Source organism: Narcine bancroftii, chromosome 6, assembly GCF_036971445.1.
Source record: "Narcine bancroftii isolate sNarBan1 chromosome 6, sNarBan1.hap1, whole genome shotgun sequence".
Taxonomy (NCBI): domain Eukaryota; kingdom Metazoa; phylum Chordata; class Chondrichthyes; order Torpediniformes; family Narcinidae; genus Narcine; species Narcine bancroftii.
In genome coordinates, this window is record NC_091474.1 from 220684360 (window position 1) to 220828538 (window position 144179).

The 144179-nt window shown below is 41.3% G+C and overlaps 1 long non-coding RNA gene across 2 annotated transcripts; it reads right to left on the minus strand.

Moving 5' to 3' along the window:
• Window positions 1-13705: 13705 nt before the first annotated feature.
• LOC138735535 (uncharacterized) lies at window positions 13706-95401 on the minus strand. 2 transcript variants are annotated; one of them, XR_011339751.1, is made up of 5 exons: window positions 95308-95401; window positions 66709-66779; window positions 65395-65447; window positions 16034-16121; window positions 13706-14233 (listed from the first exon to the last, which is right to left on the minus strand). It is a non-coding gene; the product is annotated as an uncharacterized lncRNA (long non-coding RNA). The 2 variants fall into 2 exon arrangements; XR_011339750.1 differs by lacking the exons at window positions 13706-14233; window positions 16034-16121 and adding an exon at window positions 37454-37771.
• Between the last annotated feature and the right edge of the window lie 48778 nt (window positions 95402-144179).

Below are 144179 nucleotides of genomic sequence, written 5' to 3' on the forward strand. Positions count from 1 at the left end.
TTATGAAGATCAAGATACCAAAGGATCCAAGAATATTTTTACTTGGAGATTATTTATGAAAAGGATATAAAATTTAATTTGGACAAATACCAAGAAAACTCTTTAAGTATTGCAATACCAACTGCAAAGAAATGTATAGCGACATCATGGAAAGGTGATAGAGAAGTGTTATTAAGTGGATGGTATAATGAGATGCAAATCGTGCTCCTTTGGAAAAAAAATTATTTATTGTTTAAGAAATCAAGTTGAAAATTTTTATAATATTTGGAAACCATATATGGATTTTATGGATAATTTTCCATCCACCTCTTCTCTCTTATCCACTCCTCTTAATTAGTAATTTTAATAACAATCAATGATTGTCTATGCTAATATTATTGTATATTGAATGGTACGTGTTTCTTTCTTTTTCTTACTTTTGGGTGGGAGGGGGAATAGGGAGAAAAATATAAAAGTATTTTTTTATATCATTGGATATGGATATCTGATTAATGTTCTACTCATTTTTTCCTGTAATGATGCAAACAATTAAATAAAATTATATTAAAAAAAATAGATTTACAAGAATGTTGCCTGGGTTTCAGGGTTTGAGTTAAACAGGCTAGGACTTTTTTTTCCTTGGAGCTCAGAAGATTGAGGGGGATTTGATGGAGGTATTTAAAATTATGAGGAGGATAGATGAGTAAAGGTGGATATGCTTTTTCCATTGAGAGTGGGGGAGATTCAAACAAGAGGACATGGATTGAGATTGAAGGAGAAAGAGTGTAGGGCAAACATGATGAGGAATTTCTTCACTCAGAGGGTGGTGAGAGTGTGGAATGAGGTTCCAGCCAAAGTGGTATATGCTGGCTCAATTTTAATATTTAAGGAAAATTTTGATAGGTATATGGATTAGAGAGGTATGGAAGGTAATGGGCTGAGTGTAGGTCAATGGGACTAGGTGGGAGAAGGTGTTCAGCATGGACTAGGAGGGGAAAACTGGCCTGTTTCTGTGCTGAAATTGTTATATGGTTATATTTTGAATTGACAGATTTCATAAATTTACTTGATCTAAAAATGTTATGCTCCTGCAGGGTCTGGTTTGGCCTTTAACGCATCATCAAATGGACATTATTTATCTACAATGCTTAGCAAGCATTTAACAGGTTCTCCAGTAGAAAAGTCATCACAGTAAAACTTGAGGTGACCAATGCTTTGGTAAAATTACCCTATTGGCAGAAAACTTTGATAGATAGTGTTCAAGATAGTAAAACAGAGGATATTGGAAAGAAACAAACAAGAGCAGGTATTGTAATTCATCTCGATAAAATGTCCTGATCCAAAACGTGATTAACCTATCCATGGATGCCACCTGACCAGCTGAGTCCCTCCAGCTTCTCTTTATTCACACTGGTAATGAGTACTCAATGACTGGAAAAAAAAATGGCAAAACACTGTAAATGCTGGAAAGACATTGCAGGCAAGGAAATGTCTGTGGAGTGGGAAACAGAGTTAATATTTCAGCACAGCGACCTTACACCAAAATGATATCTGACTTGGCTCAGATTGTTGAGAACAGCAGAAGCTGACTATACTTCATCACTATATTAATACAGGTAGCTATAATACAGTTTGATATTTTCCTCTCAACACAAATCTTATTGCTTTGCAAATTAAATCCAGAGTGGTTACCTCTTCAGTTGTACTTTTCATTGAAATTTGAATCCAAAAGCTTTGATGGCTACCAAAATACTCTTAGTGTATGATATGTCTACCTTTACACCTGCGACTATGTGGCTCAGTATGACAATAACACTATCTACAAATTTGCCAAGGACACCTCGGTAGTGGGTTGCAAAAGGAAGGTGATGAGTCAGTATACAAAGGAAGATTGGCTGAATGGTGCACCAACAACAACCTTGATCTCAATGTCACTATAATTAAGGAGCTGCTTGTTGACTTCTGGAAGGGAAAGCTAGTGGTTATACAATCCAGTGATCATTGGGGGAGCAGAGGTGGAGAGGGTAATCAAATTTAAGTTTTTGGGAGACTCTATCTTGGAGGATCTTTCCTGAACCCAACACGCCAATGGCATCATGAAGAAAACACTTCTGTGCCTCTACTTCCTCAGGAGTTTGCAGAGGTTTGGTATGACTCCCGAAACCCTGGCAAATTTCTACAATTGTGTGATGGAAAGTGTGATCATAGACTGGTATAGGGACATCAATCCGCCTGAGCATAAAACTCTCCGAAAGGTAGTGGATACAGCCCAGGTAAAATCCTCCCCACGATGTTAAATTTAATTTTTAAAAAATGCTGCCATTGGAGAGCAGCAAAATTCAAGGATCCACACCACCCAGCACAGACTCTGTTCTCACTGCTGCCATCAGGAAAGAGGTATAGATGCCACAAGACTCACAGTACCAGGTTCAGGAACAGCTGCTCTCCCTCCGCCATCAGACTCCTCAACAATCAACTCAATCAGGGAAGTTACTTATGGGCCTTTATTGATTTTTTTAATCCCTCTGAATTGCACAGGCAGTTTGTTTACATTCATTATCTGTTTATAGTTCTTTATTTGTTTACATGTGTACAGTGTTTTTGCACTACCAATAAGTGATAATTCTGCCTTGCCCATGGAAAAAAAAAATCTCAGGGTTGCATGTGCTCTGATAATAAAGCTGAAACCTGAATCTGAACAAACTAGGGGAGAAAAACACCAAATGTATTGACATGCAAATAAAAAATGTTGGAAGCATTCAACATATCACACAGTATCTGTGGAAAAAGGAAAATAATTAATGAGGTTCACAAAAGTGCTGGAGAAATCGGTAGGTCACATAACATCCATAGGAAATAAAAAGCAATCAACATTTTGAGCCTGAGCCCTTCATTAGGGTTGTTGAATATCTAGCAGATGCCTGAGTAAAATGTTGGGGGGACAGGGGAAAGGGGGAGGAGCACAGGCTAACAGGTACCCTGAGAGCAATGGGGACAACAGAGGGGGAGCAGTGAGAGAGGCTATCACAGAGCTTCCTTTGAAAAGGGGAGAACTTCTTCAGGGTAGGCGTCTCTCAAAGAGACTTTGGAGTGGAGTAGCCAAATGAAGGTAAAAAGGAAAATCAGCAGATACATAAAAGTTCTGTAGAAACTTAGCAGGTCACGCAGGGTTCATAGGAAGTAAAAGATGGTTAAGGCCTGAATCCTTCATCAGGAATGTTGAAAATCAGTCAGACTCCATTCAGGTAAAGACCCTTCCTCAACAAATTGAAACATTCACTCTGTTTCTCTTTTTATATATTCTGCCTGAATTTTTTTCAACATTTTTAAATTTCAGATTTCCAGGGTTCATTTTTTTCACTATTTTGAACTTGCAGGGTTTAGCAATTCAGCAGTGGTGGGGTGGAGATAGAAACCTGATTCAGAAACAACTGACTTTAATTCTAATGAAAAAACCATTGGTTCAAAATGCCAATGCTGTTTTGCTCTCCTCCAAACCTGCTTGGAATTTCCAGAAATTTCCTTACTTTATTAACAGTCTTTCATTTCATTTCTGAGAAATAAAACTGATGTTGTCATTTTGCTCACGCCCAAATAAATTGCTGCTGGATTTTGGACAGAATGCAATGTAAACAGTTCCTCAGCCTAAGATGTGATTTGTGACACTGATCAGGTTGTAAGATTTATGACAAGATTTGTTTCAACAGCTCTTAATGCTGAGATTATTCCCACTGAATTTCATGGAATCTCCCAAGCCAATAGAAGGTTTGAGTTTCAGCACTAATTTCAGATACACACATGTATTACCTGTATTACCCTGTACTTTAACAATTTAGATTTCAGGAAGTGTAAGATAGCCTTGTGAAACTGCGTACACAAACTGACCAATAGCATGGTTTGGAAACTATTAACCATGGGTAATAATCATGATTAAATGTCAGAAATATTACACTCAAATGCCCAACCAAAGCCAAGTTGGATTTCTGAAGAAGACATCGAGGAAAATGTCAAGGAATTATATGTGTAGACAAAATTGTGTTTGCAATTTTCGATATCTGTGACTGGGATATTTCCAGACAATATTTCTGAATCATTTTTGTTCTAAATATCTATATACTGACAAGGATCTACATTTGAATGTAATGGAGGACAATAACTATGGCAATTCCTGACCTACTATTGAAACCAAAGGAAACCTGCAAGAAGAAGAAGCAGCAGAAGTGACTTCTATCTACTTAAACAATTTCTCTCTGGAGGTTCTGATCATCTTTCAACAAAGATCAGACAGTGGTTCATTAGGCATCGATGGAAATTTAAAGCAAAGGAATACAATCTCAAACCATGATTACAGTGTAAAAGTGCTCAAAATACAGTGTGAAGCACAGTGGAAAAAACTAATGTAGAAAAAAGTGTGAAACAAGGAAGTCTGAAGATGCTGTGAGAGATGTAGAGAAGTTAGCACAGTAGACATATAATGGTTACTACCATTTAATGCAGGTGACAAGTTGGACACTAACCAAACTTGAGGAGGACCTCAAGTCTGGATGGATTGCATGTTAGTGAATTAAAATTGAGAGACAAAATATGATTTCCACAGAGTGAGATTGAGATCACAACTATTATAGCTTTTAAAGGGAAAGTTGATGAACCTTTGAAGTAAAGGAAGATGTAGGACTATAGTGAGGGATCAGAGCAAGCTCTTCAGGATTATAAGGTAGATAGAAGCTTGTTGGATGTTCGAAAGTTTGTTTGATTATGATCTTGGAAAACATAGATAATGTTGCTATTTAATGATATTGAAAGCTTATTAGCACAAGAGAATATATTGAGTATTGTCTTGTACGGAACTGGTGGGATCAAGGAATGCATAAGTTGGCTGCCACAACATTGGCCTATAATAGCTATATTTCAAAATCAAATCATCGAAAGTGAGGGTTTAGAGCTTTTTTTTTTCTGGGACCACTGAAAGCGATAGAACAAAGTTCATTAATTTTAATCTTCCATAGAACAGTACAACACAGTACAGTCCCTTTGACCCACAATGTTGTCCCAACTTATATAATCCTTCTTCATGATAAATCTAACCTTTCCCTCCCTTATAATCCATAACCCAGTATTTTTCTTACATCCATGTACCAATCTAAGAGTCATTTAAATATCCCTATTGTATCAGCCTCAACCACTACCCCTGAAGTGCATTCGAGAAATCCATCACTCTGCATGGAAAAAAATGACCTCTGACATCTCCCCTAAACTTTCTTCCACTCACCTTGAACAGATACCCTCTGGTATTGACCATTGCTAGCCTGGGAATAAAAAGTGGTGGCTGTCCATTCTATTAATGCCCCTTATAACATACACTTCTATTAAGTCAACTCTCATCATTCTTCGCTCCAAAGAGAAAAGCTCGAGCTCACTCACCTTTCCTCATAGGACATGCCCTCTAATCTTGGCAGCATCCTGATAAATCTTATCTGCATCCATTCTAAAGCTTCCACATTCTCATGTAATGAGGCAACTGGACTGATCACAATACTCTTAAATGAAACACAAAAGTCTGTAGAAACTGTTATTGTAGTCAAAACATAGAAATGCTGGAGGAACTCAGCCAGTCTCAGAGTCCATGGAAGTAAAGGTATATTACAGAGATTTTGGGCCTGAGCCCTTCCTTAAGGTATGAATAATCTTAAGTGTGCTGTAACTAGAGTTTTGAAGAGCTGTAACATTACCTCACAGCTGTCTAATGAAGGGTAGCACACCATATGTCTTCTTAATCATCCTATCAACTTGCATGGCAACTTTGAGGGATTCATGCACTTGGACCCCAAGGTCCTTCTGTTCCTTCACATTGTTAAGAATCCTGCCATTGACAACATACTCCACCTTTGGATTCGACCTTCCAATGTATCATTTCATACTTTTCCACCTTGAACTCCATCTGCCACTTCTTTGCCCAACCTTACATCCTATCTATATTCTACTGTAGCTGATGACAACCCTCTACACTAATCACAACACCTCCAATCTTTTTGTAATAGAATCATAGAATGCCACAGCACAGAAACAGGAGCTTTGACCCTTATAGTCTGTGTCAACTATTATTCTGCCTAGTCTCACTGACCAGTACCCGGATCATATCCCTCCATCACTCTCCCATCCATGTACCGGTCTAAATCTTTCTTGGATGTCACAATGAGCCTCCATTTACTAATTCAACTGCAAATTAACTAACTCAGTTCTCCACATCCTTATCAAAGTCAATGATAATGATCACAAAAAGCAGGGGACCCAGAACAGATCCCGATGGAACACCAGTAGTCACCAACCTTCAGTCAGAATACACTCCATCTCCATCACCCTTTGCCTTCTCTGGGCCAGCCTTTTCCAAATCCACATAGCCAAATTACTATGGATCTCATTTGTCATGACTTTCTGTACTAGTCAACTATGGGAACCTTGTTAAATGCCTTACTAAAATTCATATACACCATTAACATTAAACTTATTGCTTGATTACAACCATTTATATAAATGATGAATGAGATCTTATGCCGATTATCTTATTATTCTTTATCCCAAGTGCTGTGACATGTGTCCTACCTAAACCTTCTGATTGCAAAGATCCAGGTTTTAATTATAGATTTGCATTGTTAATTGATTTCAGTCAGGGCAGGATATTTTCTTTTCAGGAGAAAACCAGAAGAAGAAAGTGGCCTGGCAATGCAAAAGTTGCACCCACACCTCAAAATTTTGTGCCGGAGCACCCCTTTGTAGTATGTTCTGGAATTTAAATAGAAGCTGATGGTGAAGTAGTTAAGGGAAGAGAGGAGATCACAGATGTCCTATTTACCCACCATTTGTCCAAAAGTATATTTGCCACAGGAAAAAATATATTGTATGAGAATCATATATTAATGATACTGGACAACCAACTTTTTCAAAAGGTTTGCTTCCTGAAAAACATATAGTGACGATGAACAACTTCAAGCTGAACACAAAGATGATTTCAGATTTGCTGAATCACATAGGAAGTTGGAGAAACATTAAATTAACTTTTATTGAATTTAGCGTAGTTAATCGCATAATGATGCTGACACATTGCATTAGTTCAATTGACCTATTTTAGTCTGTGCTCAGCATCTGATGCCTCGTGTCAGTGTCCAACAATAGTCGGTCAGCAATGATGGATTCCAGTTGTCCTGATACCACTTTTCCATGGTCAAAACCTTTCACCATGTTCATCACTGACTGCACCAAGATCAGCAGGGAAGACATCCAAGTGCGAATGCAGAAAATGACATGTTTCACCTCATGGCTTTGTTTGCTTAAAGAAGACCTAAAGTATGACAAGAAATCACAAAAATATGCTATATCTAAGGAAAAGGTATGTGATAGGAAAATATAAAGGTGAGTTTCATGATCCGCAGCCCAAAATCCATAAAATGCACCCAAAAGTCACAGAACGTGACTCCATAAATTATAATGGTTATGTATGTATTTTTTTTTCTGTCCTTTTATGGCACATTACCTCAGTTCCAGGGATCCAGGTTCAATCCTGATCTCTGATGCTGTCTGTGTGGGATTTGCACGTTCTCCTTGCAAGCATGTAGGTTTCCTCTGGATTCCCAAAAATCTTCAGGAAGGTGGGTTAATTGACACAGTGACGTGGACTTTTTACCCCCTCCATAAATCTTCGTCCGCGAAGCCAAGCCAAAGAAAAAAAAAAAAGAAGATAATTTTCCCCAGTGTGTATCTGAGTGGTAGATCTGTGAGGGGTTGATGGGATTATTGGGAGAATGAAATGGGATTAGTGAAAATGGATGCTTTGGAATCAGAATCAGAGTTCATTGTCATGAACATGTCACAACATTCATTGTTTGTGGCGGCAATGATAGTATAAATACTTCTAAACCACATTTCTAAATAAATAAAATAGTACAAGAAAAAGAAAGAGACAAAGTGAAGTAGAGTCTGTGTTTCATTGTTCATTCAGAAATCTGATGGTGGTGGGGAAGAAGCTGTCCTTGTGCCGCTGAGAGCTTGACTTCAGGCTCCTGTATCTTTTTCCCGATGGTGGCAGACTGAAGAGGGCATGGCCTGGGTGGTGAGGGTCTTTGAGGATAGAGACTGCTTTCTTAAGACACCATCTCTTGTAAATGTCCTTGATGCAGTGAAGACTGGTGCCCGTGATATCACAGGCCAAGTTAACAAACCTCTGTTTTTTCCTGTCCTGACTGTTGGCACCTCTATACCATGCTTATTGATTGGCATGGACTTGAGGGCTGAATGGTCTGTTTCCATGCTGTATGAACTCATGTCTCTAGGATATATATTTTTAATTTAGACATACTGCACAGTAACAGGCCCTTCTGGCTGACGAGCTATGCTGCCCAAATACTCCAATTAACTTAAAATCCATACGTCTTTGGAATGTGGAAGGAAACTGGGGCCCCTAGAGGAAACCCATGTGGTCATGGGGAGAACATACTTCCAGACAATGCTAGATTCAAACCAGGCTCCTGGTGCTGTGATAGCATTGTGCTTAATGAAGGCAAATGAGATTCATGTAGATGACCAAAAAGCTCCGTATGGATGTGATGAGTCAAATATGAGTCTCTGTGCTGTAAAACTCAATGACACATTGATTCTTTAACATCCTCAAACAGCCCACTTCATGTCTCTCCCCTCCCTAGCTAAATTTCTGGCACCACTGAAGCTACCACCCATATGCTCAGCACATGGAGCTTCAATTCACAAGGCACTAAGCCACTCAATATCTTTTTCAGTCCTTAAAATAGTTTTATAAAATTAAATGCGAGTGGGAAGAGAAGCTTCCACATAGAGTTTCTAAGTAATCAAGTGGAATGCCAAGATTTAATTGGGAAAAGTACATTGAGTACCTTGAGGCAAAAATTAAGTCATAAGTTAAGATGAGTAAAACTCATGTGGTGTGATTGGTAGTGATGTCAATATCAAATTACTGCATGCACATTCCATAAACATCATGCATCTCCTGCCAGTAACCAGCACATATTAATTACTCAACTGAAACATTAGTTTGCTCAAAGACTCTGCAGGTAAAGGCAAGGTTTTATTTTGCATCTGAATCAGAAATTCCTACAAGGAATGGAACTTGGTACCAATAAAATTTAAAGTCACAACTCAGGAATGGGATACCAGAGTCTGAAAGTGGAGGTATGGTGGTGGTGCATTGAACTTAAAATCTGCAGATGGGAGTTAAAATCCCGGCAAACAGTGAAAAGATTTAAGTATTATTAATTTAATATTTTGGACTTTTTTGGGGGGAAAAACTAGCCTCTGTAATGGAGTGTGAAACCACTGGATTGCTTTGAAGATCCATCTGGTTCACTAATATCCTTTGGGGGAGGATTTTTGCTGTCTGATTTAGCGTATGTTACTCCAGATCCAAAACAATGTGGTTGAATTTTAATTTCCTTCTGAAATGGCCAAACATTCCATTTGCTTGAATCATTATTGCTTTGTTGCAGTTCAAGATAATGAGTCACCTCCATCTTCTCAAGGACTGCTCGGGATGGAAGATAAATGGTGGCTTCGATATCCCAGTAATATGCACATTTCTAAAAACGAATAAAGCTCAGAAGAAAAATCAGTGTGTGCTCAGGGAACCAAGCCTTCTTCTCCAATTTATTCTACCCTTTTCCAAAAGTGCTAATTTTGTTGGGATATAGTTAACGTAACCAACAAGTCCAGTCAACTAAAATGGGGCAGGTTACGAGGAGGAAACAGAGAGGCTGCAGAGAAATTTAGGTGGATTGGGAGAATGGGCAAAGAAGTGACAGATGTAATAGAATGTTGGAAAGGGTACAGTCATGCATTTTACTAGAAGTACTAAAAGTGCGAACCATTATTTGGATAGGGAGAAAATTCAAAATTCAGAGGTGAAAAGAAACTTTGGAGTCCTTATGCAAGACACCCCAAAATGTTAACCTCCAGTTTGAGTCAGTGGTGAAGAGGGTGAATGCAATGTTCTGGAGGAATAGGTACAAGAGGAGGGATGTGATGTTGAGGCTTTATAAGACACTGGTGATGCCTCACTGGGAGTACAAGGTACAGTTTGGGGATCCTTTTTTAAGAAAGGATGTGGTAGCATTAAAGAGGGTTCAGAGAAGATGCATAAGAATGATTCCTGGAATGAAGGAATTAGCATATGAGGAATGTTTGTTGACTCTTGGACGTTGCTCCTTGGAGTCTAGAAGAATAAGGAGGGGGGGGGGTGTCTCATAGAAGCATTTCAATGTTAAAAATGCCTGGACAAGTTGTGGTAAAGTTGTTTCCCTTGGTTGGGGAGTCAAGGACAAGAGGGAACAACTTCAGGATTAAGGGTGTCTGTTTAGAATAGAGGTATGGAGGAATTTCTTCAACCAGAGGGTGGTAAATCTGTGAAATTTGTTGCCACAAGTGGTTGTGGAGGCCAGGTCAGGATTAAAGGGCTTTAAAACAGAGATGTGAAACCATTCTATCCTGTACCTTTTCCCCCAATGGTAGCAGAGCAAAGAGAGCATGTCTTGGGTGGTGGGGTTCCTTGAGGATAGAGACTGGTTGCTTAAGACTCTTGTAGATGTCCTCATGGAGGAAAGACTGGTGCCGGGTGTAATGGATCTGTGTTATAATTAATACTGGTTAAGGTTAAGCTATTTTTTATATAAATATGTCTTAAGTAATGTTATGGGTTTGAAACAGGGTTACGCACACCCATGCAATACATTCAGAAATGATGTCATCTTTCAGAGTCGTGGCATCTACAAGCCAGAGGTTTGAAGATCACATGATTTCCAATAAACTGTTGCTAACAGCTGTTAAAGATTCCAGTAAATGGTCACATGATTTCAACGAAATTAAGACTGTCCTCACTGGTGATGGAATTTCATATATATCCAAAGGCAGAAGAAGAAGAAGAAACCAGAAGAAGCCAGAATGTGAGGTGCTACATTTTGGAAAGGCAAATTTAAATAGGTCATATACATTGAATGGTAGACAATTGAGGAGTGCAGAGCAACAAAGGGATTTAGGAGTTATGGTAAATAGTACCCTCAAGGCTGATACTCAGGTAGATGGTGTGGTGAAGAAGGCATTTGGAATATTAGCCTTCATAAATCGGAGTATTGAATTCAAGAGTAGGGAGGTTATGATGAAATTGTACAAGGCATTGGTGAGGCCAAATTTGGAGTATTGTGTACAGTTTTGGTCACCAAATTATAGGAAAGATATAAACAAAATAGAGAGAGTGCATGGAAGGTTCACGAGAATGTTGACAGGATTTCAGGGTCTGAGTTACAGGGAAAGGTTGTGCAGACTGGGGCTTTTTTCTCTGGAGCGTAGAAGATTGAGGGGGGACTTGATAGAGGTGTTTAAGATTTTAAAAGGGACAGACAGAGTAAATGTGGATAGGCTTTTTCAATTAAGAAAGGGGGAGATTCAAACTAGAGGACATGGTTTAAGATTGAAGGGGGAAAATTATAAGGGGAACATGAGGGGAAATTTCTTTACGCAGAGGGTGGTGGGGATGTGGAATGAGCTTCCGGCAGACATGGTCGAGGCGGGATCATTGGTTACATTTAAGGAAAGACTGGATCGTTACATGGATAGGAGGGGACTAGAGGGGTATGGACCGGGTGCTGGTCAGTGGGACTAGGAGGGTGGGGATTTGCTACAGCATGGACTAGCAGGGCCGAACTGGCCTGTTCTGTGCTGGTTATAAGAAGATTGAAAGTATTCTCTGGAGAAGGAGAAGGTGCTGTTCTAAGTAGCTTTAGAGTAAGTCAGACCATTTCTGACTGTCTCTTTTTGTTATTAAAAGGCAGCCTCATCATGGAAGGAAGCTCCAGAACTCTTAAAAAGCTAAGAGGGAGTTGAAGATCACCAGTGTGAGAGTTTAAGAAGAAATCTCTTCCTGGGAAATAACTCAACAAGATTTGTCTAACGACTGAATTAGTGTTAACAAACACTTCATTATTACTTTAAGCAACAATTTAAAAGAACTTCATGTTTTGTTATCACTTCCGAACTATTATGTGAAAGATCTTCAAGTTCAACAAGACTTTAAAATACTGGGCTTAAAAATAACTTTTCAGGCTCAATTTTAAATGGAAATAGTTTGGACTTTAATACACATACTCATTTATACAATTACATTTGCACATAGTGGGGTATATAATCTTAGAGTTAAGTGAGAATTGTTATGTGGTTAATAGTTTAATAAAAATTATTGTTTTGAATTTACCACTGTCTGGCAAATTTTCCATTGCTGTTCCTAACCAGTTGGTTAGTTCATAACACAGTGATATCACAGGCTGAGTTAATAACCCTCTGGAGTTTTTTTCTTGTTCTGAGCATTGGCATTGCAACAAGCCAGATTGATCTCCACAGTACACCTGTAGAAGTTTTTAAGAATCTTTGATGACGTACCAAATCTCTTCACACACCTCACAAAATATAGTCACTGGTGGGGCTGAGTGAGAGAATGGACCAGCTTATGATGGAATGGCAGACCAGACTCAATGGGTGACTACCTATCTCTGCTCCTATATCTATGGTCTTAAGTCAGGCCTGATGACAACGTTTTTCCTACAGAGCTGCATTTCAGACAGTCTGATACTGTCTTTACCAATAATTAATCTGTGCACTGATGGCAGGATAAATGGATTCAAGTCCAAAACAGAATCAACTGCAGGATTTTGAAAAAAAGTTGTGGCATTCTTCTGGATTTCCTTGTGTTCCACTTTAACTGCAGTTCCTTTTTGATGGAGTAGACCATATTCAATTAATGCAAGTTTCTGGAAAATTACTGTTGGATGCAAATAAATTAATCACCAGTTGTACGGTTAATAAATGTAATTGTTGACTCAAGAAACTACCCCCAGGTGAATGCATTCAATAAAAGGGGGACTGAAACTTAAAAAAACAAAATGTAAAAATTTGACGTTATTTTGTAAAACTAGATTTGCCACAGTAAATAGGAATTATGAATGATTAACAGTCCATTATAACTTATGGTTTATGATCTCATCAAAGTACTATATATACATTATTATATATTTAGTATATATTATATACATTTGGGATATATTAATATAAATATTTCAAACCATACCTACAATAAATGGTATTTGGATCAACTCTGATATGTTTCCAAAACAAACAATATGGCTTGAAAGTCAGAAAAGCAAGCGTAACGCAATAAAGCCGATGCTCATTTTGAAATCTGGGCATGTCATAAAGTCTTGTGTTTTTAGAAACAGTTGCTTGAAGCCATAAATTCCTCTGATAACCAATATTCCCATTAGAGGTCTTGCTTCTAATATCCAGGTGTCCATTATCAATATCTTGGGGATTAACTTTGACCAGAAATTTAACTGACCCAGCCACACCAATATTGTGGCTACCAAAGTAGATCAGCAGCTGGGTTTCCCATGGCAAGTGGTCAACCTTCTGGTACACCCAAGTATTTTCACTATCTACATAGAACAAGCCAGGATTGTATTAGAACAGATTTCAGGTCCAACAGTACACTGGAAGCTCAACATTTATGAATACAGTACAAGTCCTAAAATCCATACTGCTCAGTGATTGAGTCGGTCTGGATTTTCAGAATCTCAGGCAGTACTTTTAAAATTCAAATGTAAGGAGAAATAGAGAAGAGATGAAAAGGTAAATTTTGATTGTTTATTCATTAGCAAGTACAGCATTTAACAAAAAGAACAGTTTTAAAGAAAAATAAAGTTGCTGTGCATCTGTGGCGCTTACTCATGCACACAAGTGCACAGAAGCCAGCTAAATTTTAAATGTCTGAAAGTTTTCAAAAAGTACAGATTCTCAAGTGGTCAGGATTTCTGGCATCTGGAATTTTGGACTTCTACCACACAAAGTATCACACTTGATTGGTGCCGCATCAACAACCTTAAACATCCATTCCCTCTACTACTGACACATGTTGACTGCAAAATGTTTATTTTCAGACTGCATTCCAATTCGTCCTGACTACTCCAACAGCATCTTCCAAACCTGCAACCTCTATCTCTAAGATGGACAGGGGCAGTAGTCAACACCTCCAATGAATTCATCTCCAAATTCAATTCCGTCTTCTCTTTGTCATTGGGTGTAAATTATGAACTCCTTTCCATCAGCACTGTGGGATTACCTTCATCAGAAGGGATGTAGCAGTCAAGGAAAGTGGTTAACCATCCCCTTCCCAACTTCGCCATCACACCACATCCTGAAAACGAATTGGTAAAACATACTATGGTTACACTAGTAGTACACATATTAGATATTAAAAGTGAATATCAACTCCTGGCACCCCAGAACTCTTCCAACATCTGCATGGCACAAATCAAGAAACTAATAGATTACTGTCCACTTATTTGGATGAGTGTTGCTTCGAGCCCAGAGGACCTCAAAACCTAGCAGCAGTAGATATTCACCAAGACAAATGGTTACTTAAACAAAAGTTGTTTTTAATTATCTTTAATCATGAAAATATAATCAAACTTTAACTTATCACTATTGACTAAACTACCTAACTTAACCCCCTTCTAATTCTAAGTGCATGTGTATGTAATGTGTGTGTAAGTTCAGAAAAGTTCTTTGGTTCACAGTGCAAATCTCACTTCTCACTCCTCCAAGTTCACTGGTTGCAGGCATTCCTTATTCTGTGCACAGAATTTAACATTTGTAAAGTTCACCAGGCTTTGGTGCTTGAAGGGTAAATGGTTACCACTCAGGAAGGTTCTTGTTGGTTTTCAGAGAGAGATTTGTTGTTCCAGGACATCCACACTGATGTACTTCCATCAGTGTCTTGATGACGAAACATGCCCCTTCAGGGTTCTCCAGATGATAACCTCTTTCTTTCAGGTCACCAGAGCGCCTTTTTGTTTCTCTTATTCCAAGCGAAACATTAGACAACCAGTCCTCTCCTCTTGCATGAACCACAAGGGGTTTGACCAGCCTGTCTTACAAACAAGCTGTCCACAAGCTTGGCAGCTTGTCCTGTTCCAGTCCCAGCTACTTCTGCTGGCTGTAACACTGTACAAGTGATCTCTGTCTCTGTCTGTCTCTCTCTCTGAGAGAAAGCCTATTTGACTCTCTCTGCTTGCAAAACCACATGACCCTCTTACAAAAGCAAGCTCTCATCCAGACAATATATGGCTCCAACAAGCTCTTTCATCTGTTGCCTTTTGTAAACAACAATCCATTAATGAAGTCTCTTGGGCACTCTTTAAAGCTCTTGCAAAAGCTCTGAGGCCCTGATATGTCTAGTATTAGCAGAGCTCCAATATTTCAAATAAGATCTGTTTTGAAGTGTTTGTATGTGGCCTACTCTAACAAACCTTTCCCAATTTATCTCCCAAAACATTTCTATGTATTCTGTCACAGTATGATCTCTAGTAAGAAAGAATAATGTATATTTAACTCCCATTTCATGATGTTTCTCTTCTGCATTAATTCAAAACACATTATGCAAGGTTGTAACTGTAACTTCAACCTGTTAGGAGTTAGGTGCATGGAAGTTATTTTAATGGTTACTTTGGCAGCTCTGGTGTATGCTGTTCAAGCTCTTCTTTAAGGGTTGTAATTGTGGTCAGAACAAATGAGGATAATACTGTATATTGAAGATATCCTTGTAAAAGTACAGACAGATCCTTGCTGTTGAGGCAGGAGATACATACTTTGCTCCCGGAACCTTCTTCATCTATCATGCCCACTCCTGAAAGCCCTTTTTTCCCTCACTCTCTACCAGCTGCTCGTCTTATTCTGTGTGCTCTCTGCTTATTTTCTTGATCAAATCACATTCCTGATTGAGAAATTCATTTATTAATGAGAAAATAAAAAATTCTTCAGACACCTTTGATAATTTTAAATTTGATAATTTAGACATACAGCCATTTCAGCCCATGAGTCGGTGCCTCCCAATTTACACCCAATTAACCTACACACCCAGTACATTTTGAATGGTGAGAGCCTGAACCCCTAGGGAAAACCCATGCAGACATGGGAGAATGTACAAACTCCTTACCGACAACACGAGACTTGAATCCTGGTCCCATTGTCTGGTGCTGTAAAGGCGTTGCGCTGTCTGCTATGCCGACCATTCCTCCTGTAACCTAAAGACAAAGATTCAGAAAACCCAGGATCTTAAAAAACAAATGGTGAATAGAGAACATGCAAAAGGCTTGGCAGTTTGCTGACAATCATGTCATGCGGGCTATTCATCACTGTCAAACATCTACAGCTCCAAAACTAAATCCTCTACACCATTGAGAACCAATAACATGGGTTTACCTACCAAAGACAAGAGGCAGTCAACACCGACTAGAAAGAACACTTCAAAGATAGTTTCAACTACAAGTTCAGATCAAGTTGAAGTTTATTGTGACGTGTACAGAGGAGCATTTGTTTTGCGAGGAGTCCAGCTCGTCATCTCATAGTACAGCAAGTAAATCACAGTGCAGGGTCATATAGAGAGATCAATTAGTACACCGCAAAGGTAACATTTTTTTCTAGTGAGAGACTCCTCCAGTAGTGTGATAACAGTGGGAAAGAAACTTTCCTTGAATCTGCTGGTGTGTGATCTCACACTTGTGAATCTTCTAAAAGAGTGTGGTTAGAGTGGGAAGAGTCTTTTTATATGTTGGCTGTTTTTCCAAGGCAGCATGGAAGGGAGAGGGTTTTGTATGATGGCTGAGTATAAGTCTGTCTTTGACACAAGGGCCCTGATCTCTATCCCACAGCAATCTATTTGATCTAGTCTTGACCCCAAAAGGGCCATTTTGCAACTAAATTTATAAATTAGGACATAAAGCATGGTAGCAGGGCATTTCGGCCCACAAGTATGAGCCACCCAATTTCATCCAATTAACCAACTCGCCCAGTATGTTTTGAACAGTGGGAGGAAATAGGAGTCCCTGGAAAAAAACCCACATAGACATGGGGAGAATGTACAAATTTCATACAGATAGCCTGGGATTTGAACCCCAGTCCTGATAGCTGGTGCTGTAAAGGCATTGTGCTAACTGCTACCCCAACCATGTTGCCCAATAATAAAGCACCAGGATTTGAGTTCTAAACCTCGGTGGTAATTAATTTCAGATCCATGGTCTCATGGTTCCTCCCCAATACTGGTATACCGGGAATATGACATCCTTCATTGTGAGAAAACCATAAAACAGTGTTGAAATGTCTGCTGGATTGATCTGTCAGGAAGTGTATTTGGATGATGTGGAAAAAAATGAGAGTGGAAAAGTGAAAGATCGAAATGGCCCAAATGTGAAACAAATGAGTGAATTCCATCCGACACCAAAGCCTTGAATCTGCTGATTTACTCCCATGTTTATAAAAGTGAAAAGGAGGAACATTCACTTTGGCCAGTGGTGCGCTGAGGTAACAGCAAGCAAGGACAAAACTCAAAAAACTGTACAACAGGCTTTATTCCTGTTAAAGTCCGAACACCATTTCAAGCCTTGGTGGCTTCCCGTGTAACTGGCTCAGGAGGGGCCAGCTCAGATTTATATTCAGGTCAGCTAATTGACAGCTGGCCAGGTGGAGGCAGCCCCTTAGGTGGTCTTCCTGCAGGTACAGAGATCGCCCCCTGCAGTAGGCTGGTGGTTGTATCACCACATTCACCCCCTTCTTAAAATTAAGTCCGATGTAGGGGCAGTGTAAAAATGGTACCAGGTGGTATTTACAGATTCAGGCGGGACGGAGGCTCTGGGACTGTCGCAGGGTTGGCTCCTGGTCAAAGGATGGCAAGGGTGTAGCTGCTGCCTGAGGGTTGGCTGGATCCAGCGTAGCAGGCATCGGTGTGGGCAGCATTGTGTCTGTCTTCTTGTCTGTCCATGAGGGGGTAGCCAAGTGGGTGTGGTCCGCTAGGAGAGGGGCTCTCTGGAGGGGCGGATGGAGGAGGTCAGCCCCTGGATCCTGGCATGGCTACTGGGGTACCTGACGTAGGCATTCCTCTGGTTTGCTTTGAGGAGGAGCACCTGCTCAAAAAGTGGGCTGGACTTGTGGGCCACCTGTGTTTGCGGAGGAAATATGGTCCCGGAGATATGAGCCAAGTTGGGAGGGAGACTGCAGGCAAAGATTTTCTGGGGATCGAGAAAAGGCACTCGTGAGGGGTCTGATTAGCAGCCATGCACAAGAGCGACCTTATGGCGTGGAGTGCCTTGGGGAGGGCCTCTTGCCAGTAGTCAATGGACCAGCCTTTGGACCTCAGGGCCAGGAGGACTGCCTTCCAGATCAGCCCGTTTTCGCACTCCACCTGCCTGTTGCCCCTTGGGTTGCAGCTGGTCTTGAGACTAGTCACAATGCCTCGCACTACCAGGTATTGGCGCAGCTCCTCATTCATGAAGCCGGACCCCATCACTGTGGATGAACGCGGGGTATACTAACATGGTGAAGATCTGCGTCAGCACCCTGATAATGTTGGTTATGGAGGTGTCAGGGCAAGGGATGGCAAAGGGAAAATGGGAGTATTCGTCTATGACCGCGAGGAAGTAGACCTTCTTGTTCATGGAAGGCAGGGGGCCCTTGAAGTTGTTGCTAAGCCATTCGAAGGGCCGGGTGGCCTTGATGACGTGGGCCTGTGGCAGGAGGATGAAGCGCAGTTTGCACTCGGCACAGACCCTGCAGGACTCAGTTGTGTTCCAGCCGGACTTCTTGGACGGTGAAGGGGAGGTTCCGGGACTTAATGAATGGTACAGGTGTGTGAAGCTCAGGTGATAAAGAGTGTCATGCAGCACTGTTTAGATTGCATTGTAGCTCAGTTCTGGGACACGGCGTCTGGGGTGTCGATGAACTTCCTCAGTCTGTACTGGATGTTGTAGCTGAACGTGGCCAGCTTGACTCTCCAGCGCAAGATCTTATCATTCTTGAACTTGCCCTAATGGGTGGTGCTGAATATGCCTGTCAGGTAGTGGCGCCAGTGGTGGACTGCTTCCACGATTGCCTGGGCCTCATTTTCAATGGCAGAGTGCCCGAGCTCAGAACTGTGGAGGTTCATGGAGAAGAAGACCATAGGTCGCCCCCCACCTTGGTTGAGGGTGGCCGCGAGGGCAACATCAGAGGGATCGCACTCCACCTGGAATGGGGTGTCCTCGTCCACAGCATGCATCGTGGCATGGGCAATGTCCTGCCTGATGTGAGTGAAAGCCACTTGAGCCTCGGTGGGGGGGGGGGGAGGGAGGGAGAAGGTGGTGGCTTGGGCCAGTGGGTGGACCTTGTCTGAAAAACAGGGGACCCACAGGGAGTAATAGGAAAAAAATCCCAAGGCACCTGCGGAGGGCCTTGAGCGTGTGGGGGAGGGGCAGCTCCATTAGCGGATGCATGCATTTTGGGTCGGGACCAATGACACCATGTTCCATGATGTACCCTAGGATGGCGAGGCGGATGGTGCTGAACACGCGCTTCTCTTTGTTGTATGTGAGGTTCAGCTCCTTTGTCATCCGGAGAAATCTCTCCATCGTGGTCCTGCTGGTCATGGCTGTAGATGGTGACATTGAACAAATACGGGAAGGTCGCTCTTAGGTTGTGCCATCTTGTGCCACCTTGCGGTCCATCTCTCGCTGAAAAACAGACCCGAAACGGGACCCGGCGGAACTGGTAGAGGCTCCCGTCTACCTCGAAGGCGGAATATGGTTTATCCAGGGTGATGATAGAGAGCTGGTGGTAGGCTGACTTTAGATCAGTTGTCGAGAAGACATTATAGTGAGCTATCTCATTGACCATGTCGGCTATTCGGGGTAGGGGGTAGGCATCCAGTTTGGTGTACCAGTTTATGGTCTGGCTATAATCAATTACCAATCTCGGTTTGCTACCCCCTTTTACCACTAGGACTTGAGCTCTCCAGGGACTGGTGCTTCCACCAGAAGCTGCCTCACTTCCAATTTGGTAGGAAAAATAGAAGAGCAGAAAAACAGCAGCATGTTGTGGTGCAGAGGACATGGGAGTGCTTGTGCATAAATTGCAAAAAGTTGAGTTGCAGGTACAAGAGGTTATAAAGAAAGCAAATGGAATGTTGGTCTTCATTGCTAGAGGAATTGAATTCAAGAGAAGGGAGGTCATGCTGCAACTGTACAAGGTACTGGTGAGGCCACATCTGGAGTACTGTGTGCAAATTCTGGTCTCCATACTTGAGGAAGGATAGACTGGCTCTGGAGGCAGTCCAGAGGAAGTTCACCAGATTGATCCCAGAGATGAGAGGGTTGACCTATGAGGAGAGGCTAAATTGCCTGTGATTATAATCATTCAAATTCAGAAGAATGAGAAGAGATTTTATGGAAACGTACAAGATGCTGAAAGGGATAGATAAGATAAAGAATTAGGGGAGTAGATTTAAGACAGTGATGAGGAAAAACTGTTTTTCCCAGAGAGTGGTGAATTTGTGGAATTCTCTGGCCAGGGAAGCAGTTGAGGCTACTTCATTAAACATATTTAAGGATCAGTGAGATAGATTTTTACATAAAAATGGAATTAAGGGATATGAAGAAAAGGCAGGTAGGTGGAGTTGAGTCACTGATCAGATCAGCCACGATCTTATTGAATGGCGGAGCAGGCTCGACGGGCCCGATGGCCTACTCCTGCTCCCATTTCTTATATTCAGATCTTTGGCCAGAAGAAACGTGTAAAATTTAACCCTGCATCTGCTCATTGGGATTCTGATTCACTAAAGTTATTGGCCATTTGTGATTGTGGACTTCAGCAGAGGAAAACATTGAGGGGTTCAGCAGTGCAAAGGATTAAGAAATTCAAATTCATAGGTGTCACCATCTCTGAAGGTCTATCCCTGGCCCTCCATGTCAATGCAATCATAAAGAAAGCTCGCTAGCAGCAGTATTTTGTGAGGAGTTTGAAGAGATTGGTACGTCACCAAAGATTCTTGCAAATTTCTATTGGTGTATCGAAGAAAGGATTTTATCTGCAACTGATTTTATCTGGTTGTATCATTGTCTGGTATGGTGGTGCCAATGCATAGGACAGGAAAAGACTACAAAGATTTGTGAACTCGGCCAGTGCTATCATGGGCATAGGTCTTCATTCCAGCCTTTATCCTCAAGAACCCTCAGCACACAGACCTTGCCCTCTTTACACTGCTACGATCAGGAAGGAGGTAACAGAGAAGATGAACACCCAACAGTAGAAAAACAGTTTCTTCTCCTCTGCCATCAGATTTCTGAATGGACACTGAAACACAGACGCCACCTTACTTTTGACTGATTAATTAATTTTTTTAAATGTAATTTATAGTGATTTTGCACCTGTCATAGGAATCAACATATTTCATGATACCTGTTCATGACAATAAATTCTGATTCTTATTCTAACAGGTCCAATTTTGACACATGAATTTGAAGTCCATTTTGGCATTTCCTTCTGAGCTGAACCCAAATACTAAATGCAAAACAGGTGGAATATTATATGTGGTTAAATCAAACAGGGTGCTCTATTTATCAAATTACTTCACAAAACAAACTCAGTTAAAAAGAGGAGGGGGAAAGAAGTTGAGAATGAAATGTTAGACATTATATTTAACAAATGTTTGGCAAAGGTTGCATTTTAAAAATAATTGTTATATTGCTGTCCTTAATCACACTGAAGAAGGAACCCTAGGCAAACCAATCTATGGCTTTGGTCAGCAAATTATGCTATCAAGCAGTAATCTTGCATTATACAAACAGTACATAAATCAGCCATAACATAATGGTAAGGGCTCTTTAAGGTTAATAAGTGTTAACAAATTTAAAGGTTACGTAATAGTGCAGAGGGCAGAAGGACAAGACCCACTCTCTAAGTAACCTGTTGCCCTGGTGACATAGTGTTATGACCACTGAAATTTCTTCGATTTGATATATCAACTGTTATACATTAACTACTGGCCAAATGATGCTGATTGCTCTATGATGACATCCCACTTTCTACTTAATGCCACCTGTGTTAAAAGATAGCATATTAGTTTTATGGTACCTTTGGAGAAAAGTGCTTATTGCTGTGGCCTTGCGCTTTGTTTCCTACCTACATGATTTTGACAAGTAAATATATTTGTTTTCAAACTTTCTAGACAGATAAGTAAGAACCAGGACTGTAGGTGATACACAAGAGATGATTCACAATGCATTCAGTATGAGATAAGTTGGCTTGACAGAGAAATGTAACTTATTTGTTTTGTTCTTGTCCTGTGTTATTCAATTTCTAATTGCCTTTGTAAAACATTTAATAAACAATAGTGTCACCAAAGTATTAAAGAATGCTTGAAAGATGGTCCCATGATATCCCAAAATTAATCTGCTCAATTACATCACAAGCAATTAGGCAACTTTTTTTTATTTGTTAGGGTGTCTCTCACCCTTTCTGTTTCAATTCCCATTGTTTCTGAAACCATTGAGCACTCTATTGGCATTTTTTACACAGAAACTTTGGAATTATTCAAAAAATTAGCATACATACCTCCAGTGTGTCCTGATGTGGTCGTTTACACAGGGGCACTTTCACACAGCCTTCCTGTGTTACAGAGTTTGTCGGAAGGGGAACGTCGTATTCATTAGGCCTGTTTCTTATGGAGTGGCTGCGGTCATTTTACACTGCAGCTGCTCCATAAAAATCTGTAGAAATCCCAGTGGAAAAATTATGGGATGGAATTTACGTAATAAATTCCATCTCGACATTTTTACATTGCCACCGGAACAGAAAACTTCTGCTCTTCAGCAGCTGTGTAAAGATACCTTATGACTGATAACAATAACAGTGCCTGTCGTGGATTGCAGTCACTTTGTTTATTCCAAAATGGTGCCCACCAAAATGTGATGTAAAATTGAGGTAAACCACTATTTGTCAGTTTGCATATGATTGTCTGGTCAGGCACACCCATTGGCCGACTGTACCTATGGCCCCTCCCATAGGCTCCTATATAAAGGTGACTGTTCCACAGACACCTCCTCAGTGCAAATCAGTCAAGCAGTATGGAAGTGCCTTTGTTCTTTAGTGAATAAAAGCCTTTTTGTTTCCCAACAACACTCATTTCAGTAATTGATGGTGCATCAATTTTATTCACTGAAGAACAAAGGCACATCCATACTGCATGACTAACCTGCACTGAGGAGGGGGCTGTGGAACAGTCACCTTTATCCAGGAGCCTGTGGGAGGGGCCACAATACAGTCGGTCTAACCAGACAATTATATGCAAACAGTGGTTTACCACATGAAGGGATCATTGAACCCAACAACAGCCCTTGGAGAGCACAAATAGTGGTAGTGCAGAATGGGGAAAAGAACAGGATGGTCATTGATTACAATGAGACTATCAACAGATACATGCAATTGGATGCATACCCCCTCCCACGTTTAGCCGACATATAACCATATAACCATTTACGAAGGGGAAACAGGCCATGTTGGCCTTTCGAGTCCACACCGGTTCAGTGATTTTGTGTGCCCTCTTCAGGCATTGGTCCCGGTAGATCTTGGGTAATATTTCACGGATAAGACCAAAATTGAAACTGAATTTCTATCAAAAAGAATTTGTAAAAATTGCATTATAAGTTGCTAGAAAATGCATAGCAGTGACACAGAAATCGGATTCTCATTTAGGTTTGGAAAGATGGCATGCGGAGACATGATCAATCAAATTGCACAGTACCGGGTCTTCTCGACTACTGACCTGGTTAGCTCCCTATCTGCCCGGAGGATCGCCAGTATACAGACTTCAAGGCTGCCTCTACCATTTCCTATGGGTCCCCTTCAGCATTACGAATAGTGTCTCAGTCTTCCAGTGGGATATAGACCAGTATGAGCTTCAGGCCACCTTCCAGTACCTTGACAATGTCACCATCTGCGGTCATGAGGGCAGGATCATGATGTCAATCTCCAGAAATTTCTCAATCCAGCCAAGCTCCTCTACCGCACATATAATAAGGCCATGTCCGTATTTCACACAACCCTCCTCACCATCCTCAGTTGTGTCATTGAGAACTGAGTCAATGGCCCAGACCCTGACCTCATGTGGCCACTCCTGGAACTTCCACTCCCCCACAGCCTTAAGGCCCTGAAGGTGTATCTTGGGTTCTTTTCCTATTATGTCCAATGGGTCCCCAATTATGTGGACAAGGCCTGCCCCCTCGTCAAATCCACAACCTTCCCTCTGATGGTGAAGGCTCGTGCAGCCTTCAATCATATCAAGGTAGAATTCAGACAGTTAGCTGCTAAGCTGAAGGACAGGAACTTCAGGGTAGTGATCTCAGGATTGCTACCTGTGTCACATGCTAGTGAGCTTAGAAATAGGCAGATGAAGTAGACAAGGTTTCCCTTAATTATTTAATTTGGCATTCGAACCATTAGTGGTAGTCTTTTGGCAATCTGATGATATTTCTGGAATTACAAGAGGTGGGAATGTTCATATATGCAGATGACCTTCTTTTGCATATATCTGATCCTGACCATTTGATTCTAGCCATTTTATCACTCCTTCATCAATTTGGCCAGTTTTCAGGATATAAATTAAATCTCAATAAAAGCGAGGTTTGTTTTGAATTCTTCTAGCTCTCTAGACTTTGCCATTCCTTTTAAAATTGCTAAAAATCTATTTAATTATTTAGGTGTCACCATTACGAAGAAATTCAATAATTTGTTCAATGAGAATCATGTTAAGTCCTTAGTTCAATGGTCTCCGCTTTCAATGTCCTTATTTGGATGCATTTACTATTATTTAGATGAATATCCTACCTAAGTTCTTATATCTTTTTCAAGCTGTACCTGTTTTTGTTCCCAAGACATTTTTCAATTTGCTTGATTCAATGATCTCTTCTTTGTTTGGAAAAATAAGTGCTGCAGTCTTAATAAAACTTTCCTTCAAAACCCTAAAAAGAAAGAGGGTTTGGCACTGCCTCATTTTAAATTTTATTATTGGGCAGCTAATATTAGATACATCACTTTTTAGATTCAAGTTGGATTAATATAGAAATTGAATCTATTAAGAAGAGTTCTCTTATTTCATTAGCTGGAGCATCATTATCTTTTTCTGCCTCTAGATTAACAGATCATTTTGTGGTTAAATATACGTTGACAATTTGGTTTCAATTTAGAAAACACTTGGGTTACCATAGATTCTTACTAGTCAGCCCCCTTTTAGCTAATTCTTATTTTTAACCTTCAGTGCAAGATTTTGGTTTTCGTGAATGGTCTGAATTAGGTTCCAATCTTTTCAGGATCTTTTCATTGTCCAAACTTTGGCTTCTTTTGAACAATGATCTTCTAAGTTTAAATGATTTAATATCATTTCTTTAGATACTTACAGATTAGTAGCTTCTTGAACTCCTTAATAATGAAACTCCCTCAAGATTTGAAATCCTGAGTAGCACTGGTCAACCACTCTGTGAGAATATTGTTTTCCCTCCAGTTTAGGTGTAACCTGTCCCTCTTGTACAGGTCCCACTTGACCTGGAAGAGAGCCCCATGAAGCCCTCCCTCATGCATCATCTCCTTAGCCAACCATTGATCTATACTATTTTCCTGTTTCTTGATTCACTCAGACATGGAACTGATGGTAATCCTGACAGTTCAACCTTGGAAGTCTTGCTTTTTATTTTTTCAACCAAGCTCCCTAAAATCAAGTTCAAGTTCAAATTCAAATTTTGTATAATTCGATTGTATAAGTACAACTGGAAGAAGCAGAGTTCTCTGGTCCTTGGTGCAAAAACATTAAACACATGAAGGCAAAACCCGCATACAGACAGGGAATAAATATGTAGTATGTATATATATATTTAAAAATAAACAAATATTGTTTAATAAATAATAGAGTCTCAGAGGATTTTATGCACAATTCATTCAGTCGTTCACCACTCTCACTGCCTGTGGGAAGAAGCTGTTTCTCAGCCAGGTGGTTCTGGCTCTGATAATCCTGTGTCTCTTTCCGGATGGGTGTAGATAAAAAGATGCTGTGTGTGGGGTGGAGGGATCCTGAATGATTTTGCGAGCCATCTTCAAACAATGATCCCACTAGATCATGATGGGGGAGGGAGGGGGACCCCAGTGATCCTCTCTGCTACTCTTATGTTTCTGTGGATAGATCTCTGCTCCCACCAACCTATCATGCCAGAATGCCCTCAATAGAGCTCCTGTAGAAAGTTGACAGGATGGTGGCCAGTAGCCTTGCCCTCTGTAGTCTTCTCAGGATGTGCAGTTGCCTTCCAGACAAGTAAGGAGATGTTGTGTGCCCAGGATAGGTCACTTCTTAAGTGGACTCTGATGAACTTGGTACTCTCCACTCTCTCTACTACCAAGCTATTAATGTGTAGTCCACAATTATATCCTTAGTCTTGTCCACATCAAGACTTGGGTGGTTATTCTTGCACTTTATCATGAGATTTTCCTCCTCTTCTCTGTAGTGCAACTCATTGTTGCTGATGAGGCCAAATACTGTTGTGTCATCTGCAAACTTGGATGTCTCTGTTGAAGCTGTCATTTATGTAGTTGTGGGTTAGTAGCATGAACACGAGTGGGCTGAGCACACAGCCCTGAAGTGAGCCAGTGCTCAGCACGATGGTGCTTAATGTTCTGCTATCATCCCGTTAGGAAGTCCATAATCCCGTTGCAAAGAGGGGTGTTGAGTCCCAACAAGGACAGCTTCTCCATCAGCCTCTGGTGAATGATCACATTAAACTGAGCTGAAGTCAATGAACAGCAGCCTGGTGTATGAAGTGTCACTCTCCAGGGTCAGAATGAAGTGGAGGGACAGATACATGCAATTGGATGCATATCCCCTCCCACGCATAGCCGACATGATCAATCAAATTGCACAGTACCGGGTCTTCTCGACTATTGACCTGGTTAGCTCTCTATCTGCCCGGAGGATCGCCAGTATACAGACTTCAAGGCTGCCTCTACCATTTCCATCATCAGTGGAATGGTTGCACCTGTAGGTGAATTGAAATGGGTACAGTGTCTCTGGGAGATGTGCTTTGATGCATTCCTTCACCAGATGCCCAAAGCATTTCATAATGGTGGAGGTCCATGGCATGACGATAGTTGTTGAGGTTTGTTACTATCTCCCTCTTTGGTACTGGATGATGGCTGTGTTGAAATACACAGGAACGATGGATGACAGTTTTTTTTTTATATAAGAATCATTGTGATATTGTTTGTTTTTGTGAGTTTTGCCACATACAGTTATAAAATTATTTCTGGTTCTTTACCTTGGAGGGGGCCTGACAGTACTATACTTAGCAAAGCCAACATCTCCTCCAATCTTTCATAATTGTGCCACCCTCATTAATTGAGTCTCAGGGATATACCATTAAACACCCTAAATGGTGTTTTTGCTTCCCGTTCCTGTCACATCCACCCAAAACTACAGTATGTAGTTGCGTTCTTTGGACAAAACCTCATCTTCAGCTCCACTGCAACACCATTGCATTGTTCGATTTTGTTCACAAATCTTTAACAAATATTGTCCAATCACCAAAGCTTGACACATTCAAGAAAGCAGAATCTTTTGCAGTCCATAGAGAATTACTGAATAAAATACAAATCTTTTTCAAAAGACAAATCTCAGAAGAGGTTGGAAATGCTGTTGTTTCCCTGGAAAAACATTCCCATTGCAACACAGAAATCATGTGCCTTTCATTACACGCATTTCAGTTTCAGTTGATGAAACCATTAAATCTATTCCTGTCGTTGAGTTATGCTGTTTTCCTAAATGGAGAAATTGTCTGTGAGGCCAGTAAGTTGAAGGAGCATGAACACAGAATCAGAATTTATTGACATGAACATGTCACAATATTCAATCCAAGGGCTTTAAACTCTCACAAAAGGGTGTGCGGTGATTGTCTGAGAATTTAACATTTTAAAAAGCTTGAATTTATCCCTTATCTAAGTTTGTCTAAATGTAAGTTTATTTGTCTCATTATATCTAGCATAGATAGAAGTGTTCAATCTAACTCCAACCTGTGCACTTCTGTGATCCACAAAGGCAGAACAGAGGGCAGGCTTCATTGTTGGTGTATCAAGGACATATTGTTTAATCTTCACCTGCCCAATTCTGCTGGATATTGTCTATACTTTTATCACATGGGGTAATTGCATAACTGGAGTTGGCTGCACACACAAAGGAATAACCACCTGATGGTCATCATCAAGGTTCAAATGGAAATAATGAATGAGCTCTTGGCCAAGGTGTGGTGAGGGGTCCTGGTGCTAATGTTATAGTAGTTCAGCGTGCATCCAGGTTTTTGTAAAAAAATGTTATATCACAGAATTGAATGAGAGGAAAATGTCATTTAGAAAGTGGCCCATTCAAGAGTAGGCAAACCTTCCATTAATTGCTTAGTAAACACAGATTAAATTAGGATCAATAGCATCTGAATGAGTTATTTCAATTGTAGTAATCCAGTAGCCAACATATTGTTCACTTCTGAAACCGATCCATAATATCTCTGCACATATCACTCACTGTTCAGTTCAAGTTTATTCATCGTCTGACTGTGCCAATACAACCGATGAAACACCATTCTCCAGTCCACTGTGCAGAACAGTGGAAAATACATGTACAGCCACACACTCCTACAGACAAATTATACAGAATACATAGTACATATATTAAAATAAATATTATTAGTAAACAGTAGCATCACAGAAAGTTGTTTTAGCAGTCCTTCGGCAGTCTCATTATCTGTGGGAAGAGGCCTGGAGGTTCTAGCTGATTCTTCAGTATCTTTTGCCCGACTGGCAGATGAAGTAAAATATTCAAAAGACTGTGTTGAAAAGGTTTGTAAATTTCCATTTTTGCTAGCAGGGTCAAGAATGAAGCAATATAATGGTAACGTGATGGATTTGTTCCATTGTGGTTTTGTGATTCAATGTGAGATAAAAGCCCAGGTAGCAGCAGAGTTGTTTTTATATTGAGGCTGACAGCAACGTTATATTGATAGACTGTGATATAAAAGGTGGAGGGGGTCTCCAATGAAACATAAGCAACAGCATGGACTTATTGGACTAAATGATCTGTCATCATGCGTTAAGTTCTGTATGATATGAAGTATTTAAGTATGAAGCTTTAAGATTTGGGGAATTTGCATAGAATCTTAATTTTTAAGATTCACAGACTCTGCCACTCACAGGCTAGGGCATTTTACATTGGCCAATAAACCTACCAACATTCTTGCCTTTGGGCTTTGAGAGAAAACTGGAGCACCCAGAGGAAACCCAAGCAGTCACAGGGACAGTGTGTAAACAAAGAGCACCTAATATCTGGATTGTATTGGTACTGCTGGAGCTGTGAGGGAACAGCTGCATGAGCAGTTGTTGGGTATTCCTGGGACACATGATATAGCCAGCACTATATTTGAAAGACAGCAAGGAAAACCACATAGCCATCTCCCATTTTATATTTATAATCTCTTCTTATCTCATGGCATATTATATAATTTAATTCATACTATTGTTGGTCTATCTTTCATGTCTGTGCAGCTGGCACAAGTAAGAATTTCAGTGCATCTGTATGACATCTATAAGACAATTATCTCTCATCATATTATATATAATCTATCATATTCTCTCCATGCAGTTACAATACACCTAAACCCCCCCCCCCCCGAACTCCTGCACCCCCCAAAGCTAAGGAAAGAGGGAGTGGCTAACACAGTTCAGGCCTTGTTTAAATAAGGCTGTTAATAAGGAACAAACTTCTATTTATTTTACTATCTACCAACAGCTAATCATGCTGTAGGAAGGTAATATCACAAAAATCTGTAGACACGCAATTGAAGTAAGAACATAATGCTGGAGAAGCTCCGCAGATCAAACAGGGTCCTTTTTATAACACTGCTTCAAGACCACTGAAGGTCCGTCTGCACTATTCAATTATCACATTCTTTTCACAAATGCAATTGTGAAATCTTATCTTTTATGTATTTGTTAATTTCTTTTCCTCCTCGTGCATAGTGATGTCCATTCATACCTACTGAATGTTTGTATTTTTTTGTAACTGTGTAGCCACAGCAAGCAAGAATTTCATTGGATCCGTACATTGTACTTTTGTGTATGACAATAAATTCTCCTCATCATTGTAATTGAACCATTTTATTTTTAACACATTGACACATCCTCAAAAGGCACTCTTTGCAGTTAATTAAATTAAAGCACTGTTTCTGACAACAAAACCAGTGAGGAGACAGAGGCCAATATCATTATTGGGTTTCCTGCTGTTGTGCCATTCCAGAGGAGCTTATAAGCCTGAACTGGAATTGTCAGGTGGTCTTTTACAATGTAAAAGGCTAATAAACATGTGATGGAAAATTGATGCCTAATTCACTCCTCCTTTGGCTTTAGAGTCGTAAGTCTTAGAGAGATATAGCACAGACAGGCCCTTTGGCCCAATGAATCAACAGTGACCATCAACGAATGGAACTGTGCCACTGCAGCCACACACTTTCTTTTCTACTTTAATCACTTCACAATGAATCTAAAAGATATTCAAATGAGAATGAGATGTTAACAGATTAGTTGACCTCTCAGATGGACCAGAATTATATTGTTGCTCACGTGCTTCCAGTATTTTTTTAACTGATGAAGAGTGCTACATTCACACAAGAATGCCAGGAAACCTTGTAGCAAACTAAACCAGACTGTGTAGCTTTTACACACTGAGCAGCATTAAGTAACACAGAAATAAATGATTTAGCTCATCATGTCTACATCATCCATCAAATACCACTTATACTAATCCCATTTACCAGAACTTGGTCTGTAGCCTTCTATGTCTTGGTAATTCAAGTGCTTGGTTTAAAAATTCTGAGTGTAAACTTCTCCATCACATTTTCAGGTAGTGAGTTCCAAATTGCAACCACCCTTCAGGTAAAAGAGGCTTTCGTCAGAACTCCACTAACCCCTTTACTTTCAATTTGGTTCTTTGCTCTCTGGATCTGTTCATTATATGGAAACATTTCTCATTATCCACCCTATCTATGCCTCTCATAGTTTTATACTTTTCTATCAGGTCGCCTCCACAGCTCATAGGAAAACAAACACTGCCTGTCCACTTTCTCCTCATAATAATTAAAATCTCTTTGCTGTGAAAAAAATCCTACCATATACAATTTTCTTTTAAACCTTGCACTGAGTGACATTCCCTGGACCTACAAAGGCAATTCAATTACCCGCTGATGTTGCAAAAGGTTCAAATCATAATGGTTAACAATCCTAATTGTTTCCTGGATTGAAGGCATTAAGTACAGCAGCTGTTTGGGGTTTTACCTGTAAGGAAATACAGGTGACACAAGTGGATAAGTACCCTGAGTTTTAAATTTAAAACATTCTAGAGAATGCAAGGGAAAGCTGCAGTGAAGGTGCCAGAAAAAATCTTGTTTTAAATGGATGACCAAGGTTTTCTATATCACTTGAAGAATGTTAATGTGGAGAAACATCAACACAAAGCTATTCAGGAAAGGAATGCAGATGGAAGAAAACAAACGGATCGCCTAGAGAACACATCTTTTGCCTAAGGCTATTTATGAGAAAGGATCTCTCCCTTTTTTCTTGTTTTAGTACCTCTTTCCTCTTTAATGATTCTTGATCCCCTTTCTACTAAGCCATTTGCTTACATACCCTTAAGACACTTTCTGCAGATAAATGCACAAATTTAAATGTCTTCATTTCATTGTGAAATGAGCCCACTTGAGCCTGGCAATGATGTTTCATGAAGCAGATCTCATTAAAGTAGTGGCACATGGGCACTTTATAATCCTAATTAATTAATTAATTATTTTTTTTATTAATTAAGTGATTGGAAGGCTGTTAAATACTACTTGCAGAACACATTTGCTAACACTTTCCACCTTGCATTGATTGGCATAAAGATATAAGGCTGGGCCATTGCATGACCCTGACAAAGAATTTTCACCCTGCAGGGAAGAGTCAACTCTGCTGTCAAGAGACTAATGACTGTTTCATTTCAGGAAAACACACTAACAAATCTGAAGGTTCAGGGCTGACAAAGTAGAGTTCACGCCAATGTGTGCTGATAGCCCACAGCCATGAAAGGCCCAGGAGCAGTTCTCAAAATAAGGTGATGAATGAATGCATGACACAGCGCAGGGAACGTATGTGTTCGTGCTGATAGGGCCAAACTGTTTTGTAAGGAAATTTACTTCAAACTGGATAGAAAGTAATTCAGATGAAATAAAAGATGAAGGTAATTATTTAAGGTTTAGTCTTTTGCTATGCATCAGCATACTTTCAAATTGCAACACTCTTTAAAACATCTTTAGTTTATTCCAGAGATTAGATTTTAAAAGAACAATAGATTTAATTGTCTTTTCCACAAAGAGATGTTAAGATTTAAAATGTATTATCTTACTACAACCTGCTCTCGCTTGCAAATTATTTATCACCTCTTATTCAGCCGTTTCTGAGGAGTCTGAAAGGGAGCAAGTCAAGAAAATGAAAAAACAGATTCTGTTGCACTTGTTGGGGATTCAGGGTGTCCCAGGCAATAGCCGCTTTCAGGTGCATTTTCTGCCAAGAATGAGCCTGCAGAAGCGGATGCAGAACCTTGGAATCGTCGTTCAGGTGGCTGCCCTGAAAGAGCTGCGCTGTCCACCTGAAAGGGACAGCTGCAGGAGAGGCACCTCGGAGCGCACTCCAGCTCCTCTCCACTGTAGCTGTACTCCCACCCGCTGATGTGACATAATTTGAAGAATGACGAAGGAGAAGCAGAAGGAACACAGGATTATGGTGGACCTGGAGCAGGAAAGAGAAATACTGATGATGGTTTCAGCCTTTCTCAGTGTTCAGAACGAGATACCCTGCCTGCACACTGTTTCCAAATTCGTGCCAAGCATCTCGGACTGATGACGCCACTGCGACGTCATCAGCCCTCCCCTTAGCAGCTGTTTTCAGGCAGCTGCATTCAGGTCCCTAGGGGGACTTCAGTGTTCCTGCGATTATCCCTCCTGGAGTGGGTTAGAAAGCGTGCCCCGGAGGCGCCTCCTGCTTTTTCAGGTGGGTACCCCAAGAGCTGCATAGGGGTAGAATATTTGGCTTTACATCAGGGTATTCTGGCCACCTGAAAGAGCCTAATGTTGCACCCAATTAAAAATGTTCACTACATAAATCTAATCTCTGTAGTGAACTCCCTGCTATAAAGAGTCAGTTCAGTTCATCCAAACCAATGACCATATTGTTTGTTTGCAACAAAATGGAGTGAGAGATAAGTATCAGCCTGGATCCCAAGGATGACTCCCTAATCTCTGAGATAATTTCCTGAGATCCTTGCAGCCATGCCGAGAAGGTACGGTACCCCTCTTAGAGTCAGAAATATAGAGAGCAGAGGCAGTTTGTTCGGTCCATCAATTCTGTGCACACATACACCATTACTTCTTTAAATGATCCTATTCTTCACATATTTTCACTAATTTCCCCCAGATTCTTCCACTCACCTGCACACACCGGCAACCTACAGTGGCCAATTAACATCTACTGATCTGTTTTTGGGATATGGGAAGAAACTGGAGCACCCAGAGGAAATCTAGGCAGCCATCAGGAGAAAACGTAAACTCCATGTGAATAGAAGTCGAGGTTAGGATTGAAACCAAGGCACTGGACATGAGGCAGACCCTTTACGAACTGCATTGCAATGACACTCTCTTTCTCAGTGGAGCCCTCAGACTTGCCATTGGACAAGAAGAGGAAGACAAAGAAGGCTATGTTAGAGTAGCAATCAACATTTTTTGTGTTCAAATTTTTGAACCCACAGCTTTCCTAGTTCTAGCTGTTGAATCATAGATCACATTCCACCCTGTCGTAAAAGGTGAGATTTTGGTTTACAACATAATGTGATATATGAAATGCTATGAATTATAAGGTAAAATCTTTAGTCCTTTGCCTGTTTAAACAGTGAATAATAAATGACCTTTTCTCTTTGACAACATCTTCCAGGCTATGGCCTTTGATGGGTAATAGTTGTATTTAAAATTCAAAGCATGGGCTCATGACACTCCTGGGATACTGATTGCCACTTTTAGTCTAGTCTGGGTGGACTACTTAAAACTCCTTTCTTCTGTACAGCCGCAAGCAAAACATTGAAGGTGCAGAGCTGCAGACTAATCACAGCCTAAAGGGAGGCCTTTCTTTGTAGCCTCTCAAGTTTGCACCATATATGATCCTGAGGAATCTTGAGTGTGGATATAGTAAAGAAGTTTTCTCTCATGGGAGATTCTGGAGCTATGGGATAACAATTAAATGGGTAGCCACCAACAACACAGGATGAGATTTTTTTTCTCTTAAATTTGACATTTAGTCACGGAGCACCATAACAGGGTCTTCCAGTCCACAAACCTGTGCCACCCAAACACCCCAATTTACCTACAATTAGGTGTAATTGGGCAGCAAGGGATCGTGGGCTGAAATGGCCTGTTACCGCGCTGTACATCTAAATTAAAAAAATTATATTTAAATAATTTTAAATTTAGAATCATTTGGCTTGTATTATAAGGAGATAGGCTAGACTTTTCATCTTTTGCCTGGCATTTGCCAATCTACTGTCTCTGTCTGTCACGCATTGTCCCTGCTTGGTTCACCAAGAAAATTATGTATCAAAGAGCAGATGAAGGCTTGTAATAAGAGCTACTGTTCCATCAAAGACTAGCCTCGCAATTAAATAATGCTCAGTTCCATCTAATTCAATGCAACCAAAGGAATTGAATCTCCTTGGTTGTACAATATTGTCCATTAATGCATTAGAAGCCATTGAGATACTGAAAGTGATCAGATCCTTTTACCTTTTATTTATCTTCAAATTTAAACCATGGATTATGAAGCAAACAATATGTCAAAACTATCCGCAGTGTGTTTTCAAATCTTTTATTTTAATTTGCTGCGATGACAAATGAGTGAAGGACAAGGGAGCAGTCAATGAAATTTGTTGCCCGTGGAGATGATTGATGTGTCAACGGATTTGGTGCTTCATGCAAGCTGAATGACATTGGTGTAACAGAAATAACTGAAATTAAAACATTTCTGTTCACTTTATCTGTTTCTGACTGAGGCTGAAATTAATGAACAGAAAGGACTTCTTCAAAGCCTGTAAAGATAGTGAACTGAAATTTTAATATCATAAACTGTTCCTATTTCTGCCTTGGTGAGTATCAGTAAGGTAGATTTAGGGACAGGAATGAGCAGTAAATGCAAATCTTTCCAATCTTTCAAATTTTCCAAAATAAAAAATGAGCAGAACATTTGGTACAACAGAAAACTGTAATTAAACCTTGCTCTTGTTAATATAGTTCACCCTTAAAATATTTTGTTTCTTTGTTTCACACACACACACACACCTCTCTTATAATATATTTATATATATATATATATATATATATATATATATGTATATATATATATATAAATGTATATATAAAAGTGGCAGAATTATATATATATATATACACATATATTTCTGCCTCTTTTATTTGCCCTCTTCTATACTAATAATAATAATTTATATATTGCATGATAGACAACAGTTAGTATTGCTCCAGTGATCTGAGTTCAATCCTGCCCTCCACAAATGCCTGTCATTCTCTGTCTGAAATGCGCTCCCGTGGTGTTTGCCCATTCTCCAAGTTACTGCATGGATTTAATGGTTTTCTGCCATATCCCAAAGGATCTACTGGTTGGTAAGTTGATTGATTACTGTAAATTACCCTCAGATTTGTAGGTGGTGGAAAAATCAAAGTGGAGAGAAAGGGCATGTTAGAGAAAATGGTTACAGGAGAATGAAATTGATAGGAGAGTTAACACAAACTTGTAGTTGATGGCACAAATAGCCCATGCTAACTAAGTTGCCTAGCTGAGGTAGCCTGACCGATATCCTTCTAAAATGTTCCCATCTCTTTATCTGTCCAATTGCTTTTCACTTATACCCACCTCTAACACTTACTCAGGCAGCTCATTCCACTTGCCCCTAACCTTCTGTATGAACCCTCTCAGGATCTCTTTACTTATTGGGGACACATGAGAGACTGCAGATGCTAAAACCTGGCAGAACATACATTCTGTTGAAAGTCTCATCTTCCACTTCACCCCTTTGTTTCCCTGGCCTTTCTCTCCCTCTATCTGGCATCTGCCAGTCAACTGTCTCTGTCCATTATCCTTCACCTGTGCCGAGTCCACCAATCGCCACTGGCACTGGTATTAACGTTCCCACCATGACCTCCTTATATCAGCTCTCTCTCCACAATCTTATTCCTGATGAATCATTCCTGCCTGCAACTTTGAATATTATTTTTTTTCTCTCACTAATGTTGCTTGACACACTAGGTTCCTCTAGCAGATTGTGTGTTGCTCCCTTTCATTATTTCCCCTCTTACCTTGTACTGTACCTATGACCTCTAGATTTCCCTACCCTGGGAAAAAGCCTGTGACCATTCACCTTACCTGTGCCTTTCATAATTTTATATATCTCTCAACCTCCAATGCTCCAGGATGAAAACAACAGTCTATTTCATCTCTCCATTTGATCCAGCACTGATCTCTGTGACACGCTGCTGGCCAAATCCTCAAATCTGTAAAACAACCTTCTACTAATATGCTTTGATTCCTTCTACCAAGCCAAGTTTTATTCCAATTGGCTAGTTCAGCCTGGATCCCATGTGATCACACCTCCAGACCAATGGGATGTTCTCAACGCCTTGCTATAGTGCATGCAAACAATTTCTATGACCCTGCTCTCATCAATTTTCTTTGTCACCTCTTCCTAAACCTCAGTCATATTCACGAGACACAATTTCCAAAGCACAAAACCATGCTGACTATCCCTACCTACTCAGTGCTTGCTTGCCTTTCTAAATTGGGAATATCCTGTCTCTCAGAAGCCCCTCCAGATTTATAAAATCATGAAAAGTATTGATAGGGTGGACACTTCTAGATAGACACAAAAACATGAAGGGGATGCAAGGATATCCATCAGGTGAAAGCAGCATTGTTTTAATTTGAGTTGTATATCATGTTTGGCACAGACACATATGCCAAAGGGCCAGTTTCTTCTGTTCTACATTCAACTTTCTCACTACTGATGTTAAGCTGATCAGCCTGTAGTTCCCTAATTTGACCTTGCAGCACTTCTTAAATGAAGGCATGATATTTGCTGCTGTCCTGTCCAGTGACTAATGATAATACAAGTATCCTTGCCAACTGCCCAACAATTTCTTCCCTGGCTTCTCAGACTATTTTTGGATATACTTGGTCAGTTCTCATGGATTTATACACTTTTATACGATTTAAAATGCTATAACGTGGATATGTTTCAAGACATCACTATTCTCTTCCCTGAAGTTTCTAACTTCCTTGACATTTCCAGGACAATTGCAAATGAGAAATATTCAATCAAGAGCTCATCTGTCTCCTGTGACTCCACACGTATTCGACAACATTGATCCTTACAGGGTCCTATTCTCTCCACAATCACCCTTTGGTCTTAATATACATGGAATTTCTTGGGATTCTCCTTTTCCTTTTTTAATATTTTATTTAAATAATTGCATACATGTAGTAATCATAATTAATATAATAGAGATTTCAAAAAACTAATTAAAGTTACATATATGATGGTTTTCACACTATCCCAAAACCCCCCTCTCTCCTAAGCCCCTATAGTGACTCTATATGTATAAGAAATAAAAAGAAAGAAAATAAGATAGTTTTTGGATCACAGAGAGAGGTGTCAACCAGGACGTATCTTCAGATTCTTCATAAACAGTCAGAGGAGAATCTTGCAGGTCTAGAGATATAGGAAGAATAAAGTTAATCCTATTATTTGGGTATACAGGTTCCAAATTTGCAAAAAAAATAGGGTATTTGCTCCTCAAATTGTATATAATTTTTTTACAAAGATATGCAACTTTGAATTTCTGCATGGCACCTTGGTATACCCAAAGACATGTCAGACTTTCAACTAACTGCGCTGTTTGAGGGGGTATGATAATATTAAAAAGGACCAAGTTGAATTAATGAAATAACCTTGCTGGCCAACTCTTTCTAGACCTCTCAGAATTGTATTTTCCACAAATGTGCCCTCCTAGTCTTCTTGGTTTCAAAACATTCAATTACATTTGTTGCATTTCTGCTCAACTGGCGAGCAATTTATATCTTTTTTTAATTTTTTAAAAATTTTTCACACTGTTAACCACATCAATCAAAATACATACAAACATTTCCCTCTTAAATATACACAGTAGCATTTTCTCCCCTTTCCCCCCCTACCTTCCCACCCCCCTCCAAGCCAATTAAACATTCAACATATACAAATCAATAAAAACATTAAACAATGTCATCACACAATGAAAATAAACAAGAAAATTGTGTCATCTACTTTTACACACTGGATCAGGTCATTTTGTCTTCTTCTAATTTTATCATTTTAGGGGGTGGAGGTCCGCAGTAAGTCCTCTCTGTTGTGTTCCATATACGGTTCCCAAATTTGTTCAAATAATGTGACTTTATTTTTTAAATTATATGTTATTTTTTCCAATGGAATACATTTATTCATTTCTATGTACCATTGCTGTATTCTCAGGCTCATTTCTGATTTCCAAGTTGACATTATACATTTTTTTGCTGCAGCTCAGGCTATCATAATAAATCTTTTTTGTGCTTCATCCAGTTTGAGGCCTAATTCTTTACTTCTTATATTACTTAGAAGAAAGATCTCTGGCTTTTTTGGTCTGTTGCTTTTTGTGATTTTTTTTAATACCTGATTTAGATCTTCCCAAAACTTTTTCACTTTCTCAGATGCCCAAACAAGCAATTTATATCTTCATACACTTTAAAACTTACTCTTTTCACTGTCAATCACATCCATTGCAAACCTCCTCAATTCTTTACTACAGAGAGATAATGACCGAACATTGTGGAATCATATTGGTAATAGCCAAGCTGTCACAAACAAACTGGTCAACTGTTACTGTTTGCTTCTTGCCAATGAGCCAATTTTAGATCATTCATTATATTCTTTCTTGGATCCTGTGATTTTTCATATTCATGACTATCCTGTTATATGTGACAACTGCAAACTACTCCATAAAAGTAGCTTGTTACAACTGTTGGAGGTGGGAGCAAATGGAACCCATCTGCAGGATATCCCTACAGAGCTAGGAACTTTGGTTGAGCGTTGATGATGAGCTAGACTACAAGACATGGATTCCATGGTGCACCAAGGAGGGGCAAACTATCAGGACATTTTCAAGATGCAATAATACTCCTTAAATTAAGTGAAACAACTGTTACATCAAGAGAGATAGAGGGTGCTATGTCAAGGCAGGGAATGCAGAAGGTTGTGTCTCAGGGCTCTCAGCCTTGGTACTTGTCCAACAAGTGTGGTGATTCTGGAATGTGCACAGATTGTAAAATGAGCACATTAACCACAACAATTTAGCATGAGAGAATATAGTTTCTGAGGAAATGAAGAGAAATGTGGCAGAGATAAGGGGCAGTAAGGTTAGACACTGTTCTCTGCAGTTATGTGTGGCCAATCTGATGCCACATTAAAGGTAATTTCCTTGGAGTTGGAGAGAAATTAGAATAAAAGGAGGTTCTCATAAAAGAATATGAGTGGCTAATATTCAAATTAAAAGGCAGAACTGTCAAGGTTCTGACATCACTGACTACTCAGGTCCTCAAGATGGCTACAGTGGAGTGGAGGTAATTGCCCACCTCTTTGATGAATGCATATTCGCTAAGAATGTGTGGAGAATGATGCAAGGGTGTTTGGCACAGTTCATCCCCAGCAGCATGTGACAGAGTGCTCTCTGATCGACAGGCTGTTCCTGAGGACGCACACAGAGTCAGACATCCAGAACTGCTGGAAGACCATCAACTCGATCACACTTTGGTCTGCCCAAAAACTACTCGTCTTTCAGGACATGGAGATGTCAGTGAGGGAATGCTGCCCACTGGCACACTTCAGGCTGCAGGAATATGTTCTACTGGATGTTCAGAGGCTTAATGCAGCCATCACGAGGACCATGTGAGGAAGGACCACAGTGTAGAGTCCTCCCATTACTGGCCATTGAGGAGCTGAGACTGAGGTGAAGTCCCTCAAACAACAGAAGGGGGAGATGTGATAAGGTACCATAGGGGTGGTAATGATGTAATTAGAAAACAAATGTTACATGAACCTTGATGGGAATTTATGGATGTGATTGACAATCTGGGTGTGAAACGACTTTGAATGGTTTTCTCTTTTGTAAATAATTTATTGAGAATAAAGAATATTTTGAGGAAAAATAATTACATGACAATAAATAGTATCTGATTTGAAGATCAGAGAACTAAAAGATAGGTATAGGAGAAATGGTTTTAATTCATGTTGTACTGGCCCCAGTATTGGGGAAGGAAGGAGCTATTCTGCTGTGATGTGCATCATTTGAGTTGAACATGTTCTAGTGAATCAAATAACTAGGCTTGCATCCAAAGCATTAAACAGAGTTTAGATGAATAGTTCGAGAATTGTATGTTGACGCACCAACCAAAGAATATGCTATGTAAGATCTAGTATTCTACAATCCAACAGCTTAATTGGCAATTTTAATTGTTAGTTAAGGGATCATAATATATACAGAATTAAAAGTGTTTAATTTAAAAACAATTAAATTAAAACAAGTGAATTACAAATGTATCAGGAAAGATATGGCTATAATAAATTGGGAAATTATCTTAAAAGTTATTAAAATAAAAACCTATGACTAATATTTAAGGGTTTTATCGTTTACAACAAAAGTATATGCAAGTCTAACATACGAAGGAAAAATGATCCCACTATGGCTATTAAAAGAGGTTAAAGATAGCATTAGATCAAAGGAAGAAACATACAATTGATAGAAATAGCAGTATTTTAGAACCTAGCAAAGGTGGACTAAGACACAGAAGAGGATAAGAAAGTAAAATACAAGATTTACCTAGTGAGAAGCAGAAAACTAAACGTTAAAAGCTTTTGAAGGTAAGTAAAAAAGAGTAATTAATAAGGGTCCCTTACAGACTGAGACAGGAAAAAAATAGGTAGAATGGGGAACAGAGAAACAACAAAGAAGACATAGCTAACCTTCCTAAACTATCGTAGAGCATGAGAGCTGAAGTGAATAGGGATGTAGAAAGGTGGACAAGTCTTGAGAAATGGAATATAATGAGGAAAAAAATGAAATCATCCACTTTGATACAAAAACTGAAAAACTTATTTATTCTTTTTGGACGGAGAGAGAGATAAAAGTGTTGGTGTTTAGAGGGATTTGGGCATCCTTGTATATTAATCACATCAAGTGAACATACAGGTTTTAAAAAAAAATTAATGATATTGCACAACAGATGGCCTTTCTGGCCCATGAAACCCTTGAGCACAAGAGAGTGGATCAGGCTTGAAGATGACTTGTACTCCATACCGTGTTCAAAGGAAATCTTCACTTGTTGCTTAGTGAAAGACAAACTGGGTACTTTCCATGTGCTGTTCTAACTTGTGTTAGAATGTCCATGAGCCTCTGCTCATTAAAAAAAAATTAGACACCGCACAAGAATAGGCCCTTCAGGCCCATGAGCCCGTGCCGCCCAAAAACCTAAATGAACCTGTAGGGTGGGAGGGAATTGGAGCGCCCAGAGGAAACCCACTCAGTCATGGGGAGAATGTACAAACTCCTCACAGACAGCGCCAGATTTGAACCCGGATTGCTGGCACTGTAATGGCATTGCGCCAACTGCTAGGCAAACCGCCTCTTCCATAATGTGATTGTTTGGATTGAACATGCAGAAATGAAAGAAATGTTGGTTCTTGCACCTTCTAAGGAATATGGCTGGTGCTGCCAAGAAGAACGTTATCTCTAGCCGTTTATCACTTCACTCATCATCAGTGTGCTCCTTTAAACTAACACTTCCCATCGGGTGAAGGATAGGACAGAGTATTATGATGGTTTTCATCCATTAAACAGTAATTTATAAACACTGATGCATGGACAGACTGATGCCATAAAACAGAAATCTGATCCTATTGGTATGACACTAGCAATGTTATATCCCTTCAGTCCACTATGTCAATGATCATCAAATAAGGTGCATTTGAACAAGCAGCACTTTAAATAACTACGTGGTGGATCATATCCCAGTAATAATTACCTTTTTAGACATTAAATGGTTCTTCTGAAATAGGTAGAATTTGGACTAAGAAGGTAAATAGTCAAGTTTATTATTAAAACTGTGTATTTGGTTTTCTTTCATCGATGTCAATAGAGTGGAAAACTGTCAGGAATCTGAGATTAAGATGATAAAGATCCTCATTTTGTAGGCCTGATAGTCAGTACAATTTGATTGAAATTTAGAATTCGTGGATTGTTTACAAAATGAATCTACATTTTAACCCAGTCGCACTTAGATGTGGGTCATGAACACCTGAAATATATGGAGAACTTACACCCTCTCTTCACTTGATTGGTTTGGGCAGTGGGTGGGCCATCACATATTATCCAGCATTGTTGGAAAGAATTGCTATTTCCTGGTCAGTCATTCGAACAACAATTTCCAAATGAAATGCGTTGTTTTGTTGGAGAAGAGAAATAACAGGTTTATCTTGTTCCTTTAATTGTAAAAGCAGAAAGTCCTGAAAACACTTAATTGGCCAGCTAATGTCTGTGGAATGAGGAACTAAATTATCATTCTTTTATGGCAAATATCATCACCACAAGATCAATAATATTTTCATTTGTTTAGTCACATCATAATCGCCCAGTGAGGTTTATAGAAGTATTGAAGGAATGCTTGTTTTGTGATATCACTTCCTTCCCTTGAATAAGGGTGTCATCATTAAAAGCTGGGTGCGTGAATTAAGTCCTTTTAGCAATAACATTACAGCACACTGCAGGCCATTCAACCTGCAATGTTGAACAAACCTATGTGAACCTATTCCACAGCAATATATATTTTCCATCCTTCTTTTCCACAGGAAAAATAATATCAGAATGACAAGAAGAAAATGCTGGTGCTATTATGTGGAAATCAAAGAGGTGCATGAGGATGAAAAGAATAAGAGAATAGAAGGAAATACTGGCAGGAGGTTATTAAGGAGACAGGAGGAGACAACTTTATTTTTTTTAAATTTAGACATACAGCATGTTAACAGGGCCTTTTCAGCCCACAAGACAATCCTGGCAAATTACACCCAATCGGCCTACACCATATTTTGAATTGTGAGAGGAAATTGGAGCATCTGGAGGAAATCCATGCAGAGAACGTACAAACTCCTTACAGACAGCACAGGATTCGAATCCCGGATGCGCTAACCACTACATTAACTGGTCAAACACAAACACCAGTAGACATGCTTGACTAAGTGGTCTGTTTTGCTGATTTCTTTATTATTAAATGCAGTGCGAGTTTTGCAATCTTTGATTTGATAAATGTTCTAAAATGTAATACGTGAACAGTGTTGTTATCATCTCCTTCTAACAATCACCAATATATTGTCTAACTTCCAGATATATAAATAAACAAGAAGTGAAAATAAATGGGGAATTCTTGGAGTGCAACATCAAGTGCGAGTTAAACAAATACATGCACAGGTGTCTTTACTGTTTGGGCCATTTTCCAAGATTGGACATAAGCCACTTGAGAGCCCATAAATAGATCAATGAAATGAAAACCATTATCCTCAACATGAGGGATAGCCATGATGACTATAGGTAGATAGACAGACAGATATATATATATATATATATATATATATAAAACTATATATATATATATATATATATATATATATATATTTAAACTATGTATATATATCTATATCCAGCTGCGCTGGATGGGTCACGTCTCCAGAATGGAGGACCATCGCCTTCCCAAGATCGTATTATATGGCGAGCTCTCCACTGGCCACCGTGACAGAGGTGCACCAAAGAAAAGGTACAAGGACTGTCTAAAGAAATCTCTTGGTGCCTGCCACATTGACCACCGCCAGTGGGCTGATAACGCCTCAAACCGTGCATCTTGGCGCCTCACAGTTTGGCGGGCAGCAGCCTCCTTTGAAGAAGACCGCAGAGCCCACCTCACTGACAAAAGGCAAAGGAGGAAAAACCCAACACCCAACCCCAACCAACCAATTTTCCCTTGCAACCGCTGCAATCGTGTCTGCCTGTCCCGCATCGGACTGGTCAGCCACAAACGAGCCTGCAGCTGACGTGGACTTTTTACCCCCTCCATAAATCTTCGTCCGCGAAGCCAAGCCAAAGATAGATATATATATAAAACTATGTATATATAAAACTATAAATATAAACTATATAAAATACAATGAAGCAATTGCCTGGAGAAGGGATGAGTATAGATGGGTTTTCAATGGTTGGAGTTAAATGAGAAAGTCTGAGAGGTTGGGGATATGTGCAATGCACAAATGTGCTGGAAAAACTCAGCCTGTCCTGTGGCGTCTATAGGAAGTAAAGGGTAACCAACGTTTTGGGCCTAAGTCCATCAAAGTATGAGCAAAAAAACAAGCAGGCATGTGTAAAAAATGGTGGTTGGGGGGTGGGGGGGAGATAGGAGAGGAGTACAGCCAATCAGGTAGGTCCAAATAAGATACAGGTGGGAGAGTAGAAGAGAAAACTTCTGAGAGGGAAGGAATGAGGTGGGGAGAATCATGAAAGGAAATAGAAAGGGAAAGAGAGAGACTTAATGGAAATTGGCGAAGTCAATGTTAATGCCATCTGGTTGGAGAGTCACCAGATGGAACATAAGCTGTTCTTCATTCAATTTGCAGGTAGCCTTGCTTTGGCAGTGCTCAAGGCCATGGATAGACATGTCGGTGTGAAAATGGACACTGTTGGGTGAAAATGGTATATGGAATTATCACAACCTTATGTTTCCTCCAGGTGTGTGCTCTCTCACTAGAGATTTGCTCCTCCAATTCTTGTTGAATATTGGGCAGTCTATAATAGAATCCCACGAATGTGGTCTGGCCTTTCCCATTTCTCAGCTCCATCCGTATAACCTCAGTAGACAAGCCCTCTGGTCTGTCCTGCATGAGCACAACTGTGACATTTTCCCTGACAGGCAATGCCACTCCTTCTCCTTTCAATTCCACTCCCCCCAACCCCCCCCCCCATTCTATCATGTCTAAAACAGCGGAAGTCTGGAACATTGAGCTGCCAGTCCTGCCCCTCCTACAACCAAGATTCTCTAATGGCCACGATGTCATAATTCCACATGCCAATCCATGCACTAAGCTCGTCTGCAACAATACTCCATTGAAATAGATGTACCTGAGAACATTTCCACCATGTACAAGCCATTGATTTCTAACAGTGCATGCAATTTTCAAATAATCTTTTCCCTCCTCTGTTCCTCTACCTGCTTTGCACTGTGGTTCCCACCCCCCTACAAATCTAGTTTAAACTCACCAGAGCACCACTAGCATAACCTCCACAAGGATATTAGTCCCCCCTCCAATTTAGATGCAAATCATCCCATCAGAACAAATCCCACCTTCCCTGGAAGAGAGCCAAATGATAAGAAACCTGAGGCCCTCCCTCCTGCATCATGTCTTTAGCTGCGTGTTAAGCTGCATTATCCTCCTATTTCTAACCTCACTAGCACGTGGCATGGGTAGCAATCCTGAGAACGCAACCCTGGAAGTTCAATCCTTCAACCTAGTGCCTAATTCCCTGAACTCTCCTTGCAGGATGTCCTCACCTTTCCTACTCACATCATTGGTCCCTATATTGATCATGACATCTGGCTGCTCACCCTCCCTTCTGAGAATGCCATGAACTCGATCTAAGATATCTCGGATCCTGGCCCAAGGGAGGAAACCTCTTATCTGTCCCCTTAAGCATGGAATCCCCTATTACTACAGCTCACCGCTTCTCCTCCCTTTCCTTCTTAGCCACAGAATCAGACTCTGTGCCAGAGCCCTGATCACTGTGGCTTGTCCCTGATAGGTTGTTTCACCCAACAGTGTCCAAAATTGTATACTTGCTTTTGAGGGTAACGGCCACAGGAGTGCCCTGGACTGCCTGCTGTTCACTTTCCTGATCGTCACCCATCTACCCTCCTCCTGCCTCCTGGGTGTGATAGTGTCCCTGTGACTCCTGTCTACCACCCCCTCTGCCTCCCAAATGATCTGGAGTTCATCCAACTTTAGCACCAATTCCTTAATTTGGCTTGCCAGGAGCTTCAGCTGGATGCACTTCTCCCAGATGAAGTTGTTAGGGATACTGCTGGCTTCCCTGACGATCCACATTCTGCAAGAGGAGCTTTCCCCTGCCTTGGCTGCCATTCCCACTGTTTATGACTAGTGGAACAAAATATATGATATATATGATATCTGAATCCTTTTTGTTCCTTGAAAAGGGTGGCCCTTCCTTACTTCAACTCCTACTATTCCTCACCTCTCACCTGTTCTCACTGAAGCCTGTAGAGCCAAAGCCTTACCACTCTGACTCAGTCCACTCCAAGGATGACTGCTCCGCTACACAGTCCCTCACTTTTGTAGAGCTACTCAGCTTCTTCCTCCAAGCAATTCAGCTGCTTCATCACCCTTTTTTAAATTCTAACTGCTGCTGCTCCTTAGGTCACCTGACCTCTTTTGCTCCAATCAGCTATATATGCTGTGTGTGTGCGTGTGTGTATTTTATATATTGTGCGCCTTCCTCCATTGCTCCTCGGATAATGCATTCCACATTATTTCATTTTCTTTAAGAATGTGAGAAACCAATTCTGACAAATAGCAAAAAGGATGTGGAAATTATAAAAAAGTGAAAGGGTTAAGACTGTTGGATTAAGGCCTGTTTATACATTGAAACATAAATTCATGACTTTAGCTTGTGCAATTGGGTGGCATTAATATTCAACAGTTTACTTAGCAATTGTTTCTATCTTCCATTAAAAAACGCTGTTCATCAAAAACATAGAAGAGACCCTTTTAAAGAGGTAAAACAAAATACAGAATTGCTGGAGAAACTCAGTAGGTCATGTACAATCCACAGAAAGTGAAAGGCAGTTGCCATTTCAGGCCTGAGATCCTTTTTCAGGATTGCTGACAGAGAGATGCCTAAATAAAATGTGAGGGCGGTGGTGGGGGTGGGGGGGGGGGGTGGCGGGGAACGGGAAACGGGAAGGGGAGGAACACAGGCTAACAAGTAATGAGAGGAGGTAGAAAGGTAGAAGCTGAGATGACGGGGAGGACAAGAGGCTAAGAAGGACAGCTCCCTCATAGGAGAAGGATGGGAAGTGTATGGGAAACTGGAGGAAGGTAGATAGAAGGAAAAGAGAGAGAATTGGAGAGGGAGATAATGGAAATTGGAGAAAATCAATGCCGTCTGGTTGGAGACTGATGAGATGGAATATAAAGTAGTTCCTCCAATTTTCAGGTGGGCTCAACTTGGCAGTACATGAGATTATTGTCAGTGTGGCAGTTGGGTGTGGAATTGAAGAGCCTGGCCACTAGGAGGTCCTTGCTGTTGAAGTGGACCGAGTGAAGATGCTCAATGAAGCGATTTCCCAGTCTGCGTCCAATCTCCTTGATGTAGAGGAGGCTGCACCAGGAACAATGGATTCAGTGAATGATCCCAACAGATTCCACAACTGAAGTGTTGCTTAATTTGGAAGGACTGCGTGGTGAGGGAGGAGGTGTAAATACAAGTGTTGTACTTCTTATGAACACGTGTAGGCACCAAGTTGGCAATTGGAGGGAAAGATCCTTACAGAAAGTGCTGAAGGGAGGAGAGGAGAAGATATGTCTAGAGGTGGGAATCCTTTTCGGTGGTGGAAAATATATTGGATATAAAGGCTGTCAGGGTGGTAGTTAAGGACACTGTTCTCTCGAATCTGGGGAGAGGGTTCCATGGTAAATGTACAGGAAATAGAGGGGAAGCCATGCTTTCTGAAGAAGGAAGACATTGCAGATGTTGTGGAATCGAAGACCTCATCCTGAGATCAGATGCAGTGTAGACAGAGGAATTGAGAGAAAGGAGTAGAATTCTTACAGGAGACAGGGCGGGAAGAGGTCTAGTCAACATAAAACATAGTACATTACAGCACAGTACAGCCCCTTCAGCCCTTGATGTTGTTTTGACCCATATATTCCTTTTTTTAAAAAGTACTAAGCCCTCCCTACTCTGTAACCCTCTATTTTACTTCCATCCACGTGCCTGTCTAAGAGTCTCTTAAATGCCCCTAATGTTTCAGCCATCACCACCAACCCTGGCAAGGCATTCCAGACACCTAAAAAACTCTGCATTAAAAAAAAACCACTGATGGCTTCCCTAAAGTTCCCTCCCTTCACTTTGTATATATATGTCCTCTGGTGTTTGCTATTCCTACCCTGGGAAACAGGTGCTGGCTCTTCACCCTATCTATGCCTTTCATAATCTTGTAGACCTCCATTAAGTCTCCTCTCATTCTTCTATGTTTCAAAGAAAAAGTCCCAGCTCTGATAACCTTTCCAATCCAGACAAAATCCTGGTAAATCTGCTCTGCACCTAATCCATAGCTTCCACATCCTTCCTGTAATGAGGTGACCAGAATTGAATACAACTCTCTAAGTGTAGTCTCAACAGAGATTTGTAGAGTTGCAATATGACCTCTCTACTCTTGAAGTCAATCCAATTATTAATTAAGCCCAACATCCCATAGTCCTTCTTAACTATCCTATCAGCCTATGCTGAGGGATGTATTGATTTGGACCCCAAGGTACCTTTGTTCATCCACAATCTTAAGCAACTAACCATTAACCCTGTACTCAGCCTTTTGGTTTGTCCTTCAAAAATGCATCACCTGACACTTAACTGGATTGAACTCCATCTGCCACTTTTCTGCCCAACTCTGCATCCTGTCTATATCCTCTACTAACCTTCAACAACTTTCAGCTCCATCTACAACTCCTCCAACCTTGTGTCATCTGCAAACCTATTGATCCATTCTTCCACCTCTTCATCCAGACCATGTATAACAATCACAAAGACCAAGGGCTCCAAAACAGATTTTTGTGGCACTCCATTAGTCACTGACCTCCAGGCAGAATACTTTCTTTCCACTACTACTCTCTGCTTTGTTCCTACAAGACAAATTTTTATCCTCAGAGCCAATGTTCTTGACTTTCTGGATGAGTTTCTTGTGGGGAACCTTGTCAAATGCCTTGCTAAAATCCATGTAGACCACATCTACCACCCTACCTTCATCAATTTTTTTTTGTTGCCTCCTCAAAAAACTCAATTAGTTTTGTGAGGCACGACCTTTCCTTCACAAAGTGATTCTGACTATCCTTGAGTAGACGATACTTCTTCAAATGCTCATAGATCCTATCCTTAAGCATCTTCTTCAGTAGTTTGCACTCCACTGATGTAAGACTCACCAGTCTATAATTCCCTGGATTCTCCCTATTGCTTGTTTTAAACAAGGGGACTACATATGTCATTCTCCAATCCTCTTGCACCACATCGGCAGCCAAAGAGGACTTAATGATCATAGCTATTGCCCCAAATATCTCTTCCCTCACTTCCCACAACAACCGTGGGTATATTGCATCCAGCCCCAGGGACTTATCAATCTTAATGCTTTTAAGAAGACCCAACTCTTCCACTTCTTTAATATCAACAATGTCCAATACACAAGCCTGTTCAATTCTGACCTCACCCTGATCAAGGTTATTTTCTCTTGTGAATACTGAAGCAAAATATTAATTTAGGACCTCCAGGCATATGTTTCCTCCTTTATCCTTTAACGGCCCAATTTCATTCATATCATCCTTGGTGTTCTCCTTAATCCTACTTGTCAAGGCCTTATCATCCCCGCCCCCCCCCCCCCCCCCACTTTGAGCTCTTCTAAGTCCTTTCTTAAGCTCCTTCCTGGCTACCATATACTTCTCCTGAGCCCTTCCTGTTTCCTGCTTCCTATATCTAATATAGCCTTCTGTAGTGGTAGCTACGCACACAGAAACACACCACAGGACTTGGTGGGGTTTCAGTTGAACTGCTTTATTTGAATTTTGTGCATGTCCCTTTAAGGCCAACGGGAGATCCGCCCCGCGGGGCAGTGATGTCATCACGATGTCTGGGGTGCGAGCTGTGGCCTAAGCTACGAGGTAATCAGCAAGCCCCGACGACGCCATTTTCCTGCAGCTGCCCTGCCAGCGTGGCGATACAAGCGGGGCCGGTTCGCTTCTTTCTCTTGACTGGCTGCCTCACCTGTTTCTTCACCTGTCTCATGCACTTTTGTATGGTAAGAGGGAATGCTGAAATCAAGTCATATTCTGTTTTGTTTCAAATTTTAACTTGTAGGATCATAAGAAAGACCTTAAGATATAGGACCAGAATAAGGCTATTTGGCCCATCGAGAGAGTTCTGATATTTGAATCACAGTTGATATCAGAATTTATTGTCAAAAACAAGTTACAAAATTCATTATATATTTCCTCTCAATCCCATTCTCCTGCCTTTCGGATTTCAGATTTATTGTCAGAGTATATCGTGTTATATGGCGAGCTCTCCACTGGCCATTGTGTCAGAGGTGCACCAAAGAAGAGGTACAAGGACTGCCTAAAGAAATCTCTTGGTGCCTGCCACATTGATCACCGCCAGTGGGCTGATATCGCCTCAAACCGTGCATCTTGGAGCCTCACAGTTCGGCGGGCAGCAACCTCCTTTCATTTTAATACAGTTTATCCTTCCTATTAGTGTTAGTGGCAAATCTTTCCAATGCTCTAAATCGTCCTGTAATTTTTTCATTAGTGGATAATAATTGAGTTTATATAGTTGGCCGAGATTTTTGTTTATTTGTACACCTAGGTATATTATTGCCTGCATTTGCCATCTAAATGGAGATTCCTTCTTAAATTTTGAGAAATCCGCATTATTCATAGGCATTGCTTCACTTTTATTTACGTTTATCTTGTAACCCGACACTTCTCCATATTCCTTCAATTTCTTATATAATTCTTTTATTGATAGTTCTGGTTCTGTTAAGTACACTATAACATCATCCGTGAATAGACTGATTTTATATTCCTTGTCTTTTATTTTTATTCCTTTTATATTATTATCTATTCTTATCAATTCTGCTAGTGGTTCTATAGCTAACGCAAACAATAAAGGTGATAGTGGGCATCCCTGCCGCGTTGACCTGCTTAAGTTAAATTGCTTTGATACATGTCCATTTACTGTCACTTTCGCTAATGGTCCCTTATATAATGCTTTAATCCAAATAATATACTTCTCCGGTAAACTGAATTTTTGCAATACTTTGAACAAATAATTCCATTCTACTCTGTCAAAGGCCTTCTCTGCGTCTAAAGCAACTGCTACTGTAGGTGCTTTATTTCCTTCTACTGCATGAATTAAGTTAATAAATTTACAAATATTGTCTGTTGTGCGTCTTTTTTTGATAAATCCAGTTTGGTCTAAATTTACCATTTTCGGTACATGCTCTGCTCTGTTTGCTAATAGTTTAGCTATTATCTTATAATCTGTGTTTAGCAAAGATATTGGTCTATATGACGCTGGTGAGAATGGATCTTTCCCTTGTTTTAGTATTACTGTTATTATTGCTGTTTTACATGAATCTGGTAAGCTTTGTGTAATCTGGTTGATTACATCCAGGAGGGGCGGAATTAATAAGTCTTTAAATGTTTTGTAGAATTCTATTGGGAATCCATCCTCTCCTGGTGTCTTATTATTTGGTAATTTTTTTATTATCTCTTGTATTTCTACTATTCCAAATGGTTCTGTTAATTTATTTTGTTCCTCTATTTGTAGTTTTGGTAGTTCAATTTTAGTCAGAAATTTATCTATTTTCCCTTCTTTCCCTTCGTTTTCAGTTCGGTATAATTGTTCATAGAATTCTCTAAAGTTTTCCTTAATTTCTTTTGGATTATATGTAATTTGTTTGTCTTTTTTCCTTGATGCCAATACCATTTTCTTAGCTTGTTCTGTCTTAAGCTGCCATGCTAGGATTTTGTGCGTTTTTTCACCTAGTTCATAATATTTCTGTTTTGTCTTCATTATATTCTTCTCCACCTTATATGTTTGTAGTGTTTCATATTTTATTTTTTTATCCGCCAATTCTCTTCTTTTAGTTGTATCTTCCTTTATTGCTAATTTTTTTTCTATATTTACTATTTCCCTTTCCAACTGCTCTGTTTCCTGATTATAGTCCTTCTTCATCTTGGTTACATAACTTATTATTTGCCCTCTAATGAATGCTTTCATTGCATCCCATAGTATAAACTTATCTTCCACTGATTCCGTATTTATTTCAAAATACATTTTTAATTGTTTTTCAATAAATTCTCTAAAATCCTGCCTTTTAAGTAACATGGGGTTTAATCTCCATCTATACATTCTTGGAGGGATGTATTCTAGCTTTACTGTCAATATTAAGGGTGAATGGTCCGATAGTATTCTAGCTTTATATTCTGTTTTTCTTACTCTATCTTGCATACTAGCTGATAACAAAAATAGGTCTATTCTTGAGTATGTTTTATGTCTAGCCGAGTAATATGAATATTCCTTTTCTTTTGGGTGTTGTTTCCTCCATATATCTAAAAGTTGCATTTCTTCCATTGATTTAATTATAAATTTGGTTACTTTGTTCCTTCTGTTAATTTTTTTCCCAGTTTTATCCATATTTGAATCCAAATTCAGGTTGAAATCCCCTCCTATTAATATGTTCCCTTGCGTATTTGCTACCTTCAAAAAGATATCTTGCATAAACTTTTGATCTTCTTCATTAGGTGAATATACATTGAGTAGATTCCAAAACTCCGAATATATCTGACATTTTATCATTACATATCTCCCTGCTGGATCTATTATTTCCTCTTCTATTTTAAATGGCACATTTTTACTAATTAATATAGCCACTCCTCTTGCTTTTGAATTATACGATGCTGCTGTTACATGTCCTACCCAATCTCTCTTTAATTTCTTGTGCTCCAATTCAGTTAAGTGTGTTTCTTGCACAAATGCTATATCAATTTTTTTCTTTTTTCAGTAAATTTAGCAGTTTCTTCCTTTTAATTTGGTTATGTATTCCATTAATATTTAAAGTCATATAGTTCAACGAAGCCATTTTATACTTTGTTTATCTTCCCTTTCCATTTTTCCATCATTACCTTTCCTCCTTTTCCATTTCTGTTTTCTTATTTTAAACCCTTTATAAGACAACATTCCTAAAACATCAAACATTTTCCTTATTCTCCTATTTAAAACTTCTTTAGCCCCAATCTCCCCTTCCCCTCCTAAGTTGTCCTTTATCCCTTGTCGGACAACCACATCTCCCCTCTCCATTTGGGTTTGCGAAGTCACTCGCAAGCGTCAACTGATTTTGCAGTGACCGCTATTTCCCCCCACCCAGCACCCCCCAGAAAAGATTTCACTTTTCATATGTAACAAAGGTCACTCTTTTAGTTCCCTCCTTATTCCCTCTATTCCATTTCCTTCCCTTATTAATTCTTGTCTATACTATCTATATTTTCCTCTAAATACGGATACATTCACGTATGCACATTATACATATACACACTTATACCTCTTTACCCACATACATATAAATCATGGTCATTTTTACTCTCATTACACGTCTTCATCCCTCAGTCTATTTTGTAATTGTTCTGCAAATTTTCGTGCTTCTTCTGGATCCGAGAATAGTCTGTTTTGTTGTCCTGGAATAAATATTTTCCATACCGCTGGATGCTTTAGTATAAATTTATACCCTTTCTTCCATAAAATAGCCTTTGCTGTATTGAACTCCTTTCTCTTCTTTAGGAGTTCAAAACTTATATCTGGATAAATGAAGATTTTTTGCCCTTTGTACTCCAGTGGCTTGTTGCCCTCTCTTACTTTTTCCATTGTCTTCTCCAGTACCTTTTCTCTTGTAGTATATCTTAGGAATTTTACTAAAATAGATCTTGGTTTTTGTTGTGGTTGTGGTTTAAAGGCCAATGCTCTATGTGCCCTTTCTATTTCCATTTCTTGCTGTAGTTCTGGACATCCTAGGATCCTAGGGATCCAATCTTTTATAAACTCTCTCATATTCTTGCCTTCTTCATCTTCCTTAAGGCCCACTATCTTTATGTTATTTCTTCTGTTATAATTTTCCATTATATCTATTTTTTGAGCTAACAGTTCTTGTGTCTCTATCGCTTTTTTATTAGATTCCTCCAATTTCTTTTTTAAGTCTTCTACCTCCATTTCTGCTGCTACTGCCCGCTCTTCCATCTTGTCCATTTTCTTTCCCATTTCTGTTAAGGTCATATCTATTTTATTCATTTTCTCTTCTGTGTTGTTTATTCTTCTTCTTAAATCATTAAATTCCTGTGTTTGCCTTTCTTTAAATGACTCCATGTATCCTTTAATAAGAGAAAGTATATCCTTTATCTTGCCTTTCCCTTCTTCTTATATTTCACTGTACTCTTCCACTTCCTCTTCTTCTTCCTCTGGGTTGGCCATCTGTTGTTTCTTTGTTGCCCTTTTCTTCTCTTCTTTCTTGTTTTCATTGTCTTTTGTGTTCTCTTCTTGCTGCGGGTGTTCTGCAGCTGTCGTTGCCGGCTGTGGAGATTTACTCCCCAGCTGGTCACCCCTCCCGTCGGTGTGTTTTTTTTCATGCGCACCGCGCATGCGCGACTCCTCGCGCATGTGCGGTTGCGCACTTTTACTCGGCTCAACGAGCCATTTTTGTAGTCCACTTTCTACCGACCTGAGGGAGCGGGTTTCTCTCTCCACCGCGGGCCTCTTCGAACAGGTAAGGCCTTCTCCTTCTTCCTCCGTTGTCTTCTCTTCCTCTCTTCTTACCGTTGATTTCGATTTTTCTTTTTTTGTCACCATCTTCTTTCCACCTTTATACTCACTTTTCTTTAACTTTTATTTCTGTGCCTTTGTGTTTTCCTTTGTTTTTTTTGCCTTTTCTGGAGAGGGCTGGAGTTCACCGTCCGGCCACTACTCCATCACGTGACTCCCTGGGCAGCTCTCCTTTGAAGAAGCTTCTCCTTTGAAGAAGACCGCAGAGCCCACCTCACTGACAGAAGACAAAGGAGGAAAAACCCAACACCCAACCCCAACCAACAAATTTTCCCCTGCAACTGCTGCAACGGTGTCTGCCTGTCCCGCATCGGACTTATCAGCCACAAACGAACCTGCAGCTGACGTGGACATTTACCCCTCCATAAATCTTCGTCCGTGAAGCCAAGCCAAAGAGAGAGATATACATGACATCACATACAAACCTGAGATTCTTTTACCTAAGGGCAAGGAAGAATGGTCACTTATTGGTAGTGCAAAAAAAAACTGTACACAATGTACACATGTAAACAAATAAAGAATTGTAAACCAATAATGAATGTAAACAAACAGTGTAATAAAGAGAGAGAAAAAATCAATGAAGGGTACAAGTAAGAGTCCTTAAATGAATTCCCTGATTGAGTTTGTTGTTGAGGAGTCTGATGGTGGGGTGGGGGAGGGTAGTAGCTGTTCCTGAATCTGGTGGTGCAAATCCTGTGGCAGCTAGACCTCAGTGCTGACAGTAGCAGCGAGAACAGAGCGTGTGCTGGGTGATGAGGATCTTTTATGATTGCTGTTGCTCTCTGACAGCAGCATTCCCTTCTCCCCTTAACTCTTGATACCCTTACTATTGAGGAAGCTTTCAATGTTTGCTTTAAGTATACCCAATGACAGCTGTCTGAGGCGATGAATTCCACAGATTCACCACCATTTGGCAGAAGAAATGTCTCCTCATCTCTATTCTTTAGGGGTGACCTTTTAGTCTGAGATTGTGCCCTCTGGTCCACGACTTTCCTACAACTGGAGAAATCCTCTACGTCCAAGCTATCCATTTCTTTCAACATAATGCCAGGGTTCAATGGGACCTTTCTCACCCTTCTAAACTCCAATGAGTTTAGGGCCAGACCTATCAAATATTCCTCATAGATTAATCCTCTCGTCCCTGGAATCATTCTCACAAACCTCTTCTGGACCCTCTCCAATGCCAGTACATCCTTCCTTAGATATGGGGCCCAAACCTGGTCACAACACAAAACCACTCACAATCATTTTGAGAGCTGGATTAAAGGCTGATATTTCAGAAGTATATTTCTGAGATTGAGCATTTCACCATAGTTTGGGAATTCAGGACTGACATTCTCCAGTCAGTGCGCCTTCTGGTTATTTTGGGTAGTGCCTTTATTCACAAGAGTTTTAGACAAAGTGCACCATCCAAGCAATGCAATAATGATCTGAATTTGGCAATCTGAGCTATTTTTGAGAGATTTGAGGGATTACAATGGAAGATATTAATAGATACAATACCAATAGGGTAATAAACTCAGAGAAAATAAATCAATAGGTTAAAAAACCAGAAAAAATAATTTTGTTTGAAGGCTTTGAGCATTTGCACGTATTACCATCCACAGCCATCTCATAATCTGCAAATGCAATCTCAATAAACAATAGCTTCTATCCTGTTCCTTGCCTTTTCTTACTTACATTGATCTGATAATGGTGAGAAAGAAACAGTCCTTGAATCTCGCCATGAATGATCTCACACTCGGAAATCTTCTTCCTGATGGGATGTGGGATGTGGGGTAAAAGGGTGAGATAGGAGTGGGATGAGCCTTTTAATATGTTGGATGCTTTTTGAAGGCAGAGGGAGGGTATAGATGGAGTTGGTGAAGGCAGGTTAGGACTGAATCACTTTCACAACTCTCCCCTGTTCCTTGCTACCTTGAATGAGGCAATTCTCATACCACACAGTGATACGTCCTCTCAGAATACTTTCATGCGGGCATCTGTAGACATTGTTAAGGGATGCAGGTGACTTGCCAAATTTCCTCAGGCTTCTGAGGAAGTAGAGGCGCTGATGTGCTTTCTTGGCCATTGCATCAAGATGGATAGACCAGGACAATCTCTAGAGATTTTACTCTTGGGAACTTAAAACTACCTCCAGTTCAGCACCATTGAAGTGGACCAAAAAATAACCCCAGACCCTCCTCTGGAAGTCTATAACTATAGACCCAACTCCTGGGTTTTGTGGACATTGTTGCCCTGGCACCAATACATTAGTCTCTCTATCTTACTTCTATCGAATAAAGGACATAGAATATTACAACACAGTACAGATGTTGTGCTGACCCATACATTATACCTATCAAAAAAAACCTAAATTCTCTCTACTTCATAACCCTCTATTTAACTTTCATTCATGTCACTGTCTAAGAGTCTCTTAAATGTCCCTATTGTTCCAGCCTCCATCACCACCCCTGGCAATGCACTATACCTGGACATTATTAACATAGAATATAGAACACTACAGCACAGTACAGGCCCTTTGGCCCTCATTGATGTGCCGACCCATATTTTCCTTAAAAAAAGTACTAAACCCACCCTACCCCATAACCTTCTATTTTTCTTTCATCCATGTGCCTGTTCAGAAGTCTCTTAAATGCCCCAATGTTTCAGCCACCATCACCATCCCTGGCAAGGCATTCCATGCACTCACAACTCTCTGTGTAAAATATTTACCCTCGATGCCTCCCCAAACTTCCCACTCTCTTCATTTTGTACATATGTCTCCTGGTGTTTGATATTCTTGCCCTGAGAAACAGATGCTAGCTGTCCACCCTATCTATACCTCTCATAATCTTGTAGACCTCTGTCAAGTCTCCTCTCATCCTTCTAGAGAGGAGACTTTATAGAGGTCAACAAGTCTTCAAAGAGAAAAATCTCAGCTCTGCTAACCTTGCCTCATTGTTTCCCAATCCAGGCAACATCCTGGTAAATATCCCCTTCACCCTCTCCATAGCTTCCACTTCCTTCCTATAAGGAAGACTTGTATAAATTTAAATAAACAATACAATCACTTTCAACACCAAAATGACTTACCACACCTCTGTAGAAATTTGCCAGAGTTTCTGATGTCATATCAAACCATCGCAAAACTCTTGAGGAAGTAGACGTTCTTTCTTCACGATGCCATTGGCGTGTTGGGTCCAGAAAAGATCCTCTGATATAGTGACTCCCAAGAACTTAAATGTGCTCATCCTCTCCACCTCTGATCCCCCAATAATCACTGGATTGTGTACCTCTGGCTTTCTCTTCCTGAAATCCACAATCAGCTCCTTAATTTTGGTGACATTGAGTGTAAGGTTGTTGTTGGTTCCACTATTCAACAAAGTTTTCAATCTTTATCCTGTATGTTGACTCATCACCTTCCTTTATACAACCCCTCTACTGTGGTATTGGCAGCAACATAGAATTAGGAGCTGTACAGGAGGTGGCTCTGGCCCAGGGCCACATTGTATGTTGCATTTAATTGAACCAAACAGAGAGCTCCTCCTGTGGCAGCTTGCAAAACCCCATGGAGCATGATGATTAGGTGGCATCCATTTAGAACCACTGGCTGGGATGTCAGAAACTCAGCATGACCTCAAACCAAACCATCCTTCCGAATCAATGATGTCTCCATAGCAACATTTTAGAGAGGTCCTTGTTTTCTTTGAGCCCTTCATGATCTTTCTGGGGTAGCCCACATTTTCTATCTACTCCTAATTCCCCTGAGTGAGGAGGCAGATAGGAATCCATTATTTTGTAGATCTGAAGTCATGATATACCAGACCAGGTAAGGATTGCAAATTTCCACTCATAAAGCATACTTATGAACAGTCTGAGTTTTTTTTACATCAATCTGTGAGTTTCATGATCACTTTCACTGATCCATGTTCCGAATTATTTGAATAAGTTCAAATCTCAACCCCATTCTCCCATCTTTCAGATTTCAGATTTATTGTTAGAGTACACATAGGACATCACATTATTTTGAGATCATTTTTTCCCAATGGGTCAGGCAGAATTTCTACTTGTCGATAGTGTAACTGTACTCAAGAAAAGATACGTATGCAAAAGAAAGAAATGAAAACAAAGTAAGATTATGTAAACAAACTGACTGTGCATCAGAAAAAAATTCAGCACTAAATAATGTGCGAAGTAAGAGACCTTAATTGAGGTTTGGATTGAGCGTCGTTTAGGATCCTGATGGGGGAAAGGTAACAAGTGTTCTTAAACTCAATGGTACAAGTTTTGTAGTACCTATGCTTCTTTCCTGATGGCAGCAGAGAGAACTGAGCATATCCTAGGTGGTGTGGATCCTTGATGACTGCTACCACTCTCAGAATGGCAGCATTCCATGTAGATTTTCTCGATAGTGGGGAGGTTTTGCCTTTGATGGACTAGGCACTACATTTTGCAGGACTTGTCCACTCAGTGGTTTTGGAACCCCCCCCCCCCCCCCATACCAGGTCGTGATGCAGCACACTCCACATCTCTAGTCAAGGTTCCGACGTCATACCGAACCTCCACAAACACCTGATGAAATAGAGGTGCTGATGTGTTTCCTTCATGATGATATTAGTATGTTGGGTCCAGGAAAGGTCCTCCGAGATAGTGACTCCCAGGACTTTAAATTTGCTTACCCTCTCTGCCTTTGATACCCCAATAATAATTGCATCATACACCTTTAGCTTTCCCTTCCTAAAGTCAAGAAACAGCTCCTTGGTTTTGGTGACATTGAGTGCTAGATCGTTGTTGGTGCACCATTCAGCCAGGTTTTCAATCTCCCTCCTTTATGCTGACTCAGTGCCCTTTTATTTATACAGCCCACTACTGGGGTATCGTCAGCAAATGTACAAATGATGTTGTTGTCTTAGCGAGGCACACAGTCATTAGTGTAAAGCAAGTAGAGCAGGGGTTTAAGTATGCAGCGTATAATGAAGTGTTCCGGGAGTGCTGATGGAGATTGTGGAGGAGAAGCTCTTGCCGATCCTCACTCATTGGTGTGTGCAAATCCAGGATCCAATTACACAGTGGGGTATGGAGGCCCAGGTTTTGGAGTTTGCTGATCATTTTTATTTTAATTCTCCAACTTTCCAAATTGACTTAGGCCTTCAATTGTGAATTAAGCATATGCAATCCTGGACATGGAATAAAGTTCTTAAGTGACAGTAGATCGAATGAAGAGGAGTTATATATTTGAAAGTGAGGAGAATCCAGTCGAAGAACCAGAATAACACATTATGTGAAAACTTCGTGTAGAGCGCGTCGAAAGAACCAAAGACTTGTTGATCCAAACCAAGGCTTCTATTAACTAAAAGACTGGAGCATATCACAAGTAGGTCGACCAGTCCAGAATGACCTGGTCTGGCTAGAAGCAATCCTTTAAGACCTGCCAGTAGGTGTGGCTACGCTGTCAGTCAATTGCAGTCATCCTACACTACCATCTGTACATATACACATCGGTGATAGAATCTGTACTGTCACACTCCACAATGCAAAGAAAGTGGTGAAAATGCTCAGTAGGACAGGCAGTCGATTGAGGGGCAGAATTAATGCTTCAGGTCAATAGTCTTTCATCCGACAAAATATGATACTTGTGTGCAGGCTCCCTGGAGCAGCCACTCATTGGCGAGAGTCAAACTGTTCTGAATAATTCAATAAGGGAAAAAGTCATTTTGGTAATAAGACGTAGAGGAGTTACCTTGGTATTATAAAGATATTATTATGGAAGGAGCACCTATTTACAAGACCCTTGATACAATGGTTCCCTCTTTTGGCCTGACACTCATTTTCCCTAGGAACACATCCGATCTCAAGTTTTTAATACTGTCGTCTCTCGTTTCAGTGCAAACAAATCCTATGTTCAAGTGGATCAAAACTAACCTTGCATTTTGATTTCCCATGCAGAGAATATGTGAGCACTGCGGCAAAAACTTTCAAATCTAAATGTTTACAGCAGCTTTCACAAAGCTGCTTAAAGTTGTCAGAAAGTGATAATGCTATATCTGTAAAGCTTTGTTGGCACTGACGCTTCTCGGAGGGACTAGTGAAGCTGTCTTTTAACATATCAGGACTGCATTAAGTGACAGGATTTCCTCATTTGTTTCATTCCTCCAAATTTCTTTCCTGTGCGTGAACCGGATATCCTTTTACCTCAAAGACGTGCTTTCAAAATACATTGGCCTTCTGTTTTCCTCATTCCTTTCCCTAAACATGCTTTCATTTTCAGCTGAGTTGTGGGGAAATGGCTGTTTCCCATTTCACAGCCATGTCACTATTTGCTGTGTCTTGAAAAAAGTCTGATCCTCTTGCGAGTTTGACCGGAAATGATCTGCTGCAATCTGTAATTATCCAGCCTTTGCATCTGCTTCAGTTTGTATAGTCCAGCAATTTACCATTTCTCAATACAACCATGTTAGTACTTAGGGTTATATAACATTGATTACACAGACATAAAGCAATTTGGACCATCTGTCTCTGCCAATAATGAGGCTACACTCAAACTCCCTCCACCATCTCACCACGTCAATGAATTCAAACAACTGCTTGAGGGAACACTCCAACTTAAGGCTTACTCACCACTAATAAATAACAATCAATTTTTGCAGGATGTTCTGAGTTGTACAGATCTGCATTTGTGGATGAAAGTTTGGAATTTCTCTTTCTCTCTCTTGTACGGCTACTTTACATAATTGTGGAGTAACATTTAGATGGTTAAGCTAGATATTTGTAGTAGTGCTGTCCTCAGTTCAACCCTGAACTGTGGTGTTGGGTGTGTGGAATTTGCATGTTCTTCCTGTAACTGCTTAAGCTTCCATAATTGCTCTAGCTTCCTACCACAGACCAAAGATGCAGAGATTGTCTGTTGTAACTTGCACCTGGTAGTGTCGGTGAGTGCTAGAATCTGATGAGGAGGGGATTGACGGGAGAGTGGGAAGAATAAAATGGGATTAGTGTCGAATTGCTGTAATGGGTGGCCTGATGATTGGCTTGGGTTCTGTGAGTGAAAGGATCTGTTTGTGGGATGTCTCACTGTATGACTGTATTATTATACTACTTCAGATTTATGGATTGTAAATTGGGCTGATACCTACTCAACCGTCAGTGGGTCTTCTGCAAAGTGTTTTCATTGTGACTTCCTGTGAGCTTCACTTGGCTTCATTGGGATTGAGCATGTATATCCAGAAAGGCTAATAGGAGTTCAAAGACTTGCGGGCATTGTTGATGCGCTGGAGATCGAGAAAGTGGAGAAGACGCAAAAATATAAAAGGCCTGGTTATGGTTATAATGTAATTCTATTCTTCCTGGGTACTGCAAAGTAAGATCAAGTTGAGCTGGCAACTGCTCTCAGTTACCTACGGTAATATGATTTTTTTCTGTCTAATGTGACAAGCAGCAAAGAAGATTTGCATAATGCAAGGGTCTGAGCATCCACATTTTGTGCCAGAAAGACATTCCTTTCAAAAGGCATTACTGGCATTACCAGGATGTTTAGTTCACTGACCCTCAATAAAATTAACTCAATTTGCAATGCTTAGTCTGGACCTTATTCATTGTGATGGCATCATAATATACAAAGGTAAATAAAATGCTGTTGTAAAACAAGCTGGATGACTCCAATTCCTGGAATGTAGTGTTTGTCTCTAGGTCATGGTATTATTCCCTCTCTGCAGACAATAACTAATGGGATGACTCCTGAATGTCTGCGCAGAAAAACCACATGGAATTAACTTTAGTTGGCACCAGCTGCATGAAAGTTGAAAGAAGATTATTGTCATTCATGAGAGGAGGAAGTGAGTCCTTGACTGTCACCAGGTACTGGTGGCAGCACACCAGCCCTTTGCGCTTGGGCCCCGGGGGTTACCTGGATATCAAACATTATTTCTACTATTCTCCATCTGCTTTCTCTTAGATGTGCTCTCTGATTCCTGTTTCCAGTCTCTTCAGATTTCTGCATGTCGTGTTATTGATTTAAATCCTGGAACTTTCTGCTCAATTAGCACTGGGCAATACCATCATCTGAAGGATTGCAGGAGCCAAATTGCAGCTTACCATCATCTTTGTGAGGGCTCTTTGGGACAGACAATAAATGTTTGCCCTGGTGATGAAACTGAATAAATTTTTAAAAAATCACTTCCCTTGGCCACATTTCAGGACACATCCAGGCTCTAATGTTTACATTTTTGAAAATTTAGACAATATAGCTCAGTAGCAGGGCCTTTCAGCCCATGGGCCTGTGCTTCCCAATGACATCCAATTGACTTACACCCTGGTAGGTTCTGAAGAGCACGAGGAAACTGGAGCACCTGGAGAAAACCCATGCAGACACAGGGAGAACATCCAAACAGTGTTGGTCAGCTTTTCAAATTGATAGATTAGAAAACAGGGATGATTAAAATGTTTAAAATTAATAGGTAGATCTTGAAAATATTTTTGTATGTAAATAGTTGAAAGCCTAGATGTCATAATTTAAAGGCCAAGAAATTGGAGAGAGGATGGAATTTCAGGGAAATATAATTTGCTACGGAAAGGGATAATATCTAATGAAGGGAATAGGGGTTGTCTACTTACAGTTGAGGTGAGGAGAAATTCCCCTGCTCAAAGACTTTGGAATTCTCTGTCATGGAGGACATTGGTTGCCATGTTTAGATTTAAACAAGGGTGAGAATGATAAATTATTGGGCACAAAAAAAATCAAAGAATGTGAGGAATGGGTAGCAAAATGGCCTGATATATAAGATCCCTTGTGAACATTGAATGGTGGAAGACGTTCAAGGAGTGTAGGGCCCAGTGCTGCTTCTTATAATTTTATGGCATAAAATACAGGAAACAACTTAAGCAACATTAATCTCAAAGGCGACCAAATATTTGTCTGAACAATTTAAGATGACAAGAGGATCAACTGCTTGTGAATTTACAAAATCATGTGAAGATTTTGGGTGTACAATATTTCCAAAAGAAAATTATGCACATCTTGTGCCAGATTTATAATACTGATAACTTATAGCAACCAACACGGCAGAATTCTTGTATAAAGCAATTGGTATCAAGGGCAACTGGTCTTTCCTGTCCTTGAAACTTATTGCTGGAACATTTAAGATCATTATGTAAAATGGGATAATGAAATGTTCATCTAGATCTTACTTCATCCTAAGTAAGAGCAGAAACATTACAGCATAGTACAGGCCATTTGGCCCACAATGTTGTGCTGACCTATATATATCTACCCCAAAAAAGTTAAACCCTCTCTACCTCATAACCCTCTATTTTTCTTACATCCATGTGCATGACTAAGAGTCTATTGTTCAAGCCTCCACCACTACCCCTGGCAATGCATTCCACAACTTTCAGTGTCAAAAATCTACCCCTGATGTCTCCCCTGAACTTTCCTCTTTTCATTTTGAACAGATGTCCTCTGGGGTCTGCTACTCCCGCCCTAGGAAAAAGATGCCGGCTCTCAAACTTATCTATGCTTCTCATAAACTTCTAGACCTCTATTAGGTCACCTCTCATCCTTCTCTGCTCCAAAGAAAAAAATCCCTAACTCTGTTAACCTTGCCTCATTAGATATAGTTTCCAATCCAGGCAACATCCTGGTAAATCTCCTCTGTACCCTCTCCATAGCTTCCTCATCCTTCCTGTAATTAAGTTATCAGAACTGAACACAATATTCCAAGTGTGGTCTCGCCAGTGATTTGTAGAGCTGCAACATTACCTCATGTCTCCTGAACTGAATCTGCCAACTAATGAAGCCCAGCATACCATAGGCCTTCTTAACTATCCGATAAACCTGCGTGGTAACCTTAAGAGATCTATGGATTTGGATCCCAAGGTTCCTCTGCTCTTCTACACTGTTAAGTAAGCTACCATTAACCATGCCTTCAAGTTTGACCTTCCAAAATGCATTACTTCACACTTACCTGGATTGAACTCCATCTGCCATTTTCAACTCAGCCTTGCATCCTGTCTTTATCCTGTTGTAACCTATGACAATTTGCTACATCATCCACAACATTTCCAATCTACTGCCTGCAATCAACCCAACAAAAATGACAGGATATTACCACCTCTAACTCCCATCCATTCTGTCTCCTCCTCTAGCACTTCCTGCCCACTTGGAAGAATCTTCTCATCCCTCATCTGTTTCATTAGTCACCTCAAAATCCACAGAACTGGACTTGAAGCAAAATCCCTACAGGATTGTCTGACAAGAATAATCTGAACACTTCTTTTGGAGATTCAGCATGCTAACAGGTCCTTTTAGCCACGAGTCTGTGACATCCAATTACACCCAATTAACCTACAACCCCGATACTTTTTTGGACGACGGGAGGAAATCTGAAACACAAGGAGAATGTGCAATCTTCTTATAGACAGTGGTGGATTCAAACCCTGATCGCTGGCACTGTAACAGCATTGCACTAACCACTACTCTAACTGTGCTCTTCAGGGTAGTATTCTCTTCTCCTAGCAGACAATCATGAAATCTAGGGCAGCAACATGAGCAATTGAAACACAGGATATCAGGCACAATAATGAATTAACTGGATGTTTTCGTTACCTTAGTGCCAGCTGGAGGGCTCCATCAAAATCTACCAGGAATTCCTCAAGGTTCTAAAGCAGATGAATTGAAAGCCTTTGTTAAAGAATGGTCTATTTGGGAAAAAGTAAAATTATTACACTGGAAAAACAAATGTGTGAGCACATTTAACTGATGAGACAGTTTGGTTCAAACTTACTCCCATGTTGAGCACTTCTAATTAAAGATAAGACCCAGCAGGAATGATCTCTCCTCTTTATTTTGCCTATCTACCCTCTCCTCTCTCAGTCCTGATTCAGAGTCTTGACATGAAGTGTTGACATTCCTGTGTCCCATTGACATGGTCCACCTGTTAAGTTCCTTCAGCATTTTTTTTACATCAACGGAAGCAGATATACAGAGATGATCACAGCCATTATTTTCTTGGCAGCAACCAAAGACGGATTCCTTCCTGTTTCCCATTCTGCATCCAGCCACTTTCTCCCCACCTCACTACTGCATCCCCTGACTTTTCCAAGAACTTGCCTGAAATCAAGGGCATCAACAAAGGGAAACCTTAGATTGGATGCCATGGATGACTGGGTCAACACACAAAAGTGCTGGACAGGTCAGACAGCATCCATGAAAATCAATAGACAATCAACATTTTGGGCCGAAACACCATTCAGCATCGTGGATAGTACAATACTATGACAGCACCCGCAACCCAGTGCAATCTGAAAGGAGTTTGTACCTTCTCCCCGTCTCTGTGTGGGTTTCCTCCAGGTTCTCCACCCTTCAAAAACATACAGGGGTGTAGATTAATTGGGTGTAATTGGGCAGCATGGGCTCATGGATTGAAAGGGCCTGGCTCTGTGATGTGTGTTTAAAAATATGCATATATGACTGGGGCAGGCCTCCCTGATGACTTCCAATGTGGACCCCTCAGTTTGGGTTCTGACTGCACTGTTGTCCACATGTCTAAAAGTAGAAGGCAAAGATTTTTCCACAAACAGGAGCCACAGTTATCAGAAAGGTGGGAACAAAGGAATACATCAGGGAAATTGTACAGAAAACTCAAATGTCCCCAAATCTCTGAAGTGGCTAACGTAAGAAAAGTTAGATGAACAATAAGTTGGAGTGAGCAAATTCTGCTTGTGAGCATATTGTTGGAGCAGGATAATAGGGAAGCTGTAGACCTGTTCATATGGATGTGTTTTTTATGGTTCAGTGAAGAGGAAGGCATTTTTTTCTGATCAATTGCGTGACATTGCCACCCAAACAGGAAAAGCTATAGTTCAACAAAAGACTTTTGAGTGTGACGTCTGATTTAAAGCATTGTTTATCAGAACTTGCCTGAGTGAAGTGCCCATGTTCCTGGTCGTGGCCTGAATATGTTGTCATCTTGAAGTGTCAATGTTCTTCCCCTGCAGAAGGTATTAAGAACATACATTGAAAACATGAAGGGAGGCTATGATCATAAAACTACAAAGAGAAGAAACCAAATTAGAGGGCAAAAGAAAGACAGTGGCAATTAAGTTGAAGGATCTGCTCCAGTAAACAGTGAAGTCTGCACTTTAATATGACTGCAAGGTGTCTGTACTTTTAACTCATCATATTTGTTATAAGCCAAGTAAATAATTTTGATTTTGTGTCCCTCCACAGCTTCTGAAATTGTTCCTTTTCCTATGGATCTCAAAATCTATGCTTTAGAGTACTGATTAGATCCAATGAGCCCTCAAGGCAGAACTGAAACAGTGCTCAATTTATTATCTTATTTAATGAACCGTCAACACTACCGCCAGTTGAGTGATGAATTGCTTGATCTGAGAGCAATTAAAGAACGACTGGTCTGGACCACTGGAAGTGATCTTATAACGCACTGCTGCAGTTCCCAGAAAGGCAAAGGAGTACGGAAAGCTCGGAGTTAAGTATTATGAGACAGTCCTGAAACATTCGTCTTGTTTGTCCTTTACTCGTTGGGAATTTATCTTTATTTTTCCTCTTCCTAGTAAAGTCGTAAATAATTCCCAGAAGCATGAGGCAAAAAATGAATTGGTATTTATTTGATGGTAAACTTAAGTGAAGTTCTAGTGGTTATTTTTTTCTCTCGCTCACTTTTGTTTCCCTTGTTTCTGAGTCCTCAATCGAAAAGACTCATTATTTCTGTGTGAACCCTGGCAGCAAACGATCATTTTGATGTTGATTGGGCACTGTGCAGCAGTCATATAGACAACAGACTCGCCAAGGCAAATAGCGCCTTTGGAAGACTACACAAAAGAGTCTGGAAAAACAACCAACTGAAAAACCTCACAAAGATTAGCGTATACAGAGCCGTCGTCGTACCCACACTCCTGTTCGGCTCCGAATCATGGGTCCTCTACCGGCATCACCTACGGCTCCTAGAACGCTTCCACCAGCGTTGTCTCCGCTCCATCCTCAACATTCATTGGAGCGACTTCATCACCAACATCGAAGTACTCGAGATGGCAGAGGCCGACAGCATCGAATCCATGCTGCTGAAGATCCAACTGCGTTGGGTAGGTCATGTCTCCAGAATGGAGGACCATCGCCTTCCCAAGATGGTGTTATATGGCGAGCTCTCCACTGGCCACCGGACAGAGGTGCACCAAAGAAGAGGTACAAGGACTGCCTAAAGAAATCTCTTGGTTCCTGCCACATTGACCACCGCCAGTGGGCTGATATCGCCTCAAACCGTGCATCTTGGCGCCTCACAGTTCGGCGGGCAGCAACCTCCTTTGAAGAAGACTGCAGAGCCCACCTCACTGACAAAAGACAAGGGAGGAAAAACCCAACACCCAACCCCAACCAACCAATTTTCCCCTGCAACCGCTGCAACCGTGTCTGCCTGTCCTGCATCGGACTTGTCAGCCACAAACAAGCCTGCAGCAGATGTGGACATTACCCCTCCATAAATCTTTGTCCGTGAAGCCAAGCCAAAGAAAGAAACATATTTCCTAATATTAAAATTAGTTTGAACGTGACCTCACTGAGTGACACCAAATCTCAAAAGCATCTTGATCCAAAATGTTCAGACATAAATTTATCCAGTGGACAATGTTGGGTAACAATCATGAGATGAGAAAGCATACTGGGAACACAATTAACAATGTGGTCAGCGTTAGTGCAACTTCCTGCTTTTCCAGATGGGATTAATTGACTCATCACTAACTCTGAATCAAACCTGAAGCCTTCCAGTTTGTGCAGCTTAGTTGAACACTGATTTATCAATAAAGAGAAAAAGGGAAGAAAAAATGAGAAGATAGTTAATTGATGATCCATTGGTTAAATTTCTTTCAGTAGCTTCTGAGTGGTGAAGTGAAACCATCCAGCCCAAATACCAGTTCCTGTCCTCAATGATGGGAATGTCTGAAGTGTTTACAACTGTCTATCGATGAATAAGAACCACCACGTAAAACACTATTTGGGACCATCACTCTGACAGTGGCATTTTGACTCATGAAGCCAAAACAAAATTGTTCTCTTGACATACAGAATCATACAGAGAAGACAATCTATTAATCTTTTCCCTAGAGACCTACTTGTTTTCTCTCAAAGTATTTTTTTTTCTATTGGTTTTTGGAACTTATTATTGAATCTGCTTCTGGGAATCCTTCAGGTCATGAATTCCAGGTCATTATGATTTGTTGCATTAGGGACTCTCTCCTTATCTCTTCCTTGGTTCTCTTGGCAATTAAATCTTTTGGTGACAGACACCTGCCACTTACATATATAGTCCAATAAAGCAAGTTCATTGTTCACCAAGTGATCCATATTTGGTTTGCAGCACAAGAAACGGACATTAAATATTGGTTAATGGTCAGACAACAGAGAGAAGAATTAAATAAGCCACTTTATATTGGGTGTTACCAATGGGATGCCAAAGGGTTGTGGGTACAGACATGGCAGCTTGAATATAATGTTCAAAAGTGGTGTAATGGTGGAATATTATGAAATGCTCAGAGGAACATGATGACCTTCTACAAGATTCATTGAATATTGGTGGGCAGTGTCAACAAGTAATTGGAAAAGCAAATGGTGTGTTTACACTGCCCACCAATATCATTGCATGAAAATATTAATTGAGAGATTAAGCTAACTAGGTGTAGGGGTTAAAATGTGTTTCATGGTCACCACTTTCATATGTTTTTGTTTGGGTAGGTCATGTCTCCAGAATGGAGGACCATCGCCTTCCCAAGATGGTGTTATATGGCGAGCTCTCCACTGGCCACCGAGACAGAGGTGCACCAAAGAAGTCACTCAGTGAGGTCACGTTCAAACTAATTTTAATATTTTTATGCTGTTTCCTAGCAACATCTTTGCTTCAGGGTCATAACTAGTTTTCTCTGCTTGCTTGGGAGATAAGATTCTATTGTTAAAAGCTTCTTCCAACATATTTTATTGATCATTTAACAATTATAAAATTGTTAACAATTTTTAATATCATTTAATAAATTTTGGAAAACTCAACTTAATTCTAATACAAATTTGTTTGAACGAGTCATAGACAACAAGATTCTTTTGACAGCCAAGTGACTATAATGAAAAGTAGTCACTACAATTAAGTCAACGGAAAGTTTGAAATTGGATTTGGAATTTGGATTGAATCGATTGGGCTCTGTTTAGAGCATTTTCAACTCTTGGAGAATGATTGTCAACAGCAGCATCAAGGCCATCAGAAGTGGTAAGCCTTATTTAGGGATTCTTTCTGTGTTTTTATTGCAAGTTTGAACACAGTTTGGAGTTACTGCTGCTTGTCGTTTGAGGATGGTTTTTGGTTTTGGAGTTATTGTTGTGCAAACTTGGTGGTTGAGAATGGCTGCATATAGATATAAGTGAAGCCAAAGCTGTTCTCTTTACATGACTTAAAGAGGCAAGAGAAGCAGAGAGGGTTTTGGCTGCTGGGAGTACAAACTCCACAGAATTACTGCAAAAAACATCAACCGAATCTATGATCAGCCACATGGAATTGTCTGAAGATGTGTCACAGTTCGTGATGTGGAGGATGGGCAATTCAAAGTGGAGACAAAGTCAGATATTAAGTCAAAATCTTCCATACTGGATGAAGTACGAGCAGAAGATAATGTGTCAAATGCAGGAAGCAGGAGAAGCAAAGGAAGTTCTTCTAGATCAAACTCCAGAATTTCCTTACATCAATGACTGCATCTGCATGTTAAATGGTTCAGGCTGACGTTGCTGCTCTTGTTGTAGAACAAGAATTGCTTCAAAATAAATTTGCCTAAGGAAGAAAAGGGGAGCAGCTGTGGAGGGAAGAGGAGCAGGAAAGGCAGCAGCTACAGAGGGAGGAGGAGCAGCTACAGATGGAAGATGAGTAGAGAAAAGAGCAGTAGGATGAGCAGCAAAGGAGGGAGGAGGAGCAGCTCAGAGGGAGGAGGAGCTGGAGGAGGAGCAGTGGCAGAGGGAGGAGGAGCTGTAGGAGGGGCAGCTGCAGAGGGAGGAGTTGCTGTAGGAGGAGCAGCAGCAGAGAGAGGAGGAGATGTCGGAAGAGCAGTGGCAGAGGGAGGAGGAGCTGTAGGAGGGGCAGCTGCAGAGGGAGGAGTTGCTGTAGGAGGGACAGCTGCAGAGGGAGGAGGAGTTGTAGGAGGGGCAGCTGCAGAGGGAGGAGGAGCTGTAGGAGGGACAGCTGCAGAGGGAGGAGGAGTTGTAGGAGGGACAGCTGCAGAGGGAGGAGGAGCTGTAGGAGGGGCAGCTGCAGAGGGAGGAGTTGCTGTAGGAGGGACAGCTGCAGAGGGAGGAGGAGCTGTAAGAGGGGCAGCTGCAGAGGGAGGAGGAGCTGTAGGAGGGGCAGCTGCAGAGGGAGGAGTTACTGTAGGAGGGACAGCTGCAGAGGGAGGAGGAGTTGTAGGAGGGGCAGCTGCAGAGGGAGGAGGAGCTGTAGGAGGGGCAGCGGCAGATGGAGGAGGAGTTGTAGGAGGGGCAGCGGCAGAGGGAGGAGGAGCTGTAGGAGGAGCAGCTGCAGAGTGAGGAGGTGCAGCTACAGAGGGAGGAGGAGGAGCTGAAGGAAAAGCTGTGGCAGAGGGAGGAGGAGCTGTAGGTGGGGCAGCAGCTGAGGGAGGAAGAGCAGCTATAGGAAGAGCAGCGGCAGAGGGATGAGGAGCTGTAGGAGGAGCAGCAGCGGAGGGAAGGGGAGCTGTAGGAGGGGCAGTGGCAGAGGGAGGAGGAGCTCTAGGAGGATCAACGGCAGAGGGAGGAGGATCTGTAGGGGGCAGCATCAGACGTAGGAGGAACTGTAGGAGGAGCAGCTAAGGAGGAAAAGAGAGGATGTGGAGTTGGAAAAAACCTTGCTAATACTAAAATGAAGATACTAACAATCTTAAAGAGATCTGATGTTCGAAATAATTTATTGAAAGCGCCTAATGTTATGAAGTCATGTTTTGAGGAAGGACAACAGAAAAAGAATATATTTAATACTAAGGCAGAGCCAGGTTCTAAGGTGTGCATGGACCTGAACAAACTAGGATAAGGCACGGTGATGCCAATCCTCAAACCCCAACAATAACCACAGCGGACAGAGATACAAGCCAAATCAATTTCTTGTTACAGAATACTTCACGCTCTAGTCAGGTATCAGAAATGCGGGTGAACAAAGCAACATTTGCTCAGGCATAAGGAGGCAAGATGATATTGCTGCATTGTCAATCCAGTTACAGTCTCTTTCCTGTCCAAGAGAGTGATTCAAATTTTTAATGGTGACCCACCTCAGTTCCAAGCGTTCATAGGAACCTTTGAATGCAGTATTGAAAGCAAGAGTGAAAACTTGGAGGAGTGTCTATATTATCTGGATATGATGAGGAGGATGAGAGATGGTCCTTACGCTGTCAAAACTATGCTTTGTTGGACGATTAAAGAATCATTAGGTGGAAGAAATGAGGTTCAGGACCAGTTGGCTACAAGTGCCAACAAGATAACAATTGTTAAACTTGAAGAGTTTGGGAGCAACATTTCAAGACTGACTTTCCTGAGTGCGTCATGGACGACCAAGAACCTTCAAAGGAAGACCAACAGTTCTTGGCAAAATCTGCCAAGCTACTTAATGATCATTATTGCATTGGATCATCGTTGAAGAAAGGGGAATTTTGCATGCCTCATAATAGAAGCATTGTCAACCAACATCAATTGAATTTAAAGAGAAGATTCAAGAAAGATCCTTTTATTCAGTCTATACCAACTGTGTCTCTGATATTATATTTACAGAGAAAGTACCAGATGATATCTTGGAATGTAGTGATGGCAAAAAAATGGTACTTATCACACCAAAAGGTTTTGCATTCACAAAAGAAACAATTTCACGTGGCATTTGACTGTGGAGCAAATTTCGGGTAGTATCACTAAATTCTCTGCTCTTACCATTGCTAGATTCTGTAAAGAACCTGTAGTCATCACTGCAGAGATTGGAGAAATGTTCCCCCAGGTGAAAGTACCAAAAGAAGACCGTGAGTTGTTACGATTCCTTTGGTGGCCTGATGGAGACTATAGTCAGAACATGGTAGAATACAGAATGATTCAGCATCTAGAGTGATTTAATCTCCAAGTTGTGCAAATGTTGCCCTTAGGAAATGTGCTGAGGACATTATGGAACAGCTTAGCTTTCAAGCTGTAAGCACCATCAGGAATGACTTCTATGTGGATGACTGTCTCACATCTGCAGCTTTAGAAAAAGACACAATAGCTCTTTATCATGAGTTGTTAATGATCTGTTTTAAGGGAGGCTTTCTACTTACCAAATGGATAAGTAACAGTTGGTATGTGTTGGCTCTCATACCTGAAACAGAGTGAGCAAAATAAATGAAGAATCTGGGCTTAGATCATGACCACCTTCCTGTGGAGAGGGCGTTAATGTGTGTTCAGTGTGGCGATTTTTAGTTCAAAATCATTTTGAAGGACCAATCTCTCACAAGAAGGGGGATTCTTTCAACAGTCAGTTTGATATATGACCCTCTAGGAATATTGGCACCAGTGGCCCTGACTGCCAAGAAGATCCTTCAAGATTTGTGTAGAAAAAGGATTGGATGGACTCCACTCTACAGGAATGGACGCGTTGGATTCAGGATCTTCGTAAACTGTGACATCGGCTCAATGGCATCATTTTGCTGTTGCATGTGAAGACAGTTTTGGAACTGTTAGTTACCTGTTACTGGATCAGGTACATTGTGGATTTACAATGGGAAAAGCCAGAGTGGCTCCATTAAAACCAGTCACTATCCCTCGAATGGAGCTGAAGGCTGCTACCATGGTGAGCAGAATGGATACTATATTGAAAAGAGAGTTGCAGATGGAACTAACAAACTCCATATTTGGACTGATAGCATTTCTGTGCTCAAATACATCAACAATAAAACCACAAGGTTTTGAACTTTCATGGCTAACAGACACACTGAAATTGATAAAGTCTACGTTCAATACAGTGGAGATATGTTAACACAGTTAACAATCCGGCCGACCTGGCTTCCCGAGGTTTGAAAGTCCAGTCTTTTCTGAAGAAAGAAATGTGGTGTCCAGTTCTCGGTTTCTGCTACAGCCTCAGGAAGAATGGCCTCAAAATCCTGATAAATTAGAAGAAAGCTTACCAAAGGGCCCTGAAATCAGGAGTAAGACTGCAAGTGCTGTTCAGATAATGTCTGAACAAATGGATCCAGTTACCCGCTTAATCCATCACTTCTCATCGTGGAATCGTTTGTAAAAGGCAACAGCATGGATGCTCAGACTTAAACGACTCCCTCTGAATCGTAGCAGAAAGAGAAAACAAACAAGCGATGTTTTTCCTCAGCCTCATTGCAATAACTTCCACAAAGAGATCTACCACAAATGGAGACAGGAAATCTTGAGACTCAAGAAAACAGAGGTGTCACAGTTGAAGAACTGGTTAATGCTGAGAAGGAGATCATCCACTTTGACCAGTAGAAGAGATTTGCTGATTAAATTTCAAGTCTGAGAAAGGGAATGAATATTAAAAGGACAAGCCATGTTCATAAACTGAACCCCATTCTGGAGAACGGTGTGTTAAGAGTTGATGGGTGACTTAGCAGAGCTACAATGCCAGAAGAGATGAAACATCCTGTCCTACTGGCCAAGGATCTTTATATCTCTGATTTGATTCTTTGGCATATTCGCGAAGAGGTGGGAATGGTGGGACAACCATATGTTATCCAATCTACAATAAAAATATTGGATTCCTGGTGCCACAGGGTCATTCAGAAAACTTATGTTGATCCTGAAATGATGGTTTAGTATCTTATCTTTGCTATCTAAAGTACACTGTTTGATATGCTGAGTTTTTCCAGCATTGAGTTTTTACTTTATTTAACAATAGTTTTTTTATTATTATACATGTTTTTCTGTACTGCATGTGAATCTTTTGTCTATATGTGTATTTGCACGTTTTTTGCACTGAGGGCCAAAGAATGCTGTTTCGTCCATTGGTAAAACCTAAAATTTTGTAGACACCGCGGTTGGAGTAAAAACACGCAACACTGGAGAAGCTCAGCAGGTCCAACAGAGTCCTTTATGTAGCAAAGGTAAAGATACGGAACCAATGTTTCAGGCTTGAGCCCTTCATCAAAGTATGAGAAAATGAAGGCAAGCATCCAAACAAAAGGGTAGAAAGGGAGGGGGGGGTGGTAAGGCAGGAGATAATAGGTGGAGAGTGGGGACAGCAACAATGAGTGGGAGGGGAGAATGGTAGGTCTGTGTGGGTGAAAGAACTGGAAGGACAAGAAAGAAAGGGGAAGAAAAGGCAAGCAGATGTAAAGGAAAGCAGTAAAGTCAATGTTCATGCCATGTGGCTGGAGGGTGACCAGCTGGAAAATAAAATGTTGTTCCTCCAAGGAACAACAGGGTGGGAAAGTACCTAAGGCCATGGATGGACATGTGAGCACAGGAGTGTGACCCAGAATTGAAATGGTTGCCTATTGGGAGGTTGTTGTGGTTGCAAGCGGAGCAGAGGTGCTGAGCGAAGCAATCTCCCAATCTGTGACCAGTCTCTCTGATGTAGAGAATGCCACAAAGGGTGCACCAGATGCAGTAAATAAGTCCTCTGGATGTACAAGTGAAATATTGCTTCATGTGAAAGGACTGTCTGGGGCCTTGGACCATGCTGAGGGAGGAGGTGTGGGCGCAAGTGTTGCACCTCCTGCGAGCACAGGGTGCAATGGATGGGGATGATGAGTGCATGAGGACGAGAGGGGAGGAGAGGGGAAAAAAGTATCTGGTGATGGGATCCTGTAGAAAGTGCCGGAAATTCTGGCAAACGATGTGTTGAATGTGGAGGCTGGTGGGATGGTAGGTGAGGATGAGGTGGATTCTATGTTTGTTGCATCTAGGGCCAGAGGGGACCAGGGCAGATGAGTGGGAAATGGAGGAGATATGGGTGAGGGCTGAATTGAAAGTGGTGGCTGGGAAGCCACATTTATGGAAGAAGGCAGCAGACATTTCAGAAGGTCTAGACTGGAAGACCTAATCTTGGAAACAGATGCGGCCGAGTCAGAGAAATTGAGAGAAGGAGATGGAATCCTTGCAGGGGGCAGCACGAAAGGAAGTGTAGTCCAGATAGTTGTGGGAGTTGGAAGGTTTGTAGTATATGTCAGTTGAAAGCTTGTCTCCTGAGGTGGAGACTGAGAGATCCAGGAAGGGGCAAGTGTTATCAGAGATGGACTAGGTGAATTTGAGGAGGAGTCATGTGATGGAGTAGTAGCCGGCAGCGGAATACCAGCCCTCTCCAGAAAAGAAGAAATAAAGTGAAGAAAATACAAAGTTCAAGAAATACAAAACATAACAAATAAAAGATAAAGTTGTGGAGAAAAGAAAGAAAATGGCACCCAAGAAGGAAAAAGTAAAAACAACGGGAAAAAAAAAGACGCCGGAAGACCAGGTGAGTTTGAGATCGGGGTGGAAGTTGCATGCAAAATGGATAAAGCTGACAACCTCATCTCTGGTGGATGAGGCAGCCCCGATGTAGTCATCGATATACCAAAGGAAGAGTTTGGGGTTTTTCATCCATTTGTACTTGTACAATCAAATGATAATAAACTTGAACTTTTGCATTTTCTTCTGATCTTGAGCAGAACAGCTCCTGTACCACTCTGTGATGCATCCAGCAAGCATACTTTCAATGGGGCACCTGTAGAAATTGTTGAGAGACCTGCAGACACGTTGAAATTCCTTAGTCTTTTGAGAAAGTAGAGACATTGATGTCTCTTATAGAAACATATAGGATTATGAAGGGTATGGATAGGATAGATGTAGGAAGGTTTTTTGAGCTGGCCGGGGAAACTAAAACAAGAGGACACAGTCTCAAGATTCGGGGGAGTAGATTTAGGACAGAGATGAGGAAAAATAGTTTTTCCCAGAGAGTAGTGAATGTTTGGAATTCTCTAACCAGGGAAGTGGTTGAGGCTGCCTCATTAAACATATTTAAAATTTGGTTAGATAAATTTTTACATGATAGAGGAATTAGGGGATATGGGGAGAAGGCAGGTAGGTGAAGTTAGGTCATAAATTAGATCAGCCATGATCTTATTGAATGGCGGAGCAGGCTCGATGGGCCATTTTTGGCCTACTCCTGTTCCTACTTTCTATGTTCCTATGTTTTCTTGATTTTCATGTTCAGGTCAGGCTGAACATGATATTTGCACCTTAAGAATTTAAGCAAGCTATCTTTACTTTTAAATTCAGTATCATTGTTGTGAACAGGAGTATGGACTTTGCCACTTTTCTCAAAGTCAATGATCACTTCTTTCATCTGATTGATGTTGTGAGAGTGGTTTCCACGAGACATTCAATCTTCTCTCTGCATTCTATCTCATAATTATTTGATACTTAGCCTAAGACCATGATGTCGCCAATGAATTTGGAATTAGAATTATGTCTTTTGTCTGTATAGTTGTGGGTGTAGGGGCAATGTAGTAGGGCCTGAGTGCACATGCTTAAGGAGCACCAGTGTTGAGTGTGATTGTGGAGGGTATGTTGTGACCAATCTTCACTGATTGCAGACTGTTGGACAGAAAGTCATGGATCCAGATTCGGTGGAGGGGGCACTGAGGCCTATATCTTAAAGTTTGGGAATGAGTTTGCCAAATAGTATAGTTCTGAAGATGGAGCTGTAGTCTATGAACCATAGTCTGACATATATGTCCTTGATGTTCAGGTGTTTCTAGGACTGAATGTTGAGCCAGGCAGATGGTGTCTGCCAGGAAGAATGGCAAATTTAAGTGGGTTAAGGCTGGCAAGTAGACCAAAATGGTGAATGTCAGTCACTATTTGGTTGTCATTAAAATTTGTTATTGTGTTGTACTCTGTTACTAGTATAATGGTGGCTTTCATGAAACAACTGGAAACTATGGGCAGTTGCAGGGAGAGATTTAAAGATATCTCTAAATACACTCACTGATTGATTGCTCAGGTTTGACAATAGGATTCACTGCTATACTTCAAAAGCAATGAGCTTCAAAAGAATGCTGGGATGATGGGAGTTGAAAGGTGCAAAACAAAAACATAGGCTGGTCAGGACTATCCAAACAAACCATCAGAGAACCTACTTTCCACATTGTCCATGATCTATAACAAGGGTAGGCAACCTTTTTTTAAAAAGTCACATTCCACCTTAAGCGATTCCTATGCCATAGGTGCTCTGTGATTCGTAAGGGATTGCTTAAGGTGGTATGTGGGTGGAAAGAAAAAGTTTGAAAAACTACTGTTTTAATCATACCTAATTGCACAGTTTCATAACGCCAAAGGAAATAGGCCAATGACAATTTTTCTCAAGCAAAATATTTCAGTAACAATTGAGTCTAGAGCAGTGATACTCAACCTTCCCTTCCCACTCACATACCACCTTAAGCAATCCCTTACTACTCGCAGAGCACTGGAATTGCTTAAGGTGGAATGTGAGTTTTAAACAAAAGATTACTCACCCCTGATCTATAATATGATAAAAATTTCAAAGTACCGTTTAAAAAAAAAATGAGTTTGTTTTTATGTGACCATCATTCAGTATATTATCACAATAATGTTTGATATTTATTCAATGGATTCTTCCCAAATTTAATTCATTCTTTACTCAACAGATCACCTTACTGGTAGGTTTTATTTATTCAAGGAATTCAATTATTCCTTCACCATTTGTTTTTGTGTTTTTTTTCTGTAAAATCTCTATGTTTTGGTCAGTGTTTACTCAACGTTTACCTCCCAGGTGTGATATGTGACTCTCCCTCTAGTTTTATTCATGCACATCTCCCCAAGTGGTACTCTGTATTTTTTTTTAAAGTGAAGCCACTATTATGGTTTTTAAACTGCAATGTTGGGAAAATAGCAGAAAAAATTAACATAATTACTGCCGTGTGGTCATTTACACTGGGCAAGTGTCTGAGTGCAACAGTCCCGGTGGTTGGACGTGCAATAGAGTTAATGACCGTCAACATATTTTTCTGGTACGATTTACACAGCAGGCTTCCTCCAAAAATTTGTAGGGGTCCTGCAGGATAAATTGCAGTGCAGGAATCCAATCAAAATTCCAGCATCTTCCTTTTTAGACTGCCCATGTAGGGGAAAAATTCCTTGATTGTGCTGTTACATGACTGCATTCAAAAAACCATTTATAATCCGTTCAGTAATGCTTCGCCAGGTGTGAACAGCATTCAGCGAAGTCACAGCAAGTTGTTTATTGAACAAGCATCAATCATCCATTAGTTGTGGCAAAAATGTATTTGATCATTTTTCTGCTATCTATCTACTGAAAGGTCTTGGCATCAATGAAACATTAATTTTAGCATATTTTAGTTTTGTTATTCCTTTTTTTTGGCAGGTCCAACAGTTAATAAACTAAACAAAGAAAAATTGGTATTGCTTTTGATCTTATGTAAGTAAAATGATCCACGCTAATAATCGTATATTGCGATTAATTTCAATGGAATTTTGTTGAATGGATCCATGAATACCTCAATGATAATGCTATTAACCTTGATAGTTGGATAAGAGCAATATTCTGAAACACCAATTTTCACCTATAAGATACACATTTGAAATGAAGTGAAAGAGAAGCTGAAGATCCATTGCATTTGACTTGGTAAAATTAATTCTGACTGTGTCAACTAAAGGCCCATCAAAAGTGTGTCCTTTGTTTTGTAACCTTCCATTAGCTTTTTTTAAAAATATAAAATGGGAGTCAATTTAGACAGAGCATGCCCCTCAACAAACAAATGAAGAAAGTAAACAGATATCCTGTTTGACTTATTAATTGCAGCTAATAGCCAAGATATTGGTAATATCTATCAACATTTTTCCTTATGAAATCATGATAACCAGCAGGGGGCACAGGAGATGAGCTCCTGGAATTGCACTCAGCTTGTCTGGTTCAATCCCACTTGAAGGTGTGGACCAACCTTGATTTGGAGTAAATATTCAAAAGGTGCCATCTTTACCCGGGAATTTTTCTAATGCTGTACAGGAACATCAGCCTGCCTCATAATGAGAGAGCAGTCAGGTATTTTTTTAATGATTACTAAAAAGAGTAAAATATAGTTTTCATGTGGAAAGAATGTGTTGTCAGAGAAGGCAGGTGGATTCAATCTCCTCACAAGGTAGAGATAGTACAGATTCTATCACCAATGTGTATATGTACAGATGGTAGTATTCTCCCAGAATCACAGTGCGGCTTTCGCGCAAACAGAGGAACTACTGACATGGTCTTTGCCCTCAGACAGCTCCAAGAAAAGTGCAGAGAACAAAACAAAGGACTCTACATCACCTTTGTTGACCTCACCAAAACCTTCGACACCATGAGCAGGAAGGGCTTTGGCAAATACTAGAGCGCATCGGATGTCCCCCAAAGTTCCTCAACATGATTATCCAACTGCACGAAAACCAACAAGGTCGGGTCAGATACAGCAATGAGCTCTCTGAACCCTTCTCCATTAACAATGGCGTGAAGCAAGGCTGTGTTCTCGCACCAACCCTCTTTTCAATCTTCTTCAGCATGATGCTGAACCAAGCCATGAAAGACCCCAACAATGAAGACGCTGTTTACATCCGGTACCACACGGATGGCAGTCTCTTCAATCTGAGGTGCCTGCAAGCTCACACTAAGACACAAGAGAAACTTGTCCGTGAACTACTCTTTGCAGACGATGCCGCTTTAGTTGCCCATTCAGAGCCAGCTCTTCAGCGCTTGACGTCCTGCTTTGCGGAAACTGCCAAAATGTTTGGCCTGGAAGTCAGCCTGAAGAAAACTGAGGTCCTCCATCAGCCAGCTCCCCACCATGACTACCAGCCCCCCCACATCTCCATCGGGCACACAAAACTCAAAACGGTCAACCAGTTTACCTATCTCGGCTGCAACATTTCATCAGATGCAAGGATCGACAATGAGATAGACAACAGACTCGCCAAGGCAAATAGTGCCTTTGGAAGACTACACAAAAGAGTCTGGAAAAACAACCAACTGAAAAACCTCACAAAGATAAGCGTATACAGAGCCGTCGTCATACCCACACTCCTGTTCGGCTCCGAATCATGGGTCCTCTACCGGCATCACCTACGGCTCCTAGAACGCTTCCACCAGCGTTGTCTCCGCTCCATCCTCAACATCCATTGGAGCGCTTTCATCCCTAACGTCGAAGTACTCGAGATGGCAGAGGTCGACAGCATCGAGTCCACGCTGTTGAAGATCCAGCTGCGCTGGGTGGGTCACGTCTCCAGAATGGAGGACCATCGCCTTCCCAAGATCGTGTTATATGGCGAGCTCTCCACTGGCCACCGTGACAGAGGTGCACCAAAGAAAAGGTACAAGGACTGCCTAAAGAAATCTCTTGGTGCCTGCCACATTGACCACCGCCAGTGGGCTGATATCGCCTCAAACCGTGCATCTTGGTGCCTCACAGTTTGGCGGGCAGCAACCTCCTTTGAAGAAGACCGCAGAGCCCACCTCACTGACAAAAGGCAAAGGAGGAAAAACCCAACACCCAACCCCAACCAACCAATTTTCCCCTGCAGCCGCTGCAACCGTGTCTGCCTGTCCCGCATCAGATTTGTCAGCCACAAACGAGCCTGCAGCTGACATGGACTTTTACCCCCTCCATAAATCTTCGTCCGCGAAGCCAAGCCAAAGAAAGAGAAGAAGTATAGGATGACTGTGATGGGCTGAGAGTGTAGCCACACCTACTGGCAGGTCTTAAAGGATTGCTCCTAGCCAGACCAGGTCATTCTGGACTGGTCGACCTACTTGTGATATGCTCCAGTCTTTTAGTTAATCAAAGCCTTGGTTTGGATCAACAAGTCTTTGGTTCTTTCGACGCGCATTACAATGTGATCAGGCAAATAAGATCATTTCCTATTCTATAATCTATCTGGATTTCAATAAACGTCCGAATTCTTTCCCTGTCTGGATTTTAATAAACTCTCTGAATTCAACAACATTTTGATTTGTGTATCTTGTCTAATTTCCATTAACAGTGTGGAATCTGTAAACTGTCTGAATTCTTCACTCAATCTTTATTTTAAAAAGTGGGTGATATGCCCTTTTGGATTATTATTCATGTGGTAAAAGTAACAATTTAAGTCACAAGCTAATAATTATTAACAAAAAATTTGTGGAGGTGAAAATGCTTTTCCTTGCATTTTTTTATTTTGAAATCAATACCCAACTATATTCGTTTTGGATATCCAACCTTCGCATTTGACAGTTTGAGCAAAGCATTTGGAGATTATATTTAATGAATAATGAAAATGGTTGTGCAATGCTGAATTGAACCAGGCATGCTGAGTGCAATTCCAGGAGCTCATCTCTTGTGCTCCCTGCTGTTTATCAGGATTTCAGCTTCCATCCTGCTGCCAGTTGGCTAGACACTGAAGCAAGAGAATTTTTGTCAGTGCTGCTTTGAGCTGCTGCAGCTATTTGAATGAGAAATGGAAATCGTGAAGAACTAAAATGGGGAGAAATTAGCCTCCAACTGTTTGCATGTTTGCACAGGAAGTTTGGGTGGTACAGCTGCAAAATAGGAAGCCATGGTCCACCTGGAGTCCAAAGAGCCGAGAAGAGCAGATAATATGGTTGTACATGTCAGAAATTGAGTCCTGAGAATGGATTCAATGTAGTAAGAAAGTCAATGACATCACATGAGAAGTCAAGGTCAGTGAAGGCATCTTTGAATGGCATTTCTTACCAACCGATCTTAAAGCAACATACTTTTATCACTCCGTTACTATCAGCATCCGGGACTCTTTCCTAGCATTAATATGTTTTACCTCATCCTCAAACACTCAGCACTGCTCCAAGCTCCATCCCCACCACTCTCACATGACATAGAATGCCAGTTCTTCGACCTTAATTGTTGCATCAATCATGTCAATTGCAAAATATTTGCAAACACAGTTCTTCCTCACTTGTGCATTTGGAGGCGGTAGTTGACCACGGAAGAGACTGTGTGGATTGATCTTCAAGGAGGTGTTGCTGTCGATAAATGGCAGTTGCCAAGCAAAGGTGTGGCCAGTATAGGGGCTGAAACCACCAGGGACGATTATCATTCAAAATCTTCTTTCTCTCATCCCACTGGAACACTCTCTCTTCTGCTTTATAATATGAACTCTCCTGCTCCCAGCATCATCATGGGGCTTTTGCATCACAAAAAGAATAACCGATTGAACAGATTTAACAACAATTCCTGATGGAAAAATCATGTATGGCTGATCTGGTGGAATTCTTTGAGGGTGTGACTAGTAGAATAGATAAGGGATGACAGTGGATTTCCAATAATGGCCCAAGAGGAGATTAATCAGGAATATTACAGCACATGGAAGTGAGAAGAGGATGCACTATTAATTGATTGAGGATTGATTATTGAACAGAAAGCAAAGAAGTGGGGGGGGGGGGGTTGAATATTGAATATTGAAGGCCATGGTTTGAGATTAAAGGGGGAAAATTATAAGGGGAACATGAGGGGAAATTTCTTCACGCATAGGGTGGTTGGGATGTGGAATAAGCTTCCGGCGGAGGTGGTTGAAGCAGGGACGTTATTTACATTTAAGGAAAGACTGGATAATTACATGGAGGGGAGAGGATTGGAGGGGTATAGACCAGGGGCTGGTCAATGGGACTAGGAGGGTGGGGATTTGTTCCAGCATGGACTAGTAGGGCCAAACTGGCCTGTTCTGTGCTGTATATGGTTATATATGGATTGGTGCTTTGGTCCCAGCCATTCGCCATCTATGAGGATGATTTGGTTCAGCTGATAATATGAAATATCACATTTGCAAGATTGTTGACAATACTAAACCATGAGGGATTGTGAGCATGGAGGAGGTATGGAGGCTTTAAAGAGGCGAAAACTAGTTGAGTGAGTGGGTGAGAATGTGATAGATGGAACATAATAGGGAAAATGTGAGGTCATCCACTAAGATTAACAGAAAAGCAGATAATGTGTTGGATGATGAGAGATTAGGTTCTGTTTGTGCTGGAGACTTGGGCGTTCCTGGGCACTGAAAGCCCATATGCTGGTGCAGGAAGTATTTTTATTTTCGGAGGGTGATCATCCAGGAGTTTTCTTTATTCCAATGAGATTACACCAGATTATGTACACTTATGGTGTCCTCACCTGAGAGAGGATGTATTTGACGATAATGGAGTGTAACAAACATTCACTAACCAAAAGCAGAGTGCTGGGGAAGCTTAGCAGGTCAGGGAGCATTTGTAGTGGGAGGTGAAGGGGGGAGTGGGGGGGAGGAGGTTTGTGGGGAATGAACTTAACATTTTGGTCAAGACCTTTCATGGTTGGTATTTTGCTCCACAGATGATGCTACACCATCTAAGTTCCTACAGCAGTGTTTATTTTAGCTCCAGATTCCCAGTGTTCTCTCTCTTTCTCTCTCTCCCTCTCACTCCCCATCATTCTCTCTCTCCCCTTCTCCTTCTCTCTCTCTCTCTCTCTCTCTCTCTCTCTCTCTCTCTCTCTCTCTCTCTCTCTCTCTCTCAGCTTGGATAGACTGGATTGATATCTTCAGAGTTTAAAAGGATGAGTGGAAAATTGATTGATTGAAACTCACAAAATTCTTTAATAGTGTGAAAGGCTAGATTGTAATCGTGGTGTAGCAGCTCACCAGAGGCTTAATCGAACCAGCTCGGGAGGTTCCGAGTGATGTCTGGCACTCACTGTGGTGAATAGCAGCTCAATTTGTACGTATAGCACATGGACTATACCCATGAAATTCGACAACAATAAGCTCACATGGAAGTTCATACTTGCTGCTGTGTCCTGGCCATTGATGGAAACTAACTTCCTCAGTGCCCACTCACCAATGGATTTAAAAGGGCACCGGTTAGTGAACACCATAATGTTCCAGACTTTCTACCTTGGAAAACCCAAGCTATCCATTCCACATCTAGACTCAGTAGAGTACTTGAACAACAATTTCGCCAAACACCTTGTGAAGTTTCCGGACATTGTCACTCCTCAGTTCTCCACTGCCACACCAAAACATGGCGTCGCATACCACATCCTCTTGCAAAGACCTCTTCTACACATCTGAGCCCGACAACTGCTGCCCTACAAGTTGTGGCTTGCAAAACAAGAGTTCCACAAAACGGAGGAACTTGGAATCATACACAGGTCTGATAGCTCATGAGCTTCCCCGCTACATATGGTGCCCAAAGCCACGGGAAGCTGGAGACCTTGGGGGGATTACAGGCATCTCAATGATGCTACCACTGCAGACCACTACCAAGTGCTCCATATACAGGACTTTGCAGCTAATCTTCATGGGGCCAGGAAATTTTCCAAAATTGACTTGATGTGTGGATACCACATGTAAGCATGGAGGATGTGCCCAAGAACGCCATTATAACACCATTTAGCCTCTTCGAATTTTTGAGAATGCCTTTTGGGCTCAAAAATGCTGCTCAAATATTCCAGATGGATGCAGTGGGGAGTGGCACGGACTTCCTTTTCATATACTTGGACCACTTACTCACCAGCCACTCCCTAAAAGAGCACCTGCAGCTTCTGCATTTACTCTGCCACCGCCTGCTGGAGTTCGGGCTAACTGTGAACCCTGCCAAGTGCAAATTCGGGCAGTCTTCTATCGAGTTCTTGGGACATCAGATCAGTAGCTGGGATGTCATTCCATTGCCTAGGAAGGTGGAAGCCAATCTCAAATTCGCGAGGCCCGATACCATCAAAGGACTCCAGAAATTTGTGGGGATGGTCAATCGCTATCGTCGCTTTCTACCCTCTGCAGCTCATATTATGAAACCCCTCTTCAACGTCATGCCAACGATATCAAAGAACTCAAGTGGACAAAGGTTTGGGGTTCAGGATCAGATGGCACAGTTTGAAATAGACTATTTAGGACTGAGATGAGGAGATATTTCTTCATCACTGACCATTCAAATTCTCTTGAGTGAAACATGAGAATCTGCAGACACTGAGATTGTAGTAAAGACACAGAAATGCTGGAGTCAGTTAGTCTCACAATGTCCATGGGAGGTAAAGATATATTATTGGCCTGAGCCTTCTTAAAAGAATGAGCAAAAGCAGGCAGACGCCACCCATTTCCTTCCCCAGCCCATTCCTTTGTCGATCAATTCCCCCTCCTTTCTCCTGGCCTCTATCACCTTTTATCAGATGGTCTGTACTCCTCCCCCTTATCATTTAAAAAAAAATTCAGGTACTGTCTGCTTTTTCCCATAGCTTGAAGAAGGGATCAGGCCCAAAATGTCAGTAATATATCTTTACCTCCTACAGATTCTGCAAGATCTGCTGAGTTCTTCCAGCATTTTTGTGTTTTTACTTTCAAATTCTCTCTCCTGGACCACGGTCAGTGGAAACTCAGTTCTTATAGAACATAGAACAGTACAGCACATTACAGGCCCTTCAGCCCACAATGTTGTGTTGACCTTTAATCCCTGCCTCCCACATAACCCTCCATTTTAAATCCTTCCATATACTTGCCAAGTAGTCTCTCGAAATTCACGAATGTACCTGTCTCCACCACTGACCCAGGTTCATTTAGTAGATTTCTAGTAATTGATGGAGCCATGAGATGTGGATTGGCGCTGAGGTGAAAGATCAGCCACAATCTTGATGAGTCGCAGAATGGGTTGGAAGAGACAATCCCACTTAATGTTCCTATGTTTTACGTTATCTCTGCTACTCAAGAATTACAAGCTGACAAGGCCAGTGGAGGAACATTTCTTTTGAAAGTACAACATCACCACAACTGTCTTTAATCAGAACTGGTCTCTTCACACTCACGCAGCCACAAACCCCAAACTGCAGTCTGCCTGACTAATGAATTACATCCACCGTCTTCTTCTCAGTTGCCTCGAATGTCTTGTAATTGTCCCAGTACATTTCTCCCTGACAGGATACTGATTTGCCCAACTATCATGCAGGAAACAGAACTAAAGCAGGAGAACCTTCCACCCACATGCAGGATCTCTGCATCCTCATCTCGGTTGAACGTTTAGCTACTTTCCACCTCCTCCATGCCCTCCTTCAGAAGTTCTGATGAACAAGTCCAACTGAATTGTTCTTGGAAAATAATCACTGAAGGAGAATGTGTGTCTTTACAGCTTTAATGGTTGCTGTAGCCTTTCCTGCTGTGATCATGGCAGGAACCCAGAAAGTTGAAGAAAGTATCACCCATAGCCAAATGCATTGCAGGCTCTGACCTCCCATCCATTGAAGACATCTTTGTGGGGCACCGCCTCAGGAAGGCAAACAATGACATAAAGGAACTTCAGCATCCTGGTCCCAACCTCTTCTCACTGCTACCTTCAGGAAGAAGGTGCAGAAACTTGAAGTCTAATGCCTTTACACTCAAGAACAATTTCTTTCCAATGACTATCAGGTTCGTCAATGTCCCTTACTCTAATCATAAATGACTCCGACACCGCAAAAAGAACTATCTGAACTATTCCAACAAAACCTTTTACTTTATTTTATGCAATAGGGTAATGTGTATTTTCATTATCTCTCTTTTGTATTTATTCTCTCTTTTTAATTTAATTTAAAACCTTCCTGCGAAGGCTGAGGAAACTTCATTTCCCACCCTCCATCCTCACTACATTCTACAGAGGATGTATCGAGAACATCTTGCGTAACTGCATCACCGCCTGGTTTGGAAGCTGCATCTCCTCGGACAGCAAGACCCTGCAGACGATAGTGAGGTCAGTGGAAAAGATAATTGGGGGCTCTTTTCCTACCATGATGGCCATCTACTACACTTGATGCAAGCAAAAGGCAATGAACATTGTGAAGGACTCCACACACCCCTCCCGTAAACTGTTCTCCCTTCTGTCATCTGGTAGGAGGTTCCGTAACACTTGGACCCTTATGTCAGGATTAGCAACAGATTTTCTTTCCCCAAGCCATCAGACTCCTGAATTCCCAGAACATATGTGGATAGTACTGTGGACTTTTACTGTGTACGTCTTAATATTTTAATATTTCAATGTGCTTAACTTCTATTCTAACTTATATTTATGTAAATCTGCTCCATGGTCTTGGAGACACACTATCTCATCTTTACTGTGTGAGCAATGGTATGAATGATAAATAAAGGTGACTTGACTTGACTTTATAGTTTGGTTTTACAAAGTACCTATTCAGCTGTAGCAAATGAGAATTTCAGCGCATTTATACATTGTATGAAAATATCCTCATTAATATTGTCATTCATATCCAAGGAATCTGGCGTAGAAGGAGGCACTGAAGCCCATTAGCGCTGTGCTGGCCAAAATTGGAGCTATTTATAACACTCCCTCTTCCCCTTTCTTGGTGGGTAGCCTAGGAGGTTGGAGCTGTTCGACTGCTCCTCCGGCTAATCCTTAAATGTTTCAAGTGCCACAATTCAAGATTCCACAAGTAGTTAGGCGAAAAAGTGTTTTCATCTCTCTTCTAATCCCTCTGCCAATTAATTAATTGGCCATGTGTATTTATAGCATGGAATCTTATTACTGATGGCTGTGATCCAGAGTGCAGGCAAACATCCTGGAATTATTCAAGAAATAGTCGATAGCAGTGGGAGAAAGACTGCGGAGTGTTTCTGGATGGATTTTAAAATGAAACAAATGAGTTTCTTCAGCTACATCAACCTTGTGTTTATGTAAAAGCACATATCATCACCACGAAGAATAGTTTAATTAAAATGACGAATATACCACGTGGAAATAGGTAGCAACAACAGAAAACAATTCCACAATGGAGTGAAACAGAATACACAAAAGTGCTGGAGAAACTCAGCAGGTGCCACAGCGTCCATGATATGTAACCGATCTTTCAGGCCTGAGCCCTTAGCTGGTTATATATCATTGCCTCCTATGGCCGCAGCGATCCTGCTGACTTTTGTGTATTAATTTCACACTGGTGTCTGCCAGGGTCGGTGCCAGGGTGGGGGCATTGCCCCTCCCCAAACGAGGTGTTGTGCCCCCCGCATACGGACACGGCCATCTCTGGCCATCAGACCTGCCCCACTCCTGGGTCAGTAGCGTCTAGGTTGATACACGCTAGTGAATCTCCACCACCCCCTGGCCGCGTCACTAGCATGCATCAATTGTCAGTAGCGTCAACAGGTCCTTGCCAGCTCCTATGGCATAGGGAGTACTTAGTGGTATGTGAGTGGAAAGAAAAGGATTGAGAACCACTGCCATAGACCATAGAACAGTACAGCATAGGAACAAGTCCATCGGCACATGTGTCTGTTCCCAACTTGGTTTCCAAATCAAACTAAACACCTGCTGCTTGCACCTGGTAGATATCCTTCCATTTATGTGCCTATTTAGAAGCCTATTAAACTCTTACTTTGTTGACCTCACCAAAGCCTTCAACACCATGAGCAGGAAAGGGCTTTGGCAAATACTAGAGCGCCTCGGATGCCCCTAAAGTTCCTCAACATGGTTATCCAACTGCACGAAAACCAACAAGGTCGGGTCAGATACAGCATGAGCTCTCTGAACCCTTCTCCATTAACAATGGCGTGAAGCAAGGCCGCGTTCTCACACCAACCCTCTTTTCAATCTTCTTCAGCATGATGCTGAAACAAGCCATGAAAGACCTCAACAATGAAGACGCTGTTTACATCCGGTACCGCATGGATGGCAGTGTCTTTAATCTGAGATGCCTGCAAGCTCACACCAAGACACAAGAGCAACTTGTCCATGAACTACTCTTTGCAGACGATGCCGCTTTAGTTGCCCATTCAAAGCCAGCTCTTCAGCGCTTGACGTTCTGTTTTGCGGAAACTGCCAAAATGTTTGGCCTGGAAGTCAGCCTGAAGAAAACTGAGGTCCTCCATCAGCCAGCTCCCCACCATGACTACCAGCCCCCCCACATCTCCATCGGGCACACAAAACTCAAAACGGTTAACCAGTTTACCTATCTTGGCTACACCATTTCATCAGATGCAAGGATCGACAACGAGATAGACAACAGACTCGCCAAGGCAAATAGCGCCTTTGGAAGACTACACAAAAGAGTCTGGAAAAACAACCAACTGAAAAACCTCACAAAGATTAGCGTATACAGAGCCGTTGTCATACCCACACTCCTGTTCGGCTCTGAATCATGGGTCCTCTACCGGCATCAACTACGGCTCCTAGAACGCTTCCATCAGCGTTGTCTCTGCTCCATCCTCAACATTCATTGGAGCGACTTCATCCCTAACGTCGAAGTACTCGAGATGGCAGAGGTCGACAGCATTGAGTCCACGCTGCTGAAGATCCAGCTGCGCTGGGTGGGTCACGTCTCCAGAATGGAGGACCATCGCCTTCCCAAGATCGTGTTATATGGCGAGCTCTCCACTGGCCACCGTGACAGAGGTGCACCAAAGAAGAGGTACAAGGACTGCCTAAAGAAATCTCTTGGTGCCTGCCACATTGACCACCGCCAGTGGGCTGATATCGCCTCAAACCGTGCATCCTGGCGCCTCACAGTTTGGCGGGCAGCAACCTCCTTTGAAGAAGACCGCAGAGCCCACCTCACTGACAAAAGACAAAGGAGGAAAAACCCAACACCCAACCCGAACCAACCAATTTTCCCTTGCAACTGCTGCAACCGTGTCTGCCTGTCCCGCATCAGACTTGTTAGGCACAAACGAGCCTGCAGCTGACGTGGACATTACCCCTCCATAAATCTTCGTCCACGAAGCCAAGCCAAAGAAGAAAAACTCCTGGCAGCTCATTCTTGGTAACACATCTCCCTTAAACTTTCTCACCTTCACCTTAAGCACCTGTCCTCTAATGTGTGATATTTTTACCCTGGGGAAAAATTCTGATGGTATACACCTATATCAGGCCTTCCCTTGACCTCCTTGTTCCAGAGAAAATAATTCAATTTTTCCAATCTCTCCTCATAACTTCCAAACCAGGCAACATTCTGGTACACTTTCCAAAACGTTAAATTTTAAATTTAAACATATAGCATGGTAACAAGTCATTTCGGTGCACAAGTCTGTGCCACCCAATTTACACCCAATTAACCTACAACTCTGGTACGTTTTGAATGGTGGGAGTAAACTGGAGTCCCCAGGGAAAACCCACGCAGACACGGGGAGAATTTACAAACTCCTTACAGACAGGGTGGAATTCTGTTCACTGGTGCTGCAAAGGCATTACACTAACTGCTACCCCAACTGTGCTTCTCATCTTTCCTGTGTTAGGGGACCAGAATTCTGAGTGTGGTCTAATCAATACACAAAGATGTTGGAGAAACTTAGCAGGTCATGCAGCATTCATAGGAAATAAAAGACAGTTAATATTCCAGTCCAAAACATTGTTTGCCTTTTATTTCTTATGGTGTTGCATGACCTGCTGAGTTTCTCCAACATGTTTGTGTATTGCACTCGACCCATCTGCAGTTGTTCTTGCTTCGTAGCCTCACCAATGTTTTATATAATTGCAACATTACCTCCTTACTTTTCGACTCAATGCCCCATCCAATGAAGCCAAGCATATCAAATACCTTCTTTATCACCTTACCACTTTCAATGAGCTATGGACTTGGACCTCCAGATTCCTCTTGAGCTTTACAATTCACTATATACATCCCCCTCACATTTGACCTGAATACATCCAATGAGATTGGGCAGGCTGCTGTGCCAACTGATGGTATTGGATCAGTGCAGTTCACCATGCACCCAATGACATTGCACAGGCAGTGCCCATCATCTGCTGATGACATGGGATTGGCTACGCCATCTGTCAAAATTCAAAATGGTCCCTCTTTGTGCCCGAGTTTCAGATGTGAGCAGAATTGTACTGGATTGTGGTGGATAATGCTGTTTAGTAGCCACCTTGCAACGACCAGATTTTATGCAGACTTGGGCAAGAAGATACAAAGAGGTGATTGGCGCTACAGAAGTATAATTCTGAAAACTGTCAAAAATCTCTGGTGAGGTTGTGATCAAGAGTGATAGAAGAAAGGAAGTGAATCACATGAAACAAAAATGGCTGCACCATTTATATGAATGATATGTGGTGAATATTTTGGCAGCGGCACCAACTCCTGTTTTTTTTCATGTGGAGTAATCCACGTAGACAGCTTTCCTGTAATACTTTGCAACCAGAAATTCGTTCAAATGTAAGAAAAAAGGTAACTGCACAAATCAGGCCCAGCAGGATATTATGTGAATTAATGCCTTGTGAGAGACTGTTCATCATTGATACAATGAAATCAGTGATTGTGACATTTGTATAAACAAGCCGAATCCAACAGGATATTTCTTGTTTATAATCCATCCTTAAACTCTTACCCTGCTAAGTAAACAGGAAATCCATATGGACGGCACAACAATTTTAAGAGCTACTTTTATTCAAGTGAAAACAATGAAACATTGAGATGCAGAATTTCATGAAATGGTCACATAATGAATTTAAATAACTATTGGTTATATTTATTCACAGCTTGCTTCATTCAGATGAAAAACCTTATTATTTATAGCCCAAATGTTAATTACTTTTACTTTAGGATATATATATAACAATAAGTTATGCAGCTCAGTGATTAGTTTAGTTCAGAAATGACATGGCACCTCAAACAGTAAGTTAGGGCAGTACGGTTAGCCAATCGGTTAGCACAATGTTATTGCAGCGCCAACAACCAGGTTTGGCGCAGGTTCTGACGCAGTCTGTAAGGAGTTTGTACGTTCTCCCCATTTCTGCAGTGGTTTTCCCAGGGTGTTCCAAAATGTATGGGTTTTTAGGTTGATTGGTATATTTGGGTGGCATGGGCTCGTCGGTTGGAAGGGCCTGTTACCATGCAGCATATCTAATTTAATTTTAGCTAATTTATTGCTTTCAAATGTGATCGCACAGCAGTCCACTGCTTTTATGCTAAGGATCCATCCATTTTGAGGTCTCTGTTCCCCTTCCCACACACTAACTAGCTATTTGTAATCATGTTCCACCAATAAACTCCTGCTGGATGAACAAATATATTCTAATCCCATTGCGGCTTGTTGGAAGAAATCAAGTTGTTTTGGGGGAAAGAAGATGATTGTTGGAACGATGACAAAATTGTTATGATAGCCAACCAAATAGGACCCCTTGTAACACGCTGAGCTGGGGGGCACGTTGCACGAAGCTTCGTACACACCCAAGGGTCTGGGTACTGAAGAGTTAAATGTACTTTGTACGCAGAGCATTAGCTTTCGACCAACCGTTACTGACACCTCTAGTATTTGAACATGATGACTGAGTTCAATTAATAAAATCTTTATTTTATACATTTTATATGATGTACGTGTGGAAAGCGGTTTGAAATTTGAGAGAGAAAAGACAAACTGCTGGAGGACCTCGGCAGGTCAGTGGGCAGCATCTGTGGGGGGTTGGGAGGCAGGGAATTAATTGCCATTGATGCTGCTTGATCCGCTAAGTTCCTCTGATGATCTATTTTATGGCTACAAGACCATGAGATGTTGGAGCAGACTTAGGCTATTCAGCCATTCAAGTCTGCTCTGCCATTCAAATCCTTCTGTTTGCTTTAGATTCCAGTACTTGCAGTCACCTGGACCTTGTGTTTAAAATGAATTAATAATGTTTAATATTTTGGAAAATATCTAAATTGATCAGCAGAAAAGGACCCCAGACAGCTGGAGCTGCTTAGAATAATCCCAACAACCTTGCTGACAAGACAATGTGACTGGAAAATGCAAGTTTTCTTGAGGAAGATTACGAACTTACAATTTGGACCATGGATTTTATCCTCTCTTAGATTTGCTGGTTTATCAAATATTTTTTTCTCTTTATATCACATGCAATTTAATATTCTTTTAAAGCTTATCTTCTGTTTAAACGCTGTCCTTTCTTTTCCTCCATAAAAACTGAGGGAAATCCACTTTCGTAATACCTGCTGATTTTCACTTCTACGTTTACCTGTGGCGATTTTCTCTGTACTGCTTGATATCTCTATGTGCATTAAATTATTTCTTTATACCTCTTGATAATTTGGTTTTATAATTCCTTTGCTTTCTTCCATCTAAGACCTTCTTTTCCATTTTGTTTTCATCTGTTTTGGAACTGGAATAAATCTTACATCAAACCTAAGCCACAGGACCAGGTTATAAGAGCCCTTGAGTTAATTCAGCTGCTCAGTAAGATCATAGCTTGTCTGATCTTTGCTTTGGCACTATTTTCCTGGCTAATTCCCATAATCTTGATTGCATTATATTCCAAAAAATCTTTCTTAATTGTTATTATGGCTATCCTAATTTCCCTTTGGTTCTTTGATTATCTACAGTATCCTCCATAATTACATATTTGTTAAAATTTAAATTTAGACTTGCTGCACAGTAGCAGGCCCTTTCTGTCCATGAGGCCGAGCTGCCCAGTTGCACCCAATTAACCTACGACTCCGGTGTGTTTTTGAACGGTGAGAGGAAACCGGTGCATCTGGAGGAAACCCACGCAGACATGGAGAGAACTTACAAACTCCTTACAGACAGCACTGGTTTCGACCCCGTTGCTGGCGCTGTAACAGTGTTGCACTAACCGCTACATAGCCATGCCAACCCACTATCTCCCTCCTTTTTGAATCACAATGAAGTTTAGTTGGCTTTTAATGATTCATGCCCACACTCTGATAATATTATTTCACATGAACCAGTGAGATTGCGAAAGTGGCAAGTAGAAACAGTGCTAGGATTTCAGACTGAGGAACATTTTACAGAAAGAAGGTTTGCTCTTCATGTAACCAGACTGTACGTTGATTTGCAATGTCTGATGTCGACAGTAATGCCCATACCAACAATTGCTCTTCATCTTTAAAACAGACATTTTGGAAGAAACATGAGAGTGAATGTGATCAATCTCATGTGCTGTGGGAATAATGTCATAGATCGATAACCAATTACAATCCCTGCAGTTCCCTAAGGAGACCATTGGACTACACTTAGGGCTTGATCCCCAGCAATAGTGGTAGAACAAAAGCAAAAGATAAGCCATGTGGTGGAATGGGGGCAAATTGTGAGGTAAAAAGCAGACAAGGTTTGGGAAATGATGCACATTCAGTCATTAAGTTGAAATGTGCAACAGTAGTTGTAAAACTCCTCATAATCCTTGATCATTTGCTCCTCCCCATCTTGCGTTATAGGTATAATTTTCATTCATTTACTCATGCATTATTTTAGCTTCATAAAACATATCAAAAAAGTATACGTGTAATTACATTATTTGAAGTGAAATGACAAAACAATTGAGTGGAACTAATTTAACAAAATCATTCAAAGAACTGGAATGGAGACAATTGGTCAAATGGGCCTCACCCAATGCTGGATCATTCTGGGAAAAGAATCCCCTTACCCACCCAGCCATCCCTCCTTCGCCTGATCACTGCTGTCGCCTCCCTCCTTTCTCCACCTATCATCTCCTGCCTTTACCACCATCCCCCTCCCCCCCTGTGTTTTGCTCGGATGCCTGCCGGCATTCTCTCATACCTTGATGAAGGCCACTGTTTGACCTGCTGAGTTTCTCCAGCACTTTGTGTTTTTTACTCTGAAGATAGATGCAATTTTGGAACAAAAAAGTGAAACCACACTTTCTGGCGCACAGCTACAAAACAGGAAATGTACCCACAGCTGTATTGATTCCGTATATGATGTAACATCAGGATTAGTCATTGTTACTGTCAATGTTTTCAAAATTGTCATGAAGTTCCCATTTTTGACATCATGCTACAATGTCAACATTCTGTTAGAAAGCATTTACTCAGTTTCCAACAATATATGTAAGCATATATTGGATGGTAATTTGTGTTCCATCAGTTAACTCTGAGGTAGTTAGAGGACTTTTGTGAACAATTAGATGCAATGGAATGAGAGAAAACATAAAACACAATCTTCATTTCAATCTGTTCTCAACTCAACCTGTAGACATCAATGTTCAGTGAAATATTTCACCTGCCTGCAATCCCACAGTTTACATGGAGGAAAAGAAGGAAAATCAGTAGATCTTGGAAATGTGAAATAATACCAGAAAGTGTTGATGGCGTAACAAAAATGTGCATTTACATAAGGTGAAAATAAAGTGCACCCATTGAAATGCTTTAACCACACCTCTCCTGGATACTGGATGACTCAATGTGCATTGTCAGTGCTCATAAGTGTAAAATCGATCCACAGGAGACGTGAAGTCACTTTGGCTAAGTTGATGCTTCTTTTTCCTTCCTTCACGCCTCAAGAACAAATTCTTTCCCAGGACCATTCACGCAACTGAAAGTGATAAGATGTTAGCTCAATATTCCACATAGTGCAGCAAATCCTCCTTGCACGCTATTCCTAAGGACACTATTAAAATATTGTGCAGAGGGTTTTTAAATGAACATTTAACCAGTGCATTACAAAATTAAAGTCTTTAGTGACTTTGAATGGCAGATAACCCTAGGACCCATGACCTTTCTGTTGGGAGTCAAGCACTCAACCATTTGAGCTACTGTGACACCCCAGCCTAACTGAAAACAAACATCTCTATCCCATCAGCCTTTTCATTCTGTAGTTAACGTTCTGAAGTTACTAAAGGTCAATGACTCACATTTCTGTTTTTGTTTTAAATCCAGTCTTCCATACACTCCAGGTTTAACATTTTCTTTGAATTTGACACAAAACGGAACATTAATTATCAACAATTACATTCCTTGAAGGTGCCTGCTGAGTACCAAAGGAAGTCTAAGACAAACTGCTGGGCAAATAAAAGACCTAAAGAGCCCAAAGTCTATTGTTACAATACAAGTAAGTGGTATAAGCAAAAAGACAATATAGTTTGTTGCTTTATATATCATATAAAGGAGAAGCCATGAACCTAACTCTACCTTTCTGTGGCCCATTTCTTTTATTGCATTCACAAGCTTAAGCTTGCAGAAATCTTTAATTATTGTCATGTCAGAGGCTTCTAACAAAAATAAATTCTTAAAGTGGCGACAAGCCTGTAAACACAAAGTTTAATTTAGAAATATTTGCCTGGATAATGGATATTGTCACTGTTATTTACAATGAAGCTTTTTGCCTCATTTGAAGCTGTGCAGGACATTTGCCTGGGTTGAGTTTCATTCTGGAGGTGATCATGGGAATAAGGATTATCTTTGAAGTGCAGAGTTCCATTGGAAAGATTGTTCTGAGATTATTCACTCTCTGAACAATCACGTGTTCTTATTTTCTTAATAATGTTTTTTCTTTTTCTCGGGAAGTCCTACAGGAAATTTTCTTACAGATGTCCATGCCACCATCCATTCAAGAGCACATATTCTGAGGACTGGAAGGGTCTATGTGCAAATTCTCTGCCATCATCTTTAAAGAAACATGCATGAGCTATGCCATTGTCAATTTACATTCTCTGAATGAGAATCAGAATGTACTGTCATGAACTTGTCACAAAATTTGTTTTGCAGCAGGATCACAGTGCAAACATTTATATAAACCCCCTTACAAAATAAATCAACAAAAAATAATGCAAGAAAATGTCAAAGTAAGGCAGTGTCTGTGGTTAATTGTTCATTCAGGAATCTGATGGCAGTGGGGGAGAAGCTGTTCCTGTGTTGCTGGGTGTTTGTCTTTAGGCTCTTTTTACTGATGATAGCAGAGTGAAGAGGATGTGGAAGTGGGAGGTGGGGGTCCTTGAGGATAAACGTTGCTTTCTTAAGACACCACCTCTTGCAGATGACATCGATGGAGTGCTGGCTGAGTTAACAACCCTCTTGAGTTTTTTCCTGTGCTGAGTATTGGGACCACAGTGCCAGACAGTGTTGGACCTGGCCAGAATGTATGTACACCTACAGATGTTTTTGAAAGTCATCGGTGACATGCCGAATCTCCTCAAGCACCTCACAAAGTATAACCACCGGCAAGCTTTCTTTGTTATTGCATCAACGTGGAGGCTCCAGGACAGATCCTCCTGAGATGTTGACACACGGGAGTTTGAAGTTCTTGACCCTCACCACTGCTGAGTCCGCAATAAAGACTGGTTCATGTTAACCTGACTTTCTCCTGAAGTCTATAATAATCTCCTTGGTTTCGCTAAGGTTGAGGATAAGGCTGTTGGTGTGACACCACTCAATCGGCTGATCTAACTTCCTCCTGTAAGCTTCCTCATTGTCGCTTGTGATTTTGCCAACAACTGTGGTGTCATCAGCATTGAAATTGTGCCTGGCTACACAGTCATGGGTGTAGAGTGAGTAGAGCAGTGGGCTAAGCAAACATACTTGAGGTGCACCTGTGTTAACTGTCAGTGAGGAGGAGGCAGTGTTTCCAATTCATACTGACTGTAGTCTTCCAATGAGGAAGTCAAGGATCCAGTTGCGGGGGGGTGGGGGGGGGGTGGTTGTGCAGAGGCCCAGGGTTTGCAGCTTCTTGACTAGCACTGAGGGAGTGATGGTGTTGAAGGCTGAGCTGTGGTTTTTGAGGTGATCCAGAGCTGAGTGGAGAGCCAGTGATATTGCGTCTGCTGTGGAGCGATTGTGATGATAGGTGAATTGTAGTGGGTCCAATCTCATGGGGCTTTAATTTTATGCGCAATATGGCAAAGTAGGGGCCAGTTACCATTGGCTCGGTTCAGCTGCAATGATCTGGGTTCAATCCTGATCTTGCATGCTCTCTATATGGAGTCTGCCCATTCTCCCTGAGACTGCATGTGTGTCTCCCCAGTTCACTTAGTTTACTCCCACGTCACATGACATGCTGGTCCATGGCAGAAGTGTTTTTGTAAATTGGTGACTGGCAAGAAAGTTGGGGGGAAATTGATAGGCTTGAGGTGGCAGGAAAACATGGGGATTGGGATTGATGGGTTTGCTGGCAGAGCTGGAATAGACTTACAGGTCAAATGACCTCTTCTGTGTCTATGAAAGTATTCATGTTTATGTACAGAATAATATTGTCAAACTACACCAATCACATTATTGATTGAAGGTTAAAACTGGTTAAATATCCAGTGCAGTATTAAATATGACAAAGAAAAGTCTTGAATGTTGTTTTATCAGTTAGCTTCTTGAATGTCTTGACAGGGTGGATGCAGAGAAGATGATTCTTCTTGTGAGATAATCTAGAATAAGTGATCCACTGTTTAAAAATAACAGATTGCCCAATTAAGTTGGAATTGAGGCAATTCTTTTCTCTTACTCTGTTCCTCAAATGCTCGTGGAAGTAAGAGTATTTTCAGATCTTTAAGACAGAAATAAGTATTTAATGAGTGAGAAAGAGCAAAACAGCTCTGTGATTTAAAGGGAAAGCAAAGCTGAGGTCATTATTGAGTCAGGCATGATCTCTTATTAATTGGAATAGCAGATTGAAGGTGCCAAGTGGACTGCTCATGCTCCTTATTTGTATATTTGAATGATCCATGTTGCATTACGTTGTGCTGTGATGAGCAACATAATGATTAGATTTTTAAAAAAATCTAATTCACAACATAATTTGGAATTCAGAATCAAATCTGAAAGAAGACTTTGAAAATCGAAACAATTGGGGAAATGCTGAAAGTACAAGCAGAAAGTACAGGAAACATACAGTAAGTCATATCGCAATTGTGGACAAAGAAACAGAGTGAACATCTCAGGCCCTAGACTCTTTCAATTGTTTTATTTCTGGAAAAAAAAATCTTACACAGGTGCCTTGACTGACTACAAGTCAGCCTTCAATGCCATCACTCCCTCAGTGCTGGACAACAAGCTCCAAACCCTGGGCCTCTGCACCCACCTGTATCCTTGACTTCCTCTGGAAGAGCACAGACAGGACAAATTTGAAACAACGTCTCCTCCTCACTGATGATCAAGACAGACACATCTCAAGGATGCGTGTTTAACCCACTGCTCTACTCACTCAACACCTGGGTGGTTAGGCACAATTCAAATGCCGTCTACAAACTTGTCGATGACACAACTGTCATTGGCAGGATCACAGACCTCAATGAGGAAGCAATCAGGAGGGAGATTGATCAGCTGGTTGAGTGGTGTCACAACAACCCTGCACTCAACCTTAGGGAAACCAAGGATCTGATTGTGGACTTCAGGAGGAAATCAGGAGAGCACGAACCCATCATCATCCAGAGGTCAGCAGTGCAAAAAGTGAACAAATTCCTGGGTGTCAACATCTCTGAGGATCCATTCTAGGTCTCTATGTCAATGCATCATGAAGAAGGCTCGCTAGCAGCTATACTTTGTGAGGGGTATGAGAAGATTTGCTATGTCAAAAAAGACTCATTAAAATTTTTACAGATGTACTATGGAGAGCATTCTGTCTGGTTGCATCACTGTCTGGTGTGGAAGTGCCAATTCACAGGACAGGAAAGATCTCCAGAGAGTTGTTAAGTCAGCCTGCGACATCACGGACACCAGCCTTCATTTTATCAAGGACATCTACATGAGGTGCTGTATTAAGAAACCAGCCTCTATCCTCAAGGACCCCTCACTCAGACCATCCCCTCTTCACTCTGCTACCATCAGGAAAAAGATACAGGAGCCTGAAGGCACCCAGCCCCACAGGTCTGTTTCTTGCCCTTTGCCTTCAGATTTCTCAATAGACAATGAACCACAGATACTGCCTCACTTTATCCTATTTTCTTTCACTATTCATTTATTTTTGAAAAGTGATTTACAGCAATATTTGGACAGCAACGCTGCTGCAAAACAACAAATTTCATGATATGTTCATGAGAATAAATTTTGATTCTTGTTCTTGTCTTCTTGATTTAAGACAACCTGCCACTTGGGCTGACCAGAAGCTGTGATGCTGTAAAATAACTAGAAGTGAAGATGAGACTCTAATTTCCTGGGGGGTCCCCATAGGGTTGGATTTCAAGTTGTGCTGTCCACTCCAAGAACATTCCACAGCTCTCACAATGACCTGAGGAAACTGATTTTTGGAAGACCCTGACCAATGAACTGGTTCGGAACAGTCAATTTTGAACTGCAACTTGCTGCTATTAAAAAAGTAAGTCCAAGCCCAGGGCTTATTTTTCTGCAATGTTACTCCACCTCAAGGCTCCGATAGCTCAGTGGTTAGAGTCCAGGGCTTCTAAACCAGGAGTTGCAAGTTTGTTCCTCACTGGGGCCTACTTTCTGTAAGGTGGTGCTTGATAAAGTGCAACCCTCTGTCTTCTTTACAGTAGACAAAGTTAAAGAATTTCATGTATGTTACATTCTAGTGTAGTATTATGTGACAATAATGGAACTTTTACCTCTGGAGCTAACTTTGGGAGATTGACAGACATAAGTTGATCTATAATGCATGAAAATGCTTCAGTGAGATAAAATGTTTCCAAATCAAGACATCGTGGAATCTCCACCCGTAAAACAACTATTTCCTCTTTATTGGGCTGTATTCTCTCACTTTGAAAGAGGTGTCCCCTGCTAAGTTCACCCAGCGAGTTTAACTTGGCGCCATTGAAATTCTCTAAGTTTAATGACTGAATTTCATCCACGAAGCCTCCTTCAGCAACAAATAAAAACATGAAGATGGTGTAAATCCATTACAAAAATAGAAAATGTTGGAAACTTTAAACATGTCATGGTGTCCCTGGAGAGAGGAATGGCCAATACTTTAGATGACGTGCTATTCTAATGAAGGGCACATGACCTGAAATGGTGCCTGTATTTGATGTATCCTGAGTTGCTGATCATTCCCAGCAGTTCTTGTTTTCATTTCAATCCTACTTGTCCAGCTATGGTCTCCCTATCTCACAGGCATGAAGGGCTGCCTAGAAACCTCAGTGATTGGTAATAATCCCAAGGTCTGTCAAGAAACCTAGCTAATGGTTAATCAAATGTACTTGAAGGAACACAACCACATAAGAAAATAGGAGTAGGCTTAGGTCACCCAGCCACTAAAGCCTACCCTGCCATTCAGTATCAAGGCCTTTGTTGGTCTCAACTCATCTTCTATCTCTGTTGCCCAGAGCTTAGAATTCCCAGATCTTCTAAAAAAATGCATTTAACTCAAGCTTAAATATGCCTAAGATGCATAAATATATTTTAAAGGTAAAAAAATTAAAATGTGCAGATGTAGAGGTTTAGTCCAGTGCACAAAAGTACTAGTGAAACTCAGCAGGCCAAGCAACATCCATAGGAAATAAAAGGCAGTTGATATTTTGGGCCCGAGCCCTTCAGTTTTGGGACTCCTGAAATATCTGGTGCTTTTAGTTAAATATTAGATTTATTGACTCCTTGTTTTGACCACAATACATCATGACCCACATCTATCCTGGATTATCAACAGACATGGAAACATTTACTCTAGTGGATGCTGAGTTTGATATAGTAATTGACCCATTGATTTCATGAACAGTGTTAAATAATGGAATCAGGGTTAATTGCCTGACAATATGAGAGTTATCAGGTCAAACATTGGTTTGAAAATGGGGTTTCCTTAAAGCATTCATTATGTCCTACCAACAGTTAAAGAAATACATTTCCCGCCAATGAAATTCTTCTGAAATTCTTGTGATAAGACTGACTAGAGAAGGCTGCAGATCTGTTCACCTGCAGGCAAGAGAGTAACCACTGACACAACCTTTGGATTTTCAAGTTGAACTTTGCACGTACGTGATCCTGAGGTAAACGACAGTCTCAAAATACAGCGATAACAAATGTACTTGTTTATCATCACAATTGCAAAATCTTGACATTGAGTTACAAAACACACTCTCTGCATTTTCATGTCTAAGTTTGTCCTCTGAAGTAACATCATGAGGCATTCAGTTGCAGCATTCTATTAACAAAACAAAACAAAGTTCCACAACCCAGCAGCCTCTGGGATTAAACCATACTTTAAAAATATATATATTTTATTTTTGATTTTCAAAGACTCATATAAATCCATATAATCAATATATTTTTCCAACAATAATGTATATCATAGAAAGTCTATTTTATCCCTACCCCTCTCCCCTCCCTCCATACTCTAATACAAAAAAGAAAAAAATTATATAAATTAAACAAATACAAGGAACAAAATATCGTTAAAGTCAAAAACCTTTAAGAGAACTTAAGAAGAACCCAAAGAAACCTAAAAGAAAAGGATAAGGAACAAAATGCAAGAGCCCATCACCTGCGCCACGACCCACTTCAAGCTTTCCACTCTCAGGCACGGTTGTTGTACCCACTTTATCTAAAAGGGTATCATTACATCTGTGCACCAATGTGCTGCAGATAAGGTTGCCACAGCCTAACGAATGTGCCATATTTCTTCCTCAAGTTGTATGTCATTTTGCAAACTCTGCATTTCCATATTCCATCGTGTTATACAGTATTTAGATGGAAGTCTGACTTCCACGTAACCACTAAAACTTCCTGGCTACCGACAAGGTGACCTTCACAAACTGAATTTGGTAGCTGGACAGTTTAAAACTCATATCCATAATGTTTACCAGAAGGTACAATTCCAGATCCTGGGGAAAATCCACCTTTGTAATTTTTTTCAGAATGTCCCCCAGGTCCTCCCAGAAGGCTCTCACCTTTGTACACAGTCAGGTTGAATGGATAGTTTCCAATCTCCACGCCATGCCTAAAGTACATTTCTGAGATTCCTGATTTAAATTTATGTAATTTTTGTGGTGTGAGGTGGGTTAAACCATACTTGTAAATTACGACTGACTGGGGATAGTTCTGCAGTAGGTTAGCTCACTTACAGGGACTGTGTGTCAAAGAATCAAGGTGCAATATCGGACATTGTCTCCAGCTAGTTTCCTGGTTAAATTGCAACATTAAGAAACTAATCTGAATCTTCCGCTGTACATATTTTGGCAAAGCTAACTTCATATACACATTGTCATATACACAGAGGCGTAGCATTTAGTGCAATGTTATTACAGCACCAGCGACCCTGCTGTGATCAGTCAGGAGTTTGTACAGTATGTTCTCCATGTGTCTGTGGATTTCCTCCAGGTGCTCTGGTTGCCTCCCATGTTCCAAAGATGTACAGGGTTTGTCAATTAATTGGTTACACGAGTGTATTTTGGCAGCAAGGGCTTGTGGGCTAGAAGGGCCTGTCACTATCCTGAATCTCTAAAGCACATTATCTTAATTCGACAGAATTATTTACCTTATGCTCACTTCAAAACCACTGGAGAAAATAAAGTGACCAAGAGCTAATTTATCGCCAGGTTGTGAATCTGCTAAATGCATAACTTGACATGCTGTATCCAATTTTATTTTGGAAATGTTCTATTCAATATTACATAACAACGTGCCACATTTTCTTCACACTAACGAAGGTTATATCACAATTTAGTACTTTTTTCAACTTGAAATGGAGAAACCCTATTTTACAAAAGTGACCACTTTTCATCTTGTGCAAAGATTTGCTGGAAGAACTCACCAAGTAATGGTTAGAAATGGTCAGTCAACGTTTCGGGTCTGAACCCTTTATTAACACCATTTTTACCCATGGACACTGCCTGATCTGCTGAGTTCCTCCATTAATTATTTTTCTGCTCCAGATTATAGCATCCACAGCTTTTGTGTGAAAATTTCCTCTTGTATGCATTTCTGATCTGTGACATGAGCTGATTAAAGGCAGGTCAAAGCTGACACGGATTCAATACTCATAGATGATCCCACAAACTGTTGAAGCTGCAAAAGCAGGACAACTTGCATGGTACATAATGAAAGCAACATGTAATAAGCAGTCTCCCAACCAACAGGTTAAACCAATCCCTGCAATTCTTTCAGAAGCAGAAACTGATAGGTTCTTGATTAGCCAGGGTATCAAAGGTTAAGGGGAGAAGGGTGGGCAGTGGGGCTGAGTGGGAAAATGCATCAGCTCATGATTAAGTGGCGGGACAGACTCGATGAGCTGAATGGCCTATTTCTGCTCCTATGGGCTTATGTTTAGTTCCAAATACTGGTGGAATTCAACAACTAAAACAATGAATGAGAGTTTATTGTCAATTACTTGTGTGTAATATGCAGATGAAATGAAAGCCTTACTTGCTATAGTTTCCCAGTTATGTAAGGCACACTGATGTAAATTAAGTATAAGTGGGACATCGCAAAGAGAAAAAAAAATGATAGTAGAAAGAAAAAAAGAAACAAATGTTCACAGTTGATTGGCCAATAGTGGAATAAAATGTGTTATGTCAGTAGTACAAATAGAGATTTTGTGGTCTTATAGTAGCTCATGGAATATCCCCATTCTCAATGATGTGAAAGTTAACAACAAGGCCGAGCCTTTTGTCTTCACATCCAGCCAAATGTGCAGAGTGGATTACAGAAACTAGTCTTCATCCAATTCAATTCAATCCAAGTGATATCAAGAAATGGCTAAGAAGGGCGTTATAGCATAGCGGTTAGCGCAACACTATTACAGCGGAAGGGAGCTGGCTACAAATCTGACACAATAAGGACTTTGTATGTTATTCCTGTGACCTGTGTGGGTTTCCTCTGGGTGCTCCTGTTCCCCCCTCCCACAATCCAAAGACATAAAGGATTGGAAGGCTATTTGGTAACAATTCCAAATGGTGTAATTGGGTGGTTTGGATTCATGGGTGCAAGGGGCTGTTAACATCTGGTTTCTCTAAATTTTAAAAAATTAAATTGAAAAGACTAGAAACTGTGAAATTCCAGCCACATTATTGAAGACCTGAGGTCTATGACCTCTTGTCAACCTGTTCCAGTGAAAATACTGGCATCTACCAATGTAGAGCATTGTTCAGATATATTCTGTTCATAAAATGCAGGAATAATCCAAACTGGATAATTAATCCCTACTCACCCCAGGGGTTGGTGTTGGGGTCACTTTTTTTAGCAATATATATTGATGATTTAGATTATGGACTGAATGGTTTGGTGGCTAAGTTTGCAGATGACATCAAGATAGGTGGTGGAGGAAAGTGAATATGTTTTGGGAAGATCAAAATCAGATATTAAATATAATCACAAAAAATAACATACCGAAAAATCCAGAGATCTTTCTTTTAAGTAATATAAGAAGTAATGAATTAGGCCTCAAATTGGATAAAGTGCAAAAAAGATTCATTATGATAGCCTTAGCAGTAGCAAAAAAGTGTATAATGTTAACTTAGAAAATGGAAGAGAGCCTGAGAATAGAGCAATGATACATGGAAATGAATAAATGTATTCCATTGAAAAAAATAATGTATAATTTAAAAAATAAAGTCACATTATTTGAACAAATTTGGGAACCATACATGGAACATAACAGAGAGGGCTTGCCTCGGACCTCCACCCCCTAAAATGATAAGACGACAAAACAATTTGATTCAGTGTGTAAAAACAGATGATGCAATTTTCTTGTTTATTTTTCATTGTGTGAAGACATTGTTTTATGGTTTTATTGTATTGTATATGTTGAATATTTATTGGTCTTGGAGGGGGGTGGGAATGGTGGAGGGAGAGTAGGGGGGAAAAAAGGGAGAAAATGAAACATTTATATATATTTTGGTTGATATGGTTCACGGTGTGAAAGATAAAAAATTATTTAAAAAAAGATAGTGAAGTGTTGAAGAAACTGGAAGGTTGCAGAGAGTCTTGGACAGCTTGGCAGAGTGGACAAAGTAATGGCAGATGAAATACAATTTCGAGAAATGCACGGTTGTACATTTTAGAAGAGAAAATTAACAGCTAGATTATTATTTGGATAGGGAGAACATTCAAATTTTGGAAGTGCGAAGTGCAAAGGGGCTTGGGCATCTTGTGCAGGATTAAAAGTTAACCACAAGGATGGAGCGGCAGTAAAAAAAAATGAATGCTGTATATGAGTAAAGAGGTATTGAGAAGGCTCTAAGGGGCACTGGTGAGACCTCATTTGGAGTACTGTGTATCTTCAAAGGGATGTAATAATGTTGGAGAGAGTACAAAGATTTACCAGGATGGTTTCTGCAATGCAAAGGCTAACATCTGAGGAATGTTCAGAGGCTCTTGGACTATATTCGTTGGAAGATGGAAGAATGAGAGGAGATCTCTTAGAAACATAATGAACGCTGAAAGAATTGGACGGAGTAGATGTGAATACGATGTTTCCCATGGTAGGTGAATCAGGACAAGAAGGTGCCCATTTAAAACTGATGTGAGGAGAAAATTCTTTACCGAAAGGGTCATGGATTTGTGGAACTCGTTGTCACATACAGCTGAGGAGGCCCAATCACTGGGGGGGTTTAAAGGGGAGATGACAGGTATCTAATTAGTCAAGGTATCAAGGGATATGGGGAAAAGGCACGAAATTGGAACTAAGTGTAAGAACAGTTTAGCTCAGTGTGGATTTGTGGAGCAGACTTGATAGGCAGAATGGCCTACTTCTGTTCCTTTATCTTGTGATCTTGTGATAAGTATACCCTCAAAAAATCTTCAAAGTGGACAAATTGATGCAAAATATTGATAGCAGCATCAAAAAGCATTCACTGTACCGATAACTTGCTCACCAAAGCCTCAGGTTAAGACCTCATCACCACTTTGGTCCATACCTGGATGAAAGAAATGAATGTCAGAGATGTGAGAGGACTGATTGTCATGGGAAAAAAAACAGCTACAGTCAATGGGAATCAACTTGAAAGCAGTTTGATGTAGCAACGGGGCATGAAGCAGACAGGTTCCCAGCTGTAGGGCTGAAGTGCTGAACTCCTGGTTGGAGTCATTGTTGTTGCTGGTGTTCAATCATCCCTGCTTCAGAACATCACTGCAGTAGCCCCTCAGGTCAGTATCACAGGCTGAAACCATCTTTGGCTGCTTCAACTATATCCTTCTGTCTGTTGTAAAGTCAGAAAAGGGGAAGTTGCCTTGTGATTTATGCAACTTCAATTTCATTAAGCAGTTCCTCGGCTTAATGACCTACCCTTGATATTCAATATTATTGCTGTCTTTGAATTGTCCATCATTTATATCCTGGGGGATTTCACCATTGACCAGAAGCTCAACTGGTCCAGCCTATTCATTACTGCAGCCATTAAAGCAAGCTGATGAATGTTTATCCTGCAGTGCGACTCACCTAATAACATTCCAAAGCCTCTCTATCATCTGTAAACTGTGAATCAGGAACACTCTGGAATACTCTCCACTTGACTGGATAAGTGCAAATTGATCAACACTCAAGAGGCTCCACAACTGTTCAGTACAAAAGAATGTGCTAATTTGGCCAATTCCTTGATTGATGTTAGACCCTTTTATTGCACATAAAGCATTCACTGCTCATGCTGGTGTACCTCAATGTTCATTTGCTCCCATCACTGGCACACGGATGTTACAATGTGCACCAGCTGCAAAATCCTCTGCAGTTACTTTACCAAGTATCTCCCAAACCTTGTGATCTCTATCAATTTAATTTTAATTTAGTTTAGAGATACAGCACGGTACAGGTACTTCTGGCCCATGCTTCCCAATTAGCCTTGTAACGCTGTACATCTTTGGAATGTGGGAGGAAACTGCAGGATCCAGAGGAAACCCATGCATTCATGGGAAGAAGGTACAAACTCCTGACAGACAGTGCCAAGAGGACAAGGGATGAAGGTGCATTGGAGCACCACCACCCGTAGGTCATACACTATTCTTCCTTGGAAATATTTCTCCAGGCCTTCATCAAGTCTGATGCAGTTCATTATTAAGGGAAATGGTTGTTTTGCAGTGTCCAAACACTCAGTCAAAGATTTAATGCCTTGTGGGCAGGGCGAGGAAGAGTAAATGGAGATGTTTCTGCAGAAAAGTTAAAATAATGAACTGAATTTTGTGATATTGAGTAAGAAGCACATGTAATTAATGTTTTCATTAATTAATTCATTAATTCATATGTAATTAATGTTTTCAAGTATTCGGTGCACCTTCCTCTTCTGCAGTGCAGTTTCCTGGGTCCAATTCCTTGACTGATGTCTGTGTACCTCAGTGGAGTGTACTTGGTTTTGTCTACATGTTGAGTTTTTCGAGCAATACAATAAGTTCACACACACTCCATTAATGTGCCAATAAAACCATTTTATGCCTTGTGAATGTTTCAGAGGGTTGCCTTGATGTTCTCAAGTGAAGATGCATGGATGAAATATGTCATGGGCTGGGAGTTCAGGTTAAGATACTGACATATTTGCAAGCAATAAGGGAGAGATGGTCACAATCTACAGAAATGTGTATATTTCAGAAACCTTTGTTCTCTTTCTTACATTGTCTTATATCGGTGGTGGATCTGTAGACAGCATTCTGCCCTTTCAGACAGAAGATTGTGAATTCCACTTCTGAGACCACATATAAATTTAGGCCGGCACTCCAGTGCAGTGTTAAAGGGAGTGTTGCAATATTGGAAGTTGTGTCCATCAGATGAGACATTAAACCAAAGGACCATCTTGATGGAATGCAAATTATTTTAGTCCACTATTAGGAAGAAAGGTAATGGTGCTATTTCTGATGTCCTGACCAATATTTGATTCTCACTCGACATCATATGCAATGGAATATTTTGGCAGTATGCTGTTAGTGCGATCTTGTTGTATATAAATGAACAGCTATGTTTCCCAATTACAATAGTGACAACAGTTCAAAATTTATTGGCTCCAAAGCATATGGATATCCCACTGAAAGGTGACATGTAAATGCAGTTTTTTATTGAGTCAACAAATGAGAGACAGACTGATGGAGAATGGTCAGTAAATACTTACAGTACATGCAAGGAGATTTGTGCTGGGGAAGTGGACATGTAATGACTCTTCACAAAGTAATCATTACAGAAATTTTCTCCTCATGTTCAGGATTGGGTTGCCTGCAGAAAGCAAAGGGTAGTTCCAGATGGAATGTAGTCTAGTGACTAATGAAGTTCCTTAGGTATCTGTTCTGGGCTCCCTGCTCTTTCTGATTTTTATAAATGTCATGGACAAATAGGTAGAAGGGTGGGTCAGTAGGTTTGCAGATGACACAAAGGTTGGAGGTGTTTGGAATAATGTAAAAGGTTGTCGTTGGTTAGAACAGGATACAAACAGGATACAGAATTAGGCAGAGAAGAGGCAGATGTGTTCAATAAGTGTGAAGTGTTGCATTTTTTGAAGATGATCCATTAGTGAAGATGATGTATTTATGAAGGTCAAAAATGACGGTGGAGTACGTGGTTAATTGCCCGATTTTTAATAGTGTGTAAGAGCAGGGGGACTTATTAAACCGAGTTAGGGAATTGGAGCTGCAGTTGGGTGAACCTTGGATCATTCAGGAGGCAGAGACAATGATAGGAGTTTTAGGGAGACAGTCACACTTAAGAGTCAGGAGACAGGCAGCTGGGTGACTGTCAGAGAGGCAAGGGGAAGAGGCAGAAGGAGTAGAGTACCCCTGTGGCCGATCCCATACCATTTTGGATACTTTTGGAGGGGACAAGTTGTAGTGGTCATGTCTCTGGCACTGAGATTGGGCCCTCAGCTCAGAAGGGAAGGAAGGAAGAGAGGAGTGGAGTAGTGATAGGGGATTCAATAGTTAGGGAGACAGATAGGAGGTTCTGTGGGAGAGGTCAAGTATCTTGTATGGTCCATTGCCTCTCTGGTTCCATGGTCCAAGATATCTCAGATCAAGTTCTCCCAATTCTAAGGAGGGAGGGTGAGCAGCCAGATGTCGTTTTCCATGTAGGGACCAATGACATGGGTAGTAAAGATGAGGAGGTCCTGCTAGGAGAGTTTAGGGAGTTGGGCACAAAGCTGAAGCACAGGACCACCAGGGTGGTAATCTCACTATGCCACATGCTAGTGAGGTTAGAAACAGGAAGATAATGCTTAAAAGATGGTGCAGAAGGGAGGGCCTCATGTTTCTAGATGATTGGGCTTTGTTCCAGGAAGGTGGGACCTGTTCCGAAGGAACGGTTTGCACCTGAACTGGAGGGGATAGGTTTGTTAGTGCTGCTCTGTGGGGTTTAAACTAGATTTGCAGGGGGAGGGGCAGGGGAACCAGAGTGATAGAGCAGATAGTGAGGTGGAGGATGGTAAAGGACATGCTAGGACTGCATGTAAAGGCAAAAAAACAGGTTTTTACATGATGGAAATGATCTCAGATGTATGAATTTCAATGCGAGGAGTATTATCAGTAAGGCAGATGAGTTTAGGGCATGGATTTGCACGTGGGATTATGACATTTTTCCTATTAGTGAGACTTGGTTGCAGGAGGGGCAGGTCTGGCAGCTCAATGTCCTGGGATTCCATTGTTTCAGACATGATAAGGGGGAGGAGTGGCATTGCTAGTCAGAGAAAATATCACAGCTGTGCTGAGACAGGACAGCACTGTGGACTCACTTACAGAGGTCATATGGGTGGAGCTAACGGGAAAGGTGTGACCACACTGATAGGCTAGTATTATAGGTAGCCCAATAGTCCAGGAGAATTGGAGGTGCAAATCTATCAGGAGATAGCAGACCATTGTAAGAAACAGAAAGTTGAGGTAGTAGGAGATTTTAACTTTTGCATATTGAATGGACTCCCACACTGTAAAAGGACTGGATGCCTTGGAGTTTGTCAAATGTGTACAGAAACCAGGCAGGACAGGTTGCAGAAGTATGTATAGGTGAGCATTTTGGGTCCAGTGACCATAATATAATTAGTTTCAAGTTAATTGTGGATAAGGATAGGTCTGGCCCTCGAGTTGAGGTTCTAAATTGGAGAAAGGCCAATTTTGTGGAAATGAGAAAGGATCTCAAAAGAGACGATTGGAATAAACAATCTGGCAAGGATGTGTCCGGCAAGGGGAAGGCATTCAAAGGCGAAATATTGAGCGTGTAGAGTTTGCATGTTCCTACAAGGATTAAAGGCAAAATTAACAGACTTAGGGAACCTTGGATTTCAAGGAAAATTGGTGATGTGATTAAGAAAAAGAGAGAGGTATATAACAGGTATAGCAAATGAGGTATTTTCAGAGTATGGAAAATGTAAGAGAATACTAAAGAAGGAAATCAGGAAGGCAAAAAGAAGGCACGAGGCTGCTGTGTCAGATAATGTGAAGGTAAATCCAAAGGGTTTCTACAAGTAGATTAAGAGGATAACATGGGTCAAAATTGCCTCAGGAAACTGGCATATGGATGGAAAGGAAACAAATAGAAGCATCATGAAACAAATGGAGATTAAGGAGGAGGAGGTGATTGCTACCTTCCAGTGAATAAAGGTAGACAAATCTCCTGGGCTAAATGTGATATTCCCTTGGACCTTGACGGAGACGAGAATTGAAATTAGAGGAGTCCTGATGGGTATATTCAAAATGTCTTTAGCCACAGGAGAGGTGCTGGAGGATTGGGGAGACCAGGTAACTATAGGCCAGTGAGCCTGATGTCAGTAGTAGGCAAATTATTGGAAGGAGCTCTGAGAGATAGGATATATAGGTATTTGGACAGCCATGGGCTGATTAAGGACAGTCAGCATGGCTTTGTGCATGGTAGGTTGTGTTTAACAAATCTTGTAGTGTTTTTCGAGGAAGTTACCAAGAAGGTAGATAAAGGAAAGGCTTTGGATGTTGTCTACATGGATTTTAGTAAGGCCTTCAACAAGGTCCCTCATGGGAGGTTAGTTCAGAAAGTTATGACACTAGGTATCCATAAGAGTGGTTGTATTCTGGATTTGAAATTGGCTGTGTGGGAGAAAACAGAGTGGTAGTGTGGATGGTTGCTTCGCAGGTTAGAGGCCTGTGACGAGTGGTGTGTCTCAGGGATCTGCGTTGGGAACATTGTTGTTTATTGTCTATATCAATGATCTGGATGATAACATGGTAAATTGGATCAGCAAGTTTGCTGATGACACAAAGATAGGTGGTATAGTAGCCAGCGAGGCAGATTTTCAAAGCTTGTAGAGGGATCTGAACCAACTAGGAGAATGGGCCAGTAAATGGATAATGGAGTTAGATGCAGACAAGTGTGAGGTATTGTATTTAGGAACAAGAAATCAAGAAAGGACGTGCACTGTAAATGGTAGGACACTGAGGAGTGTGGAGAGCAAATAGGCCCGGGGATAGAGGTACATTGTGCCCTGAGGGTGGCGTCGCAAGTGGACAGGGTTGTGAAGAAAGCTTTTGGCATCTTAGCCTTTACAAATCAAAGTATTGATTATAGGAGTTGGGATATTATGACATGGTCAGCCCAAATTTGGAGTATTATGTGCAGTTCTGGTTGCCTAACTGCTGGAAGGATATCAATAAGATTGAAAGAGTACAGAGAAGATTTACTAAGATGTTGCTGGGTCTTCAGGAGTTGAATTAGAGGAAAATATTAAACAGGTCAGGACTTTATTCCTTGGAGTGAAGAAGAATGAGGGGATATTTGGGTTTACAAAATTATGAGGATTATAGACAGAGTAAATGTGAATAAGCACTTTCCACTTAGATTAGGGGAGATAAATATGAGAGGACATGGCTTTAGGGTGAAAGGAGAAAGGTCTAGGTGGAATATTAAAGGGAAGTTCTTCACTCAGAGAGTGGTGGGAGTGTGGAATGAGCTGCCATCTGATGTGGTGTTTATGGACTCGATCTTGAGTTTTAAGAATAAGTTGGATAGATACATGAATGGGAGGTGTCTAGAGGGATATGGAATTGGAGCAGGTTATTGGGATTATCTGATCAATGGTTGGCACAGATTAGAAGGGCTGAATGGCCTTTTTTCTGTGCTGTAGCGTTCTACAGTTCTCTCAAGGTCGATAGAGTAGTTAAAAAGGTTTATGCAATGCTGAGAGTCATAATTCTGAGGATTGAATTCAATAGCTGTGAGGTAATGCTGCAGCTCTATAAATCTCTGGTTAGATTACACTTGGAAAATTGTGTTCAGGTCTTGTCACCTCATTGCAGGAAGGATGTGAAAGCTTTGGAGAGGGTGCAGAAGATATTTACCTTTATTGGAGAAGGTATCTTATGAGGCATAGTTAAGAGAGCTAAGGCTTTTCTCTTTGGAGCCAAGAAGGAGGTGTGATGACTTAATAGAGATCTACAAGATAGGTTTATCCTGGGGCATCAGCAACAAATAACAGAGGGCACCTGTTTAAGGTGCTTACCCCAACACCAAATTCCCACAGTAGACATTCTATTTTGAACTATGTCATGGGAAGAGATGTCCAGGTGAGCAGAAATGGTGCCAGACTTCGCTCAAGCTCTTTTTAAAGAAATGCAGCATTCCTCAGACACCATGGAAAAGGGAGCTTGGAGATGATATTCAGAACCTCAGCACTCAGGATCGGACATCACCAGCATCAGGAGGAATTGCTTTAGCAGCAGAGGGATTACGTCTCCTCACCAGCGACCCCCCCAACTTGGCAACTTCTGCCCATCTGTGGAAGAATCTGCAGTTCCCATCTTGACCTTTTTAGTTGCATCACAGAACCAGGTAGCATCTATAGAGAGAAAACTAAGAGTTAATATTTCCACAGCGTGGAAGAGAAACTTAAGCCCATCTAAGGCGAAAAGGATAAACCACCGCAAAATAAATGTCAAAAGATGATATGAACAGAGAGAGTGGTGTAATTAAGTCCCTCTGGAGAAAATGATTTTGATATTTGTGTCTATTGAATGTAGTGCGAGGTGACATGGACACAGTTTGCAGGTCAAAGTCAAGCTAGCCATCTTCTTGGCAGAGGAAGCCCACCATCTCATAAACTACCAAAATGCCCATTCCATCGGCCATCCTTTGCCCCATCTAGGGGTGCATCAGTGGTACCCAGATTAGCGTCAAACCTCAGAACCCACAAGACCAGAGAGGAAGAAAGTTGCTGCCAGTGGAGGGGGTGGATGGATTTGATTGCAATATTTGAGAGAAGATTAGATAGATACGTGGACAGGAGGAATATGGAGGGCTATGGTTTGAGTTCAAATCGATGGGATGAGGTGAAAAAAAATAGGTCAACATGGACTAGATGAGCCAAAGGGCCCATTTCTCTGCAGCAGTGTTTTATGATTCGATAATTCGATGAGATTTGGAGTCAGTGGGATGGGGAGGGAGGGGTAGAAAGGCCTTGAGTATGAGTGTGGGCAGGAGTAAGTGAGTGGAAACAAGAGAATCTTCTGAAAAATATTCTACTCTTTTCAATGCTTCCACCAGTTTTCAATGCAGTCTGAAGGCAGTGGAAAAGATAAAGCAGAAAACAAATTTTTGAAGTGCCTCAAACTTTTTTTTCACCTATTTACATCTGTGTTACTGTTTTGATGTAGTAAATGTGCACTATTTCAAAGCAGCAGGACTGTAATTCTATGTGAACAACATCGGACTCTCTTTGGCTGTAAAATTGAGCCTACATTGGCAGAATTGTCTGTCATAAAAGTAAGCTGGTTAAATCTGATGTCGTTCAGAGGTAAAGTTTTGGTTTATTGATGATCTACACTGAGTCAGCTGGCCTCCGTGAAACTGGCATTGGAATACTGCAACACATCCCAGTGCCATTGAGCTCAGATGATTGACATCCAATGTCTTGAGCAGCCTTGCAGCCTTTGCTCATTAGAATGAATAGGAGACGAGGGCATGATTAGAACAAGACTAATAGTCTGATCCTTTATAGAAGAGTGAATTGAAAACAGGATGCAAACTAATTCATCATATCCTTAAGATGTTCCAAAATTCTTTGCAAACAATGAAGACTGAAGAGCTGTATTGTGCACAGTATTGGAGCTGAACATTAAGCATTAAGCTTAAATCCTGAAGCTGTTGGTTATTCTCAGTGTGGCAGGTTTGGCGAGATAAAGTAAACCTCCATTTTAGTTCGGTTACCTTTCATCAAAGTGAAAGAAATATGTTCTTGCTTAATAAGTGGAGACTGACCCGTTGAGTAATTTTGTAATTTAATTGATAATTTTATAATTTAGACATACAGCATGGTAACAGGCCCTTTTGGCCCACTAGCCCGGTCTGCCCAATCTACCTACAACTTCCATATGTTTTGGAGGGCGGGTGGAAACTAGGGCCCCTGGGAAAAACCCACGCAGACACGGGAATAACGTGCAAACTACTTACAGACAGCGCGGGATTTAAACCCTGGTCCAAATCACTGGTGCTGTAACAGCATTGCGCTAACTGCTAGTCTAACCGTGCTGTCCAATGTACTGGTGACATTTTTTTTGTGTTTATTTCAAACTTCCAAAAAGGGAAAAATATGCTGAGTTGGATCCCTGTGAATGTACCATACGTTCATAGAATAGTAAACCATAGGCCCTTCAGCCTACAAATTTGAGCTGAACATGACGTCCAAATCAAAGTAAACCTCTGATGCTTGCACCTCACAGATGTCCCTCCATCCCCTTCATATTTGTGTGTCTATCCAGATGTGTGTAAATATTTTTCCTTCCAGATCTCCCCCGAATTTGCTCCTTCTGTTAAATGTATGTCCTTTAGTGTGTGTCGCTTTTACCTTGGGGAAAATATTCGGACTATCCACCTTATCAATGCCTTGCATGACTTCATACATCTCTACCAGGTCATCCTTCAGAGTCCTGTACTCCAGAGAATACAAGCCAATGTTATTCAATCTCTCCCATAACTCATATCTCTAAATAGGCAACATTCTGAAAAACCTCTCCTGCACACTTTCTAGTGCCTCCATATCCTTCCTGTAATGGGACAACTAAAATTTCACACAATATTCCAAGTGCAGCTTAACCAAAGCTGAATATAGCTGTGACTTTTGTACTCAATATAGTAAAAAAAAACACAGAAATGCTGGAGGAACTCAGCTTGTCTCGCAGCGTCCATTGGAGGTTAAGGTATATTACTGATGTTTTGAGGCTGAGCCCTTCTTCAAGGTACAGTATAAGCAAAGAACAGGAAGGCATCTGAATAAAAACTGGAGAGAGAAAGGGAGAAGAATGGGAGGGGAAGGAGTCCAGACCAATAGGACTCCTTCCCCTCCCTTAGGATATGATAAGGTGAGAATTGATTTTGGTTCTGTGACAGGAGTCAGAGGGAAAAGAGAATAGAGAGAGAAACAGAGCCAGGGGAAAGGTGACAGGGGGAAGAAATTGATGCTAATGCCATCTGGTTGGAGATTGCCAAGACAGAAGATGAGGTGTTGATCCTCCAATTTTCTGGTGGTCTCAGTCCGGCAGCGCATGAGACCATGGATAGACTTTTAAGCAAGGGAATGGGGCGAGGAATTGAAATGGGTGACCACGATTGTGATGGACAGACTACTTTCAACGAGCTATGGACCTGGACCCTAAATCCCTTTTCACCACAATATTTTTAAGAATCCTACCAATAACTGTTATATTTGACCTTCCCAAGAGCAACACCTCACACAAGTCCAGATTAAGCTTAATCTGCCATTTTTCTGCCCATATTCCGTATACTCTTGTATTCTTTTATAACCCTCGACACTGCCCACAGCTTCACCTAACTTTATGTCACCTGCAAACTTACTAACCCACCCACCTACCTTTTCATTTAATTAATTTCTCTATATCACAAACAGCAGGGGGCTCCAACACTAATCCCTGCCAAACACCACTGGTCACGAGCCTCCAGTTTGAATAACACCCCTCCGCCACTACCTTGTATTGGCCAGCCAATTTTATTTCCAAACTCAACATGCACCTTGTGCATCTGCAACTTCTAAATCAGCCTCTATGAGCGCACTTCTCAAATGCTTTACTAAAACCCATGTTATCCATCCTAAAGTCAACCCACTGCCCAACCCTCATCAATCATCTTTGTCACCTCGAAAAACTCAATCCAATTGGTCAGACAAGACCTGTCCCTCATAAGGCCATGTTCATTCTCCCTAATTTGATCACTACTTTCCAAATGGCCATCAATCCTATCCCTAAGTATCCTTTCCAATAGTTTCCCTTCTATAAGATGAGAGGGTCACTGACCTATGATTTCTGGATTATCCTTTCTTTTCTTCTTGAACAAAGGCACACGTTAGCCAATCTCCAGTCCTCTGGGGCTTCTCCTGCCACTCGTGAGGATATGAAGTTTTTCATTAAGACCCCGGAAATCTTTTCTACCCTTTTCCCTCTGCCTCCTTTCACAGAGCCAAAAATCAATTTTCACCTTTCCTCTCATCATACCCAATTAACACATTTTGTCTGTTGGCCTGGACCCGTCCCCCTCCCTCCTCATTCTTTATTCAGACACCTGCCTGCTTTTTGCTTATTTCTTGAAGAAGGGATCGGCCCAAAACATTGTAATATATCTTTCCTCCTATGGGGGCTGCAAAACCATAAATCCCATCAGGCCCAGGGGACTTGTCCACCTTAATCCAATACAAAAAAGTGTTGAAGAGCTCAGCAGATCACATAAATTGTGTATTGGACAAGTTTGCCATCATCAACAGATGTCTTGTTTATCCACCTAAATCCTCCTCAAAAGACCCAACTACTTGATTTCAAAATGCCTTTAATACATGAGCATTCTCTGTATTCTGCTCCCTATCATTGCCCATGTTCTTCTCTGTGATACATATTGATGGCAAAGTACTCATTTAGTACCTTGCTCACTTCCAATGACTCCAAGCATAAACTCCATCCTTTGTCCTTTAGCAGTCTTATCCTCTCTCAAGTCATCCTCTTGCTTTTAATGTACCGGTAAGTGTGAAATGCCTTGGGATTTTCTTTAATCCTGTTCATCAAGGACAATTAATAGCCTATTGTGGCCTTCCTAATGCTCGGCTTGAGCTTTTCCTGCAGTATTTGTATTGCTCCAGTAATGCATGTACACTGTTTCCTTTTATATCATGTTAATATTGGCTCTAACGTGGGCCTGTGTAAGATCAATCGCAAATTTGAGTGGGAACTGTAAGGTGTTCAATGAAAGTGCTGAGCATCTGAATTTATGACTTTTTGAAAAGCATGAAAAGGGCAGATGTTGGAAATCGGAAATAAAATAGAAAGCTGGAAAACTAGACAGATTGGGCAGCATCTGTGGTATCAGAAGTGTCATTGACCAGAAATATTAACTCTTAGTTTTCTCTCTGTAGATGCCACCTGGCCTGTTGATAAGCCCAGCATGTTCCGTATTTTTTCTGATGCTTGTCACAGGCCAGATACTGGCAAAAAAAATTTTTCACTTCCATCACAGAATCTGACCTCCAGGTGATTTACACAGCTTTGCATTTCACAGCTTTTGCTTCTCTTGTTTATGTTCTCGTTTTAAAAATGCCTTTGTTTAACTGTTATTACATTTCTTTGTTCTCTCCCTCTCTTTAAATATTTTCATTAACCAATCAACCAAATAACTTCAACATCTCTGGACTGGTTTCACCTCATCAGAGATATTCTACTTGCCCTGTCCATCCCTCCCATACCATTTGTTGACTCTCTTATTCACTTAAAATATTAACATAAAGTTCTGCAACACAGAAACACACCTTTCAGCCCTGTGTATCCATGCTAATCAAATTAGTCCCATTTGTTTGTGTTCAGTCAACACTCCTCTAAACATCTATGTACATTTTATAAATGTCTTTTGAACATTACAATTGAGCTCATTTTGACCGCTTCCTCTGGAAACTCGTGTGAAGAAGGCACACCTCAGGACCCTTTGAAATCTTATTCCTCTCACCTTAAATCTAATGTCTTTAGCTTAAGATTTCCTTATATTTGATGATTTATCTCATTTATTCTCCTCAGTCCTGCCCTGGTTTAAACTCCCAAAGTGCAACATCTTACAATTGTCCAAGTTAAATTCCATCTGCCATTCCTCGGCTGTCTCTTCCAGTTTCTTTAGATCCTGTTATCAACTTAAATACCCTTTTTCACTGTTCACTGTTACCACTAATGTTTGTGTCATCAGCACACTTACTGACCATACTAACTGCATTGTTATCCAAATAGTTAATAGAGTTGACAAACTTTAGTGGACCCTGCCCTGATCTCTATGGCACACCACTGGTCACGGGCCTCCAATATGAGCACAACCCTTCACTACCATCTCTGTCTCCTTCCATCAAATCAATTCTGTATCAAGTCGACCAACTCACCCTGGATCCCACGTGACCTTCCCTTCTGGACCAGCCTACCATGTGGGTCCTTGTCAAAAGGTTTGCTGTCTTCCATGTCGACAACATCCATCTCTTGGTCATTTCTTCAAATAACTCAATCAAATTGCAGAGGCATGATTTCCCATGCTGACTATCCCTAACCAGTCTTTGGCTTTCCAAACGAAAACAGATTCTGTCTTTCAGAATCTCCTCTAGTACTTATTGATGTTCAGTTTTTTTCATCGATTCTGCCAAACCTGCTGAGTGTTTTCAGTGTTTCCTGATTTTTGATTCAGATTTCAAACAAGTGTTTAAAAAAAAATTTCATTAACTGTTAATGGGACATAAAATGTGAAAAATTATTCTTTTGATTTTGTCAATGTGATAATTACAGATTCTATCACCAATGTGTGTATGTACAGATTGTAGTTAGGATGACTGTGATTGGCTGAGAGTGTAGCCACACCTACTGGCAGGTCTTAAAGGGTTGCTCCTAGCCAGACCAGGTCATTCTGGACTGGTCGACCTACATGTGATATGCTCCAGTCTTCTAGTTAATATAAGCCTTGGTTTGGATCAACAAGTCTTTGATACTTTTGATGCGCTCTACAGTCACAAAGACAAAAACCCCAAAAGATAGTGGATTCCCTGAGGGCTGCTCTGTTTGGCACCCTTCCTTGTGTTGTAGCTGCATTTATGGATGGTACGGTTAGAGTAAATGTTATTACAGCACCAGTGACCCCGGTTCGAATCCTCTGCAGTCTGTAAGGAGTTTATACCCTCTCCCTGTGTCTGTGAGGGTTTCCTCTGGATGCTCCAGTTTCCTCCCACCCTCCAAAAACATACAGGGTTTTTAGGTTTCTTTGTGTGCAGGGCAGCACGGGCTCATGGGCTGGAAGGGTCTATTACAATGCTGTATGTCTAAATTTAAATCTCACTCCACTATCTTTCTCCAACTGCAAATAGACCACTGTTTAACTTTTTAAAAATGCCTCGAGGTTTGGGATTAATTAGTTTCTGTTCGTTCACTGAAGGATGTATTGTGAAACATCCTTGGCGTGGCTAGCATTGCACAATCTTTCAGCCCTGTAGGTTATGGTAACATGTAGAGAAATTTCCTTATTTCCTCTCATTGCACTTTATCAGATTGCACTGAAATATTACTTGTTGACTAAAATTCCTCCGCAATCAGTCACTAATTGGCACATTTGGTTGTAATAATCAAAATAATTTTCCACAAGTATTAACCTTGAAGGGCAGGATAGCATAATGGCCCTGGACACATTAGCAAGAGATCTAGAACAATGATCTCATGATAAAAGATCAAGCGGCATATGTTTGGGGACTACCACAATTCCATATCGTCTTAAAGCCCCAAATGATCAGAACTATCTGATTTTTCCAAGAGAGTCTGAATCAAATTTTGTAGATGAGGTTTTTTTTAGTTTAATGGATTCTTGTAAAGGTTTAGTTTCTATTATTTACAAGAAATAGTTTTGTTTAAATCAGACTTCGTTAGTTAGAATTAAAAATGCTTAGGTACAGGATTTAAATTTGACTAAATTGGATGTGGATTGGGATACAATTCTTAAGTTGGTTAATAGCTCTTCATTATGTGTTCTTCATTGTTTATTACAATTTAAAGCGGTACACAGATCATATATGTCTAAAGCTAAATTATATCATTTCTATTTTGATATGAGTTTTTTTGTGATAGGTGTAAGAATGGAGAAGCATCATTAATTCATGTGTTTTGGACTTGTCCTAGTCTGGAAAAATACTGGGGAGAGGTTTTCCATACTTTTGACAAAAATGTTTAACACAGATTTAATCCCAAATCCCTTGGTGGCCCTCCTCCACACAATGGGAGAGAATGATTCTTCTCTGTTTCTGGTTCAGATTCACACTTTGTCTTTTGCCTCTTTTGGAGAGGCGTGGGATTTTACTTCAATGGAAGGATGCTGCCCCACCCACTCATGATCAGTGGTTGCGTGACATCATGTCCTGTTTGAATATGGAAAAGATTCGTTATTCAATTAATAATTCAGATATAAGATTTCAGATGTTATGCGGGTTATTCATGACTCATTTTCTTACTTCATAATTTAGCTTCATTGTAATTAAATTGTCTGATTCGTATCATTTCCATGTTTTTTTTTCAACCTGTTTTTCTTTTAATATAATTACATACAGCATTTGACAACGTTGTTAGGCGGGGGATTTGAGTTTTTCCCTTTTTTCTTTTATTTTGTTTGTTCCTTTTTTCTCCATTTTTTGTTATTAGTTCTTTTTTCATATATAGCTGAAGTCGCTCCAATGAATGTTGAGGATGGAGCAGAGACAACGCTGGTGGAAGTGTTCTAGGAGCCGTAGGTGATGCCGATAGAGGACCCATGATTCGGAGCCGAACAGGAGTGTGGGTATGACAATGGCTCTGTATACGCTAATCTTTGTGAGGTTTTTCAGTTGGTTGTTTTTCCAGACTCTTTTGTGTAGTCTTCCAAAGGCGCTATTTGCCTTGGCGAGTCTGTTGTCTATCTCGTTGTCGATCCTTGCATCCGATGAAATGGTGTAGCCGAGATAGGTAAACTGGTTGTCCATTTTGAGTTTTGTGTGCCCGATGGAGATGTGGGGGGGCTGGTAGTCATGGTGGGGAGCTGGCTGATGGAGGACCTCAGTTTTCTTCAGGCTGACTTCCAGGCCAAACATTTTGGCAGTTTCCGCAAAACAGGACGTCAAGCGCTGAAGAGCTGGCTCTGAATGGGCAACTAAAGCAGCATCGTCTGCAAAGAGTAGTTCACGGACAAGTTGCTCTTGTGTCTTGGTGTGAGCTTGCAGGCGCCTCAGATTGAAGAGATTGCCATCCGTGTGGTAGGATAGTTAATCCCTGAATCAATGGGTTTGAGGCTGGTTCTGAGATTTGGCAGTGAAAATCTAAGATGACATTCCTTTACAGTGTTAAGGCTTTGCTCTTCAATCTGAAGTGCAGCTTATAGGATGAGACATTACACGGAAGCTCAACCTGTTCTCCCAAATGCAGATGAGGACCAATGTATGCTTGAAGAACAACAGCAATTCTTTGTCTAGTTTCTGAAGGTCGCTATTTGATCTATAGTTTTACATCCTTTCCTACAAAGAAACCTTGATTAGAGGGTGGGGACAGATTAGATTTAGTTTTTTTGGGGTTTTTTTTTCTTTTTTTTTCTTTTTATTCCTTTTTTTAGATTAAATATGGATTTAATTATGGTCGCCACAGATCATATAATTACATTAGACAGAATTTACCCCTTGTTTTGATCAAGGGATTGACTAAAGTAGTTTACTTATTTTCTATCCAGAATTAATTTTAAAAATTGTTAAATAAACAAATACGGATAGGTTTTCGATTTAAATTTATATTAATTTTTGATATGACTATGATATGTCCTATTATTTGTTTTATTGGACGACTTGGTATGTAGGATTTATATGTTAAATTCAATAAAAATGTTAAAAAGAAAAGAAAGAGGAACAACAGCTCATTTTGCATCTGGACGTTGCAGGCTGGAGGATTCAATAGTAAACTTTCCACCTTACTCTTCCTATCTGGCTGTATCGGAACTGGACATTTCTGTTGGAAGTGATCTGTCTGTGATACTGGCTCGGCTTTTCTTTCTCCATTATTTAAAAAAGTGTTTTATTTATATTTTCACACAAGCTTGTACAGCCATATACATCCTGGCAGTTCATATTCAAATTTACATACACTCCATTCTCATTATTGACTGCATACACAAGCTCGCATCTTTTCCAGTCCCCCCCACCCCACCACGTCCAGCACAGGACAGCTCATTCAGACTTCAACAAACAACAAAAATCTTTACACCAGGATAATAAATAAGAATTAGGGATTGATGGGACGAAATATATTCCTGACTTTCCTTGATCAGGATTAGTGTGAGGGAGAGGACACCACGGCAGGTAATGGTGGTATCAATGGAGTGCATATTACACTCTGAATCCTTGAAAATTTGTGAAATTAAGCAAAAATTTCTGAAAAGTAGCAAAGGGATGATTAGAACGTACATTCATGCTTTAGCATAGGATCTCCACAGTTCTAGTTCTGAACAACACAAAGAGCTCGCTAGTGCTGATGTTATTTCCACATGGACCGCAAGGAAGTGATTCTGCACTTGAAGAAATCTCCCTGTGATAACCACAGAAGAGTTGCGCAAGAGGCTGACATGGAAATGAAGGCCATATAGCATTTGGTTGCATCCTGAAAGAAGCACAAAAGGTACTGCAAAAATTCAAGCTTTTGGTCTGAAAAATGTCTGAAATCAGACTCACATCCACCAATTCCTGACTTAGCTCTTAGGGTCTTTTATCATGCTGTCCTAATTTTGGATTTGGAGAAAGAGAGCATGGATTTAGGAAAGGCCAGTTACCTTTAACAAATCCACAGAAATTTTCTGAGGTAAATTCAGTGGAATAAATAAGGGAAGACTGATGGATGTTGAATATTTGTAATTTTAATGATGTAATACATGAGAGGTTAGTGTATTGAGGTAAAGTACACAGAATTGGGGGTAAGTTATTGGTGTCCATTGAATATTGGTTGACATTCTCAGGGTAGGGGAGTCTAAAACCAGAGGGCATTGGTTTAATATGAGAGTTTAAAGATTTAAAAGGGATGTTGGGGGGCATGTTTTTCACATAGAGAGTGCTAGTTATATTGAATGAACTGCCAGAAGAATTTTTAAGAGTTGGGTACAATTACAATTTTTAAAAGAAATTTGGACATATACTGGTCATGGAGAGGAAAGATATAGTGGGATAAGGGCCAATGAGGGCAAATCGATCCAGCTTAAGGTCAGAATGAATAAGTAGCACTGAAAAGCCTCACACAAAGGGTAGTTATGGTTGTTGAAGGCCAGTCTTCCAGTCTCAAGATATCATTGCAGTTCTTTATAGCTGTGTTTTAGGCACAGCCATCTTCAGCTGCATATTCATACAGACAGGACTTTATAGACAACTGTAGTATTGAAAGTGGGTCCAATATTTTATGCATGGGCTGGCCAGAATATAATGTTATTGTTTTAATTACAGGAGAATGATTTATGCAATTTCCTAAGTTTAGTGACTAGCTATTTAGCTTTGCTTTGAGCAGTCAATAGAAGTTTGTGGTTATAATTAGTGATGGAGGATGCCACATTGGGTTGAAGCTATTTAATCATTACACAGCTAAATGCCACAAATAGGTAACACATATATCTATTGAAGATTCCGGTCACAGGGCCAAAACATAATCTTGCCTGTCATGGTCAATTTTCCCAGATGTATTTGTGAAATTTGGCATTGATCAATTCGATACACATCCATGTTCTCATGTGCCTCCTACTCCACCAGGTGGCATTTCTTTTATGTCACCAGCTGAAAGGTTGCGAACTGCATCATGGGTCGTCATGGGTTGTTTTTCTTGGGAGTTCCAATGAAATGTTGGGATGCCCATGGAGTCCACTTCCTCGCCAATGAACTGATTGATCACAGTGGAGGAACATGATGAGGGAAGTGAAGCCACAGATGTTGATTCTAGAAGTCTGGGGCAAATCCACTCTGGTTCAGTACCATGTCAACAATCCGCTAACACGGTCCTCACAGTCAATAACAAATTTTTTGTAACTACTTTTGCACAGTGCCGTCAAACACTTACTCAGAATCAGAATTTATTGTCATGAACATGTCATGGAATTTGGCGTTTTGCTGCAGCGTCACAGCGCAAACATTCATATTATAACCAACTTACAAAATTACCATAAATCAAATAAAAATAGTGAACAAAAAGTAAGACAGTGTCTTTAGGCCCTTTTATAGTGAAAAAAGTGATTGTGAAGACAGATATTCGCTGTCTTTAAATCGCTTCATTTGCCTCAATAAAAGATCTGAAGGAGGATTGACTGGTCGAGCTCGCTCCATTTTCTATCCGCCTAGAAATCGTTCCACTTCCTCCGTAAAAGGAATGCCTCTGTATGCGGCTCCAAAGGAGAGGGCTGATGACATCGTGAATTTTTAAAAACCTGTGTGGTTAATAGAGGCTATTACATTGTGCAGGAGATTGGTCTGAGTTCTCAGATTAGCGCTCTTAACTGCTCTTCGGTCGCCATTTTTGACTCTAGGCCACTCTCCCTTCTCGGCACGTATGTTTGAGGTCACAGTGGCGGGCGGTGCTACTGGACCACTCTCCCTGCCTCCTTCAGCTCTGGAAGCCGGCTCCCGACTCAGCTCTGCATAAAGGCACTGTGGGATCCGCATTATAGGTCATCACCAGAAAAAGTAAATGTCTTTTTTTTTAACCTGAGCTGGCTATAATGGAGGGCTTCAGCATAAAAATGGCTTTGGTTCATTGGTTACTCGGGAATCTAATGGCAGCAGGGAAGAATCTGTCCTTGTGCCATTGAGTGCTCGTCTTTAGGCTCCTGTACCTTCTTCCCAATGGTAGCAGAGTGAAGATGGCATGGCCCAGGTGGTGGGGGTCTTTGAGGCTAGAGGCTGCCTTTTTAAGACACTGCGTCATGTAGGTATCCTCGATGGAGTGAAGTCTGGTGCCTGTGATATCTCAGGCTGAGTTAATAACCCTCTGGAGTTTATTCTTCTCCTGAGAGTTAGCGCCTCCATATCAGTTAGTGATGCAACCAGCCAGAATGCTCTCCATAGTACACCTATAGAAATTTACGAGAGTTTTCGGTGACATACCAATTTCCTTAAACACCTTACAAAGTATAGCCACTGGTGATCCTTCTTTGTGATTGCATCAACATGGAAGCTCCAGGACAGATCCTTGGAGATGTTGACACCCAGAAATTTGAAGTTCTTGACCCTCTCCATTACTGAGCCCTCGATGAGGACTGGGTAGTGCTCCCTTGAGTTGCTTCTGAAGTCCACACTCTTCTCCTTGGTTTTGCTAATGTTGGGCACAAGGTTGTTGTCGTCACACCATTCAATGAGCTGATCTATCTCCCTCCTGTCGGCTTCCTCATTGCCATTTGTGATTCTGCTAACATTGGCAAACTTGTAGCATTGGAGTTGTGCCTGGCCATGTAGACATGGGTGCATAATAAGTAGAGCAGTGGGCTAAGCACACATCCTTGGAGTGCGCCTGAGTTTATAGTCAGTGAGGAGGAGACATTCTTTCCTATTCGTACTGACTGTGTCTTCCGATGAGAAAGTCAAAGATCCAGTGGCAGAGTGGGGTACAGAGGCCTAGAGTTTGTAGCTTCTTGACCATCACTGAGGGAGTAATGGTATCGAAGGCTGAGCTGTAGTCAATGAAGAGCAGCCATATGTATGAAAATTGTTGCTTCAAGTCAAGTCGTGTTCATTTGTCGTTCATACCATAAACCTTGCAGTGTACAGTGAAAGTGAGATAACGTTCCTCTGGACTGTTGAGCTGGTTATTTACTTGGATAAATTATCTTAAAAACAATTTTTATGTAACATATCTAATTAAATTTCATGTTACATATACTATATACCCCCGTATATATCCTGATTACCCCCGGAACTCAGAAGCCTCACGGCTTGGGGGAAGAAAGCTGTTTCGCAATCTGGTCGTGAGGGCCCGAAAGCTTCGGTAACTCTTCCCGAATGGCAGGAGGGAGAACAGATTGTGGGAGGGGTGTGTGGAGTCCTTCATGATGTTTATAGCTTTCCGCAAACAATGGCCATTATAAATGTCCATCTGGCAGGGAGAGAGACCTCAATAATTCCCTCAGCAGTCTTTACAATCCACTGCAGGGACTTGCATTTTGAGATGGTACAGCTCCTGAACTAGGCAGTGATGCAGTTACATAGGATGCTCTCAATGGATCCCGTGTAGAATGTAGTGAGGATGGAGGGTGGAAGCTGAATTTTTCTCAACCTCTGCAGGAAATAAAGGCATTGTTGGGCCTTCTTGGCAATGGATCTGGTGTTGAAGGACCAGGCGAGATCTGCTGCCAGGTGCACGCCAAGGAATTTGGTGCTCTTGACTTCTCGATGGTGTAGCCATCGATGGTCAACGGAGAGTGGTCCTCGAGGGCTCTCCTGAAGATGACCACCATCTCCTTTGTTTTGTTGACGTTCAGGTGTAGGTTCTTGTCTCTGCACTAGTCCATTAGTGATTTCACCTCCTTTCTGCACGCTGACTCATCGTTCCTGCTGATGAGCCCTACCACGGTCCTGTCATCAGCGAACCTGTGATTAGACCTGTGTCTCACTGCACAGTCATGGGTCAGCAGGGTAAACAGCAGTGGGCTGAGCACACAGCCCTGGGGGGTCCCTATGCTCAGTGTGATGGTGTCAGACATGCTGTTTTCGATCTGGACTGAATGAGATCTTCCAGTCAGGAAGTCGAGGATCCAGTTACAGAGAAAGGTGTTTAGGCTCAGCAGGTTCAACTTCCTAATCAGGTGCTGGTCTATGAACAGCATTCGAACATATGAGTCTTTATTTTCCGGGTGGGTGAGGGCTTGGTGAAGGGTGGTGGCAATGATGTCGTCTGTAGATCGGTTAGGACGGTACAAAAACTGCAGGGTGTCCAGTGAGGGGGCAGCTGAGCCTTGATGTGCTCCACGACTAGCCTCTCAAAGCACTTTGTGACGGTGGACATGAGTGCGACAGGTTGGTAATCATTGAGACAGGACACTGAGGGCTTCTTTGACACAGGGACGATAGTGACCACCTTACACCACATTGGTACAATGGCACTGCCCAGGAAGATGTTGACGATGTCTGTGAGGACATCAGCTAGTTGGTCTGCACATCCTCTGAGCATCCTGCCAGTGACGTTATCTGGTCCCGCAGCCATATGAGGGTTGACCTTGAGCAGCAACCTTCTCACTTCAGCCTTCAAGGTGATCCAGAGCTGATTGGAGACCCAGCAATATTGCTTCTGCTGTGGAGCGATTGTCGAATTGCAGTGGGTCCAGATCTTTATTTAGGTACATGCTAATTCTGGCTTTGATCAGCTACTTAAAGCATTTCACATTTCATCACAGTAGAAGTTAGTGCTACTGGGCAGTAGTCAATGAGGCAGCTCATACTAATCTTCTTGGGTACCAGGATGATTGATGCACTTTTGAAGCAGGTGGGAAGCTTTGACTGCAGTAATGAGGTTGAAAATGTTCGGGGACACTCTGGCTAGTTGGTTGGCGCAGATTTTCAGTACCCTTCCAGGTTCGCCATCAGAGCCTGACGCCTTGCAAGGGTTCACCCTCTTGAATAATGTTACTTTGTCATGCTCAGAGACAGATATCACGGGGTCCTCAGCTTTTTCAAGGATTCTAGTAGGCACTGTTTAATTCTTCTTCTGAAAGCAGGCATAGAAGGTGTTCAGCTCACTGGCTAATGAAGAATCATAGCCATCTATGGTGTTCGCCTTCGCTTTGATGGCTGTAATGGCCCACAAGATACTGACAGACACAAGACAAAGCAGCTCTCTTTACTTACAAGCTAACCACCATCGTAATGGTTTACTCTCTCAGCTACTGCTGCACTATGAATGCAGTATCAAGTCATGTTGACTGCCATCTGATTGCACAAGTACAACCTGATGAAATAGTGTTTTCCGTTCCTTGGTGCAGAACACACGGAGACATAGCCAGACATAACACACATATAGACAAATATCCATATGCAGGACAAGTATTCATATATACAGATAAATAAATAAATTGATAGATAAATAAATATTGTTTTGTAAATGTGAGTGTTGAATGGTTAGTGTGAGCTGTTCCTTTGGTTGTTCAGCATTCTTCCTGCCTGTGGGAAGAAGCTGTTTCTCAGCCAGGTGATGCCGGCTCTGATACTCTATCTCTTTCCTTATGGGAGCAGCTGAAAAATATTGTGTGTGGTGTGGAAGGGGCTCTCAATGATTTTGCACACCTTCTTCACACAACGATCCCAGTTGACCATGCCATCGGGAGGGAGGAAGACACTTGTGAACCTCTCCGCCACTCATATGATCCTGTGGATGAGCCTCTGATCCATTTCTCTGCAGCAACTGTCCCACTCTGTGATGCAGCAGACCAGGAAGCTCTCAAAAGAGCTCCTGTAGAAGGTGGACATAATGGTGGGGGGTAGCCTTGTCTGCATCAGTCTTCTCAGGAAGTGCAGTCACTGACAAATGAAATGTTGTGCGTCCACGGTAGGTCACTAGTTAAGTGAACTCCAAGGAACTTGGTGCTCCCCACTCTCTCCACCACAGAGTTATTGATGTGTAGTGGTGGGTGGTTATTCCTGGTCCTCCTGAGGTCCACGATCACCTTGTCCACCATTATGAAATGTTTCGAGGGTCTGGTGACGGAAAGCATCAAAGCATGCCTCGCAGAGATGCTGGACCCATTTCAACTCACCTATAGAAGAAACTGTTCCACAGACGGTGCTATAGCCCTTTCCTTACACTCCATCCTGAATTACCTGGAGAGTGTCTCCTCATTGATTTCAGCTTGGCATTTAATATGATCATTCCCCAGAGGCTGGTAGAGTAGCTGTCCTCACTGGGACTCAACACCACTCTCTGTAACCAGATTCTGGACTTCCTCACGGAAAGACCACAGTCTGTCCGGGTCGGTAGCAGAATGTCGAGCACCGTTACGCTGAGCACTGGTGCATCTCAGGGCTGTGAGCTCAGCTCGCTCCTGTTCACGCTACTGACCCACGACTGTCAGATCCAGTACCAACAGTGTCATCAGGTTTGTAGATGACACAACAGTAGTTGGCCTCGACAGCAACAGTGATATTGTGGAAGAACAACAACCTGAGTCTCAAGATGAAGGAGATGATCATGGACTTCAAGAGGACCAGGAACAACCACCCTCCACTACACATCAACAGCTCTGTAGTAGAGAGAGTGGAGAGCACTAAGTTCCTTGGAATTCACTTAACTAGTGACCTATCGTGGACATGCAACATCTCCTCACTTTTCAGGAAGGCAAATCAGTGACTGCACTTCCTGAGAAGACTGAAGCGGCAAGGCTATCTTCTGCAGGACCTCTATTGAGAGCTTCCTGGCCAGTTGCATCACAGAGTGGTATAGTTGCTGCAGAGAAATGGATCAGGACCATAAGAGTGGCCCAAAGGATCGCAAGAGTCTCCGTCCCTCCCATCGGTGTGATCTACCATGATCATTGTAAGAAGGGTTCATGCAAAGTCATTGAGGACCCCTTCCACACCGCACACTGCATCTTTCAGCTGCTCCTATGGAGGAAGAGATACAGGAGTATCAGAGCCAGCCTCACCAGGCAGAGGAACAGCTTCTTCCCACAGCCAGTGAGAATGGTGAATAACCAAAGGAACTGCTCACATTAACCATCCGGCATTCTCATATTTACAAAGCAATATTTATTTATTTATTTGTATATATGAAGACTTTTCCCGCAAAATTATTGTTTCTCTGTATGTGTGTTATTTCTGTTTATGTTTTGCACGGAGGGCCGGAGAATGCTCTTTCATTGGGTTGCACTTGTGCCAGTAAACATCTCATCTGCAAACCTCTTCAATTTTAAACCCCTTTTCTTAGCTCTATTCCCCATTGGATAATCCATATTGGGATCTCTCTGAAGCAGCCATTCTCAACAGGGGACCTGGGGGCCACAGTACATTTAAGTAAAAGACTTTTTCTTTACACCTTTTATGTTTTTGTTATGTAGATGGTAGGAGAGAAGTTTGGAAGAAATCAAGACAACTGCTACACAGGGAAGATGAAAAAAAATGGCGGCACTGCTGTAGCAGCAGTCCTGCCGCTGGTGCGGACCCATGGAGAGTGGGGAGTGTAGACCCCACTCCTGTGGGGTCCAACTGCCCAGTCGAACTTCCGTCAGCTCCGTACAGGCTTTGAATAGCCTATTAAAGGAGGCAGCTGTAGTATTATTTAAAGTCCTGTGACTGTACTGGACCCAAGATGGTGGTGCCTATGATTAGCAGTAGACGTGAGGGGTTACGGACTCTGGGGAAGCAGAGGACTGGTGCAGGGCACCAGGAAATAGGGAGACCAATCCGCGTCTAAGAAGGAGAAGCAGAGGTGACGTCCCATGGCCAGTGACCATGGGGGCAGACCGGTGAGGGGTTCTGTGGCAGAAGGACCCATAAAGGTTTCAGGCTGTTGGTGACTCAAGGCGAGGAACCCATTCAGGCTGTGGACTGCTGAAGACTCAAGGGACTCGCACCAGGCTAAGGAGTGCTGGAGACTGGCATGTAACTGGCTGGATGAGTTCCAGGTATTGGAACCGGGATGCAAGAGGATGCCAAAGGCACTGAAGGGTTCCTAATTGTATTGGAGGTTTGGAGGTGGAGCTCAAATTGCCAATGGTTTGTGAGGATGCGGAGGCTGGTGGAGTGCTGGGCCGAATCCACAGACACTCAATGACTCGGTGGGGGAGGGGGGGTGTGGTGTGGAGAGACTTTTTTGCTTCTATTTCTCTGACTGACAGTAAGAGGCACTTCAGGCAATTTCTTTCGATGGCGAATCTGTCTGACTTACAGCAGGCAAAAGCAATTTTGTGTCATTTGATATGTTTTTAATTACATAACAATAAATTGAATCTTGAATCTGGAATCTTGAAAAGTTCCCTACACACTTCAAGCAGAATCCTCAGGGGCTAGAGCTGAAAAGAAAGGTTGAGAATGGCCTCTCTAAAGCTCACAGCACCATGTCTACAAGTGACCAAGCCTTAAAAACCAAAACTTCCCTCTCCACCTTTCTTTTCACTTTTATGATGCACTTTGTTTGTTTCATCCAGCCTTCCATCATTTTTTCTTCACTACCTCTTTCATTGGTTGTCTTGTTGCACTCCAATGAAGTACTATGGGATTTTCAATTATATTGAAAGGAAAGGTATAAGTGAACTTACTATGTGTAAATTTGCTGCCGTATTCCTTACAACGTGATTGCACATCAGAAAGAAAGCTAATTGTCCATAGCATGAAATTATGATAGATGTTGCATTCATGCAAGAAAATATTCAATGCTTTCTTTTAACAAAATAAAGGAAAATCAGTTAATTTAAATCTCATCATTGCATAGTGATGTGAGAAATTAAAAATTGAAATGTTCCAGAGGAAATGACACCTCATTAAATTGATAATTATCACTGTTAAAAATGCAAGTTTGTTCTTGATGGCAGTAGTTTCATATTCTAACTATTCCAGAGAATAGAACAAATTCTATAATTTGTAGGTGCACACGGGACTGCAGTTGCCAGATGCAACCTGCTGGAGCAATTCAGCAGGGCAAACATTATTAGGACCTGGATGAATAGATTAGCTTGAAACATCGACCATTCTTTTTCTTCCACTGATGTTGCTTGACCTGCTCAGTTCCTACAGCAGACTGTGTTTGACCGTTGAATTCTGATGTAAATCATTTTCACCACATCAGCACCCCTTCAGCCACTGTGCTCCAGATTCCAATAATTTTCTGCGAGAAAGAATTTCCCGTTAGATCTTACCTTGCTTAATTTTTACAACTACGTTCAGTTCTCCCAAATATCCTCTGAATAAAGAGTCATGTGGTTAATCGGCATGGTAAAAGGCCCTTCAGCCCAACACATCCATGAATCTGTCCAAAAGTCTTTTAAACGTTAAAATCGATCAACGATTCTCTGGAATTTTAATTTATGTTGCTACTATCCATTCTGTGGCTTTATTATGTTTGTTTCATGAGGGTAAACAAGCATAATTAAAGTCTTTTGAGAACCAGGTAAATTTAAAGGCAAGAAATTCTATCTTATAATTATAAAAAGACTGATTAGAAGCTAAGATTCAGAGGCTTACATCAAGGGGAATTATCATTTAATCTAAAAGGCAATTGCAGTCTTTACTTTCTATATGTCTGATAACATCTCACTATGCAGAAGATTTGCAGATCCTACTAAAACACAAAAGTCTGCTGACGTGGTGATTGAAGTAGAAACAAAATGTTTGAGAAACTCAGCTGGTCAAACAGAGTACTTTATATATTGTGTATGATACATCCTTTATATGTTGATCAAAATCTAAACAAGAGGACCAAAGTACATTATTTCAAAAGCAAAGAATATTCAAAATTTCTCAAAGAATTTTCAGATTTACCAATTAACAGTATGTTGATTGGTATGGAGTTATGGAGTCATACAGCACAGAAACAAGACTATTGGAGAATGATGCTCGTGCTGAACATCTACACTAATCCCATTTAAGATTAAGTTTCAAGTCATTGCCACATGTACCAAGATGCACAGAGTGAGGTTGTTTTGCAAGCAGTCTATTTGTATATCTCATACATAGCACAAGTTAAAATACAGTGTAAAAGTGCAGAGTTACACAGAGAGATGAATTGGAACAGAGCAAAAGCAGCATAATTTTACTATTTTGATGTTAATTTGGGAGTCTGAAAACAGCGGGAAAGAAGTTGTCCTTGAATCTAGTGGTGTGTGATCTCATATTCCTGAATCTTCTTCCCTCGTGGAGGAGGGAGAAGGAAATGTGGCTGGGATGGGATGAGACTTTTAATATATCCACTGCTTTTCCAAGGCAGCAGGAGTTATAGATGGAGTCGATTGGAGGGGAGGGGGGAGAGAAGGGCCTGAGCCATGATCGCAGTTTGTTGCTGTCTTGAGTGGAGCAGTTCTTGTACCACAGAGTGATTCACCCTGACAGGAAGCTTTCAAAGGTGCACCTGTAGAAGTTGTTAAGGGAAGCAGGCAACTTGTAAATTTCCTTAGGCCTCTGAGGAAGTAAAAGTGTTGCTGTGTTTTCTTGGCCAGTGCATTGAAGTGGATAGACCAGGACATGTCACTGGAGATTATTAATATCAGAGAGATGCACCATGGTAACTGGCCTTTCCAACCCATGAGATCTCACTGCCCAATTACACCCATGTGATCAATTAACCTACTAAACCTTTGGAACGTGGGAGGAAACTGGAGCGCCCAGAGGAAGGAAATGCACATGGTCATGGGGAGAACGTACAAGCTTGTTAAGGGCAACGGGAAATTTGAACTTGGATTGCTCCGAGGAACTTATAGCTGTTTACAATCTCTACCTCAGCAGCATTGATGACATCTCCAGATGTCTATCAGCATCTCCTTTGTCTTAAGGGAGAGGTTGTTGTCCTGTCACTAAGCCACTGGTCCCTCTATCCATCTTCTGTTCTCTGCCTTGATGCTGTTAGAGGCCTGGTATGGAGACACCAATACCCTTGAGCATAAAGCCCTGCAAAACGTAGTGATCTCAGGCCAAGACATCACAAGTCAAACCCTCCCCAATATCAAGTACATCTACAGGAATTTCTGCCATTGGAGAACAGCAGCAATCATCAAAAATCCACACCACCCAGGATACATTCTGTTCTCGCTGCTACCATCAGGATAGAGGTATAGGTACCACAAGACTTTCACCACCATATTCAGGAACAACTGCTACCCCTCCACTATCAGACTCCTCAAACAACAAACTCATCAGGAACTTGGCACGTTATTGATTTGTTCCCTCTCTCTGAATTGTTTACATATCTTTATTTGTTTACATGTGTAGGTTGAGTCCATTTTTTTTTGCACTGCTAATAAATGGTAATTCTGCCCCACCCACAGGAAAAAGAATTTCAGGGTTGTATGTGATGTCATGTATGTAATCTGACAATAAGCCTGAAATCTGAAAGCTGTTAGAGATCCTGCCTACGATGGCAGTGTCATCTCCAAATTTATAGATGGAATTAAAGCAGAGACTTAACATGTAGTATTGGGTGTACAGGGAAAATACCAGAGGAGTGAGTACACAGCCCCACTATTGAAGATGATTGCAAAGGAGCTGCTGCCAGCAATCCTCACGGCCTGTGGGACAGAAAGTCCAATTGAAAAGAGGGGTGCTGAGTTTGGGGATGAGTTTGTCTAGTACTATTGCGTTGAAGGCGGAGCTGTAGACAATGAATAGTGGTCTGACTTGGGTGCCCTGATTGTCCAGGTGTTCCTGTACAGGGAGATGGCATCAACTGATGGCAGTATGTGAATCAGAGTGGCTGGTAGGCTGGAGTTAATTTTACCAGCATTTAGTATACAGCCTCTATTGCCTTGGTAATTCAGTTTTTCATCTCGATGCTTTTTAAATGTTGTGAGAGCACATGAATTTGCCACCCACTCAACTCATTTGTTTCAGATTCCAACCACATTTTGCATGAAAAAATTCCTACTTAGATCACTTCTGAACCTCCCAACCTTTACTCTAAACCACAGTCATAAAGTTACAGGGTTTTTAATATTTTTTTATATTTTAATGATACAGCATGGTAGAAGGGCCTTGTGGCTCATGAAACCCATATCACCCATTTAAACGTACTAAATGCTCTAAGTTTTGGATCACGGGAGGAAACCAGAGCAACCGATGAAAATCCGTACGGGTCATAGGGAGAACACCTTACAGCCAATACCGAATTTGAACCCAGCTTGCATTGCTGTAATAGGGTAATGGTAACTGCTGCGATAACCATGTCATCCTTTTACAGTACAGGAACAGACCCTTTGATCCAACAAATGCAGAGCATTATCTCAACTACAGCTTAGCTATGTGTGCGACCCTCATCTTGAAGTCCAATATAATTCGGAGTTTTCAATCAGTCTGGTTTCAGAGATGAGCAGGGAGAGGAGCGAAATTTGTTGTGGAGAGAGAATACGATATACGGCTGGAAGTGGAACAAGATGTCGAATAATCCAGACCTAGTAGAGTGGTCAAAAAAAAAGTTTTAGTGAGGGACAGTCGGGTGCTGACTGCATGTATACTGAAACTGTCATAGTGTTTTCAAAGGCAGGTTTAATGAGGCTGAATGTAGAATTGATGGAATATTGTGTGCAGTTCTGGTTGCCTAGGTGTAAGAAAGATGTTATTAAGCCAGAAAGAATACAGAAAAAGCATCTCTAGTATGTATCTAGGACTATAAGGTTTGAATTATAAGGAGAGACTGGATAGGCTTGGACTTTTCTTCCTGGAGAGTAGAAGACTAAGGGAAACCTTATTGAGGTTCATAAAATTATGAGGGGCATTGATAAGGTAAGGGGATGAGGGTAGGGGAGTCTAAAAGTATTTTAATGTTTAAGAAGAATTTGGACAGGCATATGGATAGAAGAGGTATGGAGAGCTATGGATTGGGTGCAGGTCAGTAGGACTAGGCAAAAAAAAATGGTTCAGCATGGACCAGATGGGCTGAAGAGGCTGTAGTTTTCTATGGTCCTAAGAAGAGAGCGTTCAGTTAAGGTGCGAGGGGGAAAGATTTAAAAAGGATCTGAGATGCACTTATTTCACACAGTGTATACAATGAGCTACCAGAGCAAGTACAATTGTGATATTTAAAAGATATTTAGCCAGAGCATGGATAAAGATTACTTTTTGAGATTCCTTCTATTATCACGCCATAATACAAAAAAATGTAAAATACATGAAATTCATCAACTTTTGCCAACCATAAGGAAAATGTAGAGTCACCTTTACTATTTCCCAGTAACCCATTAATAAGAGAATCAGAATTTATTGTCATGAACATGTGTCACGAAATTTGTTGCTTTGCAGCAGCGTTACCCATTCAAAATTGCGATAAATTACATTTTTTTTCACCAGATTCAGATTTATCAGATCAGATTTCAAATTTATTGTCAGACTACATACATAGCATATGACCCTAAGGTTCCATCTTCCCGTGGGCATGGCAGAACCACCACTAATCGGCAGTGCAGAAAAATAAAATGTACATGGCGAAAAACATGTAAACAAACAGAGAACTGTGAAGAAACTGACTGTGCAGTACAGAGAGAGCAAAAAGAAAATCAATAAAGTGCACGAGTACGAGTCCTTAAATGAGTCCCTGATTGAGTTTGTCGTTGAGGAGTCTGATGGTGGAGGGGGGAGCAGCGGTTCCCGAACCCGGTGGTGCGAGACTTGTGGAAAAATAAATAAACAAATAAATTCGAGGCTGACCACTTGCAAGTTAGACTAGCTTGGGTAAACAACTTTGATAGCATGAATGAGTTAGACCCAAGGGCCCATTTGCACACTTTAAACATTTATGAATATATGATGCTAAGGGATGCCCACATGCACTCAGCTTTTCTACATCACAGATCCTGATGTAGATAGTAAGCTGTGGACGTTCCTTTGGTATCTAAAGGAGAGTGCAATTGTGCAATCAAATTCTGTTAAACTCAACATTGCCACACTACCAAGAAGTATTTCTCAAACAACTTCAAATTACTCCCAGCAGTGATGGTGAGGTTTAACGCTTTAACATCAGCCAGCTCCCCACCATGACTACCAGCCCCCCCACATCTCCATCGGGCACACAAAACTCAAAACGGTCAACCAGTTTACCTATCTCGGCTGCACCATTTCATCAGATGCAAGGATCGACAATGAGATAGACAACAGACTCGCCAAGGCAAATAGCGCCTTTGGAAGACTACACAAAAGAGTCTGGAAAAACAACCAACTGAAAAACCTCACAAAGATAAGCGTATACAGAGCCGTTGTCATACCCACACTCCTGTTCGGCTCCGAATCATGGGTCCTCTACCGGCACCACCTACGGCTCCTAGAACGCTTCCACCAGCGTTGTCTCCGCTCCATCCTCAACATCCATTGGAGCGCTCACACCCCTAACGTCGAGGTACTCGAGATGGCAGAGGTCGACAGCATCGAGTCCACGCTGCTGAAGATCCAGCTGCGCTGGATGGGTCACGTCTCCAGAATGGAGGACCATCGCCTTCCCAAGATCGTATTATATGGCGAGCTCTCCACTGGCCACCGTGACAGAGGTGCACCAAAGAAAAGGTACAAGGACTGCCTAAAGAAATCTCTTGGTGCCTGCCACATTGACCACCGCCAGTGGGCTGATAACGCCTCAAACCGTGCATCTTGGCGCCTCACAGTTTGGCGGGCAGCAGCCTCCTTTGAAGAAGACCGCAGAGCCCACCTCACTGACAAAAGGCAAAGGAGGAAAAACCCAACACCCAACCCCAACCAACCAATTTTCCCTTGCAACCGTGTCTGCCTGTCCCGCATCGGACTTGTCAGCCACAAACGAGCCTGCAGCTGACGTGGATTTTTTACCCCCTCCATAAATCTTCGTCCGCGAAGCCAAGCCAAAGAAAGAAGACATTATAGGAAGCATCGTGGCATTTTGTATCACATTCTGGAAGACATTAAACCCACTACTTTATTATCAATTCGAACCTGAGCTGCTGATTCTCTAGAATTTCTCAATCCCAGAGATTTATGGAGGTCAAAGCATTTGGAAGTATTTAAAGCGGAGGCAGATACATTCTTGAAAGATCAGATTGGATAAAATGGATTGGAGGTCAATCCAGAGGACCATAAGAGTGGCAGAGAGGATCACTGGAGTCTCCCTCCCCACCATCTACGTGACCTTCTGGGATCGTTGTCTGAAGAGGATGCACAAAATCATTAAGGGGCCCCTTCCACCCTGTACATAGTATCTTTTACTACTCCCTTTGGGAAAGAGATACACGAGTAGAAAGCCAGCACCGCCAGGCTGAGAAACAGCTTCTTCCCACAGGCAGTGAGAATGCTGAACCACCAAAGGAACTGCTCACACCGACCATCCGAGACTCTTATATTTCCAAAACAACAGTTATTTACTTATTTGTATGTAGGAATGCTTGTCCTGCATTGTTTGCCAGTATGTATGTTATGTCTGGTTGTTTGCATCAAGGACCGAAGAACATTATTTCATCAGGTTGTCCTTATGCAATCAGATGATCATAAACTTTACTTGACTGAATTGACAGATGGCACAACAAAGAATCAAGGCCTGAATTAGAGAATCTGAATAGCAGGGCAGACTTGAAGGACCAGGCAACCTGCTTCTGATCCAATCTCCTTATGTCTTTGTATTCTTGAAGCCAGCTAAAATCATCGCAGAAGCGATATTTTGGTCAGACTGTATTTTGGGAAATCCAGGAGAGACTCAGATACTGAAAGAGCCATAAGACTGATCTTTAGTCAACAAACAAAGCTGTGTTGAACTTGAAAGCACCAGGTCTTGCTGAATATTAGATTGAAAGAAAAATAGGTAGTCAGGTAGTGTATAACCTAATCTCATCACAACTCTTCTTCACTCGGTGTGTTACCTTCCATAGATGTATGGTCCTTAGAATGGAAAATATGAGTCTATACCCTTCCTTCAACATAAAAAGTGAGATTAGGGCAAGTAGATACAGATGTAATACATTGAAGTGCAAACTTACAATTGATGTTTGCTGTTTTAGAATGTGCAAAATGGGTAGAGAAAAGAGGGTAGAGATTTGCAAGTAGATTACTTTTTAAATTCCAGGCACCCAGTACTCTGTGTAAAAAATCTACCTCTGACATCTCCCCTAAACTTTCCTCCACTCACCTTAAGTGGATGGCCTCTGGTATTGCCCTGAGATTAACTGAGTCAAAAATCCCAGAATTATTTAACTGACTTCATGTTGCAATGAAGAATTTTCTATGATGAAAAGTATGGATTGAATGTCTGATACATCCACATGTATGTGTGATCTTGTGAAATGTTGAAAGCATTTTTCATGGCTTGGTATGTGAATATGAAGGGGAAACTGCACTGATTAATCTTGCCATAATTTGGGTTACTCACTGGCGAGTCCTGTAATCAGAATTCCTTTGTTCAACAAATTAGTTTGTGCCAACCAATAAGTGTTTTAAATATGTCCTTGTACAACAGGGAAACTTTAGTTTATTCTCTTAATAGATTTTTTTTGAATATTTTATTTTAATTTTTATAGACTCGTCAAACAAACATTATAATATTTTTAACATTCATGTAACATGCAGAGTCTGTAGTTATGCCCCCTCCACCTCGAACAACTGAAAGTACCCTCAATTAAGTTACCTTGATAGCAAAATGAAAAACAACCCATATATTTACCCCCCTCTTCTTTCCCCCTCCCAATTTATCTTTACCCCCTGAGCACCAATAACAAAGCTGTTGGTGCCAATCCCCCACCATTGTGAGACATGTCTAATGCACCCATCTACCACTTGTATCTCCCTACATTTCCTTGAGCTCCCTGTTTTATTCTTACTTCTAATATACATTCATCTTTAAACATTGACATTATGAAAGAAAACAATTACAATATTTACAGTTCATCTTTCCTGATTCCCTCTTTCTACCTTATTTACATTTATATTTAATCCTGAAGTAGTGGCAGGGTTCTTACAAAGTCCATTGCCTTTCTTGCATCCTTAAAGAACTTTCTTTCCCCTCCTGTCCTCACTATCTTCAGCATTGTCAGGTGAAGGAGGGTAAACTCAATTCCTTTTAGTTTAAGGCTCTTTTTAACCGGGTCAAATTCGGACCCCCCCCCCCCGCATTTCAATAGCGCTGCGGTTATGTCCAGGTAGAATAAAACCTTCTCCTCCTCATATTCCACTGGACCCCCCACCCTAGCCTTTGCACCCACTGCCGCCGCCTGTAACATCCTTTCTCTATCCTGGTAGTGAAGGAGCCTAAACAGGATAGAGCGTGGCTGTTGGTTTGGGCCGGGGTTGGGGAAGTGGGGGGGATGATGGGGGTGGAGTGGGTGTGTGAGAGACTAATGGGCCCATTTTATTCTTAGATTATTTCCAATTTGTTCCCACCCCAGTGTATCTGGGATCCACTTCCCTCCTGTTCCTCCTTCATCCCCACAATTTTAACTGCATTCCTCCTGCTGATGTTTTCTAAGGTATCTATCTTCTCCCACTTCTTTACTCTATCCCTTTCCCTCTCTCTCTTATCTAATCTTTCTTCCACTCTCTCAAATCTCTCTCCCATTTCAGGTAACCTTTTTGTCAGGTTTTCCAGCTTTTCTTTGATTGTCCCCAGCCATGCTACCAGTGTCTTCAAAGTTCTTTTTACCTGGTCGTCAGTGGCCTCCAGTATCTCTCTAGCAAAGGGCGTCAGACCCTCTGCCCCCTTCATCTGATTTCACCTCCCTGTAATTCCTTCTTTTACTCCCTCATTCTTCCTTTTCCTCTTCTTACTCCTCCTCTCCATCTCCTTTCCTACTCCAGGCCATCCTGCCATGCTGTTTTCCAACATAATCTCCTCTGGCTGCACTGCTCCTGGAGTCCTCCAGGCCCGACACCTCAAACACCCTCCAACGCCTCAGACCTGACCTCAAATGCCAACTGATTGGAGTGGCCTTACCAGGTAAGTCCTTGTTTTCAAGTCTACTTTTATTTCCAGCCCGTGGGGTCTTTCTCTCTGCCATTGACTCCACCTCAACGGATTCCCTGACCTTGGGCCCCTGACTCACCTGCACCCGACAGCACTCCTGTCACCTGCTGACTTCTCCTTGGCTTGGTTCCCCCAACTTTCAGACCCTGAACTGTCTGCGCCCAACAGCGCTCCCGTGGTCACCTGCATTGTTGTCAGGTCCTCCTCGTCTAGGCCCCTGCGACCTCGACACTCGGTCATGTCCTTCCCCTCTTGAGATCCAACTTTATTGGGGCCATCTTGTCTCTCCCTCCCGGTCGAATCCCATTCCCTCTGGAAGTTTTGTGGCTCCATTTTCGCTACCACTACCACTGACGTCCCACTAGGCCCTGGGTCAGCATCTCCACGTCCACCATGTGGTGATTCTCTTCCTCCGTCCAGTCTCTTTGTTCTTTTTCCTCATCTTTTCTCTTTCCCTTTTCCTCTTTTCTTTGTATTCTTGATTGTCTTCCTTCTTTTTGGGGACTTTTTATTTTGGGATCTTCTTGAATCTATCCTTTATTCTCTTTTCCTTGGCAACCTCTTGGGTCATCCTACAATCCCCTCACTTCCATCTCGGATTTCTATTCGCATAATAGATTGACAGTGCACATGAGTTAGCCATTGTTGTAATTTACAACATTGTTCCTTCCCCTCACTCTGTGGGGATTAGGTTACTGATTCGGTAATTCCTCACACATTACTCGTAGCATGACAAGCTCATTGAATTGAATTGAGTTGAATTATGTGTTGTCACATGTATGATGTGCTATTTGGGTAAGTCAACCATTGCTGAAGAGCAGGAGGGAATGAATAATAAAACAAAAGTGCAAGCTTGGTTGTATGTTACAGTAAGTGAAAAATTGCAGGGAGTTGTGTTATGAGGACGAAGTGCAGGATATAAAGAAAGATAGAGGTAAACAATGCAGGGGCTTCATCTTTCATGAGTTTCCTGAGAGAGTCTGATAATAGCCAGTAAGAAACTGTCTTTGAATCCGGAGTTCTGTGTTTTCATGCGCAGGAGGGGGAAGAAGAGAGTCCTGGGTAGTGTGACTGGGGTAGAATGAATCCTTTAATGTAATGGCAGTTTTCTCAAGACAATGAGGTGCATAGATGGAGTCAATAGAGGGAAGGTTGGGTTTGTGTGAGCTGAGCTCACAACTCTCTCTTGTGGTCTTGGACAGAGCACTTCCCAAACAAACGTGGGATTCTTTAGATTCTGTTCAGAATCAGGTTTGTTGTCATGAACATGTGTCCTGAAGTTTGTTGTCTTGCAGCAGCTGCGTTGCGCAGAACACTGTGCAAAAAGTACTATAAATTAAAATGTAAATATAAGATTTAAAAATAAAAAAGCAAAACTAGAGAGAAAGTGAGGTAATGTCCAAAGACATTCGTTGTCTGGCCATAAATCTGATGCTAGAGGGGAAGGAGCTACATTTGTTACATCGAATGTGTGTCTCCTTGATGGTAGCGGTGAGAAAAGGGCATGCCCCAGGTGATGAGGGTCGTTGATGATAGAGGCTATATTCTTGAGGCACCTCCTCTTATTGTTGTTCCTGGTACTGAGGTTATATACTGTTTGTTGAATCTTTCTTACATGGAGAATGGCAGGCGCGTTAAATAAATGATGCAGATACAGCATTAGAGCAGTGCAAGGTGATAACCATCAGGGAAAGACAACTTGGTTAGGTCTTTTTTTTCTGTTGAAAACATAGAAAGGTGACGTCATATGTGTTTTTTTACATAGAACCTGCGCGATTGTTCCATTCTGAAGTGTCTCTCTACCTTCCTGGAGTGGCTGTTCACACAGGAACGACCGAAACTCCAAATATATGTATCTGTCTGTGCATTTAGACCGGACTTGTAGTCATTAAGGAGGCAGGACTCACAGGGCTGCTGCGGTGACGTTGACCTCGACGTCCGACCTACGTGGGATGTACAGCACCACTGCGGCAACTTTGAGTGTGGCGTGAATCATAAGTGCCAGAAACAGCTTGTTGTTCACTTTAGACAGCAGGCCTTCCAGGAAATTTACTGGGGGTCGAGGAGGTAAAATATCCGAATGGAAGTGGCACCCTCATTCCCAGCCCAAGCTTTTTGCACAGCTTGCGTCCTGGGAAAAATCACAATAATTTCCTGGCTGTGTAAAAAACATAATACTTTTGAGGAAAACAAACATGTCGCTGATAAATCAAATATGAAATGATCTAAGAGTGTTGAAATCTGAAAACTGCTGTAGGAACCCAATGGGCCAAG